This window comes from Mytilus galloprovincialis, chromosome 7, assembly GCF_965363235.1.
Source record: "Mytilus galloprovincialis chromosome 7, xbMytGall1.hap1.1, whole genome shotgun sequence".
Lineage (NCBI taxonomy): Eukaryota > Metazoa > Mollusca > Bivalvia > Mytilida > Mytilidae > Mytilus > Mytilus galloprovincialis.
In genome coordinates, this window is record NC_134844.1 from 52,945,333 (window position 1) to 53,051,785 (window position 106,453).

The 106,453-nt window shown below is 31.7% G+C and overlaps 4 protein-coding genes across 5 annotated transcripts; 2 read left to right on the top strand and 2 right to left on the bottom strand.

The window, feature by feature from the left end:
• The first annotated feature begins 3,920 nt into the window (after positions 1 to 3,920).
• On the top strand, positions 3,921 to 48,971 carry LOC143083262 (uncharacterized). Its single transcript, XM_076259530.1, has 14 exons — positions 3,921 to 3,992; positions 11,340 to 11,593; positions 12,118 to 12,286; positions 17,310 to 17,470; positions 21,754 to 21,829; positions 27,777 to 28,076; positions 32,510 to 32,596; positions 36,635 to 36,889; positions 37,634 to 38,221; positions 39,669 to 39,790; positions 41,917 to 43,182; positions 43,948 to 44,404; positions 45,086 to 45,403; positions 46,700 to 48,971. The coding sequence occupies exons 2-14, from the start codon at positions 11,402 to 11,404 to the stop codon at positions 47,038 to 47,040; spliced, it is 4,332 nt and encodes a 1,443-aa protein (XP_076115645.1). The 5' UTR covers positions 3,921 to 3,992; positions 11,340 to 11,401; the 3' UTR covers positions 47,041 to 48,971.
• Positions 48,972 to 54,887: 5,916 nt separating this feature from the next.
• On the bottom strand, positions 54,888 to 72,542 carry LOC143083263 (transmembrane 7 superfamily member 3-like). Its single transcript, XM_076259531.1, has 10 exons — positions 72,384 to 72,542; positions 65,303 to 65,593; positions 64,150 to 64,427; positions 63,391 to 63,568; positions 61,369 to 61,452; positions 60,515 to 60,595; positions 59,725 to 59,877; positions 57,018 to 57,115; positions 55,873 to 56,035; positions 54,888 to 55,195 (listed from the first exon to the last, which is right to left on the bottom strand). Exons 1-10 carry the CDS (start codon positions 72,445 to 72,447, stop codon positions 54,951 to 54,953), a joined length of 1,635 nt encoding a protein of 544 aa, XP_076115646.1. The 5' UTR covers positions 72,448 to 72,542; the 3' UTR covers positions 54,888 to 54,950.
• A 217-nt stretch (positions 72,543 to 72,759) lies between these two features.
• LOC143083265 (MYG1 exonuclease-like) lies at positions 72,760 to 95,304 on the top strand. 2 transcript variants are annotated; one of them, XM_076259533.1, is made up of 8 exons: positions 72,760 to 72,810; positions 75,182 to 75,364; positions 80,372 to 80,467; positions 82,833 to 83,063; positions 85,630 to 85,708; positions 86,560 to 86,682; positions 91,965 to 92,146; positions 94,488 to 95,304. In XM_076259533.1, exons 1-8 carry the CDS (start codon positions 72,791 to 72,793, stop codon positions 94,663 to 94,665), a joined length of 1,092 nt encoding a protein of 363 aa, XP_076115648.1. In that variant the 5' UTR covers positions 72,760 to 72,790; the 3' UTR covers positions 94,666 to 95,304. The 2 variants fall into 2 exon arrangements, with proteins under 2 accessions (XP_076115648.1, XP_076115649.1); XM_076259534.1 differs by lacking the exon at positions 72,760 to 72,810 and adding an exon at positions 72,818 to 72,845.
• A 4,569-nt stretch (positions 95,305 to 99,873) lies between these two features.
• LOC143083264 (cysteinyl leukotriene receptor 1-like) lies at positions 99,874 to 101,405 on the bottom strand. The gene has a single exon (XM_076259532.1). It carries the CDS (start codon positions 101,303 to 101,305, stop codon positions 99,974 to 99,976), a length of 1,332 nt encoding a protein of 443 aa, XP_076115647.1. The 5' UTR covers positions 101,306 to 101,405; the 3' UTR covers positions 99,874 to 99,973.
• Positions 101,406 to 106,453: the final 5,048 nt, after the last annotated feature.

Consider the following 106,453-nt stretch of genomic DNA (forward strand, 5'->3'; position numbering starts at 1 on the left):
ACATTATCCTCATCAAAAACTTGTTCAATTGTCATCAAGTGTGCAATCTGTTCACCTTGTTTAAGTTTAACTGATTTTGAATTCAAGTTCATGATAGCTAGGTAAATTGTATTTTCTGTATCAACTAGGCTTTTTGCCACTAAAAGACCTTTACTTTTCACCCATTCTAATGGTTCAATAATGCCAATACCATCTACAAATGAATCTCTTTTAGAAGCTTCAATAATCATTTCACTATTTGCAGGAATTGAAACTTGCCTAGCTATCTGAATTCTTGAACACTGGGAACTATTTTCTTTAAAAAGAGGAATACTCTGACCATTGATACTTAAGCATTGGCTTTTAATTTGAATATCAATTTCATTTTGTTCAAAGAAATTCATTCCTAAGATCCCAGATGACCCTTTTATATCAGCTACAATAACTTCTTGTTTAACTAATAAAGGACCTATTGCTATATTCAAAATACATTTGCCTTTAACACTTAAAGCATTGCCATTGGCAGTTGTTAAAATACTATCTAGGCTAATCAACTGGGAACTCAGTTTTAATTTCTCAAAAGTATCAAAAGAAATCAGAGAAACTGGTGATCCAGTATCAACAAGAAATTTAACATCAATTTCATCAATTTTACAAAAAGCAAAAAGACAATTTTGATCCACTAAATTTATTTGAACTCTCTTAATTGGATCTGATATCAAACTTTCAATTTTGGTTTGTGGCCTTTCTAAATTTTTAACAGCTGAAGTATTGGCCTCTAAATCAGCTTTTAATCGTTTCCCTGATTGTTCAATGGACAATAGTACTGAATGTGTCCTATCTCATTACATTTATAGCAGACTCTGTCAGTCGTGCTGTTTTGATTCCTATAATACCTTCCTCTGCCCCTATTATTAAACCTAGGAGGCCTATTTTGATAATATCCGTTCCTATTGTCGGTTTCTGTATTAACATGTTTAAGTTGACTTAATTTTTCATCAATTAGTTTAGCAACTTGATCAAGAGTTAATAACTCTGTACTTTCCTTTTTATTATCCTTAATTGCTTGAATGGGGACTTCATTGCTAGTTAGCATTGGCTTTCTCATATTATTTTGAGGATTGATAAATGCTTCTTATTCAATTGCGTATGAAATTGCAGAATCCAACGTGTTTGCACGTTGAAACTGGACATGCTTTTGTAAATCCAAGTTATTTAATCCTCTAATGAATTTATTTATAAGAACTTTTTCCATCATTTCAGAATCTTGTTTTTCATTTGGAAAAGCCAAGTAACCTAACCTTCTTAAAGCTTGACCATACTCAGAAACAGTTTCGTCTTTAGAATGTCTTCTTGCTTCAAATTCGCAAACATATGCGGCTTCTCTTTCTCTAGGATTAAATCTATTATTTAAACTTTCTTTAATTTTATTATAATTTCCAAGGTCTTGTTTACTTAAAGTACTCAAAATTTTCTGAGCAGGACCTCTTAGACTCATAACAATTTGTTTAGCTCTTTCTAAATCATTCCATTCATTCCATTCTGCAACTTGTTCAAAATGAACCAAATAGTCTTGCCAGTCAATAGTTTTGCCATCAAATGATTGAGGCTCTTTTTCTCTTCTTACTATACGTTTTTCATGTAAGGTAACAGGTTTTGGCCAGTTATCAAGAGAAGATGTGTGCTTAACCCCTTCATGCCTATTTAAATCATAACTGGGGTATTTGTCAGTTGAATACCTATTTAAGGATTGATAGTCCTCTGAAAATGTATCCTTATCAACATATCTCTTGTTTGGGGGGTAATCTGATCCTTGGTTCTTGTTTAATCTATCCCTATCATCATACAATTCATAACTTGGTCTCCTACTAAAATGTGGTTCTTGGTATCTTTTTGGTGTAAATTTTCTATCTACTTTATAATCTGGATGTTTCAATATAGATTTATCCCTTACAGAATCATCATAGGTTTCAGATAAAGTAACAAATGATTTTAATGGAGTACTAAAATTGAAATCTTTATGTCTATACTTAACTTCATCTTTATCAGAAAATCTATCAGAATGCTCCATTTTTGCTTTATCATGCTGGCTTATACCGCTTGCATAATCCATTGAATATGCCATCTTACAAAATAACAGAAATGTTAAGGGCAATTTGTATGGTCACGGCACCAAAATGTGAACGGACTGATCTAACATTCAAGTAAAAGTAACATTTTCCGGATACCTTTTTACTTAATGCTAGCGCAGCCACGAAATACCAAATAAACCCAGGTTCTTTACATAAACAATGAAGACCAGTTCTGCCCTGGACACCTTGTCACACTAGGGGACAAGTGTCTACAACAACCGACATAACGGACAATTCTCTGGGAGGACAAAGCTTATACTTGACCGGATAATGATTTGGGCAAGTATAAGCCAGCATTCTAGGAAAAGAAGTCTTAAAGAAATAATACCTCAATAATCATATTTATTTCATACCAAAATACACAATAGATATTCTAATATTATGGCAGTTAGTTGTACAACAATACAGAAGTTAAATAAAGTGGGGGAAATGTCTTACTCTAAGTAGGGATTTTAAACTGTATCATTTAAACCATTTTATACCCAAGTCCTAAAGTTTAAACCCAAAATGAAGCCAAAACATTTAAGAGACGAATTGGTCCAGAACAGTAATAGTAAACAGCATGGCTGTAATGAATACTGATAGTTACCTTCGAGGAAAGTATGAATTCTGGACACTGTATAAAATGTGAATTCAGTATATAATTAATAACTAAATGACTTAACAAATGGTACTTTCTTGAAATAAGATTTGCAATTTAAGCAACACCATCTTACCTTTAACTTTTAATAACCGGTTTAGAAAAGGAGTAAAGTTATTGTGTACATACACACAGGTGAAAGTTTTCATGTAAACAATAGTAATTATATAAAAATGTAAATATGCTCAAGCTAAAAAGGGAGCTAATAAATAACTCTTAATTCCAATATTGTCACACATGTAATGTATGCAAAAGTCAAATATAAGCATGACATTCAGTTCGGTATTTTAACAAACATTTATTTGACAATGTAATGGTCTGAAATTGAGCGTTTTATATTTATTTAATCTTCTTTTACATTGTCGAGTTCGAATCAAGATCAAGGAAAAATCTCCCGCTCCCTCCCTTCCCCCCAAAAAACAAATGTGTGTTAACCATAACCTCATTTAAATTGCTACTACATCAGCTTTTCCCAATTTAAACAACGTAAACATATACAAGGCATGTTATCTGAGAATCTAAAGCTCTATTTCTCTATTTTTTCTTTGTTTTGTTATTTAAAATACTTCTGATTATACTTGTTATCAAGGTTAAGAAAATATATTGTTATGTCAGGTTTTTATTGACTTTGGTACTTTTTTTGAGACCCTATTTTAAGAAATTTAGTGTTTGGCAGAGACATGATTCATAACCTATTCTGTTTGCTGAGTGTACAAATCCTTAAAAAAAACCCTAAGGTTTCAACTTCAACAGGCATACACAGCAAAAAGTGCCACGCATGTTTCAAGCATGGTAAAGAAAACATGTGTAAAACATGCGTGGCACTTTTCCCTGTGTAGTTGACCTCAGATGAATGATTGTTTTTTTAGTAGGTTCCGTATGGTACTATAGTTTCTAACGTTTAGACGTATTCATTCATTACTGTTTCATTACTGTTTTTGTAAACGTAACTAAGGAAGACAAACTCAGATGCATTAAGTTATTATCATTTAGTTGTACTGGAATACAACCGCAAAACCTCTTTTTGTATTGTTACATTCATATAATTTTAGTTCACTTTTAAAGTACAGTTTTATAACACTTAAATGATAAACGGAAGTATGTACAATTGACAGAAGAGCGGCTATTTATTTCCTCGTTTTGACTTATTGTTTGCTTCCTGCTCATCACGAGAGGTTATGTGCAAAAAAGTGATGCACTTAGTTTTAACCAGCAAGATGTAGGTGTACTAGCTTTAGAAGGTTAGTTAATTATATTGTTCTCCATATACAGATCACATGAGAAGATATACTATATTTTTATCATCATAGCTTACTCTCTTTTACTTTTACATGAAATAGCTTTGGTTGAATTGTCCGAAAGTACATCAACTGAAAAGTTTTACAACTACATGACATCGTATGATACTTTGAATAATGGGCGAATAATTTGAATAGCGTAGCGTGAACCGAAAATAAGGCACCTCCAACATTCATATGCAACGAATGCTTGATATAAATATGAATGTCCATGTATTGCTTTTGTTATTAAATTCCATGGTGCCATACAATTTTAAATAGTAAAAAAAATATGTAAAAAAAATACGTAAAGAAAAAGTAACACGATGTGTCCGTTTTCTGTAGAATTGAAAGTATGCTTGTAAAATAGCATTTTAGCAACGGACAAAATATAAACTTAAAGTTAATGTATTCAAATATAATTACAGCCCTTGTTTAATATACGTTCAAAACATTCTGTGTGTATCGTGTAATACGCTTACTTCTGTTAAACTCATTATTAAATTATAAAAATATATTGAATGGTACAATAAATGATGTTTAGAGAATGTAACCTTCCTACTAATAGTCAACGGAAGATGTCAAGTTTAAATCGCTTACATTTTCAAACAATATCTTCCTTGTATGGCGAGCGATCATTTTATAAGTTATAATGTTATAACGTACATGTAGTACATCACATGTTTATACATAAAACAATGTTTTCAAATTACAACTTAACGTACGGAAATAACAGGTTGTTTGCCAATTGTTTTCAATGTTTTACCCTTCCTCAATGACACAGTGTAAACTATGCCTGTGATATCATTCACTCTAAGTTCATTGATATAGATGCTGCTCAAGAGAGTATATGTTCATTTTTTTTAATTTTATAACCAAAAAAAAACATCATCTTAACAGCAGAAAACAATATCAAAATACAAACCATTTGCATGTTCCTTGATAATCTTCTGTATTAAATCTGCTTCATCAAAACATCAAGGAAAAATTCTACTGTGGACAGGTTAAATTTCGAAGCAGAGGAGAAAGAAGATGAGGAAGATTTTTATTCATCGTTATCAATAATCGTACATCGTTCTTTACCTTTCTTCGATATTTAGGGTGACTCTGTAATAAATGAGTTATACAGTTCATTCTAATAAAACGTCACATTTTAAACACGTTTAACAAATTAAATATCATCACCAATGATTTATGTCGGGTATGTTGTATTGCAATTTTGGTCATGTGTCCAATTATCTTTCCGTCAAAGTCTTAAAAATGTATGTTGCATTAACGCTTTGGAAAACATGAGACCATTAATTGAACTATTAAACTGTAAATTCTTGCTGATAACTTGATTGTTTTTTTTTATTTTATTTTGATTTTTTCTCTTAACAAAATATCTCCATTAGCTATTACGAAGACATTACAAATACACGACCATTGTTACAACTTTGTTTTGATTATGATTTCATTTAAAAAAAACAAAAACTAAGGGTTGAAACGTTGTTGTAATAATGTCTGCCTCTTTTAGAGAATGATACAACACGTGATGAAGTCGAAAATATCAGCTTCTTTCTGCTCTTTTATCTTAAGGACATATTCCCGGATTCAATTTTCTTTTCTAAAGATAGCTAAATATGTTAAATTGTAGATACAAATTAGTTTGGATAGTAATTGATTAATAAGTGTTAAATTTTTATTTGGCTGTATTTACTCAAGTAAGTTTATATATGGTGGGGCCCTTCCAGATGTTTTCTGTGCTGCATTGTGAAAGTTGATTTCAGATTAATATCGAACATTCAAAAGAAACATAATGTCCTGTTTTCAATATTTTGATGAGGTTCAAAGCTATTTTGAGAACGAAGCTATTTGTATTGATTTCCAACAAAATTCAATGTTTTAAAGTGATGACATTTGTATACGCCCGTCGTCTTTTAGACGGGACGTATTATGGTATACCGTTGTCCGTCCGTCCGTCCGTCCGTCTGTCCGTCCGTCGTCCACACTTCGGACAATAACTCAAAAACACTTTCACCAATTTCCATAAAACTTAAGTGAATTGTTTATATCTATTGACGTAAGCTCCCTTTCGTTTTTTTTAATTTCAGATTTTAAGTTTTGGATTTATGGGGCTTTATTCATAAAAAAGGGGGGATTTTCAACACTTCTGACAATAACTCAAAAAGGCTTTCACCAATGTCCATGAAACTTTGGTGAATTGTTTATATCTATTGATGTAAGCTCCCTTTCAATTTTTATAAATTTCAGATTTTAAGTTTTGGATTTATGGGGCTTTATTCATAAAAAAAGGGGGATTTTCAACACTTCGGACAATAACTCAAAAAGGCTTTCACCAATGTCCATGAAACTTTGGTGAATTGTTTATATCTATTGATGTAAGCTCCCTTTCAATTCTTATAAATTTCAGATTTTAAGATTTGGATTTATAGGGCTTTATTCATAAAAAAAGGGGGATTTTCAACACTTCGGACAATAACTCAAAAAGGCTTTCACCAATGTCCATGAAACTTTGGTGAATTGTTTATATCTATTGATGTAAGCTCCCTTTCAATTTTTGATAAATTTCAGATTTTAAGTTTTGGATTTATGGGGCTTTATTCATAAAAAAAAAGGGGGATTTTCAACACTTCGGACAATAACTCAAAAATGCTTTCACCAATGTCCATGAAACTTTGGTGAATTGTTTTTTTATCTATTGATGTAAGCTCCCTTTCAATTTTTATAAATTTCAGATTTTAAGTTTTGGATTTATGGGGCTTTATTCATAAAAAAGTTGGATTTTCAACACTTCGGACAATAACTCAAAAAGGCTTTCACCAATGTCCATGAAACTTTGGTGAGTTGTTTATATCTATTGATGTAAGCTCCCTTTCAATTTTTATAAATTTCAGATTTTACATTTCCGTGTTATGAATTTTTATGCTTAAAAAAGGGGGGATTTTCCAATTTTGGGACAATAACTAACACTTTCACAAAATTTTATGCAACTTTGATAAATTGTTTATATCTATTGACATAAGCGCCCTTTCCATTTTTATAAATTTTAGATTTTACGTTTTCTTAAGGAATGAATTTTTATACTTAAAAAAGGGGGATTTTATGAAACTTTGGTGAATATATTAATGTAACATCCTTTTGATTTGTATATATATTTCTAGTTGATCATATAAATTCATTTAAAGCATAAAAGACAAGTTAAAAGAGCAACGGGCGTATCATGCGCTAAAGCGCAACCCTTTATTGTAATTGGCACAGAAAATCCCCATTTTGCATCCAGTTGACAAATATATAAAGAAATTACTTTCTTTAAATAATAGAATGCAATAATAAATCTGCTATTCTTTTCGGGTTGAAAGATCAGATAATTGATATATAATGATGCATTATGTATCTCCATGTTTCATATAAGATAAAATAAAGAGACTACCCTTGAGTGATCCATTATAATGTGGATTTTTGGAAATGAATCAAGTTTAATTTAAATGAACTATGTTTATTTATTTTTTATACATGTTTGTAAAAAGTTCAAAACCCTAGCATATATTCATATGTTTTAATTCCGAAATAGCACCAATTAGGAAAACCATTTAAACTGGTTTAAATGGTTTTACCATTGGCTATAAATTTCATTTAAGTTATGTTGATTTTCAAATTGATTTTACCACAGGCAGCAAAATAAAAGAGGGACGAAAGATAACTGCAATCATACTTTAAAAATAGAATCATGTTATTTATACTTCAATATTTTTGTTTAAACAAATCTCTCCTCACTACTTCATTTTGTAAATCAACCCAATAAAGTTGTTCTTTCTGTACAAATGTGTACCAAATAGAAATACACAGGAAAAACGAGCACAATGCAGTATAGCATGTATAGCTGATGGCCATTACGCATCTTAAAAATCGTGTAATTGTGGTCGCCTAAATATGAAAATTGATTCTGAATAAGATAATATGATACTAAGTTGTTTGTTTGTCTCGATTCCTTTGTCAATTGTTTTTTTTTTTCTTCGACTAAACGACCTAGGTCTCTGTCATGTTGGACTTCTGAGTTCACACGCTTCAGAGTACCGATTGCCAGACTTTTCGAAAACGATTTGACGGAATTTTAAAAAACTAATCCCCAGTCTGAGGTTTGACATGAAGTTATGCACAAGACTTTATAATCTTTGATTCTGAGTTATTAAGTTGAAAAGGTATGGCTGCAAACGAGTTTTAGAAAACATGATAATGTTATACGAAATGAAACGCAAACTTCTATAAAAAATATGAAAACAATTATCATTTTACATTTGAAAATTTCTACATTTGAAAATGCCTGTACCAAGTCAGGAATATGACAGTTCTTGTCCATTCATTTTTGATGCGTTTTGTTATATGATTTTGCCATGTGATTATGGACTTTCCGAATTGATTTTCCTCTGAGTTCAGTATTTTTGTGATTTTACTTTTTTTAAGGCACACTAATACAGGTATGCATTGACAATAATAGAAGCAGTTTTTTGTAAACAAAATAAGTTATTTAGAGAATTTTTTTTTAATTTTTGTGTCTAATAAAAGGTGAAAAGGTACCAAACAGTGAAAACTAATGTTGGGATGAAGAGTTACCCAGATGTTTATCTTCCCATATTGCATTTTCTTGCTTATTATATAACTCTTTTGATACAGTTGCAGGCTAGACTTTACCATATCTAAAAAACTTAACATTGAGTTTGCTACAATTCTGCAGAGTTTAACTTAATAAGCATTAACAGCTTGATTAGTTATAGTAAATATTTAGTCTCTCAAAGCATATTGGTTGCTTTTATCTTAAAATACCTATCAATGCTTTATTGCACTGCGCTTATGATTTGCATCTCATTATCAATATCACTTCAATCAGTTTTTACAATTGATAAATAAGAATCCACTTAAAGCGTGGATTGTTTTTTTTATAGATATCATTTTGATCAACAAATTTAACCTTGTTTCATCCCCGTACTATACCCTTGACAGTGATGTTTGTCTTTTGACCATCGATAAGGTTCCTAACTGGCACCGTCAGAGGTATTCCTTTGATGAATTAATCTGGTTCTTCACAAACAGATTTTGTTTACTCAAAACTAGATATGAGTATTAAATTGAGCATAGGGAAATACAGGATAAAGGACAGAGAAGTCAAAGAAATTTATTAATGCAATGTTGTTAAAGATTGTGAATGCAGACTTTGTAGTAGATCTTTATAAATGATTGACACCGGTTGTAGATTATACCTCACCACAATTTTTCTAAAGTCCATATTTTGAGTAAAAACTTTAGAAAGATGACGACCCGCTTATAACGTTTTTAACTTTAGAAAAGAAAATCAATATTTTGCAGGTAAATAGACATTATAGAAAAGAGCATTTTATACTAGAATCTGATGGATTCAAAAGAGCAACGAGGCCATGAATTTGCGGTTTTGTCTATAGGTTATAGCCGCCCTACATATTAGTCATTCGTTCCTCTTAATTGGGAGAGAAGTGAAATCAGAATTTGAACTGGATAGGGACCCCGAAGATTGCATAATTAAGTTTCCGAATTTCATGCAAGAGCATGATAGAACGATCGTACCTTACGAATGTAATATTACTTTATACCCTGTATTGAACTAAAGTGAAATTGTTACCGAAATACTGTTGATCAAACCCTAATGTCAAATTTGATCAGCTGTTCATCTCAAGTGCTTCGAAAGTAGTAGCAGATTATGCTGCAAAAGTTGTACCCCTTGTGTTGCTCATCTAAGTAAAACCTGTTTTAAGGGAGAGCAAACAAGTTGTCTTGTAAGACAGATGATTTCTTAATACAGGTGAAATCTATATAAAAAACACTACAGAGGAATACATTAATGATCTTTTAAAGCAGTTGTTTTAAATAATACAGTGGTTTCTTATGCAGGATTGAATGCATGTCCAGTAGGATTTTGCATTCCAATCTTTTGGTTTTAGGATATTTTCATAGTAGTAAAAAAAATGTAATAATGTTCATCTTCAATCTGTTCAATTCTGACACAACTAGGTTTGTTTTATTACATGAAAACCCTTTGAAATGCATTGTTCATATATTATAAACATTTTTAGATCTACTTTTTATGGTGGATTGATGTATTATCACCAACTCTGATTCAATAAAATTTGTAATAAAAAAACAAACGACAAATATAACTGTCCTGTCGAATTAGAGACAAATTATACATGTACGGGTTCCAGGATGTATGGTTACATCAGGGTGTTAAAAGTGTTGATTTGTTTTTAATTAAATTTAAAGAAAAAGTAAAGGGTAGCTTTTACCCTTTACAAATGATATCGGATATGTTCCTTACGTCGTAACTACAATCCCCTTCCCTTTCATGAATGTGACCTACCGAATTAGACTATTTACCGGATTTGTAATCACATAAGCAACACGACGGGTGCCACATGTAGAGCAGGATCTGCTTACCCTTCCGGAGCACCTGAGATCACCCCTAGTTTTTGGTGGGGTTCGTGTTGTTTATTCTTTAGTTTTCTATGGTGTGTCATGTGTACTATTGTTTTTCTGTTTGTCTTTTTCATTTTTAGCCACGGCGTTGTCAGTTTGTTTTAGATTTTTGAGTTTGACTGTCCCTTTGGTATCTTTCGTCCCTCTTTTATAGTAAAATAAACTCATTTTTTGAAGATTCGCCAAAATGTATGTTGAATAGATATGTATTTGACCCAAACATGCTACAATTTTATTTAGGTCATGCTGTAAATTATATTTATAAACCATTAATTTGTAAATACCGCATATCTGCTCACTGTTTGAACATAGAAACTGGTAGATTTTATAGTATTGAGAGACATCTGAGACTTTATAATATATGTGATAAACAAGTAATTGAAGAGGAATATCATTTTATTTTAGTATATGAAAAGTATAATGAACATCGAAAGAAATTTATCAAACCATATAATTGGAGAAAACCTTCGAATTGTAAAATCATACAACTATTATCTGTTCATGATGTAAAGGAACTTAACAATTTAGGGAAGTTTTTATTTCTGGCCAAGACGGTACGTAATTAAATTCATTTATAAATGCTGAATATATCTTATATTTTATCATACTTACTGTACTGTTATATGGCTATACACTTACTTGTATGATTCTTTGACTAATTGCTTAAATGTTAATATATTTCACTGATGTAATTGAATATTTGTAATATTTATATTCTATAAGTTGTATTGCTTACGAATAAAAGATAATTATTATAATTACCAATGTTTTATTAAAAATATCATTCATCTTCCTTAATTTTAAAAGGAGCTTCTACAAAATACGAGATAGTATATATCAACATATAAATTCAAAGAAGTAATTGAAGTATGGAAAGCATTAAAATTTGTATTGTTGGAGACGGAGCTTGTGGGAAATCAGCGCTATTACAGGCAATGATGAAGGCTGAAGATAATTATTTCCTAAACCATTACATCCCAACAGTATTTGAAAATTACACATTTATGTTGAATTACCATGGAGTTGATACCACGCTGTTGTTATGTGATACAGCAGGACAGGTAATAAATGCAAATGAAATTTTACAAACTTCAAACTACATATTTGTTTACCATAACTTCTATTTCCGGATTGTCAAAATTGAACAATTTATAGAAATAATGAGCGTTTACTTTATAGTTAATGAAAATATACTTTAATTAAGCCTTTCTGATATATATTTAAATCATCATTTTAAAAATAATAACTATACGTTCGCTTACTAGGCGGAAAATACCGAGGTGTTGAAAATTGACACCTCGGTAAACTCCGGAAAATTTTCCGTAAATCTTTATTATGGGTCGGATACCTTAAAAAATTAATGTATGATAGGAATAAAATATATTGTGTGTTTATTACAGTTTTATCTTATATGCACAAATGTCTTAGGAAAGATTTTTGGGCATTATTTTCGTAGCATTATTCGATCTTTAAATTGTTAAGAATAACAGTGTCAATTTCCCATATGTTGGCAAACAATATGTAAGTGTTTAGCCTTATGAAAGGTAATGTACACCTTTGATATGAGTTAATTGATTTTTTGAAGGAAGATTATGATCGACTCAGACCTCTGTCGTTTCTAGGAACAGATATTGTACTTGTGGCCTTTGCAGTCGTTTCTCCTGCCAGTTTTGAAAACGTTGAAGAAAAATGGTTTCCGACTGTTTATCATTTCCTGAAAAATGTACCACGGATTTTAGTTGGTATAAAATCAGGTATAAGTCCTTGTTGTCCAAGGAATATAGTCGTTGTTGATACATAATTGTTATGTCTGAAAAACATCGCCTGGAAAACATTGGAGCCATGAATTTTTTACTGTTTTTAGTTTTTATTTACAAATGTCAGTCATATTAATCACAATAAAGCATAAGGAGAGCAGCAAGTCTGTTCGACAACTTTCACATAATGATATTCTACCGTTAAACAACTTTGTTTAGGACATTTAAAAAAAAGAGATAGGAAGTCATTGGTCATACCATCAAAATACTCTACCACTCATTCTAGTTTATTCTATTTTTGGAATTGAGATGGTGAGTTTTTTTTAACAATATAAATCTAACTTTCAAAACCGGTACCATTTGCTGTTTAGTAACTAATATAATTATAGGAATACGAAGATACGAAAATAAAGTAGCGGGAATTTCTCGCTACATTGCAGACAAATTGGTGGCCTTCGGCTGTTGTCTGCTCTATGTTCGGGTTGTTGTAGCTTTGACACATTCCCCATTTCCTTTCTCAATTTTATTGTCAAGGAGTAACCTATAAAAGGAAAACACATACCGTAAATGTCATCATCAATAGATCACTTTACAACCCTCGGCAATAAGAAACTCCGTTTGAACATAGGTAACAGTTATGCACTTTAAATCATAGACAACTACATTTTAATGAAAATATATATTGTTGTATTTTGAACATATGACTCTACATGAGTTAGAAAATATAATAACAGACAGTTTATTTATCTGTTAAGGCTCATCTTGCCAAATAAATAGACTGGTGACTCTTATGTCAGGCAGAAATACATGATAACAAATGTCATGAAAGAATTGTCATTTAGCGTCAAATTTTTTCCAGCAAACTATTCTAACCAATATGCTATAAGAAACTTTCTAATTCCTTTCTTCATTAGAATTATAAACATTGAAGTTTTTAAAGAATTTGTGTAATCACCTCTAAATATTTAAACTGTCAAAATATTCAAATATAGAAATACGAAGATGAGATATGAGTAAAAATGAGACAAATCTCTATCTAAGTCACAATGTGTAAAACTTGCAAACAATTATAGGTCATATTTATGTATTTCCCTGTCCTGCGTGTTTTTGCGTTTATTTGTACTGTATTTCTGTTACTGTTGGTGGCCTTCGACTGTTGTCTGCTCTATGGCCGGGTTGTTCTCGCTTTGACACATTCCCCATTTCCTTTCTCAATTTTATCTGAATTATGAAAGTTGTTAACAAATAGTCCGTTTTTATGTATGTTGGCGTTTGTTTATGTAGCACTTCATGGTTTCTGTTGTTCCGTTGTGCCGTCTTAAAGTTGATGTTTTCTCTCGGTTTTGGTTTGTGACCCGGATTTATTTGAGTATTCAGGATATGCACACACATTTACCTCCCCTCTTTTTACTTAAAATCAAGAATATATATACTTGTCAATTTTTATTCAAACTAGATGCTAATTCATCTGATTTGTTTTAAGTAAAGTGATTGAAATGTAGTCGAAAATCATTTATTATTAAATCAAAATATATTTGCTATAATTGCTTAAATAACAATTACTTGTAATTGAAAATTTTAACGATTACAGACTACAGTTGATTGCAAGCAATAACTACTGATTTTAACAGTAACCTTGAAATTCATTTTTACTTTTTTTTTTTTTTAAACTAAAACATATATTGAATTTATTTCTTATTTTGCTCTGTCCATTTTCGTCACCAAGTGCTTTCTGTCATTTGTTGTTGTTTGTTTGATTGTGTAAGCAACCGTTGTTCACTTTCTGCTTTATCCGTGTCATTCATTAAGTCAAGGTATGAAAGTTGATGGATGTAGTTGAATAGAAAAAAGAAGTAATCGACTCGCAAATGATATATTTAAATTGATTGCCAATAATTGTACAAACATCTCTTAAAAGGACGAGTTTTCTCATTCGATCCAATTTGTGTCCAGGTATTCAAGGTCCTTTTGTTTTCAATTTAGCTCGACAGGTTAAAGTAGAAACATTATTTAGTGTTAACATTCAAAAATTCAAAAACACAATTTCATGAATCATTTTTATTGAAAACGAATAAAACGAAATTCCCCTGTTGTTGCATTGCCGAAATTTCAAATATGACAAAAAAACGGGCTGTTAATCACCTAATATAAAGCTGTTTACCTAAATTCAATTTCAGCAAAGTCGCAGTTATAGCAGTTACTATATTAATATTGATTTGAAAAAAAGCATATCAAGAAATACGACGTTAGTTATAATAACTTCAAAACATAATCATAAAAATGTGATAACTGACAATTGTGAATAATCCGTAACACTAGGTACGCTGGTGAGGCCTAAATTACAAATTGTATTGTTTATCGCGTAAAAAAAAATAGGTACAGGTATGTGCGTACTTAAAATCTTATCTTATGCTTTGAATACTTGACGATATTTGAAGGTCAAAACAAAAAATACATGAAATAAAGTTTCTCAATAGGCACAAATTGTGTCGGAAGTATTGAGCGCATGTAAGAACCAATGACACATTTTTTAGTCGGGGTGTTGTACAGAAAAATGCTGTGATAAATTATGAAGTTGGTTATTGCAAGCTCTTTAACTTTCGGGTCCGAAAACATCTATGTATGTTTGCAAGAATGCTTGTTAGTGGCTTTTCTATTACATAAAATATTTTCTTGGTAACGATCAATTGATGAACGTGTTTCTTAATTCTTATTAAATGTTTTTAGTTTCCTAAATTTATTTTGAAAACCAGGATTACTGCCATCATTTAAATATATCTCAAATTTGAAAAAAACATATTTCTTTGACATACTTATTCAAAGTGATAAAGCTATCATCATTACTTTCAAGTTTTCTTTTTAAATGCCTTGCTACTAGTACACAGAGTTTTACATGTGAATTATTCTGAAAATTAAATAAAGTAGCTCATGTACTGAAAACTTCAATTGAATCCTAGCCGTATAATTGTATGAGGCAACTTTTGTACATACACACTTATAACTTGCATATTTTGTAAAAATAAAAATCCGAAACACATCAAACAAACAACCAAGGAAGGTTTTTTTTCTCCAAACATTGTTCAAAGCGGCGTTACAAAGGGGTCCCTGCCAATGGTGTGTTTCGTCCAGGTAAAATTTTGTTAATCCGCATCTCCTTAATAACGGCTTGCTTCTACATGATACAACTGTGCACCATCTATATATCTAAATTTTTCATTTGTCATGATTGATTCGTTGGTTTGTCGTATCAAAATATAGCTAATTATGCTTATATCTGATTGGAGGCAGTATACGACTTACGACTTGTGACTTCCTAATTTTGTCATAAATTATAAAAGTAAGCCTTGACAGGGTATGCAAGACACATACAAATAAACTACATGGTACATAAAGAATTTAATATAAAAATTATATAGAGAAATATATTTGACGACTATATAAACCTTAATTTCGAACCTCCATGGATTTCTTTATAAAGCCTATAGCATTCCAGTATACCGCTGATAGAATAAGTTACGGACAAGGTCAATATTCCTACGCGGTTACTTATATGGTTCGACTATACATTTATAGTCGGTCATCTGAGTAAATCCCCGCTTGATTATTAACGGTCCGAACCATTTAAGTATTCAGACAATATAGTTTTTCCCGACTAAATGTATACTTCCTTTGCATGATCAATTAGCTCTTACTCCGAACCACGATAGGCAGACTGCAATTCTTTATATTGCACATATTGCCTTGATAGTGGTGTATCTACAATGTTGTTTTTGAGTCAACTCAAGGTGCATTTCTTCTGTTCATCAGTAACTTCAGACGTGTGAGGCATGAAACGTTTTCTCCAATGTTTAGATAAGATTTTATTTATTTCTCCAAATTTCATTAACTCTTTTTTACTTTATTGATGTGTTCGTGCTTATTTATATACGACCTCTCTACCCAGTAGTTAATACGCGCTGTTCCGCTATTCTTATTTTCTTTAAAAGAATAGATGGACAACATGTAAAAAGTACGGTTACAGTGTATGGTTAACAAAAATGATACAAATCAAATAATATGAAAGAAAGAAAGATTGAAGACAAAAAGTAAGTTGTCAATGCCCAAAGATCCTTTGAGTGAATCATTTGAATTCTTGTTGAACGATTCATCGAAGTATGTCATATAGTTATAGTGACATATTAGGTTTCGTTAAGGGGCATGAAAACATGCGTCAACTTTAATTACAATAGTGTGTAAAGTTCTCTTTATTTTGTTTATTATATAACAAACGTTACCAGATCGTTAAGTAAGTTATCATTTCATTGTTAGAAACACTTAATGTATATGACTCATTGAGGAACTTATGCTAAATACAGTAAAGGTAAACAGGTATCGGATTAATGACACAGACAGACACAATATTTTATGATAGTGTCTAAATATCAATAAAAAAAAACAATATCATACATCATAAGATAAGTACAAAAATAGAAAAATATAGATTTGGGTCCAAGTTAAAATATCGGTATCCTACCACACTGAATTATTGGACACTTTCAATTAAAGACTTATTCTAAACATTCATAAAACATTGATAAATACAGCTTTTACAAAACAGGAACATACTAGGCGCAAACTATACTTTTTTTAGTTTTGAGTTGGGGCAACCTGGTTTAAATCAGGATAATGGGTTTCAATCTCACTTATAAGAGAGTTTCCAATATTGTTACTATTTCAAATAAACCAAAAAAATTGTTCTTATCACTTAGATTCCAGAAACTTTATATATTATATTTCTCTAGAAACTGTTTTGTATCGACATATTTCGAGTTCCAAATTGTGGTAATTTTTACAAATATATAATATAGGGTTGTATATTTGTTTTCATCATCAAATGAGGTAATAAAGGATATAGTCAATGTGATCATATGTGAAATTAGAAACCTACCTAGAATGAAACAAATTATGTTGAGAAGGATTTTAATATAATATTCTCTCACTCTGTCTCGTTTTTAAATTTCTTTTTTTACTTTTGTCTTAGATTTGCGTAATGATAAAACTGTTTTGACTCAACTTAAAAAGATGAAACAGGTACCTGTACAGCAAAATGATATAGAAAAGCTTTGTAAAAAACACAATTTACAATACTTTGAAACTTCTGCGAAAACAGGAGATGGGGTAGAAGCATGTTTGTTGGCAGCTGTGAGTATTCTAATACAAATCCTAAGTAATTATTCAGTAGTTAGAATATGTAGCATTTTTACCTGACGATATCGGGATACTGGTATTTAGTCAAAGCTTAACCGGGAATTGTGATATAATAATATTATTGTGACAATACGTAAAATGTTTAGGCTTTAAATAAATCTATAATTAAGTAAGATAACACAAACACTTAAGGTATGTTGTGTCATATACTACTAAAGGTTTAAAATGTTTAACAACCATATTATATCAATGTGTAAACACGTTAATCATGACCTTTGAACATCAAGTAGTTCGTGCATTTTTCAGAGAAGGTTTAAAAAATAATCAAACAGATTTTGTCACTGTGGGTAAGCATTCATTAGCTGTCACTATCCTGTAGATTTACAACCGTTGGTTATATGGATTCTACAGAATCGTCATTGAAAATTGAGCACGAGTTCTGGGTCAATGAATTCTTTTGATGTGTCATTTGTTTGCAATAGTAACATGCCTTTGAACTATGAACGATTCTAAAAGGCCAATGTGTTGATTGTCTACCTTGAACAGGGTTATAATTTCATCTATACCTAAAAATCGTTACAAAATCCCTTAAATGTACTAGATCTTAGTATTTTTTTATTGGTTTATTGAAGACATTTTTGTATATCTATAATTTCATTTATTTATTTTTGAAATGTTTAAAATTAATGTTTACCAACATAAAGAATTATTTTATTATCTTATCAGTATTATTTTGTTACTTTTAAAAATTTCGATCGTGCAAGACCGTCATAGATGTGCAAAGTCAAATCTACCCTCATCATCATAATTTCTTAGTGTGATGAGACACATTACACTGAAATCACAGATATGACATCTTCTTCCAAGGAATCATGAAATTGCTCTCTTTTAAAATCGTATACTGGTAACAATTTAAAAATAGTTTCTTTCTCTTTAATTTGAGGTACAACATCCCGGTAAATAACGCATGTTTAATTCTTTTGTCAAAAATACGCTGTTTCGGGTTTTGGTATGCCACATATACCGGAAATTTCGTTATTTTGAATGTAGTTTTATTTTGGTTTATTGGGTGCCTCAAATGAAAGTGACAAAATTAAACACACGAAAATAAAGCAAACACTAAAAATTGAAACACCGAAATCGCGTTACCTGTATGATAATATTGTAATGTTAATTATTGGGCAATATATATAATTGTATGCTATCATACCGTCCGTATTTTCCCTACAATTCTATACATAGTCAAATCTGCAAATAAATACTGGGTATAATTTCACAACAACACTATATTTGTTTTACTTAATTATAAATATTTTGAAAGTGTTAAAAAAACTAATATGAATTTTTATTCCCACATGTCATAAATGTGCCAGGTTATTGCTTAAAAGCCGTAATTGGTTATTAGAATATCAAAACTCCTTGTAATCCTCTATCTTCAACTAATTGTACTGCCAGAGGCATCAGGATCAAAATCTAGATCTTTGATCGACAATAGATTAGCATGTACTGCAATAGAGATAATTAAAATTTGTAAAAAAAATAATTATCTATTTAAAAAGTTATGTAATATTTAAGATTTTATTTTCATATTTTCTTTCAGCTTTGAACCCCGAGATACGCAATTGTTTGCAATTGCATCCATATCCACTTCTTTCATTACGCCAACTTTGTCGTGCAACAAGTTAGTGTAGGTCATTGATATTTTGTCAAAACACGGGTAAATAAAGGCAAATATGGATGAGCTCGCTCATTACTATTGTACCAAAAAGTAAAACATCAATTTGGAGAAGCACCTAATTTACATCCCCCAAAATAAAACACGAGAGGAAACCGTCAAAATATTCCGACGCAAAAATAGCCAAATGTACGGTAATCTCCAACATCATTCATCCTACTACTTGTAAAGGCATAAATTGCTTTAAAATGGTGTATATGATTTTGTTAGAACTCAACTGAAGCAGACAGGCTGTCTTAATCTATCTGCATTATTGCTCCCTACAGAAAAATACACGAAAGAAGTGTAACATCCCATGACACAAACACACATATCCACTAGCACAACAAGAGCCACCACTTTATTCCAGAAACTTCAAACCAATGCCGAATGTTTTAGTGAACAATTCAAATTGGAACCTTAACAAAACATTTTCAACTTTTTTTTTAAAAAAGGACTACAAATGAAAACAGAAATATCTTATCTCCCCATAGTGATAGAATGTTGGGAAAATTGATCACGGTTATCTTACATTTATCACAGAGAGGGTCTAGCAAACAATTTTTAATTTCAGCTAACTTTACTCAAATATAAGGACTTTGTTAACTAAATCTACTAATTTTATTAGATATTATGAATTTTTATAACCATAGATAAACATGTTAGAATATGTTAAATATTTTTTCGATCTACTATATATTACAATGAAATTATAAATATAATTTTTACAAGCGTACCAGAAAGGTTTGAATATCATGCAAATAATTTGAATTAAAGTTTAACTTGCACATGTTGCAATATTGTATTTAAATGTTTGATTTATAAACAATGATATGATAAACCTTCCTTGGTATTATTACTGTGATTACACAACATAAAAGAACTATAATTGTTTTCATTACATGTAATGCTTAATCAGGTTTTAATTTGTTTTGTGTTGAAAAAGTGGCAAAAATTACAGAAGGGTATTCAAACTCATTATTCGAAAACAAACTGAGAACGCCATGTCAAACTTCACCACTTGGAATGCTTGGTTTGAAACCTTCCTTGTAAGCAGCAACCCTCTATCAATGAGATCATGAAATATTCCTATTCATGTGGTTCACGTTGTTAGTGATAAAATATACAATGTTTTATATTACTTGTTTTGAAAAACAGAATAACAAAACCACGCTATTTATGTCTACAAATCAAAACACTATCCTGATGAAACATATCTGAAATATAGTCATTATAACATAAACTGACTCATTGTATATAGACGAATCTAGAGTTTAAAAATGCATATAAAGATTTATGTATTGCTTCTCTGTTTGCTGTGTCGTAAAAACACTACACTATTTTCTTTGTTGTCCCGCCAGTGGTGAAAGTCGAAATAAGCGAAACATCTATAAAGATGATAATCCGGCGGTTGCATCGTATTTGTATATAACTCCACATTTCAGTTGATGGAAGACCTGGATCCTTTTTATCCTGTATACATATGCCTTTTGTTACGAAGTTTCCGTCTAGCATATATACTCTTAACCACTTTCTTATATGGTCCTGCGACTGCTGAAAATATTATTGTGTTTTGTCACTTTATTACGTATTAGAAGAAATAGAATAATAACATTTGGTCTATGGAATCCTTGCAAAGTCTACATGACAGAGTTAACCCGACCTCGACCTCATTTATGGATAACATTCAAGATTACATTTACGTGACTTTGTCGTCCGTTATTCTTATTCTGTAAGCATAACATTTAATACGGTTACATATAATATATTTGGTGTATGGAATGATTGTAAGGAGTACAGGTCAAAATGACAGATTTAAATTTAACTTGGCCTTATTGCTATGGTTCATTGGAAAATGAACAATTTTTCTGGGAATGTCTGTTTCTCTATTGTTCTCTGTTACTATCAGCATAATGCCAACTATATTGTGTGTACGTAATAGGTATTATCTGAACATGACCTCATTTTCATTGTTTATTGTTATTGTCAAGTTTTCGCATTTCAATCTGTTTCTACAATCAATTAGTTAGCGATTTTTTGTGTACAAATTTATTGCTATGTGCATATGTTGGTCTTTTAGGCCTCGTTTGATCTTGACCTGATTTACATGGATCATCAATAACGTCAATTTTATGTGATATTTGTAACCTGAAAAAATTCAGAGTCCGATTGTACAAACTCCGATTTACAATATATTATAGAAAAAATAGTAAAAATCTCGTAGAAATCTCTAAACAATTGTAATAATAATTTCAGCCCGATATAGTTAGTAGCCTTAACATGAAAAAAAATGAGGCCAATCGAATACTAGTATATGGCGATACGATCATTCAGTACAAAAAAACTATTTATCATAGGAAGTAGCCAAACAGTCGTATAACATGTTTTACATACTCTACACGGTCTTATAAAATGTGTTACACACTCTATCAAAGACTTTTCGATAAATTGATATTTAAAGCTTAATATTTAGAATGATTGTTTTAAATTGTAACTTGCTTATAAATTTAAAAAATAATAAGAATATGGTAATTCCTAAATGTATAGTGTTAACACACTTCAGGTATCGGCTGGTTTGGCCTACCATCAAAGGAAGAACAGGATTCCCGTCGATTTAAGGAGGAACGGACTTCAATATGGTAAGACTCATCATAATTAATTTTCTAAAATATTTGATCTAATTATAATATCAAATCACAGCTCTTAAAATTGAATTTCTTCATCTTCCTTGGGAACACACAGGGCCAACATATTATGTAAGTTGTTGGTAACGAAGATTTTATAAACTTAATAGTAAGTTAAGATAAAACTACTGATGCACGTTTTCAAAGTAAAAGCACACAAAACTGCAATCTGAGGAAAAAAGTAAAAAAGGAAAGTCTCTAATCAAATGGCAATTCAACGGTCAAACGAATGGTTAACAACTGTCATATTCCTGACTTGGTACATGCATTTTTTAATTAGAATATGTTAGATTAAACCTGGTTTAAAGCTTGCGAAACCTCTCACTAGAATGACATTCGCATCAAATTCCATTATATTGACAACGATATGTGAACAAAACAAATTAATAGAAAACAAACAAATATGTCACAAAGAAGCACAAAAAGACAAATAGACTAAGCATATTAGCAAAGATTAAAACAAGAAAACACAAATTTACCATAGCACAACAACATAATGACGGAATGTATAAGATAGAGCCACATCATATATGTATCAAAGAAACATGCACATATATAGATACAGCACATTAGCAAAAAAGAAAGACATGAATGTTTTACAAAAGCACAAATACGGGATGTACAGAGCCAGTTCATATGTATCACAGAAACATATAAAAGTATATAGACAAAGCCCATTAGCAAAAGTGAAAGCAAGAATACGAGAATTATCATAAACCAATAACACAACGACGGGATGTATAAGTACAAAGTCATGTCAAATGGATATCATTGAAAACAGACCAAAACGTAAACAAAGTAATATTCATAAAGACAAATAAAATAATACTACAACACGTTATTGAGATGAGAAACAACGTTAGAATCAAGAAATACCACCCACTTCTGTATATATAGACATTGAAGGGAAAAGGTAGTTGCACAATTTCCCGGCTTTATGTTGGCCTTTTGAATACCAAGGGCAAGTGAAGGACGGCCATTTTAGAGCGCTGTGTTTAAATGTAATGGTATGATTTTTTTCTAGAACGTGTAACTGCAGAGTGTTTATTTACAATACAATTTTTTTAAAGTCAGGGAAATATTTTCTTGAAAATTATTCGGGAAGGCTTCAATATTTTCATAAATTTGAGGTAAAATAATGGTCTTGTTTGATACTATAAACAAGCTCCGTTGGAATAATGGTATTTTATGTATGCATTGCATTGAAATAACTAATACTACAAATATATTATTGTATTTAAGATTACTTCATGTTTGCCCAAAGATTTGAGTCAGTTTAGAAATAAACTTCGTAGATGTCCGTTTTAATATTCTTAATTCTAAATTGTTTTAAATTTGTAAACTACGATCCTAATCATTAAATATACGGTGGGACCTATATACAGCTAAATGCGTTGCTTCTTGTCTCTAGGAACCAACGGTTTCCTTGCTGTCAACCAAAGGTTAACACAGGAAAGACTAACGAATTTGATGTTGCACTTGTATTTATTATAAATTACCTGAAGTAAAAATTCTTGGCAGGAATAAAAACATAATGTCAACTTCACAGCAAATATAAGAGTATTCTACTCAAAATGCTCATAATAATAACCTTTTGTGACTAAACCAAGCTAGACATATCCATTCGTCCATTTAAGAACTCATACGTGTATACTTTTTGGCTCACGCTTAAAATAGTGACGGTAACGTTATATACAATCTATGACAAACTTGCGCCATATTTGGAGTAATCGATACAGCTAAAAACTAGAATTAAACGTACGTTAATTACTCATTTAATATACTAAACATTATACATGTATATAACTTGTGATATCTTATACAAAATCTCAAAATACAATAGTTACAATATTTAATTACTTGCGAATAACCAGTGCACACTTTTACAACACCATACATGAAAATAAAACCATTCGAGGTAAAAACATCAACAAATTGATCTTGATGTTTCATATTTCTCATTGATGAAGAAACGCTTATATCGTACCACGTGATCTTAAAGTATTTTGCGCACAGCACATAGGCCTTAGACCCGTCCCTAGTGGGTACTGTTAAGGTTAATGATGTTAATATTATCGACTTCAAAGTTTAAAAAAAAAGATTTAAACAAGATTGAAGCAATGCAAACATAATGTTTATAGATCTTTATAAAACTTAAAATTAATTGTAATCTTAATCTTTAGCTAATACTTTCACCAACACTCGCGGTTGGTAGAACAGTTATTTTCAATATGTAGATAATATAGATTTACTATTTGAATATTGAATTAAAATAATTTTATGTGACATCTTCAATTATGAGTCAATTATATCACATGATAAAGCAGTATGTGATGTAAAGAACTGAAATAAAATATCGGATATGAAATAAAACTTCATTATACATGTACTGTAGCATATTTACATGACGATACCGGGATACTGGTATTTAGTCAAATCTTAACCGGGAATTGTGATATTAGTATAATTCCAACATGGATAAAATGTTAATAATATGTCAAAATGTTTAGGCTGAAAATAAATATCTATTCGGGTAAGTTAACGCAAGCACACGATAATGTATTGTGTCTAATACAGTTGAAGGTTTATAATTTTTAACAACTGTATTATATCAATGTGTCAACACTTTAATTATGAGCTATGAAAAATAAGAAGTTCGTGCATTTTCCGGATAGGTAACAAAAGCATACCTATATTTCATTGTGGGTAAGCATTAATAAGCTGTCACCATCCTATAGTTTTACGTCTTTGGTTATATTGATAATTCAGAATGGTCATTGAAGGTGGAGCACGAATTATGTGTTAATTAATTCTTTTGATGCGTCATTTGTGTGCAAGAGTTTCATTCCTTTGAACTATGTTCAATTCAGTTGATTGTCTGCATTGAACAGGTTTATAACTTCATCATTACGTATAGTTATTTCATAGAATTAAAAATTGTTACAAAATTTATAAATGTACTATATCTTAGTTTTTTTATTGGTTTATAAAGACATTTAAATGTACCTATAATTTCATTTATTTGTTTTGAAATGTTAAAAATTAATATATTCAAACATCAAGAATTATTGTATTATCTTATAAATATTATTGTTTTACTTTCAAACATTCTGACCGTGCTAGGCCGTCGTAGATATGCAAGGTCAAATCTACCCTCATCATCATAAAGTTTCCTAGTTTGATGAAACAAATTACTCTGAAATCACAGATAGCATCGTCTTCCAAGTAATCATGAAATTGCTTTATTTTGAAGCTGCATTCTGGTTAAAATTTAAAAAAAAAGTTGTTTCTATTCTGTACAATATTCGGTGAATAACACGTGTAATTCTGCTGTCATGTCAAGAATGCACTGTTTCAAGTTGTGGTATGCATCATATAATTTCAACAGCATTCACCCTGCAACTTGTAAAGGTATTTCATGCTCTAATATGGTATATATACATATATGTCAGAACTCAAATGAAGCAGACACGCTTGCCTTAATTTATCTGCATTACTCGATCCCTAAAGACGAATACATGAAAGAAGTGTAATACCCCTTAACACAAACACACATATGCACAAACACAAAAACAGAACACTATAGCCACTACTTTATTCAAGAAACTTCAAACGTAGAGCAGATTGTTACCCCGAGAAAACATTGTCGCGGCAAAGCCAATGTTGACAATGCTTTTTCGAGGGGTACCAATCTGCTCTATCACCCTCTTAGCTGTGTGATATTTAATTTATTATACTGAATTTCCTATCATTATTGTCTTTTACAGATGAATTTTCTTTAAAAACTTTTTCTATGACGTCACATACATAATAAAGTTACGGGTATTAGAAAAATAAACAGACTGAAGGAAATCAAGATGTTTCTTTTTTTTTCTATTTTGACAGTCCAATAATAGAATCTGAGCTAAAACGTAGAACTTACGCATTGTCGTTAATAATGTGATATTATTCAATTCATTGTTATTTAAATTAGCGGTTTTTGATTGGTCTGGACGAGAGGGTGATAGTAAAAAAATTGTCACCCGCTCAGCCATGTGATGGAGTCAATTAACACCCTCGTATTAGCCAAACAAAATATAGCATTATAACTTGAAGTATAATAAAACAGATTATCATATACTTAGACTAAATAACATATGGTTTTACCGTATGATAATAGCATTTAATTTACTTAAATTCCATATTTTCCGAATCGGTGCCTAGCGGGCTGATATGAAAAGTTTATCACATACTTCGACTTTTACCACATGCATTTCCGTAGCGTTATCGAATGGCATTACGGTAAAACTCGTCAAATTAATGGTACGTTTAATTTTCAGTACAAAACATTACAAGGTAGGGTACACAACAATAAGTTGGATACTGGAAAGTATATTCTGTAGGTTCAATATCAGCCCCCAAGAGCCGTATGGCTCGAGGGCTGATATTGACCGAGGGCTGATAATACATGCGATATGAAAAATTACATGTTATGATCTTTTTATCATATGCTTCAACAATGGAGAAAAAAGAACAGATTCATATATTGATCCTTTCACGTGGTTCAAAGATTGAAAAGTTCACGGACGACTTCGGACCCCAAATTTAGTACATTCGATATGAAATATGCAATATACATAATGAACAATGTTTGAAAAAGTCAATTTTTTCAAAGGAACTTTCTAAATTATGTTTGTAACTTTTAAAAAATGCATTTATTTAATAATTTGTTTGTTTTTTTATTTCCTTTTTTATCATTATTTTACACAATATACTTTTCAGTATCCAAACAATTGTTATGTACACTACTTTGTAATGTTTTTCCCTGAAAACGTAGCATTGAGGTGTATTTTCCGGAAAATGCCGAGTATCACCGGAATGCCATGCGATAACGTTACGGAAAGGCAAGTGATAACAATCGAAGCATGTGATAAACTTTTCATATCAGCCCGCTAAGCACCAATTCGAAAAATATGGAATTTAAGTTAATTTAATGCTATTATCATGTTATTTAGTCTAAGTATATGATAAAACAGATTATCAATTTGATATAATAGGGTTATTGCATGAATATTGGGGAATATTGTCCCGAGTAGAATATTTTATTGCACGAGCTTGCGAGTGCAATATATGTTCAACGAGGGACAATATTCCCCAATGTTTATGCAATAACCCTTTTAGTGTATAGCAATATAATATTTGAAAGAATAAATTGGTTTAAACTAAGATTTTGTTGTTGATGAAGTCATGAATTTTGAAGATTTATTGCACTAGTGCAATAATGGAAATTAATGCACGCTAACTTTTGGTTACTTTCTGTGTGAAATATGATATTGCTATGCAATAAAACAAATTATTAAATTATATAACAAATTATTCATTTGATATAACAAATTATTAATTTGATATAACAAATTATTCATTTGATATAACAAATTATTCATTTGATATAACAAATTATTAATTTGATACAACAAATTATCAATTTTATATAACAAATAATCATTTTGATATGATTTAAATAACACATAGCTAAGAGGGTGAAAGAGCAGATTGTTACCCCGAGAAAACATGGTCAACCGCGTCGAAGTATATACTAAGTCTTATAATCTGAAAATAGGTGATACTCTTTATTCTTTGGATTCACGACATTGTATATTCTAATTATTAGTGATGAGAATATTTATAACGTTTAACCGACAAGTAAGACCCTTTGCTTGTTTTCTAAGTGGGAAGATAGGTTTACTAACTACGTCAACAGTTCAGGGATATTAGTTAGTTAGTAGATAATGTTAGAAATTATTCAATTTGCATATCTGTTAACCTCATATATCTTGCACGTACAGTTAAAAACTGATATTTTATTTTTTTGTAATGGGAAAATTTGTAACCTCGTGCTATAAAGACTTAATTCTGTTTCTAGCAAAACACTTTCTTCGGCCATTTGTAGTAGACAAGATTCTTCCTGCAATTAAAAAGGACTGGGTAGCATTCGGAGTCTTCATTGGATATAACAAAGATACCTTAAAACTAGCCAGATATCAACGGCTGATCAACCCAATTTGGCAAGTCCTGAGGCATTGGACAGAAACAATAGCAGAATATTATATTTATACAGATCATATAAAGATACTTTACAAAGGTCTTAGTAAAGTCAATAAAAGTCTTAAGAGAGACCTGTTGGAATGGATTGTACGAGATTCGCAAAAATTCAACATACAAGGTTTGTTGTTTGCATGAAAAATATTCTAAAAGACAATAACAAATATAATTATTAATTAATATAAACGAGATATATTCTTATATTGATTCCTACAAAGCTTTCGTCTGGCAAGCGTTATTTTCATTCTTATAGATCTGTGTCAATACCGGTGGTCGTAGACTATCATTTTTTTCGTAATAAGATACCCTATGCTTTCAAATGTTTAACTGTATGTGTATCTGATGAAGTTTAATTCGGAAAGTCGCGTCGGACGCTTTTCATTTTCACGTTAATCTGTTTTTGTAAAGCAATGACATTATTTCATGCATGCATTATTTTGAAATATTTTCACTTGACATTTTTACATTTGTTAGTCTATGAATAATTAGGACATTTGTTGGTGTTGAAGTTGAAATCATCCCTGTGCCAATTTTCCGGACGCCATCAATTGTTTGTTGACCGTTATGGAATACCTGTTTTACAGATGACGACGGATATGTTTCAATTGTCGTTGCCACAAGGCCGTCCTTTTCTCAAGGATTTTGTCCTACTGAATAAGACTTTTCATCGGATTTGTTATTCCATGACGGGGCCACATGAAAAGAAGGATTCGTGTTTGTCAGTCGTTAGTTTCTTTATTGTGTTTTGTGTACTGTCTGTCTTTTCGTCGTTTTCGTTTTTTTGTCATAGCAATATGAAAATAAGGAGATGTAGTATGATTGCCAATGAGACAACTATCCACCAAAGTTCAATGAAGTTAATGTACGCCTGTATCGGCAACCATACGTCTTTCGACAATGAGAAAAAAAAACCATACCGTATGATCGGCTTTAAATTGTCAGTTTCTTTTCGACTTATGAGTTTGAACATCCTTTTATTGTTTTTGATACTTTGCATAATTGGAAGTTTTCATAATTTGATTGGCGACTTTTGATAGTTGGTGTTTTTTAATGTTCATAAGTACTTTTATTTTGAATTGTGTCTTACAAATTGTCATTAGTGTCTATAATTTAGTGCAGAAGACCTAGACTACAAAATTGTTGTCTTATATTGAGCTCCTATAATTATCACGAAGGGGGAAATTCGCCATTTTTGACTTATAGATTAAATATATACTTTCTGACATAAAATACATATTCACAAAGTTTTATCGCTACATTGTTGCATATGTGCAGTAATAAAGAAGAAAATCAATAATTAATTAAAAAAATATTGGTTACTTCTTGTAGGTCGTGACGCTTTCTCCTGGTATTGCATTTAGAATACAATCACTTAAAGTCTTGGTCTTTTATCATACTGTAACATAATCATAAGCGCGCCGATGACTAACCATTTGATAACCGGAAAATAAAACGAAACTGACATGCAACTGTTGACATTCATGAGCTAAATTTTCTATATTGACAGTATATATTTCGATTTATTGTTGAAGAGAACACACACAAAATATTATATTATATTATTTTTTTTGTTTTAAAATATGATTTTGCAGACTGACAAGGTGAACAAATTAAAGTATATAACTTAAACTGTAACGAAGATATAAAGGTGACAATTATTGACCTTTTACTATTTACGGTATGACTAGGTTTATACGATGTGTGTATTATTATTTGGCAAAACTTTGGACGGCTTCTAAAAAGGTAAAATGTCATTTGTAGATCGGTAATTAGACGGGCCTCTCAGGTGTGACTGTATATTCGGATCAGTGGATTATAACACAGGTGGTCGTGTTTAATACACACATTCAAAATACATTTTCAAGGTGGTGACAAATACAAATGGGTTGGCGTGAAGTTTTTATTTTTCTAAATTATATTTGGTGCTGTTATTTCTTTAAATTCAAATTAGGTAATGAACTAAGAAGCGAACAATTTTCGGTTGAAGTCAGGAAACTAAGTTTATGTGTTACAATGATACGGCATACGCTCTTATCATTTATGTATGTCTCATGAAAAAGGGAATTGTACGGGAACACTCAAATGTAAACAATCTTTTCTGGATTTACCTTCAACAGGAACGCCCAAAGCCAAACATTTGAAATCCGAAGATGTATAAGTACCGAAACCATTGAAGAGCTATATGTCAAAAATACCTAAAATAAATAGCTAAATTCATCTAAAGCCAACTTTGCTTGAGGGAGTTGAAACCTTAGTTTCTTAATAATTTTTAAATTTATAAACGGACAATTCTAGTAAAGTTTGTTAAATCATGTCAGTAATACTGAAATACTGACTCCTGAGCTGATAGTCCACCAGCAGAGATATCGACCCAGTGATGTAAAATTTTGAAAGCAACACGTTAATTTCTTGCGTCCGAAGCGCTTTTCTGGATTTACCTCCATCTGGAACAAACCTGCACGGTATATTCTGCATTTGTAAAGTCCGAAGTTTACTAATGGATATTCTTATTTCCGATGCTATATCAATAAACAATTATAAAAAAAAACAGCATTAATTTCGAAATATAACACTGTTTATCTAGAGTGAATATGAAGTCGTAGCTTGATTTGACTCCTTATAATAGTAAAATTGAAAATTGATTAAATGGGGATACGGCCTATACGGATTCTTAACCACTCTTAAATTTTGTTCCCCCAAGTGTTTCAAGTCATGGAGATTTCGGGTCCGACCCAAAACTTCATATGTATTTCTATTTCCGAATTGTCCTACGTTCTATTTTTTTACATTAATCTGGAAGTCATTCTGTAATTAAGACGGACGAATATTTTTATTTACATTTAAAAAAAATCATTAAAAGTTTTGTCTGCAACCGCGGGAAACTACTTGAATAACATTTTATCCTTTTATACGTATTTGGTATATACTTCTATCAGAATCGTGACACATGATGTATATCACGGACAGTTTATTGGTATGGCATATTTTATAAATTTTACCTGTGCACACCTGGTTCACCCTTAGAATACCCCAGTGTGTCACTTTTACACTACACTGGTAATTATGAAGCCATGTTGATTACCTTAGACTTTTTGAACGTTGGTCAAGTCAGGTAAAAACCCAAAATAAACAAAAAATATACGTTAGAAAAAAACATTTGAAAAATATATTTTCAAAAGATCTCAAATCAACACCTTTTTATAAATCTAAATGAGAGCATAACGATAAATCTCAGTTTATAATTCCTCCAGAATAAGTATCTTCGGAATATTTTCACTGTATTAAGCCGACTCGTAAAACATTATTTTAGAATAATTCATATGTTATACCTGTTTCTCAGAGAAAAGATGTAAATTTAACGACGAGCTAAAAACCGATTTACGATCATCTGTCATTTACAGCTTTTAAACCTGACTTACGCATTATATGCTGAATATTTTTTTTATATATAAACCCACTAAAATAATTAAGATGTCTTGTAGTAAATCATTATTTTTAATATTCTAATTAATCTTAGTAAAGCATAACTTGATGTTATGATCTTGTGTGTTATGAACTATGTAGGCCTCTTCCATTACTTGGTCGGGTAGAACATCCATAAGCTTGACAAGTCATTGTAACACTGATTAACGGACATGTCATGCTACGTACTAGGATTTTGTGGTAAGTAAATGTTCGTGATTATCAGTATTTAAGATGGCGACTTTCACAGAATTGATAGTCGGTTTTAAAAACATGAAAAATCAATTAACTCACCTATCTAGATTTATTTAGAATGAACATAATATCAAATTTTTTTTTTTTTTTTTTTTTTCGAATTTTCCCTTTAAGATACAAGCAAGAGCTAAACTTGAAAAGTTATTCTGCTACGAAATTTATTTTACAAAGATAATAATGAATGTAAAATATATTTTGGGTAAAGCTCTTCCACTTTTATTTTGACCATGTGCAATTATGGGGCCATATAATACATTCGAGTTGATAATGATGGATCTGGCCAGTCGCAAATCCTTAAAAATCATTGTGTTATTTAATTTAAATAAATTGAGGGTAAAAATTTGCAATGAATGATATGTTGACCCATTCATGACAATCAATATCGAACAAAAATACCTTTCATCTGTCAATGATACATTTTATTAATAATTATAGAATGAATTATTAGTCAATTGCTCACTTTTTTTCTTCAATTTTATCTGATTTTAAACATCCTGAAAACTGAAATGTTTTGCATATCCATCCTTACACAAAATCAGTACATGCACAGAAAAAAAACACCCACAAAAAGCAAAAGAACAGCACTTCTTTTGATTTTCTTCATCTCAAAGTCATAGTGATACCTTTAGAGTAAGAGAAAATCTCGCCCCACTGAAAATTAAGAACGGTCCTTGCACGAGTTTCAGTGGAACTCTTTGCAAAATAATTTATATAGATATGAAGGTACACATTGTGGTACAATAACTGTAACATGATAAAATCCGAGAATTCATTAAACCTTTATTCTTGGTTAAAAGTATTTTTTAATATTGCATATTTTGTTTTATTCTTTTGTAGAAATAAAGGAATATCTAAATGATAAAGACTGTTTTGGTTTTGAACGTGTTCAAGATCGGCTTAAATATTTTAAGTTTTCAAAAGATGGTAAGACAATGATACTAGCATTATATAAAGATTAATACATAGCCTTTTCCATATCGGCCCGGGTATCATCCTGAGACCCCCATATCAGCCCGAGACGGAGTCGAGGTGCTGATATGGGTCGAGGGATGATACCCGGGCCGATATGGAAAAGGCCATGTATTAATCTCTTTATCATATACTTCCGACAATTGTTTTATGTATGGCAAATTAACAAATAAAATAACTGAAACAGTCAAAAGCTTTATTAAAAAAGTTAAATGATGAATCAAAAAAAATATACTATAATTGTCTAACAATACCATCACTATCTCCATATTTATTTATGTTACTATTTCCTATAGAGGCATTTTGAAACATTGAAAATTTGGAAGAGTTTTATGATCATTATTACTCCATGTTTGTTGTACTATAAAATTATTCATAATTCATGTAATTGTCAATTGCATTTGTTAGCAAGTACTAAACTATCCCCTCAAAAGTTCCCGTAAATTTTGACGTCATAATAAAAAATATCTGACGTCACAATGAAAAAGTAAACAACCGATACCGGAAATACCGGAAGTAACTTGCACGAGAGGCACTATTATGGGTTTTGTGCACGAGATGCCCCTGATATGGGTTATTAGCCCGGGTGGGAAATTATGGCTTGTGTACTTCCGCTCATTACACATATGCAAAAGCTATCATATTAATGTTAAGTATATGATAAAAAGTGTTATACCCATAGTACATGGATATGTCAATTATCTTCATATCAATAGTACAAAGTATGTGAATTTGTTTTATATGGTTAGAGAAGGTGTCGCATTGTCGTTTCGGTATTTTTTGTTAGATTAAACATATTCATTTAAAGTGTATTGGGAAACAAGTTTTGCAACTTATATTAATCTATTTTACTTTTTGTTGCACTTTAGTGTTTTTGTTGTTTCGTTGTTTTCCTCTTATAGTTAATGTGTTGACATCAGTTTTAGTTTGTAACCCGAATTTGTTTTGCCTCAATCGATTTATGACTTTCGAACAGCGGTATACTTATGTTGCCTTTATTTATTGACACGAAGTTAAGAACTGTTGTCTTTTTTTTATGACCGAGGCCAAGATATTTAAAAAAATGAAAAAAAAATGGAAAATGGAAATGGTTGACGGTTATGGAATAACAGTTTCACAAATGATATCAGGTAAACTATTTACCGGATTAGTTATCACATAGGCAACACGACGGGTGCCACATTTGGAGCAGGATCTGCTTACCCTTCCGGAACACCTGAGATCATCCCTAGTTTTTGGTGGGGTTCGTGTTGATTATTCTTTAGTTTTCTAAATTGTGTCATGTGTAGTATTGTTTGTCTGTTTGTCTTTTTCATTTTTAGCCATGGCGTTGTCAGTTTATTTTCGATTTATGAGTTTGACTGTCCCTCTGGTATTTTTCGTCCCTCTTTTATATACAGTACAGCCTGTGACATTCTCTTAATTATGTCCACCCTCTTGCATGGTCAACACCCAATGGTGGCCATTTATTGGGGTATTCAATCTTGAGATGTTGGCCATTTATTGGGGTCATAAAACATAGGTTGATGTTTTATCTAATAATGTTACCTGTTGTAATCAATCAGGGTTGAAGTTTTCAACTTGTATGTTTCTTTAAAATTTACCTGTACAGGTAACTTAGGTTTCTTTCAAAATTGACATTTCACCTTTTTTGAAAATGTAGAATAAGACATTGTTTTAGTCTATGTTAATTAATATTATTTTTGATTTTTCTGTCTTTTGAATTTTTTGAATTTTTTTTTTATTAGTTTTTATTCATTTTTGTGTGATTTTGTTTCTTATTCTTTTAATATCTTCTTAGTAAAAGAATATTGCAGAAGCAAAAAGATATAAATTTGTCAAAGATAAAGTTATTGACTAGCATTTGAAAGACAACAGACTTTATTATTATTTTTTTTTAAAGTAAAAAAAAAATAATAATCATGATGTTCATTGTATTCAATTGTTTATTTACATTATTTAATAAATTATCATTAATAATAACTAATATTCAAGCAAATGATATTTTTAAAGAAAGCATGAAGGAAGTAATTTTTAGCAAGCCTTTTTCTTAACAAAATAAAATAATCAGACAATATCAATCCTCTTATAATAAATTTTTATAACATCTTTTATTATTCAGGAAAACTACAAATATCATAATACGGTTTTAATAGGAAAAAAACTATTTTTGTCTCTCTTTTTTTTTTTAAATCTGAAATCAGGAGTTAACATAATGGACATGTTGAAGAGACATATTTTCCAAAAAAACTTTAAAGAAAAAACTGTCTTGCTTTGCCTTTTTGAAACAAATGTGAACATCTTCAGTTTGGCTAATATCTGTCAGTTAAAAGCCAAAATTTGACAAAATACACTTATATAGATGGTTACACTTTTATGGTCTATGAATTAATTAAATCATTTTTTTCTGTGTACATTTATATTGTTGGAAGTGCTGGATTGGTATGATTCTTGGTATATATTTGCAAATATTTCCCTAAACCCAGGTCTTTTAGATAAAGTTAACATTTTCAGGGACTTGAATGAATTAAGACTTTAAAACCATTGATGAAAAATCAATTTAAAGAAAAATATAAGAACATTTTTGAAAATACAGAGGCGGATTAGGGGGGGGGGGGGCTTTTTGAGAAAAAAATTGATTGCTTATATAGGGAATCACTGAAGCGTGACTCGAGCAGGCCCCCTCTTAGGTCAGTCAGTGGGCCCCCACTTATGAAAATTTCTGGATCCACCATTGAAATAGATTTAAGAATAAAAACTTTGATAAAAACTGTATACTCAAATGTGTCACAAAGAGAGTTAGTGGTCGTAATTTAGAAATAGAAAAAATAGTGGACAATAAAAAATTCCTAGAAAAGATAGAATACGTAAATGTGCCACTTGCTGGACAATGAAGACCACTCCTTCCTTAATTGTAAAATTAACAAAACAACTTGAGATAATCTATTTGAAAATTGTTTACCTTCTCATAATATTGTCTCTTACCCAAGAACAAAAGTGAAAAAAACGCTAATCACAAACTACAAATGTAAATACCATATGTTTATATGACAATACTAATATTATCAAATTTTGTTGAATTAAAGAATATTTTGAATTGCCTAAATTTTATTTAGAATAAGTTCTAAAGACAATCTTTAACATTTGTAAAACAGTATTGAATGCAGATAAGTCTATCTACTATTATTTAAGTATAAATCATTTTGATTTAAAAAAATTAATCTGAGAAACAACTTTTCAATAGAAAAAGGCAGGAATTGGGAAAGTTTGCATTATATTAGAAGATGATATTCATTTATTCTTCTCTTACACCATAAAGTACATGTAAAAAATAACTTAATTTGATTAAAAATGTATAATGTCAAAACAAATAGTCATGAGTCAAATTAAAACAAAAATCAGCTATTTATTCAACTAGTTATATTATTTCATTTTATTTTTGAATTTTCTTGTCATAATCACAGTAATTAAATTTCACAAACACATACATGTATATTTTACCTTAGACACATGACCTGTAAGTTATATAATTTTAACACTTCAATGCAGTCAAGATTTCACTTTATCCTTGACTAGTTTTTGATAATACCTTGTGTATTAATTAAGCGACAGGAGGTATAATGATGGACATGTAGGGCCACCATGGTGGACATAATTTTTATGGCCACCATGAATAAGATTATGTCACAGGTAGTACTGTATATAAACACACAGTCATGTAAATTTGCTTTCATGAAAATTTAATTCAAATCAATTGTATAATATTTTGATGACTATCCATCCCTACGTAACAGCACGAAACGTTTTAAAAAAGCTAACTCCTAGTTAATTAAATACGTCAGAGTTTTTTTTAAATTAAATTAACAGTGTTATTGGCTGTACTTGTTTATCTCGTTATTTCTTCATTATATACTGCTTCTTTTTTTCCTAATTATGAACAAATTTTAAACAAATAACTATTTTGTAATGTATAATGTAATTGATATACCACAGATCAAATACCATTAACTATTTGGAAGATGGGAAAAGAGGTAGAAAATCAGTACAGAGACGTTTTACGAAGCGGTGTTGAAAAACGATATGTGATACGTTTACCGATTGTTGGGCCATTTAGTGTAGGAAAAACTTGTCTTACCAGAAGGTTGTTAAGAAAGGAAATATCAGATGTGACAAGCACAAATGGTATAGAAATCATGACTCAAAAATGTAAAGTATGTTTAACAGATGATACTTGGATATTTTCAAATGGTAAGTCATTTATCCGAATTTATTTGAACAACGTTACACTTGATATTGGTAGACTTTCTTAGAGGAGGTTTTATATAACTAATGGGTCGGTGCTACTGCTGCGAGATGTATCACCCCCTATGAACAATTACTTTGTTTCTGTGATAATATTTTTTGAAGCAATCCTCATGCAGTTTTAATACACTGAAAGGTACTAGACAACGATTCTATCGATAAACTGACGTGTACTAAAATGTACTTGACAGTAATGGATTTAATGCTAGGCGGTTTTTTTTAATTACCTGAACCAGTACTGACTGATACTTAATCGACCGCGACAGTTGGTGTACTGAACATGTACTGAAAAACTGAAAAAGATCTTTTTCCTTGCGGTAATTTCAGGCATTTCAGAGTTGTTCAGTTTAAAATGACCGTTTCAGTAATAAAAACAGTTACTAGTGCAAAAAAAGATTATATTTTTAAAATTTGGTTCAGCTATATATTTAAAGTTGTTTTGTATCAATGCTCATCAATTTTATAATTTATTTAGTATTGCGACTGTTTCTATTAAAGCGCCACTGATTATCCGTGTGTAGAGTATTCGCACTCATGGCAGATAACTTTTCAAACATGGTATCTTGTATGCTCGAGTTTTTTCCAGAATAGTTCAAAAATTAACAATTTAATTAGTTGCATATACTTCAATATTTATCATTTATGTTTGATTTCTGCAATAAGTTAAATAAGAATTACTTCATTTAATAGATATTCGCTTTGATGCTAATCAAGGAAGAAAATCGAGATTAATAAAGAACCTGCTGGTCCCTCCTCTGAGAGAAAAGACAAACACAAATAAAACAGCAGAGTTGACATATATGCATGTATCTGCCATGAATGTATCAGAAAAAGATGATAAGTATGCAATCACCAATTCAAATGACAAAAGGGATGAAATTGCCAAGAAACCTTCTGACTTAGAGATAAATGAAGAGAAAAAGAGAAAAACAAATGTTCTTACAAATGTTAACGACAATTATGAAAACACAGAAAAAATTAACTCTGAACTACAAGATAAAGTTATTTCACCTGCTGAGGTTACAAGGTCGGATTTATTTGCTGACCTCCAAGGTTGGTCCGAATCTGAAGCGTCATTAGACGACTTTGCTGAAGTGGCACTTCTAGATTTTGCTGGTCAATACGAATTCTATGCAACTCATCAAACCTTTTTAAATAAACATGCAATTTATTTGTTGGTTCTTGATGTAAGTAAGAACATAAAAGGATTGATGACCTCTGAATATATAGAAGAGAACTTCCTTGATCTGTCAGAGATTCCCTTTGAAGACATTGGAGGTAAATTATTCTCAGTTTTGTTTAGTTTTATCCATTTACTTTAAATGAGATAGGTATACTGTTTATTTCGACCCGTCCATGTGTCTGTTTTTCAGTAACACAATTTTGTCAGTTTCGTTTCAGCAACCTTACAAATTAAGCTTTTTCACATAAAATTTCAGCTTAATTGATTTATTACACCAATCTGTGTCTAGAAATGCTATACCGTGTTTAATGGGACAAGTTTTCCCTTTAGTCGTTGTTGTACATGTTCTACTTCTCTTTGACTTTAAAAAATATATATCTTTAAAATGTCATGAACATGATATATAAATTTATATCTTTTTCGCACATTGAATTCATCTATATCGGGTATAGCCATACCATGTGTTCCTTTCGTTCGGTCTTCTACACGTATTGCGTCCTCCTTGTCTAATTTGGCCTTTCAACTTTTTTATTCGGGTGTCACTGATGAGTCTTAGGCGTAATGGGTGTCTGAATGTCTTTCGAATGTCATGAACATTTATGAAACATATATTCTCTGTTTTTGATGGGTATGATTGAGCAACATCTTGTCTTAGGTTTGAAAATGGTCTGCCATTGTCACAATTTTTTCTTCATCAATCTAATACAGCGGTGAGTTTTGCTGATAAGTGTATGTATAATTCTCGTTATAAAAACGTTTGAACACATGCGCACCTGCACAAGGTTATTTAGCAACTTTCATAGAGAAAACGTATTCAGTAAATTCAGATATCAATGCGTGCATTTATTATTTCAAATACTTACCTCTGGCAAAATTGCGAAATCAAATTAATGCAATTGTGCATTTTCGAAAACGTAATCACAACTGAAAATATTAAATAATGAATGCGAGATTTTATTAGTGGAAACCTAGTATTGTAGCATTTTTAGCATCAATTAAATTCAAAGTATGAATTTTTTGGCAGCACTGCATTTTCTTTTGTTTTGTATTAATTGAAGCTCATACATAATTTAAAGAAGTGCATTTAGATCAAAAGTGTATTCTAATTATTTACAACATCATATGTAGATTTGTGTTTTAGAGTAGTATCTTTCCAATAAACTTGATATCATTTGCACTTCAGTATTTTTTCAACTAATCAAATCTCCACTCCTCGCCAGTATTCATTTCTTATATTGTTGATTTCCTTTTTATTTTGATTATCGTCGTTGTTGTTGTACGTTATCACACCCAGTCATTCTCTTTTTTTTCGCAATTTGTCGTTTAACTTTGTTTTTGGTTATGTCTCTGTGTTTTGCGACTGACGAGTGGTACTATGTTTAGGTATCATCGCAAGACTAAGCAAGCATGTTAGTACTATTCGTTATCAAATTAAGATATAAATTCACTTTCAAAATATAATTTATATAGTTATGTTTAACCTATTTGAACCTTAAGCTTGCTTTTATTAAATGCCAATTATTTGCTATGGCGTTTTTACAGAATACATAAACTTTTGGATGGATGCTATTCATTGCTATGGTGATGAAGAAGAGGGAATTGACGATACAAAAGAAGCGCTTCCCTCCATTATTGTCGTTGGAACATGTTGTGACAAGTTACAAGTATTTCTATGCTATTTTATATTAATTTACTTAAAGCCCCAGTCCAACTAGACCACGATCGCACCACTCTCATCGCGTTCTGAAATGTATACAGATCGTGGTGAGGTCGCGGTATGAGCGGCATGAAAATGTTAATTTTCGTTGTTTTCATGATGATACTACGTCCTCATTGCGATTCTACAACGATCCCGCTACGATTAAATCACGTTCTCACCACGCTCTTTCTACGATTATATTGATCCTACTACGCTCATCACGTTCTCACCACGACCATACCACGCGTTATCCGATTGCAAAATGATCTTACCATGCTTCTACTGCGATTATAGCACATTCTTACCACGATTATACTACTTCCATACCGCGGTCTCATTACTTTCTTAGGAATAACGTCAACATCGTGTTCCGTATCAATACTGTTCCATTCCTTCTATTCCTGATTAATACGTAGATTTCTCGGAAACAACACAGAAATGCCACCAAAATCTACCAGAACACTTGGGCGTGGTGGTAAGGATAGATGAAGAGGCTGAGGGAGCTCTGATATTAACGAATCCTGATCCAGCAGAGATTTCGAGCCGACAAATCAAACCTGAATCACAACCTTTTGCTGGTTCATCAAGCTCAAATGACGATGTTTTAGTGAACCATAGCAGGGTTGACACAGATGTGTCAAACATGGTTGTGGCGCCGTTAGAGAAAAAGGACAAGAGATCCAAATTACAAACAAACAATCTAAACTTTGAGAGCTTTTATATATTTTATGTTTAAATGACAATGAGCATGATGGTCGTAGTATGAACATAGTCAGGTCGAAAGAAGAGCGTGATAAGGACGACATGGGCGTGCTAGAATCGTAATATGGTCTTGAACAGCGCGTTGTAAACATGGTATCATCGTTGTGGACGCGTAGTTGGGTCGCGGGGAGATTGTGATGGTCGTAGTGAGGTCGTAATAACGTCGCTGTGAGATCGTAGCGCAGTCTCTCCGAATATAATCACGCTTTTGCTACGCTCTCGCTACGATGGTATTGCGACCTTTACGATCTTACCACGACCTTACTGCGCTCTTACTACGCTTCTACTACGACCTGATTTCGCCACAACTACACAACGGTTGTTTTGAACATGTTCAAAGTTGGCCACGCTCATCACGATCCTGAAGACCTCACCACGACCGTGATACGACCTTACTGCGATCTACACGATCGCATTACGATCGTGAACATTTTCATTTTTTTTCACAGATCGTAGTACGATCGTGGCCTAGTTAGACTGCGGTATTAGTTAACATTGTTAAACCATATTGACATCAAAGGTGGCTATTATATTGTCAACATTACATAAAATACTAAGGTTTATGATCAATTTCGTTTAAAGGGAACCACTCAAATGAGTATACGATATGTAGTTGTATACTAGTATCTCTTTTCAACAGGGATTGTGAGATTAAACTGTTCAATGTTATCAATTGACTAGCAATGTTTTTATAGTCAATATGTTACAGGTATCTTCTGTGTTTTTATATTACTTTAGTAAACATTGTTAAACCAATTCATATCAAAGATGGCTATTCTATTCTAAACATCACCTAACATTATAATACTTCAATATTATACAATGAGGTAAATGATACATTTCGTTTGAAGGGAACCACTCATAATGACTTGGAATGTTTTTCATACGTATACCTTATTTGTTAATATTAATAAGGTTTGCCATTTCGATATTACCATAAGCATTTCACATTCAAAATAGAATAACGTGAGACATAAATCTGTGTCATCATTTCTGTTAATACTTATAGATTTTGGCTCAATAATTACAATATATACTATATTTGAAACATCTTAGAAGAAGAGAGTTACGGTTATCATCTTTGGGATATGTGTTTTATGCAGTAACTATCCTAAAAAAGGTAAAATATCAGTATTGTCTCTGAATGTAATTAAAATGCAATTATACGACTATTCATATTCTAGCTTGAAATATAAGCAATCAAAATGATTCATCTGCCGTTCTGTTATCATTGCCCAATTGGCAGTCATGCATGTCAATAGTAAAGAAATCAAACATTGTGCATTCTATTCTTAAAGTGTGTTATGCCTTCATCAAATATGTTTGCAGATTAGTAAGGAAACACGGAAATGGGAAATTCAGAAACAGTTTGATCAAATTCTAGGGGACCATCCGAAACGAAAGCACATAAAAGATTTCATCATGCTGTCAAACACCACTTCCACGGAATCCGATTTTGACGTGCTCCGACGCCGTATTGTACAATTAGCCTCAAAAGTTGAAACATGGGGACAACAGCTTCCTACTCGTTGGATTAAGTATGAACAAGTCTTAGATCAACATCGAGAAAACCAAGATAGAGTCATGGCATATGAGGACATGAAAACATTAGGGAAATCAGTTGGACTTGAAATCAAAGACGGGAATGAACTGAATTTGTTTCTTAAATATCAACATGATATTGGAAATCTCATTTATTTTGAAGACATTCCAGATCTAGTAATTTTGCAACCACAGTGGTTAGTTGATGTATTGAAATGTCTTGTGTCAGCGAGGAAGTTCCAGATCCAAAGAAACATTGTTTACAACTCTGACTGGAAAGAGTTAGAAACAACGGGTAGACTAACAGAAGATTTGATAACACAGGCATTTACAGGAGAGGGAGAGGGGACAGATTTTATTAAATACCGACGCCACATTCTCCAGATTATGGAAAAATTTGATATAATTGTCAAACCAGACATACCTGAGGAAGAGTCTGTATCCTCACCAGAAGAAAAAGAAGAAAATGACGAAATTAAGAAATCAAAACTTCCAGTATATTATTATGTGCCATGTTTGATTAAATCAAAGGCCATTAGCAATATAGTTGACAGTTTCAACGTAGATGGACAAGATTTTAACAGGACATCTTGGATGTGTATGCATTTCGATTTTCTTCCTCCTGCTTTCTTTAACCATGTCCTTGTAAATTACATACGCCGTTATCAGATTAGTCGGGAACCATCAAAACATGGATGCAAATTAGCACTTTACCGCGGAATGGGAGTCTTCAATCTCGATTTATCGGGTCGAATAAAGCTGGCAGTTTGTGTTAGCAAACACGTGATCCTCTTTCAGATCTGGAAATGGGGCAGCAATTTCAAGCTGTCATTCAAAGGTATCTGGGAACACGCAGAAGCCAGCATCGCCGGAATAAAAGGGAGGTACAAGATGAATGTATCGTACACAGTGAAAATGAAGTGCTGTAATGGAAGCTTCGACAATCCAGACGGAATGGTGGAAATGTCAAAGTTGGAGACTGAAGAAGAATATTTGTGTGATGAGCACGCAGTACTACATAAGTCAAAAGACTTGTTAGAATCCTGGTTTAAGGTATTAGTATAATGTATTTACATATAAAACATGGTTACATTCATTGTTTATTTTTTGGCAAAATTTATATGGCGTATATAAAGGAACAACCATTTGAAATATTTAGTTGTTCAATAAGTTATGTAAAAGCTTCCATCCTTCCATAAAACTCGTTAAACTGTTTAATTAATTCTGTTTGAGTTTCTTAAATACTAATTATGGATTTAACATTGAATGAAAATTTGAAAATATGTTGAAGATATTAGATGTATAAATTCATGGCACAAATCCTGTATAAGCACTGTCAGTACTGGCACCAAAAGCGAAAAAGTGATGTAGTACTATGTTTATGAAAACGTTTACCAATCACTGTATTTACAGAAATCCTTACAACTCTTCAGTTTAAAAATGTAGGTTGACTGGGTATGGTATTATCATTTTTGTGATATATCATATTTAAATGATACTATAGTCGTATGGAATAGTTTAAGTTACAGTCCGTCATATTATTCGTAAGAGCGAAAGGTTCAGTTCTTAAACAAGGTCCATGCATCAAAAGGTGAACCAATAACGACACAAAATAAACGCATGCTTTACTCATGTAGGAATAAACTTGATTAATTTGTCGCTAATCAATTATACATATGCAATGTAAATGAGCTCAACTCAATGTCGAAAATATATGTATAGTTGAATTTAACAAGATTAGTTTAAAGGAGGAAGTCTTATTTGTTTTCATTTAAGTTAATTTATTGTGCTTTAATTTTCTTCTTTTGTGTTTTGTAGGAAGAATTGAATGATGAAATGTTGAATTATGTACGACTAGCGAAAACAGTTACAGACTTGATGCCGGAAGTTATGGTAGAACAATTAAAATCGGATGGATTCGAACTCACAGCAAATACTAGCATGACATTCCGATCTCTGTTCACCTCTTTCCAACTACAAAACAAACATAAACCAACTAACGGAAAGTGGGCAAGTCGAATGTGCCCAAATGAAGACACAGAAATAGGTGTAGGCGATGATGTTAAACGTTGGCGTTTTGTCCTCAATGAACTCAAGAGCCATTCAAAAATAAGCCACGAGTCAATCGTAGGACTTGAAAAGGTCTTGGCAAATGTGTTCCTCCGATCTGAGAAACTTTTCGAAAGTTGCTCGTTTTTTAGCAAATATCAGAAGATAATGACTGACATGTTTGAGGCAAACGATTATGATGTCTATTTGCAGAAAGTAAAACATGGTAAGAATATATCAAACTTGATCATCTACTAAAACTGAGCGGTTCACTTGTTCTTTCACATTTAGAGTATATGTACTTGTTTTAGATTGTTTGATAGAAAATAATAATTCAGGGGGATTCAGGAATCGGGGTTCGACTTTATTCATTTTTGTACCAAAATATCCAATATTATTTTAACATTTAGGAGATGTATTCCAACTGTGACCCCTTCTGAAAGTGACCCCTATTGATGGTTTACGAATCAATTGAGTTTACTCCTGATCTGCATTGATAGTGTGTTTTCTAATTTTAAGTTTAACTTAGTATAATTATAATCATCAAGTTAAATTCTCCCTTTTGTGCAATTGGGTTGCATGTTCTTAATTATTTACGCTTATGGGTTTTACAATGTTTTGATATATCATTAAATCACCATATCAAATTTAAGAGACCTTGCATTAACTCGTTTATGGGAATGTAAGTGGGCTACTGAAAGGCAAAATACCTGTTCCTATCCAATTCACCCTCATTTTCCATTGACAGTCTACATTTCCTCTATCTTCATCTCGGGTTGCCTCTATCACAGGACCTAGCTACTGAATTAATTGTTAATGTGTTATTTTTCTGAACATGCATAAAATATTTGCCCTTTAATCAACCATTTACCGAATTTCATAGCATGATTGATTTCTAAAATTACAGAAATTATCCCCGATACATTCGAGGTAAACATCAGACGCCATTTCCAGATGATTATGCAGGAAATATGTGTAGGCAAAATATTGGACCAAATGATGACCCACTGCATGTTATCCATTGAAGACAGACGCCATATCGAACAACATGTCAAACAGACGGAACAAAATCAGGCGTTGCTAGATATAATCATTAATAGGAATCGTTCTACTTTTAATGTATTCATTGATGCTTTGCGGGAAAGCGGATATGATGATATAGTCGAACTACTCAGCTGCGATCTTGAAGATACCACAGTAGATACAAGAACATCACAAATGGAAGGTAATGAAATTGTTTATGATTTGTGTTGTTTTCTAATTTAAACTGTCAAAATAGGTACATTCAACTACAATTCTTACTTTAGCATACAAAAAAAATATATGCATGATAAGGCTTGGGCTTGCAGCAAACATGAAGTTTAACAGATTTATTGATAGATTCGACAAATTTAATGTATTTTATTCGAAAATTGTTTATTTTCCATCAACTGATAATGCTACAATGGATAAAGACTTAAAGGTACTAATTTTAACTTGCAATATATGAAACGTTTTTGTCTAGCAATTTGATTTTTAACATTAGACACAAGCATTATTTCTTAATTTTAACAACACTTCGTGCCTTGTTTGTTTAAGGAAGTCGAATGAAAATAGCCGCCAATATAGATCAATTTCTTAAATGATGGATTAACCCAAAATTAATGGGTCACAGAATAAATCAATAATACAGTCTGTAACTATTCCCTATCATTGATAAAGCTGTTTATGTTATATCTATAATATTTTCTTAATCGTAACAAAGATCAGTTATATACATGTAGTAACATTCACATATTGCTCTTTTCAACATATTTAATGTTGTTGAAGGGACTTTAAATTACATCTATATGACAAGAAACATATTTGTCACATGGCAACTAGTCTGTTGCACCCCTTCTTCCTTCTTCAACACAATTGTATAACTCAATGGAGGAGTAAGAAATTTCAAGAATGTGACAGCTGCAGATAAAAGTAGAGGAAACAACAGGTAGAAAATCATCATCTCAGTCCATGATTTTCTTAGAACGGTCTTAATTATAACTAAATACATAAATGGTCAACTCTCAGTAACAATTCCATATACAGATATAAGACGATGTGGTATGCGTGCCAATGAGACATCTCTTTATCCAAGTCACAGTTTTGTAAAAAAAAAAACACATTATAGGTCAAATACGGCTTTCAACACAGAGACTTGGCTCACCCGAACAGCAAGCTATAAAAGGCCCCCATAATAACTAATGTAAAACCATTCAAACAAGAAAATCAACACTATATAAAAAACGAGAAACGAGAACCAATTTATTAAGCACATCAATGAACGACAGCCCCAAACAACAGGTTTCTGACGTAATGGCTACCAAAATACATGGTGCTTGAATTCAATCAAAAGTTCAATTTAAGCATCAAAACAAATTATGTTTAGGTTTATCACACCAATATGGACAAACGGGGCCACTGCTCAGTTCTCATGTTCATTTCTATACAATTTCCAAATTTTTAAAAAGACTAGAAAATATTTTCTTTTGACTCTTTTCAGGATTGTCAGCATGGACTGTTCCTTTACATAAGGTACGTCTGCAGAAGAATTACGTAGATATCATATCTACCATCAAACACGAGGCCATAGTAGATCATTTGATATCGTGTGAATTGTTAACAATAGACGATCAGCAAATTATAGAGGCTTGTCCAGCACAGACTGAAAAGAACAGGAAGTTGATGGACCGACTATTGCATTGTGGCGAGAAATGCTTTATGGAATTTCTAAATGCTTTACGTTCTGATGACGTTTATGCAGATCTTGCAAATCAGATAGAACACACAGATGTCACCAGTATTGAAATTGCTTCTCTTCAGAGCTGTTATGCAAAAATGTAGATAATACATAACTTATGAACTTAGTAGTTATACCAATTTAACAATGAAAGATATACTGATATGTTAAGATATATTACGCTTCTAATAATGAAACACGCATACACAGGAGTTAGTACTAAATTGACTTTATTTCGCTTTTTTTCTCATCCGACTCAAAGGGCCAAGTGAAATTTTCTCATCATTTGGTGTCCGTCGTATCGTGTCGAAATTAAACAAAAATCGTCATTGGGGTACTTAGGTTAAAACTGTGTTCTATGATTCCGTTTTCAAAACAACATGGCCGACGTGGTTACAATACGACAGAGGTTAAAAAGCAAGTTTTGTCTATTATCTGGAAAATTGAAATAAAAAGACGTTTAATTTTCTTTCTAAAATGTGTTTCTAGCAGCATCTGGACAATGTTAAAAAAAACTTCTAACAAGATAAATTGAATTTGAATGATGAATTGGATTTTATTTCATTTCATTTAGAACAACATAGGCGGCATGGTTACAATACAACATCAATAAACATGCAAAATTCGTCTATTATTGTTTTTCTTCATCTTTTTAGCATTTTATCCTGATAACTATAGTACAAATAGAAAAACTTTAAAACGCTAAAAAGATCAGCAAGACAAGGTCTAGACTTAAGTCAAACGTGGCCAATACCATCTGACAACTCTTTATTAGTCCTGTACCAAGTCAGGAAAATGGCAGTTGTTATCTTATAGTTCATTTCTATGTATGTTGCATTGTCTTTTGTGTTTCGTTGCACCTCGGTGTTTCTGTTGTTTCGTTGTTTTCCTCTTATAGTTGATGTGTTTCCCTCGGTTTTAGTTTGTAACCCGTATTTTTTTTCTCTCAATCGATTTATGACCTTTAAAGAGCGGTATACTACTGCTGCCTTTATTTAGATGTGTAATATCAAAATTTATTTTCCCCTATTAGTAATTTTTAAATCTGCCCTTTTCAAAAAATTGTGCAGACTTTATCTTTGTTTCAAATTAAAAAATACTTGGCGTGAGTTAAGTTTTATCCTGTCCCGTACTATAGAAAACATTTCAACCGCAAGAAAATTAATGGTGATTTGAAACACCCAAGATGTATGTATATGACACATTTTTTTACTGCAATGAAATGTAGGATAAACTACCTACAACTGTTAAATTCAAGGGAATATTTGTTTCGACCCTTTTTCGTGTGCAACCGGATGTCACGAACTATGATGTGGTGGTATTACACATATAGTTATTGCCTTTAAGAACGAATGTTACCATTTTTATGAAGCGTATTTGACCAACATCTTATGAAACTATTAAAAAAAATTAAGTTTAAACTTTTGAAAGCCAATATGATCATGAAGAAGAGATTTGCAAATGATACTAATGACCAAAGTCGTCCGTCGACTCCAAAAATAATCCCTTTTCAGTTCATATTTTAGTCAAACATGAAACAGCTCAACCGACTACAACCTAAAACAACATAGTTTACAATAAAATCAATTTCGCTTTATATGAAACTCTTCTTATATGTGCTGTGTTTTGCATACCATTATTTGTCTTTTAGTTTTTTTTCGTTTTTGCTATGGCGTTGCCAGTTTATTTTCTTGTGAGTTTGCATATCCCTTGGTATCTCTTGCCTCCCTTTGATAAACACTGATATATCGGTTCTATCAAAATCAGCTATACCCAATCATATATTCTACTTTTTGTTTTAGCATTTAGTCCATTTTTATGTACATGTAGATGACATGATGTTGATGTTTCTTTTAATTGATATTTGCTATTGAATACTTAATGTGGTGTTTTTTCAATGAGTTCAATTGACAACCTGTTCCTTTATATGATACTAATCAATTTTGTAGCAATCTATTAAAATATTTCGCTTTTCACATATATACAAAAAGTCATGCAGTTAATAAGAAAACAACTGAGTGTATAAATATGCAAAAATAAATGTATTGTAAATTATTCAGGGTTTTCTGTTTTCAATATGTCCACTGGAAAATTATGTTTAGACATTTTGATAGCTGCAGTTCATTTACCATTTATATAATATAAACACACTGGATACCTCAATGAACAAACGGTGACACGGATCATAAAAGACCCAAGTATAAGATACGAACTATTACAAAACATTCTTAAAAGCAGCGAAGAAATTCCCAGAATGAATTATATGTCTGAATTGATAAAAGTAAAATCACAAAAATACTATATTCCGAGGAAAATTCCAAAAGAAAAGTCCTTAATCAAATGATAAAACACATCAAATGAATGGACAACATCTGTCATACTCCTGACTCCTGACTTGGTACAGGCATTTTTAAATATAGAAAATGGTGGATGAACCTGGTTTTATAGCTAGTAAAACCTCTTACTTGTATGACAGTCGCATCAAATTCCTTTGTATTTATAACGATGTGTGAACAAAACTGACATAATTGTCAACATAGGGGTACATGCAGCAGTCATCAATGTGTCACAATCTCAATCACAAAAAACAGGCAAATATTTAACAAAGAAAGACAAAAAGCATCTATCAAATTTAAATCTCACATTCATTGCTTACTTATTAATTTATTTTAAATCAACCAATAAAGGATTTAAATATTTGCATATATATGCATGGCAGTTGTAGAGTTGTGTGTTTGACGTTAACCATTCAATAATCCCATAAAAAGAATTATCAAAGAAGAAAAAAGTCCTATGGTCACAAATAGCATTCAACAACGATTTCTGAACCGCCAATTTGTCTATAAAAGAACTGCGTCTACGTCTACGGAATTTATTCTCATTAGTTTAAGATTCAGATTGATATGGAAATTGCCGTAAGCTTAGTCACGTCTCAGTCATCACTACTGAAAGGTTGTGCTGGATCAGCTCCTCTTTATCTACGATATTGGTTTACTGATGGATCAACGACTTACTACTTTCGATGACAAAAACTAATCCAACGCAACGCTGTACAGTCTACATAGTTGTTTATGTAAATACCCGTGGGTCTGTATCCCAGGTGTTAGATAATGGACCGCCATTTCACTGTCTTACGACTGTGGTCCTGGTAATGCTTCCTGTCATCGTTACTACTAGGTTAGAGACCCAGCGACCAGTACTTCGTTATCGAGGTTATTTAACATCTTCTTTGGTTCATACACAGCGATCAATACAAGCAGAAAACTTACATAGGCCAAATTACGATTCAGTTTAATCAAAATTTGCTATGAATTATGCTTCCAATAGAAACACAAGAAGATGTGGTATGATAACCAATGAGACAACTATCAACCATGCAGAGAAAACTCCTAAATGAATTATATCTAGACTTAAGCCATTCAATTATCCCCTTAAAAGAATGAAGAAAGAAAGAAATGACAAACGTCCTATAGTAAATACTTAGTCTAGTAGTCTGAATAAGACATATCCTACAACATATAAACAAAATTGGTATAGTGTTGATATGTTACGCTTTTCTATTCATACCGTGAAGTTTTAAGCGCTGCACATTGCCATAAATAACAGTCAATGTAGATTGGTTGACAGACATTTTGTCTTTAAGAGAATTGCCAAATTAGGATTTTGTCTAATTAAACTTACTACGAATCATGCTTTAAACATAAAAAAGGAGACGTGATATGATTGTCAATTAGACATTCACATGAAACGGATGTAAGCAAGGAAAGGCAACAGTCAACTAAGAGAAAGTCATGTAATCAGCTGTAAAAGGCTCTGACGTAAAAAAAAAAAAAAAAAAGTGAAACCATTCAAACGCGCTAGCTAACAGCCTAGTTTATCACAAAACTATGTACAAACAAAAATGCACACATTGATGTCACTGAAAATTAATTGTGGATTGTGGATAGTCCTAAATATTAAGTTTTACTGCACGTATCTAATAAACTGGTTGCTTATAGTATTTAAGAAACAAACTTAATCGTGAAACTTCCACATTTACCAATTAAAATGAGTTCAAGGTCAAGGTCAAATGATACATGCCAGACAGACATATACACCAACATATTTGACCTAATACACATTATAATTTTTTTACACCAAGACCAAATCACAAAATTAAACACTGAGCAATGTACCGTGAAAATGATATCAAAGTCAAATAAAACCTACAAGACTGACATGTTCATCGTAAAATATGTCCATACACAAAATATAGTTGGCCTATAATGTATAGTATTAGAAAAAAATGCAAAAATACAAAAACTAAACTTAAAGCACAGGAACATGAAAATGAGGTCAAGGTCAGGTGACAACTGTCAGTTGGACATATACACCTTACAATCATTCCATACAACCGTTATAATAGATCAATTACTTATCATGAGTATCTTTAAAAGTGACTTAATTTAGTTATCATAATGAGCGATAATTTAACACTACAAAAAAATCTTAACTTTTTTTCTTAGTAGTAACTGAACCATGAAAATTAGGTCAATAACAATGGACATATGACAGACGGAATTTACAAAATAAGGCACCGATATACAAAGTATGAAGCAACCAGGTCTTCCACCTTCAAAAACGTATAAAATAAAGGCTTTTGAGTATTTAGCTAGCATGCACTGTCGCCGCCACCGCTGTCACAGTATCACTATCCCTATGTAGAGATTTCAGAAACATCGACAAAAGCAAATATGACAGACATGAAACAAACGAAAGTCGTGAACTTATGGCTTCTGACTTAGGACAGGGACATACAGGATATAACAGGGAAAAACATATCTGTGAGCAACCAGCCCTTCCGCTAACATGGGACAGTGGTGTAACAGGACAAGCTCAGAACAAAGTGTTAAAATCAGTAATAATAGTCCATATTCATATAACTGTCTTTGTTCTCCAGAACTTATATTTTTTCTACTAGTTACCTTCCCTATGGTAGGACATCCTTGTAATCTGTCAAGCAAGAGCAAAGTTAAGTAAATTCAAAATTTTAGTCGGTACAATTTTGAGGGAACGTCTGTTTAAATGCTTTGTATACATGAATTAATCATTGTAAATCAGTAAATTTCCCCACAAATTACACCGATCATATATTTGTTTGTACTTCTTGTGGCTGCTCGTAATTGACCGAGTACCAGGATTTCAATATCACAGAGAAGGTAACCTGTCGAATAGTTGTAGAAACCCGGAGTCAAAAGTCTGTAATATAAAATAGGTCCATTGACATTACTCAAATGATCAGTACAAGACACAAAAACATCTAACATTAACATAACATACCGAAAGTACCAAAATAAAGAGTACTCGCAGTTGATGAAAGCTAGTTTAATGTCTATTGCAATTAATAAATAAATCATGGTCTCCTAGACTTAAACATTAGTTAATGCACATATAACGAATTTAAAGAGACCATCGTCGTTGAAAAGGGGAAAATTAACAATCAGGAACGAAAAATCTACTATGATTGTATATAGTTTGCTGTGTGAAACTGAAAAATACAAATCTAGAAAAGGACAAGTATTGCTGTCTGTATAAGATTTATTCAAAGTAAGGTCCTGTTGGTAAGTTTCTGCAGTAAACATAATATATATTTAACTACTAGTATAAAAATTAAAAGCAAAATATCATCAAGGTAACTGCGTTTTTAAATTTTAATCAATTTAATGTAATTCAGACAGATATTTGCTTTGGCCATAAACTATGATTCATAACAATATGAAAAAGTCTGATAATAAATGGTCGCAATTGGCACCTATATGAATACCGGCAACCTGTCAGTAAACTTTATTGCCAAAACTAACATAGATGTTGCCAAGATGTAGATTTACAGCTAAAAAACGTCTCATTACAGTTTCAATAAGACTGAGTATATCTAGCACGTTTCCTTTTTTCATCACAGAAGTAGTCCTAAAAGGATCATTCAATTAAATAAGACCATTTCTGTTTGATAAGATTGTGTGGTTGTGTAATGTATTGTCGTCAAAATCATAGTTGGCAATTGAATTGAAAGGCCAGACCATCAAAAGCATGTAATGTATTCAAAACATCCAAAGATAAATATAACCCGAAAAATAACTAATTCCATCATTTCATAGGCACTATTACAAAACAAATCACTAGTTCTTTCATCAAAGTAAGTAACAAGTTAACTCTATGGAAAGATAAGGCATTCTTACTTTTACATGAGATAAAATGAATTTTGAACAAGTTTCTTTTGTAGTTAAGGCAACTTATACATAGCAGGTACTTCTAATTTTTCAAAAGAGTCCTTAAGGTCAGCTTTGGTATTGACATGATTATTCACTATTTGACTCTCTGTGAAGCGTACAGTCTTGAATGAAGATTAATGTATAACGTCATCCATGCAGTATAAGTAATGACTCCTGTCACAACATAGAATAAAAACGCTCTAAACAGTAAAAGAAGTCAGATAATCACAACACAGAGTCCCCAAAGATAATCAAAACATATTGAACTGTCACCAAAGACATATTCAACATAAAAGTACAGTCAAAAGGAAAAGTTGACCTACAATTGTTTAAGTTTTTAAACTTTGTGACATGGACAGAGAGTTGTCTCATTGGCACTCATACCACATCTTATTTATATTAAAGCAACAACTCTGCCAAAACATTTTTTTTTTATTTTAAAACGTAATGTTGTATATATACATATATCACTAATGAAATATAAACTCTGAATCAATATTTCTATGAAAAAAAGTTGTGTATGTTAAAAGATTTTTATTAATTTTTGTTTCCACTTTTGGAGGGACAGACCCATTTCAAGCCAAATCACTCTTTATAAAAAATAACCAGTGTGTGACAACACAGACATTCATGTGATAACGATTTGAATGAACGTATTGTTTGGAAGATTAAGAATATTTTCAATGAAATGTTGAAATGAAACGTGTAGTTATGTCCCTTTGTTTTAGATTATCGTCCAATAACAGTTATCAATTAATTATTAGTATTGACTAAAGAATAGGAACAATTAGAATGCCCAAAATAAGTACATTTATCCTATCTTTATTGAAAGACCCAAGATTCAAAAGTTGTATTTTTGACAAATTATTATAAATCTTTACTTTTAACCAAAACTAACAAAATAATTGAATTCTTAAATAGTTTTCAATATTTTAACAGATTATGGTTTAACTGTAAACAGTAAATATATTATAAGCCAAATATCTTTAAGAACAATCTTTAAAAAATTCTTCCGCAGGATGTTTTTGATTTATTTTTTAGTGGAAGTTCCAAAGTTAATAAAATCATTATGGCCAAAAGATGAAAGAAATGACAGAAACTATCACTACTTGCAGATTCTGAAATGTTGAATCACACTCTGATTCCAAGCATGTTTACACAACAAGGCAACAACAACAATCTGATTCCAGTTAACATTTGAAATGTTATGTAACTTAAAACCATATATATAAGTCAAATAATAGATTATCTATATATAGAATAACAATATTGTACTTTACAAGCACGTACTAAGAACAATTTTCTTATCAATCATAACATAAATACTGTATATAATACATAGATGAAAGTAAAAGTACTTTAGCTTAAGAAATGCATAATTGAAATGCATATGCATCATTGAAATGCATATGCATCATTGAAAAGCCCTTCTTACGGTATTGAAGAGAAGCAAGATAAAAAAAAATAAACATGAAAACATGTGTACATAATATATATAAATACATAAATATAAGCATAATAAGTATACTAGGATTATGATATTTTAAATATTCTACAAAAATTGCACAATAATTAGTTATTACATTTGTATATCAAGATATATATTAAATATTTTATCATTTTATAAATAAAGGGAGACATTCAACAGACATAGAAGAATTAAATAGTTTACAATATTATAGTCTTTTTGTTATTCTCCAAAACCATTGTTTTCCATAAGTACAGGTACATGATCAATTAACACTTGGTGAAATTCGATATCAACTTCATGTTGGTTCTGACTGATCTCTATCTCTGGTTGAATAATAAGGTTCAGCAACATTTCTCAATAAAGGTGAACGTTCATCTCTCTCTATGTGATCTTGATCCGAGGTATTTGGTGCATGTTGTCGACGTAATTTACGTAACTTTCTAGGACAGGATGGGAATTCTGGTTTGCCTCGTTCTCTGTAAAATTGTAATCCTGATCCAGTGACAAACAGTACTGTCCACACACAAGAAAGGATAATATCTAAGGGATAAATAAAAAATTCTACATGAATATGTTTATAAATCATATCTATATAGCAAAATTTAAATGAAAATCAAAGTTTTTTTAAAGGAGTAGGCCCAGTACCACCCCTTTTTAGCACCAAAAATATAGCAGTTTTACAAAATTGTTAGAATGTCAACTTTCAGCTATCTATTTGAAAGTTAAATTGAGAAAGGAAATGGGGAATGTGTCAAAGCGACAACAACCCGACAATAGAGCAGACAACAGCCTCTGTTATATAAATATAGGCTGTTTTTGACAATACAATGCAAATGTATCTGGTACTGGCACTATCAAGTCAAGCCAAATATCTGAAATCTTCACAATTTTATCATTTGAATATAAACTAATGGAATCGTTTAAAGTAGACACTTATCTGTTAAAAAAGTGTCCAAAATCTTGCATTAGATTTAACATCCCCATTCTGACTTGGTGTAGTGGTGTATTTATATATTTTGCATTTTCATTGATGAAAACATAGATGGTTTAACAATTAGACTGTTTGAATAATTTTTTTTTCATTGCCTCTATATTATAAATGATTCATCTCTTAGCTATATATCCTCTGTGTACTTGGTTATCTATATCTCCTCCGTGTACTAATTAAAACAATCAAGATGAGTGTAGTAGTATGGACATTAAATCAATATACTTACCTTTAATTTCAAAAGGCCCTGTTACTATGACATCTAGGTAACCATCTATGTAGGCATGTCTAAATGTGTTAACAATAATAAATTTCAGGCCAGCTTCTATCCATACATCTATTGTTAAAGTGATCAGAAAACTTCCAATGAAGGCACAGCACAAAATATTCAACTGAAAATGGAATAAAACATATGAACAAGATTGAAACACCATAGCAACATGTCAACTGTGCATTATAAATAAGGAATTAATATGTGTGTCACAATGTGGCATTTTGATACAATAGTCAAAATATGGTTTAAGTCCCATACCTGTGTATCTCACTAAATGGTCACATCAAATGATGCTAAATGTGGTCCACTGAACATGATGGCTAATAATAGTACCAAGTATAAGATTTCTATTAAATGGTCTAAAAGAAGTTAGGCTAACAACATAAACAAGGTGTTACTGTCACAAAATAAAAAAATAAAAAATGTCTCATAACTCTCATAAGAATCTTCAGATCAACATTGAGGTATAATATGGTCAACAACACCATAGTTTCAAAAGAGGAATGGCTGTATTTAAAATTTAAAATTGTAATTTTTACAACCATGATTGACAATTTTATCCTAGGAAGGGTTAACAGTGTTCTCCCCAGGGCCTTTTTGGATCATGGTAATGTGATGCTACATTTTTTAATGTGATGCTATCTGAATTGATTTCCTTATGGATTGTGTTATAAATCTGATGCTTTATTTTTAGAAGCAAGATGGTATTTCAAATTTTCTTGTTTACTGTGATGAATGAATTCTTTTTAAAAACTTTGATCCTGTCAGCTTTTCCATTTCTATACAGATTTTCAAGATATAAGAGACTTCTCACAATAAACCTGTATTTTCTATTTGAATCATTGGCAGCCCTTTTGATTAGCAGGCTGAGTCATCACAAATGCAGCAGTAACATAATTAAACTAAATACCCAAAGGATAATTGGTTACTTTATATGGATCAACTATAGATTCAGAGAAGAAGATTTATGTTGGCACTAACCCTTCTTTGATAGATATTTGGAGAGGACGAAATCTACTATCTATTGCTATATAGACCTAAAAGCCATGATTTTTTTGTTAAATATTTGATCATGCTCTATGACATGTACGATAACATACCACTCTGGTCCAATATAATATTAAAACTGGTAAAATCAGCACTCCAACAGTGAATGACATGCCATAATTATATCTTGTTGTCCAATACAGTAAGTTACCTAAAATAAAACAAGATGGTAACATTTTATTTTTATTTCTTCCATAATTTTTTTAAAGACATTTGTATTGCTTAAAAACATGGTATTTGAAAGTGACTCAAAAGACATATTATCATAAGGCACATTAAATGAGATTGTAGACGAGAAGCAGCCTCTAATTTTCAAACCATCTATTTTCTGCAGGGTTTGTTACTCATGCTGTGTGGATGCAGAAGAATTTGTCCCGGTGCTTGTAGTGTTTGCCCTTATATTTTAACAGTTAGGGCTTTTTACTTGTCAGGGAACTGTCTGCATCTGATTTATAACTCTATACTTTAGCCTAAAATATATTTATTGGGATTCCTCTTTGTGGAAAAAATTCATACCAACAAAAAAATGTTTGTTTTAAAATTTTACTGTAAGCTGATGCACATTTCTTCTAGGAATTGTATTTATTCATAAAAATTATCCCAAAACCTTTTGCATCAAAATAACTATTGCAGGAAATGGTAATTCTGTTTTGTTTTTTTTTATCAGACGTTTTAGGTCATTCAAACTTGTTTATTAGGGTTCCTTTTTATTATTATTAAGGATGTACTTAGGTGAGGTTAGGTTAGGTGAAAATTTATAAATTAAGAAGATAAAATTGATGTACTATAAGCTGGTAGAGCATCAATTAAGGATAAAAATAAGCTAAAAATATTGATAAGTCATGGACCTCCTTTCGAGATATATTTCAGATTTAAAATATGGCAGGAAAGACTGACTCAGACTTTTACCTTATATTTGCATTGGTATTATTGATCTCAAAACAAAAGAAAGAAAATTAAGAATCTTCTTAAATTTTGGTAAATGACCTTTCATGAGCTATTAAGTCTTATACAGGGCTCACACTACTTTAGAATTATAGGGAGAAGTGACTTCTCTTTTTGAATCTGATAGGGAGAAGTGGTGAGATTTGAAAGAGAAGTGCTCATTCGTGCGGTGCACTACAATGTTTGGATTTTACAATAGTATAAAGGGCCATATGTAACTAATGTTCTTTTTATAATGTTCAATTCATATCTGAGTAAAAAATTACAATTAAAGTAACATTTGAAATTAAAAGTTGTTTAAGTTTTACTAAGGTTCTTGTGAGAAACTACCAACTAAATATCTAGCACTAAAAAAAAAAAAAATATTTTAAAAAATGTAAAGAAATTATATTATATCAATTACAATTTAATTAAAAATTATCTTGTGTATGAAATTCAGTGTTTCTCATAAAAAAAATATAAAAGTTATTAAGCTGGGCCATAATATATTGATATTAGTATAATAGTCTCAGAGTTAAGCAACTAAAATCAATAGTTTGAAACAATCCATAAAAAATATAGGGAATTATATAGACCAATCAATTAGATGTAACCAAAAGTCTCTTAATGTGTGTGGAATGCGTATTTTTCCCCTTTGGGATCAATATTCTTCTGTCAGCTGTTCCATCCGTGCGTCTGTAGTAATTATTGTAAAAGTACGGATTTCGGTCATAGCTGGACCAGTTCAGACCCGTAGTTTAGAAATCAGTCAATGGCGGACGAATGCAAGAAAATTTACAAAAATAAACGATGTTTGACAAGTTATTTGGAAAAGAACATGACGTTTTTAATGCAATAAATGGATTAAATATTTACTGGAGGCAACTTTTATCACGTTTAATGAAGTAACAAACTTATTTTGCCACCGAAATTTAGGTTGATGTACGTTTTCGAGTAACAAGCACCTGAACTTGCGAAAATGCACGAAGTGATAAAAAGTTGTATTTTTATCAAATAACCTGTTACACACTGCGAAGACCAGTTGAAGACAATGCTTCAACCTCTTTTCTAAAGATAATGAATCGTTTATGTCTGAATTTCTTTAATTATCAATAAAAAATTGATGTTTCATCAACTTGGTAAAAATTGAAAATGTCCGGTGACGGAAGCGACTGAAAGCGAGTATCGTCAAGAACAGGGCGACTTGTTTTCGCTTTTGGGGGTCGGGGAAAACGAAGTGATGGTCGGGAAGGCGACTTCTTCGCCCAAGTCGCCTGGTAGCGTGAGCCCTGTTATATGAAAAAATAAATGGGTGTTATGGGGCAAAATATTTTACATTGTATTGTATGGAAAAACACCAAGGAGTCTGAACGTTTGACACAAATTCCAAAACCTCACCTAAGAACATCCTTAAACAACGTCATAAATGTGACTGTTCAATTGGATGCAATATGATTGACTCATTTACTTCTTCATAATATCTGCCAACTGACACGAATTTTGCTAGTCACACATTGGAACTTCCAGCTTACAAAATTTTTAAATATCCTGGAATTTCAATCCCATAAATTTCAGTATTCTCATTTTCAAAAAAATGTCCCTAGGAAATATTGCTGAGTATGATCACATGATGATATCCACATGGAAATAATTTTTAATAATTTCCATCAAAACTCAATGGAAAAATTATCAGCAATAAAAGTGGAAAGTGGAAACACATCAATCAATACAGTTCATTTACGCATGCTCCTGGAAATGGTTGATGAATTTTTGCAATCACTAAATACTTTTCCTGTTCAATCTCAAAATAAATTTCTAGATTCATTCATTTTTTACCAAAATCAGTGTAGAACAGTACACATGCAAACAGGTAACCAGCTGTAAAACCAGGAACCAGGACAGACAGGACTGGTACTCCAATGCACCACCATAGCATTAACCACAGGACACCAGCTACTGTTGCCAATATACATGACAGAACAAGTATAACTGAAAAGAATTTTATGTATATATTGTATTAATATAAATCTTTTATAATCAGTTATTTTATACCAAAAAAAGTCAATAGTTTGAAAATACATCTGAGCATTGTATTATTTCAATTGTGTAATCAAGCATCTTGTAAAATTTCAGAAAAGTTTATGATATTTATAATTAGAGGTTTAATCTTACCTCTCACATTGCAAAAATGCAATGGTAACACTTTGTTAATCCTTAATTCACAAAATTATTGAAAAAAATATCAAAATGATACACTTTGTTAACTTTAGTGCAAACATGTGATTTGTGATGTCAATTTGGCATAATCAATATGACATAGTCAACAAATTTGAACAATAAACGATAATTCATATATATTTATATGTGATGTCAATTATTGCTGGCAAATATCAATAAAGGGTATGCATCCATATATATACATGTGCTGTTCCATAAAAACATCCTTGGGACCCAGGGAAGGCACTTCAAAATCTTAACTATGAGTGGATGTCATCTATGTTGCATATAGTGAAAATATAAGTGAAATTTTAATTTGCCTCTATTGGTGGTGGCTGCATCTTTAAAGTGCCTTTCCTGGGTACCATGTACGATTTTAATGGAACAACCGTAAGTTATAAAATTTTACCAGTTAATGACTGTAATGTGGAGATGTTCAGCACTAGGTAGAAGATGACACAAAATCCACAGAAGGCCATTAGAAAATTTCCTAAAATAGAAAATAATGACTGATGACAAACATTAAAGATTATGGATTATTAATATATCAGAGGGGTTTTAGAGGGGTAGCAAAAGGGGGGGGGGACTTCATATAATGTATGATAAAACTTTTACAAGAAAATTATAAAATCTGATAAATTTTTCATAGTACGTTACCAATTGTTTTTAGTAATAAGTCATTGAAAAATATAATCAATCTCAGCAAAGGCGCTATAAACTAAAGATGCAACTTCAGACAGGATTCTGTCTATTTAATCTTTTAAAACCCAAACTGTATGTTTTAACCGTTTAATTCTAATGAAAATTATATTAGATCATTGAAAGTCAAACTTTAGGTGATGATTAGCAATTCAATATGAAGTGACCATTGTATATCCTCATAATTATCATACAAACAAAAATAATTTCATTTAGGGCTAGCTATTTCATATTTCTTTATACATGTTATAACTGATTGTACACTTCTAAACTTGTACATTAATTTTGTAGCTGTTTTTTATGCAACCTTTTTCTTTAAGCGACATTTAACACCTTTTGTGACTGTTCAACTGTTTAACACACAATCTCTGGTTAAAAAGGGTTATCACTTCTGATTACACATGTGCAACAATTAAAATGTTTACTTTGTAATTGCAATCAATCTAGAACAATTTTTTTTTTAGAAAACATAAAATCCATGTATTTTAATTATGGAAGAATTTCAATTTGAGGATCAGAAAGTGGTTTAAATTTAGAGTTATGATTGAGTATATCTAAAATTACCTGTTTGGAAATATCTGTGTCCCAAAACACATAGAAACAACCCAAGTACCCCAGCTACACTAATCAATACTTTACTGGTTGTGGCTGAAAAAGCAAAAAAAATCATAATAAAAACAAGAATGTGTCCACAGTACACGGATGCCCCACTCACACTATCATTTTCTATGTTTAAAGGACTGTGAAATTGGAATAAATTCTCTAATTTGGCATTAAAATTAGAATGATCTTATCAAAGGGAACATGTATACTAAGTTTCAAGTTGATTGGACTTCTACTTTATCAAAAACTACCTTGACCAAAAACTTTAACCTGAAATTTGCACTATCATTTTCTATGTTCAGTGAACCGTAAAATTGGGGTCAAAACTCTAATTTGGCATTTAAATTAGAAAGATCATATCATAGGGCACATGTATACTAAGTTTCAAGTTGATTGGACTTCAACTTCATCAAAAACTACCTTGACCAAAAACTTTAACCTGAAGCCAAAAACTTTAACCTGAAATTTGCACTATCATTTTCTATGTTCAGTGAACCGTAAAATTGGGGTCAAAACTCTAATTTGGCATTTAAATTAGAAAGATCATATCATAGGGCACATGTATACTAAGTTTCAAGTTGATTGGACTTCAACTTCATCAAAAACTACCTTGACCAAAAACTTTAACCTGAAGCCAAAAACTTTAACCTGAAATTTGCACTATCATTTTCTATGTTCAGTGAACCGTAAAATTGGGGTCAAAACTCTAATTTGGCATTTAAATTAGAAAGATCATATCATAGGGCACATGTATACTAAGTTTCAAGTTGATTGGACTTCAACTTCATCAAAAACTACCTTGACCAAAAACTTTAACCTGAAGTCAAAAACTTTAACCTGAAATTTGCACTATCATTTTCTATGTTCAGTGAACCGTAAAATTGGGGTCAAAACTCTAATTTGGCATTTAAATTAGAAAGATCATATCATAGGGAACATGTGTACCAAGTTTGAAGTCGATTGGACTTCAACTTCATCAAAAACTACCTCGACCAAAAACTTTAACCTGAAGCGGGACAGACGGACGAACGGACGAACGGACGAACGAACGGACGAACGGACGCACAGACCAGAAAACATAATGCCCCTCTACTATCGTAGGTGGGGCATAATAAATGTGGATTGTGTCCATAACCTATTAGCTGTCATTATGTGATAATAATAAGAATTCGATTTTTTTCAGTGAAAACCTTTTTTAAAAACATGCCCCTACATTTTCAAATCCTAGCTGGAACACTGATAGGGACACAGTACAGATAATGTCCCAGCTAACATATAAAGTAATTAAGGGACATAACTCAAGAACTGTAAAAGTAACACTACAAAATTTGAGTTTTGTGGTAATAAGCGTTATACATGTATATACATTTCATAATATTTAGTTGAGACAAACTTATTACGTAAGTTAGAAAATGAAAACAAAAATTTCATCATTTTTCCATTTGTAAAGGGACATAACTATAGAATGGTAAAAGTAACGCCACCAAAATTCAAACTTGAACTGTGTTTTGTGATTATAGGCATTGTGTATAAATCTCATAACATTTGGTTGAGGCAAATTAACGTTATAGTTTGGGAACCAATTTTGGGACAAACGTACGGACAGACTGATGCACCTATGTACAGACGCCCAATGGTAAAACATAAAGCCCCATCTGCTACGGCTTGGGCATAAACATCATCATATGCTGTCTTATTGAAACCTTTCATCCTTGTTTGTTTCCTAATGTGACAGGAATGAAAAAGAAACCATACATGACCCGAGTCAGGAGCCTCTTGTTTATTTAGTGGTTTTCATTTCTTGATGTGCATGATGTGGTCCATAATTGTGTCTTGTTTCTCGTTTTTTATATAAATAATACTATTGGTTTTGTTTGGAATTACACATTGTGACATGGATGGAGAGTTGTCTCATTGGCATGTGTACTGATACCACATTTTCTTATTTCTATTTTCTGTCATTCAAGAATTTACATTACTTACTTGCATAGTGACACTGTTCATCTTGTTTATTAAGATCACATGAATATGTTGTCATGGGAACATAAGAAGCTATCTGGTTTCCATGTGTTACAATTACATTGTAAATGGTTCCCTGACCTGTGTAAGATGGCAATTTAAAGAGGGGCTTTTTGGATGATGAATATTTTATTTCTTTCAGCTGTAAACAAAAAATGAAATTAGTCTGTTAATTTATATTCAATTGAAGTAGACATGGTAGAGAATTAAAAAATTAAAAGTAAAAAAAAAAAATTAACTACCATTTGATTTTTACGAGGGGCTTAAGCATGTTTAAGGATGAATAAAAAGACAGGACAGACATGACAGAGATTAAAATAAAATAAAATTGCAGGACACAATTTTTTAAATTTCAATATGCAAGTTTAAATTATTGGAATTTATAGAACCCTGTCACAATTTTCGCAATATTAAAAACATTGTATTAATTTTCAAATTAATGCCCAAAAAAAAGAAGGGAGATAACTCACTTAAAACTGTATTCTTATGTTTGATTTCTTTGCCAGATTTATTTTGATTGATATTACTCTTTGTTCTTCAATTCCAAGTTGTTGTTAAGTGATTTTCAGTTTGCAAAGAATTTCTGTCAAATACATACTCATGATGCTAGGGGACTTCTGAAACTTGCAGTGAGATGAGAGTTTTTGCTCTGTGTTAAAATCCTGACTTTGAGATGAAGTACAACAACAAACGTGCTCTCTGTCTTAAACATGTAAAACAAACCTTTTTTCCGTGTTTCATAACATATTCATGAGTTAGCATCTTTTTAATGCCATTAAAAAAAGCTTCTTCTGTCCAATCACTGTCACCAATGTAATAAACATACAGCTGATAAGATAATAGTTTTAAAACTGGTGATTGTTCACAACTTGAATCCTTCGTTGAATTTTTAGCCCATTGAAACATGACATCACTCATTTCATTTCTAAAATCAATGTGAATATTTGGGTCGTTTTCCATGTTGAATTCTAAATTACATCCTCCTGGCACAGGAGTTGAAGCTAAAATTAGAAAAAATTGAAAACACCCAATTAATGAATTATACAAATTTGATGTAAAATTTTCAAACTTTAAAAAATATATATACAAAGTCAACTTTTGACCATCGTGAGTGTTCAGAAATGTTTATTATGAATGGAAGAAGAAAAATTAACATGCATGATAATATAATGAAGTTAAAGATGACTAGATAAATCTATCAATGAGGCAGCAACTAATGCAAAAACACTACAAATTACTCACTCAGGAAAAGTGAACGTTAGAATAGTTATAGGCTAAGCTTTTTGTGTTGTTTGTACTCATATTTCTAAATAAAATTTATTCATCTCTGCCTTAACATTTAGGTTTAAGCATACCTGATGAGGTTTAATGCAGAGTAGATCAGAGTAGTTCTTCAGACGCATAAAATTAACAGTGAAATTTCAATTTAGCATTTGTTTATAATACAGCTCTTAACATGCTGGCTAACATGTATGCTGTAAATCCTAAGTATAGATTTTTTGGAAATGGTCATAATGAACATGATGAAAAAAAACTCTACTTAAAAAACACGGCAAATTTTTTTTTCATAAACACTTCAAAAAATCATCATGATATGACATTGCCATGATTGCTTATCATGCATGCTTATGCTTGAAAGAATTTTTTTATGGAATCTACAACAAAATTTACTTGTTTTTTTAACTTTTTTATCCCATCTACTATTTTATACATGTAATTGACTTTCTGATCTTAAAGGTGGGTTGTTCAAGTACATGTTCAATAGAAAATTTGATTTCAATTTTTGGAATAAGCATGATAAGGATGTGAAATAATGGTGATGATGATCATATTTCTTAAAATGTATGTATAATATATATATATGAAAAATACTTGCCATCAGCTGCAATACTGATGAAAACCAGGACATTTATTGTAACATTTAGGTGTGATGTCAAATAAACATTTAGAGATGTTTGTCCGTTTATAACCACCAATATTCCAATACTACTTCCCGTCTCTGAGGTTTCCATGGTGATATTTGGATGTAATGATAAAGTGACATCTTTATACTGAGTGTGAGCTTGGAAAACAGCATAATTGTCATTTTCGCTAACTTGTGACACTGATAAAACTGTCTGATTATTAGGTTCCAGGGTAACAATCTCTGGCACCCATGGTTGCAGTGCTGAAAATGAATAAATATGTTAATGATACATATATACATGATATACATGATATATGTACGAATCAGGTGGTTCTAGAGATATAAAAAAATCACCATAATCATGATGAAGATTATTGGTGATTTTTTACACTTTCTGTTTTAAATAGACCTGAATCCACATAGTATGCAAAACATATCTGACAAAGATTTAGCCACTCCTTCTTCCCTTTTTTTTTTTTTATAGAAGACCCCAAAGTCTACTTACCATGCTTACTGTTTCAAGCTATCAGAAATAAATAAAAAAAATAAACTTCATTATTTTTTTTAATCATGTTAAAGGGGCACTAGCTACGAGATATATAAAAAATCTGAAGTTTGATTTTTTCCTGTTCCATCATTAATGAAAGTAAAATAGTGAAATAACAATTTGTTTTTTGCAGACAAAAAGGTTCAATTTTGTCAAATTACGCTAAGAAACATTGATAATTAGTAATTCACTTGCAAGTGAATGAGTCAACCTCTTTAAATCCGTATTCATGTGAACTTCAATTTAACCCCTCGCTAGAGATTGACAACGCATGCATTGTACATGTACTGGTTATTTAAAGAAAAAGAATGTCAACAATGAAAGTGAAACTACGGTAAATCAGTTGATTACTAATTCGATGCACATAAAATCATTCTTATACGGTTAAAAACAATGAGAAACATGTATTTTTAATCTATAAAATAAAATTAAACAGACCTATAAAAATCTAATTGCACATGTTGGTTTAATCTATTCATATCTTTATCTATGCAGCTAGCTATGTTTACCTTGCTTATATGTTCATCTGAGGTCAAATCGATAGGTAATAAGATGGCGTCTGGACTAAAATACACACGAAACGAACCTATATATTATCTACCCCATGCTCTGTAAACTGTTTATTTTAGACTTTTGATAGTTTGGATAAATGTTTTACATTGTTATAAATCAAATATGAGAATTTGAGTCAAATTGGTGACCTTGAATTTGACAGCTAGTGCCCCTTTAACTATAGTGCAACATTTTTTCTTATACAAATTTTATTTTAAATATAATTTTTCTTTATATCGACTATCATGACTATTGTCATGATCCATTGTTATACATTTAAACAATATAAAAAAACTTCGGATAAGTGATAACATGCCAAAATGTATATAAGTCTTTATTCTAAATATCTATTAGCATTATCATATGAATATAAAAAAGACAACACAGATTGAAACAAAGAAAGTCATTTAATGTTTTTTTATTATTATTACACCAGATGGAGCTACTTTTACAAATAACTCCATTCAGCCCATGAAATTCTGAGAAAAATGTGTACTTCTTCTAATAATGTCTTTTGTTACAATTAATTGATCTAAATCACTGATCATGCTGATGGGAAGATTAGAAAAATTGTGTGCGTTCATAATAATTCAAATAAAAACAAGAGTGCACACGCTTAAATGTCTAGCCTTCTATACTAATCATTGATATTATGTTGATAGTCCTAAGTATAAAGCTAAGCTTTATTACAACTGTCACATAAACTTAACATTAACCAAGATAACCAAACAAAGACCAATGAACCTTGAAAAAGAGGTCCAGGTCAGATGAACCATGCCAGGCAGACAGGTACAGCTAACAATGCTTCTATACAACATATATAGTTGACACATTACTTATAGTTTAAGAAAAATAGACCAAAACACAAAAACTTAACACTGTGCAATGAACCGTGAAAATGAGGTCACGGTTAAATAAAACCTGCTCGACTGACATAAAGATCATAAAATATTTCCATACACCAAATATAGTTGACCTATGGCATATAGCATTAGATAAAAAGACCAAAACTCAAAAACTTAACTTTGACCACTGAACCATGAAAATGAGGTCAAGGTCACATGACATCTGCCCGCTAGACATGTACACTTAACAATCATTCCATACAACAAATATAGTAGACCTATTGCATATGGTATGAGAAAAACAGACCAAAACACAAATATTTAACTATAACCACTGAACCATGAAAATGAGGTCAAGGTCAGATGACACCTGCCAGTTGGACATGTACACCTTACAGTCCTTCCATACACCGAATATACTAGCCCTATTGCTTATAGTATCTGAGATATGGACTTGACCACCAAAACTTAACCTTGTTCACTGATCCATGAAATGAGGTCGAGGTCAAGTGAAAACTGTCTGACAGACACGAGGACCTTGCAAGGTACGCACATATCAAATATAGTTATCCTATTACTTATAATAAGAGAGAATTCAACATTACAAAAAAATTGAACTTTTTTTCCAAGTGGTCACTGAACCATGAAAATGAGGTCAAGGACATTGGACATGTGACTGACGGAAACTTCGTAAAATGAAGCATCTATATACAAAGTATGAAGCATCCAGGTCTTCCACCTTCTAAAATATAAAGCTTTTAAGAAGTGAGCTAACGCCGCCGCCGTAGCCGCCGCCGCCGGATCACTATCCCTATGTCGAGCTTTCTGCAACAAAAGTTGCAGGCTCGACAAAAACTTGATATATGTAGCATGTGTAGATCACTTTTGGATTTACTTGAGGCTCGCGGGTACAAAATTTTCAGCAAAGAATTAAACATTTGTTTTTTCATTACAAATTTTATAAAAATAACACTATTAGTTATTACTTAATGAAATGGTACAAAAATCAACCAATAAAATCAATTCTGTTTGCCCCCAGATGACTTTTAAAAATGTTTATATATCATTGAAAAAGCTCCAAATTATCTGCCTTTGCATGCTTTGGTCCAAAAATGCCATTTTTGGCATTCAAATTGAAATATCTTTTTTAACACATCGGTGACCTATATTTTTCATTGTTTTTTATTATTGTTTTCAAATAAGCTGTACATCATGTACATAAACTAAATAATTGTAAAATTTAATTTTATTTCTGTGATTAAGTTATTTTTTTAATTTCGATATTTCCTCTATCATGTCTAACATTAGTATATTCTGTCAAAAGATCATAAACAATAACATTGATTTATTAATTATGTATAGCTCTGAATCTCTATATTAGGTTTCGGTTATATGCACTCAATTCCGTGAATGATCATCAAACAAAATTTCTTTTACTTCTCCTATTAGTTCAACAGAAAAAAAGTACATTTACAAAAATGTATGCTTAATTCTTTCGAAGGCAGATTGTGAGATAAATGAACTGTGACCCCAAGTTTTTATTTTCTTTTTCTTTTAAGTATAAGATAAAGTTCATTTAAAGAAAAATATAGCGAAATCCTATATTAAAAAAAAAAATGATTTAGACCTGCGAGCCCCAGTTAGAACGACCATATTTATATAATGTTCAATGACAAGCATGTGAAATGTAAATTTACTTTGCTGCTGGGAGCTCAAGTATTTTTATATTGTTCTGACATGTCACTATGACATGCATGATGTTCATATAAAAGCCCACTATTTTTCTAACCCATCTATCATTCTATGGCAATGTATGGGGTCATTTTGAAAAAAATTATGTGACACGAAACAATTGACGATGATTAAGCTGAAGATGAATGGTTTAATCAAAGGATGACTTTCATTTCCATAATCTTATGAAAAAAATATATATATTGCAATTGTGGAGCAGGATCTGCTTACCCTTTCGGAGCACCTGAGATCACCCCTAGTTTTTTGGTGGGGTTAATGTTGTTTATTCTTTAATTTTCTATGTTGTGTCGTGTGTGCTGTTGTTTGTTTGTCTTTTTCATTTTTAGCCATGGCGTTGTCAGTTTGTTTTAGATTTATGAGTTTGACTGTCCCTTTGGTATCTTTTGTCCCTCTTTTACAGGTACATTATACCAATGCAAGCAAACCAAGCAAGATTTTTTATACCAGTAATTTATAACATGTCAAACCTGCTGAAGATATTGCCAGAATATTTTCTTTAGAGCAACTAAAAAGGCATTTTTTTATCCTACATGTGTATAAATGATGATAATAGAGACCCCTCCTTAAAATTTATTTGAAAAATAATGTAGCCAAATTTCATAACTACTAAACCACCATACATGTGATGGACTGTGAAACTCAGATCAGGAGATTAATTTGGAAATTTTGGTCAGGAGATTAGGAGTCTAGGACTCAGATCAGGAGGTTTTTTATTGACATAAATTTTGTGGTAAATGTAACCGTTGGGTGTAGAAATTGCCTTTTAAAGTTGTTTTTTTCATCAAATTTCCATCAAAATGATATACATGATATATGTTTATAGTACCCTTCATGCCCTTGTTGCCTTTCTATTTGAATGATATATCACATTATTTAAAAAATATATTGAGAAGAATCTGTTTCTTGTTTTTTTTTTTTTTTTTGATAAAATGATTGTTCACCATTTTCACTGTTTGCAAATAAATCATTATGACCTTTTCTATACATTGTAGATGTGTATAGATTTGTATTCATGTCCCCATCTCCTTATCATATATAACTGTATAGACAATTAAGAAAGACTGAAACAAACTACTTTGAAGGACATGTAAGAGGTCAAACTGTCAAGGATTTTACAGTACGTTCTTATTTAATTACAAATGGAAGTGTTTAACGACCAGTCAGGGGTACTACTTGTACAAGTTATTTTTAATTACTTGAGAAGTTATATTAATTAATTTATATAAGTAAATTTGTAGGATACTTATACAAGTGAATTTTATTTACTTGTATAGGTTAAAAAAATATTGGCTGAGTTATGTCCCTTAGACATTCAGAATTTTTTACTTGTATAAGTAAAAAAATCATCCTTTCTTCTTTTCTTGAATCTTGAATTCTTGAGATTTCTTTGCTCTGAAAGAATTTTAAATTGTGTACCCTTTACAGATGTCTTTACTAATCATTTAAGTGTAATTTCATGGACAATGAAAATCCCATTTGTCTGTTATCTTCATAACACTGCTCATTTACAAGCCCCAAAGGAGCAATTTTTGAATGCCTTGCGCAAATATACAAGATCTTTGCTAAATCAGTTTCTTTGATTAATTAATGAGATGAAACATTGAATTTTAATGAAAAAATTTGAGCAAACCTGGGAAAAATCATTAAAAGCATGATTTTACATCTCAAAACTTGAAGATTTTTGTGGGATTGTAAGAAAAATTTACTTATACAAGTAAATTTTCAGAAAATTAAGGGGAGATTATTCAAACATTATTTATTTACTTATCTGAATCTGAATTAATACGTTGCAGGGCCAGGATATGGCATCAATGGCAACGGGAGCTTGTATGTGTATATTTTTTTTTACTTCTTCAAGTAAATAAAATACACTTGTGCAAGTAGTACCCCTGACTGATTTAAATTACAAATAGAAGTGTTTAATATTATTCATTTTTGTCTTTTAACAAATTACATATTTTAAAGCAAAACAACTTTAAACAAGATAGATTAAAGGGAAGTAACAAAATAATATTTTAATACACAAGTTTTTATTACACAACGGCAGTTAGCCAGAGGTAAGCATCGTTGATTACCAGTATGCTTGACACCCAAGCTTTTAAGTGAAGTCATAAAATTATACATCTTCTTTGATTTAACACATGTGTCAATTACACCCGTACGGTAGTAAGAAATGATCAAATATGGCGTCCGAAAATTTTCATTCATGAAATATTTCACACACAGGATTTTTTTCTCTTAAGCAGGAGGACATAGATAGAGGACGGCAGGAGACCCCTGAAAACAGGATTATTGTACTCCCGTTGGGAGGTTGACATGTATGAACCACTACTGGCACTAGTTAAAATTATTATGATGTTAATTGAACCCTGTTGCCAGTGTTGGAAGGGTGTTAATTATTACTATATTTTTTTGGCTTTGAAACCTTACAGAAAGTATCACTACTAAACCACTTGTCCAAATAATTATGACGTCAACATCTAGGAAGACTACTTTAAAATTTTGCTTTGACGCTTTCAACACCGACAACAGTTCAAGAGTCATATATAATTATTTGGACTACTAAACATTATCCAACCACTACTGTCATCATTGTCATGACTGTAGACAATCAAAAACTGCAGTAGTATTCATGGAACTTTTAGCTCCTTACAATTCTTTCTTTTATAGTCAAATGTATTCTCGTCGGAGTCGTCCTGAACATGCATGAAATATTTGCCACTGGACTTAGGGACGACATCAAAAGATCGATGTAGGATAAAAAACTTAAATCATATAGTTTGGGGGTGGGGGGTTAAAATTCCACAAGTTTTGTATATATATATATCTAAAATCGATTTTTACATATATCCCTATTGGTAAATCAATTTTTCCTAAATTAAGTTAAAAGGGGGGTTGGGGCGTCAGTGAAAAAACTATGTGAATTAAGTTTTTTATCCTGCATTGAACTTTTGATGTCGTCCCTTAACTAACAAATTATCAATCAATCAAATGTATCCTGCATTCACTGCAGTCGTTTGAAGAATATATATCTAGCGACTTTTTTCTATTTTTTTTGTTTATTTATCACTAAAATTCAAACGACTGTGTTGTATGTATATATCTAGCGACTTTTTACTATTTTTTTTGTTTATTTATCACTAAAATTCAAACGACTGTACTGCATTGTAAGAGCCTTCTAGCACAGTCGCTTGAATTTAAGTGATATATATATGAGAGAAAAAAATAAAAAATACTGTTATATACATGGTATATGTATATTATATGTCTCTGATAACGGTATTGTTTTTAATTTTTTTCATAAAATTTATCACACAGGGGCTTGTTTAGTGGCTGTGCTTCTACTTTCACTTACCGAATGACGTGTTAATAACTGTCAGAAATATAAGGACTATAAGAAAGGATGAGTATTTTAGCATCGTAATCAAGTGTCACATCCTGAAATCTAAAAATTACTTGGAACAAGAGAAGTTAGTCTACAAATAAGGGAGCTAACTGTAACACTAAATCAAAACAACTTCCTAAAACATGAATTCAGTAGCCCGTACATTTTATTTTTGAAAAAAAATCATAAACAATTTTCATATTTCGTTTACATGATCAAAATTATGATATTAAGAGAATAAATAACTACAGTGTTGAACAAAATCAAAATTTAGAGATATATTTGTTGTGAGTCTGAATTAGGTAGATTGTTTTTAGCACATCCAATATTTTTCGGATCTACTCCATTCGATAACTGTCTGGTATTTACTTTACTCCATGCACACTTGCAAGAAAGCGTGGGTCTTTTGTTTTTTATATGTACTTTTTATAGGTGTTAATTAATTCAATGAATAACCACATCAATTAGTTACCTTCAGACTTAAAGCTTTAAGAGTTCTTTATGTTTCGTTTGTGAAAAAAATTGTAAACCACTTAATTTTCATGTGCAGACTTCGGTAACTGAAAAAAAAAAATAGACATTTCGGCACCCAGACAAATCGACACAAAAGTCAGAAGTTCTCAGAAGACGTTTCCTCATCACTTTTGGACATTTGTATATATAACAGCACCATACAAGAATTTACAGTTGGGGGAAAAGCCTGGATTCATCAGATCAGCACTAACATGACTAAGCACAAACAAGAATATTCAAAACATACAAGCAAAGGACATATATATTTGCAGTTGCTGAATGTATTTTGAAACCAATCAGTGATATTGTTTGCCTTAAATTAATGGAGAATAAAGGCTTTTTCCCCTGGAGAAAAATCCTAAGTTGAAAAAAATGGCTTAAAATTATTCCCACGAAGACATCTTTTTTCCCAAACAATGCAGTCTCAGTAGTAATTATAGTCGCCGTCAGCTGAAATTTGTAGCGGTTATCGGTAAAAATAATCTAAACTATCAATCGCGTTCACTCGAGATATAGTTTTTCACATTCCATTCATAAATCGCAAAAAGAAAAACCACTACTGACCTACCTTTTAAGTGATCACACTGTAATAATCCTGACCTTCACATTTTCCAGAATATTTTCCATTGTAATTCCGCCATCTTTGTTTCTATGAGGATCATTTGTTTACATATATATGACATTCGTCACTGTACGCAGTTTCCTGAAATGTTCCTTTCATTGATGTGATAAGGTTTCCCGCGCTTTATGCAAATTTTATGAAATTGAACTCCACGGAAACACTTCCGGTCAAAACAATGGCTGATTCCACCATTCAAAATCGTCTATGAAAAAGTGAAGGTCAGGATTATTACAGTGCGATCACTTAAAAGGTAGGTCAGTAGTGGTTTTTCTTTTTGAGATTTATGAATGGAATGTGAAAAACTATATCTCGAGTGAACGCGATTGATAGTTTAGATTATTTTTACTGATAACCGCTACGAATTTCAGCTGACGGCGACTATATATATAATTGTGCATGAATACAAACTGAAAAACACTCATTTAAACCATTTTCATGCCTAAAATGACTATATGTGCAGATTTGAGGGTCTATTTATGTATCATTACTGACAATATCTAAGGATCTTATTTCAAACAAGGGTTAAACTCTCGAAAGGGGGTCTGCAAATTGAAGTTCCAGTCAAATTCATCTTTCATTATTAATTTCCCAATTTGATAAAAATGACGCATATTTTCCCAATAAAAAAGGGTAGAGGTAGTTTTGAAAAAAGCAAACAATATCACTGCCAATTCCAACAAAATAATATATTATGTTTTCCCATCTTCTAAACATACTAAAATATCAACCAGTACACATCAAAGGGATTTGGGTACAAACAATATAGACTGACAAAAGTTATCTCGTGCAATGCCAGAATAAACAGTCAGATCAAGCTCAGACATAAAGAAGCCGATTTTTGTTTTTGACAAACATGTATTTATTATAGAAATGGGTTTCAATTTTAGACTTATCTAAGTCGGAAAATGACAGACTTGTTTACGTCTATTTATGTGGATGAAAAAACTTACTTGGTGGCCGAAGTACACCACCTATGACAGCAAAAACCTGTCTGAGAGTTCACAAGGACTTGATCAATCTATATTTAATTATCCTATTGAACATCCTTACTAAACACAGATGTTTTACCTCATTAAGTGTGGTTCCAGGTGGTTGCATTGCAAGGTTAATTAACATTATCTCCGATTTTTTAGACTCTTATTCGTATTTTTCTTTAGTAGACAAAGTATTGGCTTTCAATGTTGTCATTATTTGATTTAGATGCATGACCGTTTTATAAATATTCGTGGGTCTTGAAGCTAACCAATTTTGATAACTTATCGACTTGTAGGAGTCGATATTTGCAATTTTCTTATTCTAGTCAATTATTTCTTGCTTAACAATATTTGACTTATTAAACTCATATTTTGTCTTGCATTAAAGGTAGACAAATCCTAAAACTTACAAATTTAGACCTCTATGAGTCAAAAGCAGATTCAGACTTATTTATGTCTGAGCTCTGACTAATAAAAGCATCAACAATGTTAGGGATCAAAAGTGCTCATAATTTGATAGTCATAGTAATTATGCACATTGTACAATTGTTCATGTTGTTAAAAGTGGTCAAAATAACATTACCATTCATCATATTTAATTTTCACACAGCATTGACATGATTGACAGCTTAATTGGGTTTTTTTTTTTTCTTTTTTAGGATACTAATTTTTACAAATATCTGGCTACCAGTATCAAAACATATGACTTCCAGTCCTCCAGCTAAAAAGGCTTGTATAGAAATGAAGATTGGTACTCACAATGGCTCATTCCATTGTGATGAAGTTTTAGCTTGTTTCTTACTGAAACAATTGCCAACTTATAAAGATGCTGAAATAATCAGGTATTGTAAATGCTACATCAACATTAATTGTACATCATGTACATGATGTTTAAATGTTGACTAAGACAGGACTTCTCATAATTAAAATTGGACAAATATTGGATAAGTAAGCTTTCTCTTTTCAATGAATTTCTCTTGCTGACACTGCTGTAACTGGGTCAATATGCACAATTTATTTCAGGTAGGTGTACATACATGTTAAAGGTAGCATTTTCCTTCATTCAAATTCCCACATTGTAAACATGGATATGTTTTTATGATCTATAGCTGGTTTTTGAAGCTAATACATTTTCACAACATGTGGTTAAATTTTTGGGATACAAAGTGAAATTAATGTTTCCATAATTTAGTATACCTGAAGAACCTTTTGTGGTGATGCAACTTCTTGAAGTCAAAATCTCTTTTATCTCACAATAAGTTCTTTAAAAATTAAGTTCATGCATACATTTCATAACTATATATATTTTTTACACCTTTATTCTATAGTCCTTTATCCATGTTTTTCAAACAACACGAATGGTTAAGCTGGGTCACTTGTTAAAAATTGAAACATGTACAATCTCTGCACAGAGATTTTTTACATAAATACATGTGTACTACATATTTGAGGTCTTCATTATCATGATTATTGCCTTTACTCATTGTTACTAGACATCAGGGCTTTCCATTGAAGCCAGTAGCCGGCGGAAATCCGCCGTTTATGGTGGCTTCAAGTGTCGGCTACTTCACTGACAAAAATATAAATTCAAAAAGAAAAAAATATCTTTTTCAAATGTTTACAGCCAGCCGAGAGACGTATTGTCGCAAAGTCACGGTCACGATAAACAAGGGATGAAAAGTCAGTGTTTACCTTGGGCTAAATATAGATCACATGAATTCAGGTCATTGATTGGTTGTCTATTTAAAGTCAAAATGCATTGTTTCTTTTCAAAGATAACAAGAGAGACGTCCCGGTGATCATTGAAAGATAACAATAGAGACGTTCCGATGGTCATTAACTCGTTGGCTTTTTTTGGCTTTTAAAACGTGAAGACAATCAAATAGGATAATAATCTTATGTTATGGAATAATATCAGTCAAATTAAAGAAAGTGTAGTAGATCATATTGTTCAGAATCTGGAAAACAGTATCTTTTAAAGTTAATTTTTCAAAGCCCTTGTGGTGTTCAGAGAATCAAGGTCAAAAACGAAAGTAGAATATTGTCAACTTGACCTCAAATAAATAATATTTTCCAAATGATTTATGTATCCGACTTATTGAACAGTTTACAAAAAAAAAGAGAAAATCAGAGGATATATATCAATTTTCTGTCAATGCTTGAGAAATAAATGTATGATTTAAATACGCGTAACAGTTTTTAGAGAGAAAAGGGGGATCATTTGTTTACAAATGCACGTAGTTATGCAAAATAAATCTATCAAGATTTCTAACAAACCGGATTATTATATAAATAAAACTCCTTCAAAAGTAAATGAATTTTAAGCATAAGGTAATGAAAATATTTTTTTTCTTTCTTTATATAAATTTCATACATAAAAAATGGTCATTTGAAAGATGAAATTAGGTGCCAGGAGATTGCAAGAATGCAGGATTTAGCTCTATTTATGCCAGAGCTTCTGGGGGCCTTGAGCTGCCCCCACACCCCCTGTCGTAAGGCACCAAGCTTACAGCTTGGTGGGCGTCCGGCTTCGCCGAACGCATGTTACAGCCACCTATAATTTTAATTGAGCCTTCTACTTCAATTTCAAGGGAAAGCCCTGAGACATGCTAGAGATACATGTACAACTGTACAGTCAGGGGACTTACTTTAATGAGTGATTTTCTAAAATCACTGATTCAACTTCATTCAAGTAACATTAAGTCCATAAAGGTTGGAAGTAGGAGTTGTCTTTCTTTAAAAATGACCTATTTAAATAGTACAAATTGATCACTAGACCAAGTTAATTGATTTTTTTGTACATGTAGCTTTATATATGTATATAGAAAACTAACAATTCAGGGACTAATTATGTTGCTAAAATTATCAGAACCAACCTCTGTGTTGATAGGATAACCTGGTCAAGTCAGGTGATGACCTTGTACTGAATCTAGGATAATGACATAAAAATCACTTGTTTAAGTATCATGCCTTAATTTCTTTCCCAAAAAATCACTTCTTTAAGTATCATTATTTGAATAACCCCCTCTAATTTCAACACCCCCGAACAGTGAAATTTTTATTGCGAACAGTAGAATTTTATTACATTGTACATATTCTGTAAGATGAAACCATGAACTTTACTAGAAAAATACTCCAACTGCTGGGGGAAATCTGTTAAGAAAGTATCAGTTCATTATGAAGAAGAAGAAGAAATTTTTATTCCAATTATGGGCCCCAAAGGGCATACACATTACAACATCAATCATTTTCTTAATACAATATATACATGATATACAATACAAACAATGATATAAAAAGAAGATTAATGAGAACTATTTAAGTTCTTAAAAAATATGTAGATAAAGAATCTAATATAATGTGTTTTTACTTAAATACTAATGCATTTTAATGCAAGTGTGGTTGATATAGATAACAGACAAGCAGCCCAAAAAGAAAATAGATATACATATATAACAGGCTATTATTTGAACTTGGAATTATTTTTAATTATGAAATTTGCATAATTTCTTGTGCTTGAAATTTTTAATAGATTCCATGTTCATTCAGATGAATATATTTTTCTATGTCCAATCAAATGCTCACATTGGTTAACTATCAGATTGTCTCAAACCAAATGTTTACCATACATGCCTTAAGGGAGTTTAAAATGCTCTGTATGAAAACATGAATTTAACACATTTTGTCATCTCAGGAACTCAGGGTCTCATATACATGTACATTGTAGCTTGTTTAATATGTTTTTTTCTCATTGATGACGGCCATATTATTACATATATTTCAGGGGTCGACGTAACCGCTGGCCCGTGGCAAGTAAATATACTGTCGGGCCAGTCAAACTTAACAAAGAACGACCCGACGGGCCAGTCAATATTCTCGGGCCACTTGGGCCAGCAACTTTCATTTTCTACCATGCAGAAGATTGCACATACTTCCATGTTATTGAAATCGACTGGTAATAATAGCCGGCCAATCAAATTACTCGGTAAAAATCGACAATTCCGAGGTTCCCCGGAAACGCGCGAGATTCGTTTTTCAGGATTTGTCGAGTTAAAAATAGCAGCCCCCAGTTAAATTAAATAAATTGATGATATGGAACGTTTCCTAAAGAACTACCCCCCCAAAAAAGAAAAGCTGAAACCGATAGCAACCAAAAAGGAAAAGAATATGAAAAATCAAAAAGAAAAAGGGAGTTTATTCCTTCATGGACCGCAACATATAAATGGTTGCAGAATGGCCAAACTGGGATGACCTGCAACATTTGTACCCTATATGATAAACATCAGTATAAAAATGGCATGTTTCAAGACAATATTTCTCTCCAAATAATGCATCAAAAGCTCTCAGATTGCAGGATTTTGTGCCAATAATAAAATTTTCTTGGGGGGAGAAACCCCCCCCCCCATAACCCTACCGCGTCAGCCCACTTCGTGAACAGACATTTCTCGCGCCAGTAAGATTTTGAGTGGGCCAGTTGATCATAAAAAATTTTGGCCCTTTCGGCCAGGTACTTCTTTTTTCTTAAGTCGACCCCTGTATTTAAGGAATGACTGTGGAATTTTTTCTGTCTATGAAGAAATAACATAAAAAATTTGGTGCACACTGAAGAACGTGCGTAGCGGGTTATTTAACAGTGTGCACCACATTTTTTATGTTATTTCGAATAGACAGAACAAATATTACAGTCATTTCTTATAATTTAATTCTAAATTCCATTTTAAACCTTAGAAAACCATGAAAGAACGTTGATGACATCACGGTCATATGACTGAATTATGTCTATGGGCTCATAACAAAATAACGTCAGCCAAACAGAAGACGTGTTACATCCAAAATTAAATTATACATATATGTAGTTGCTAACATCATTTGGTCACTAATTGATACTTGTCTTATTGACAATCTTACTGCATCTCTTTATTTTTATAAAAATGAAGTTAAAGGTCTATGATTATATATAATGGTTATATGTTATAAATTTGAAATTTACAGATGTCATGGATGTTACACAAGAAGATGCAAATGAGATAATTATCATAGTTATTGATACCTCAGCACTTATTTATTTGCAATGGGAAACATTGTTCAGTTTATAATATGAACTGCATCTGATAAAAATAGACCTTATGCAAATGCTCTTGTATGTGTTCATGTATATGTATAATTCTTTGTATGAGTTTTTGGTCTGAATTGTACATGTAGGGTGGCCTTCGGCTGTTGACTGCTCTATGGTCGGGTTGTTGTCGATTTGACACATTCTAAATTCTATTTTAAACCGTAGAAAACCATAAAAAAAACATTGATGGCGTCACGGTCGCATGGCTAAATTATGTCTATGGTCTCATAACAAAATAACGTCAGCCAATCAGAAGACACGAAACATCCAAAATTAAATTATTCTGATATCGAATCAATTTTCTAAGAAATACAAGACAAATGCATAGTTTTTTCCAACTCAAAATACATGTTTGTTAAGGGAGTTATCATTTAATTTTTATGGGGGGGCTAGGATGAAATTTGAAAAAAATAGGCAGGACAGGAGTTTTGAGTAAAAAAAAAAGGCAGGATGAGACACTTGCAAAAAAAAAAAGTCAGGACGACAATTTAGGTAAAAAAAAATCAGGATAAACTAAAAAAAAAAAGGCAGGACCGAACAGAGTGAAAAATAAAAAGGCAGGACAGAGATAACAGCTAAAAAAAAATGCAGGACAAAATTTTTCCTCCTAGCCCCCCCATAAAAATCAAATGGTAGCTCCCTAACCATGATAACAGATGTACTGATATTTGATTTCATGAGGTTGTTATATATCAGACAAGGTTCATATTTTGACACTTAATCTGTATTTCAGAACAAGGGACCAGAAAGTACTGGATACCTGTGATATTGTCGTAGATGTAGGTGGTATATTCGATCCAAGTAAAAACAGATTTGATCATCACCAGAAGTAAGCTACTGTCTGTACATCAAGTTGTTAATTTTTTTGCCTGTTTGATATAGAACAGGCTATTATTTCAACTTGGAATTATTTAAATTATAATTTCATTATTTCTTGTGCTTGAAATGTTTATTAAATTCCATGTTTATTCCGTATTTTGATGTTATGTGCGGTGCACAACACTTTCTATTACAAAGAAGAATGCACATATCAATAGAATGTACTGTGCTGCGCACAACACTATCTATACAAAATACATTGTATGGGAAGTGTTATGCAACGCTAAAAAACATTATAATGCAGAATAAACATGGAATTTATTAAAAATATGTAATATCGCTAGATTGATAGAGTTATCTCCATTTATAACTTGGAAAATCAACATTTTTTTTATTGCAGCACTCTTAATTCAATTTGCCTCAAACAAACTTAATGAAACTCATGCACAATGCTCAGAATCAAAACTGTCAGGCAGAGTTTGAATTTGATCAGTGAGTCACTTACTGTTCTTGAGTTATGCCCTTTATAACTTGGAAAATTGCCAATTCTATGAAGGTCAAACACAACACTGTGCAACACATAGACAGAGTGTAAACTTGAGAAGTGAGTCATTTATGATTATAGAGTTACCCTTCTTTTTAACTTTGAAAATTTGAAAAGTTTGAGCAGGTACATGTGTGTCCTAAGGCACATTTTAGCAATGTTTAGTCATTTGTAAAAATCTCATAAATCGAAAATCCTGCAAAAATTCTTTAGAACCTTACAATGAAATCTGTATTATCTCATAGTATTTCTGCTAATTAGGTATCAAAATTAACCTCTAGGACTGTATAGGCTTTGTTTACTCTAGAATGAAATAAAGTATGACAAATATGAGATCTTCTAGCATGGCTTCTGCTTATTTTGTTTACAATTGAAGATTAATCACATTCTGATGAATTTTAGAATTTAAAAATGGCCTCTTCCCTTAATTATGTCTATTGGTAAATTGGGCTTTAATCCCCTCAAAAATATATGATATATCTTCCCATCAAAACGAAATAACTAGCAAAATGCATTAGGTTTGTATATATGTCGTGTACAAGTTGCGATTTTGTACAGGTTATAACATGTACAAAAATATTGTACATATTATAACTTGTATAATACGAAAATACAAGTTATAACATTTACAAAAGTACCTCGTACATGTTATAACCTGTACAAAATCTTGCTTAAAAATGGTAACTTGTACAAATTTGAAAAATAAAGATATGTTTCTATTATTGCAACATAAAATTTAGTACTAAGGCAGTTTTGTGAAACTGGCCTCAGATTCATAGTTTTTATAATTTCTTTATACCTTTTAAAACACACATGCAGTCAACAAAAACAATTCAGTATTCTTATCTGATGAATTATAATTGTGTGTGTCCACTTTGAATGCACTAGTGAAATATTTTCATTCTAGTTGACACTAAAAGACGCAAGAGGATAGCCAGGATAGATTTCTCTACAAACAATACCCTGATTTCAAAGTAGAGGATATATCTTTAAAACATCAAAATGACATGCAATGATATTATAAGTTATCAAAAAAATAAAAATTTGATGTAAAAATTTACATAAGTCATGCTGAAGGCCAAAAAAATTGAAGAGTAGATTCAAAGATATTTATAATGAAGTTTGGTCCAATCAAAACAATTTCAGCTCTCTCTTGCTTTTAAAGAGTAAACATACGAGACATTGCTTAAGTTTTTAAATACTATAAAACAAGGGGGAGGAGTATTAAGCAAACTTTTAAGGCATTGTTCTTAAAAATTTCAGATCAATTTATTTACTAGCAATGACTAATGTATTGTCATTAAGGAAATGTATGCTTTTATCTAACAGTGTCACACTGATGTAAGCCCTTATGTACTGCATAAAACATACAATTACATGAAAACACATTAAGCCAACATAAGCCAAGAAGCATAAATTACTGAAATTTTGTGATCATTGTCCTAAACGTGCTAAAGAAAAAAAAACACGATCTGGTCTATTGATTGTTGTTCTATATTTTTTAATAAATTTAAATGTTTTTTCTACTTCATCTAGATTTATTCATTAATTTTTGTACAAGTTAAAACCATTTTTAACCAATATTTCGTACATGTTGTAACATGTACCTTTGTACTTTTGTACATGTTATAACTTGTATTTTTGCATTATACAAGTTATAACATGTACAATATTTTTGTACATGTTATATACCTGTACAAAATCGCAACATGTACACGACATATATATATATATATCTATATATATCAAGATATATGTACCATTGACCCTGAATTTCAACTTTGAAGTGTTTGCTTCCATTCAAAATTAAACTTTCCTATGTTTTTTACAGGACTTTCACTGAAACTATGAAATCATTGTTACCAACAAAAAAATGGACAACTAAGTTAAGCAGTGCTGGACTTGTGTATTGTCACTTTGGGAAAGACATTGTAGCTAGTATCTTAGACAAGGGACTGACTGATCCAATAACAGAGACCATCTTTGACAAAGTTTATGAACATTTTGTTGAAGAGATTGATGCTATTGACAATGGAGTAAATCAATTTGATGGTGAACCTAGGTAAGGAGAACTAAAGACCTTTTCATTCTTTCTTTTCCTGAGCACCTGATTTCACCAAAGAGCTGTGAGGTGTTTTGGATTGCCAGCATGTTTTAGAACATATCTGCCAACCCACCAGGCTAGGAGGTAGATGTCGTCTGTTTCCTTTATAAATGCACAACCTTTTGCCATCCTTTTAACATAAGATCTGGAATGGACATCAAATATTTCTCTTTGAAAAAAAAAAAATCAATCGAATTTTATACCTTTTTATCATTTGAGTTGTGAGGATACATGTATATATCTCTTATTGCCTTGTATTTGGGGATAGGTGGAGGGGGTTGAGTCGGGGGTTCAATTCGACAACAGCATAGTGCAGTGATCTGGAAGGTTTTTTTCACTATGGGCCCAGGGCCCCTCAAAAATAAATTCAATGGGCCATTTGAACATGTTGAATTGAGTTCTGTAAAAAAAAAAAAAAGTATCCGTATATTTTGGCAAAGAGGTGTTCGTACTTACCTTTAACAGTCAGGGGACTTACCTAAACAAGTGATTTTCTAAATCACTGATTCAAGTAACATTATTTCTATAAAGGTTGGAAGTTAGAGTTGTCTTTCTTTAATAATCACCTATTTAAGTAGTACAAATAAATCACTAGAAGAAGTGATTTATTTTATTGTAGCTTTAAATATAGAATACTAATGATCCAGGGACTAATCATGTATCTTAACTTATCAGAACCAACATCTGTGTTGTCTAGGATGACCAGGTCATTTCAGGTGATGACCTTGTACTGAATCTAGGATAATGACATAAAAATCACTTGTTTAAGTATCAGACCTCAATTTCCTTCCCAAAAATCACTTCTTTAAGTATCATTCTTTTAATAACCCCCACTAATTTCAACACCCCCAAACAGTGAAATTTGTATCGCGAACAGTAGAATTTTATTACATAATCTGAAAGATGAAACCTTGAACTTCACAGGAAAAATACTCCCACTGCTGTGAAAAATCTTTCAAGAAAGTATCAGTTCATTATGTAAAGCCATTATTATAGCATTTTTTCAACTAAAATAGAATTTTCAGCTAAATGATAGCATCAAAGGCATAAACCTTGCTACTTAAAAGAAGCAAAAAATTCATATTTTTTCATTTTACTAATTACAAGATATTATTTAAACATATGTGTTTAAAATTTTGAAAAAACTACAAAATCCCAATTTGTGACAAAACCTCGAATTTGCTACTCAAATAAGTGATTTAAAAATCACTTATTTCAGTAAGTCCCTGACTGTTTAATATCATGTTTATGATTTTAAATAATATCATGGATATTGTTCCTGTGATTTTGTAATTTCAATTTCAATGAATATACAATAACTTCTTCCAAACCGAGTAATATTTAAGTTAACCTTTATTTACAATGTTTAAACTGGTACTGTTGCCTTGTTCATGTTCACATTTTTTTTTTGTACATTAAATTTAGGTCTTCGTTGAAACCATACTTATTCCAGACGCTCTGTATTAGAGGACATTTCAGGCATTTCCTTTGCACTTCTTGTATTATTATAACTTCATCACGGTGACATTCATAAAAAGGCTTTGGGATTTTTCAATCGAAATAATAGCAAGCTAAACTAAATGAGATTATTATTAGAGTTAAATTTCGTCTGTACTAGCCAAATTTCACAAATTTAAAGTTTTTATAAAAAATTATATCATGAATGATGGTAAATTACGATTTTTGGGTTATCAGTTAGACCGCATGGTTCTATTATTACCATAGGAAAACACCCGAGACGCTAACCACATGGTTCTATTATCATAGGAAAACACCCGAGACGTCCCAAAAAATATATAGGTGCTCCTATTATTGGAGAAACATTTCACAGTTGTGTATACACACATGGTGGCACGGAACACGATCGGAAATCCATTTGACGATATCTAAACGTTTCTAAACGTTTCGAAACAAAGTGAAAAATATCAAGTGCTTATATTATGTTCATTTTTGCCACAACTACAGATTTGGACCTCTGCTGTCGTATCCAGCTGCACTCAGTAAAGTAATTTATTTTCATTTTATTTTGAATACAATTGCATGCATTAGTGAAAAGACACACCTGGGCATTATAAATGTTATACCAAAATAAGGTCATGTATAGATGATAAACTTACTGTAAGCCAACTTATTTTCGCTCGCAAGTGATTTATTTTCGTGAGTAGAAAAATAACGCAGACACAAATTGTTGTGAATATGTAAAACTTGGATCTTTACTTATTAAACTATATATCCTATGAATTAGAAAATTGCAAAAATAAATAGCCGCGAGGTGGACTAAAAAGGATTAATCGTGGAATAAAGTATTCAGGAAAATTAGTTGGTTTACTGTATATCTTTCTGTATTGAAGTGATTGAATACTTTGTATCTAAATACAAAATTTGTAATGCAAAAAGGTCAGAAAATTAAGTCCCACTTTAGTGGAGCTGGAAAAGAGGGCATCTCCCTTATTTTTATTAACTTTAACCTTTAAGTTTACCTGTATGATTTTCATTTACTATTAATATGTTGTTACACTTTTAGATACCAGATCACAACAACACTAAGCAACAGAGTAAGGAATTGCAATCCTAATTGGAATGAAGAGAATGCAGATGAAATGGTAAACATAACAATAAATGCATTATGTAGTGATGTAGTTAAAAAAAGTAAAAGATTTAACATGAAAGGTTTTACGTTTAAATCCATATAAGACCCAAATTATGGCTGTTTTAAAATTTTATGATCCATTTGAAATTCAAGGCCATGATTTATGAGTTATGTACAAACAATGAACGAAAAGCAAATATGATAACAGCGACAAATGACAACCACTGGATTACAGCCTTTTGACTTGTGACAGGCACATACAGAATGTTGAGTGATTAAACATGTTGTTGCCCATGTTAACTGAGGCAGTAGTGTAACAACACAACACAATACAACACAACACAATACAATAAACATTATTAAAACAAATATGAGAAACAGTAATCATAGTATTTAATGTCAACTGATCAATAACAGGCTCTTTATCATTACCTGGACAGGTACAAATAGAATGTGGTTGGGTTAAACATGTTTGGAGGCACCAAACCAAACTGTATCTGTTAACCATTATGTTGGATACTGATTTATATATGCATGGTTCAAATATCATCTATAGGATAAGACTTTATGTTATTTAGGACTTGTTTCTAAATATGATAAAAACGAATAATTGTTTTCATATGAATAATGAATTTATGAAATAAAACTAGTCTACCGGTAATACATGTAAACATAAGTACGGTACACCCCCAAAAAAACAAAAAAATAAAAATCTAGGACAGGTTATAATACTAGAAATTATGTGAATTTGACTCCCAAACTGCATCATCAAAAAGGTTCAAGTGACCTTCAAAACTTCAAAGGCTCAATTGCACTATCTTCCAATTTAATATATTTTTATGTTCATTCAATTCCTTTCTTAAGGTGTGTTTTCTGAAGGCAATGAGAGTGGTAGGAGATGAATTCATGGACAGAGTTTTGTACTACAAGAAAGCCTGGTTACCAGCCAGACAGTTGGTTGTTGATGCAATAGAGAAAAGAAAAGAGGTACCAGGTTTTTATAGGACCATATTATTCTATGATGTCGTCGTCTGCATCGTCCTCCAAAGACATATTTAATTTCCAGACAATAACTTTAGTTTAAGTAAATGCATCTCTATAAAAATTTTTAAGAAGGTTCTAAGTCAGGAATCTGATGTACAGTAGTTGTCGTTTGTTTATGTAATTTATACGTGTTTCGCGTTTCTCGTTTTTTATATAGATTAGACTAAATTGACCCTAAATTTTTTCCAGTCTTACTTGGCCTGTTTTCCCGTTTGAATGGTTTTACAATAGTAATTTTGGGGCCCTTTATAGCTTGTTGTTCGGTGTGAGCTAAGGCTCCGTGTTGAAGGCCGTACATTGACCTTTAATGGTTTACTTTTATAAATTGATATCTGGATGGAGAGTTGTCTCATTGGCACTCACACCACATCTTCCTTTATCTATCAATACCACAAAAGGAAAGTTGCGTTTTATTTTGGCAATGATGGTCCCAATCGTTTAGAAATTAGGGACCCAAAACAAACATTTTTCTATTTCAGGATAATTACATGTGTATAAGTATTTTGATTGCTCTGATATTGTACCACAATGTTGAATACCGCATGTAGAAGGTTTGGATTCATTTTGGGGGTTATGGAACCAAAGTTAAGGAATTAAAAACCAAATACAAGCATTTTTGTAGTTTATGGACAATAACTTTGATGTTAGTGTATGGATCTCTCTGACATTGTACCACAAGGTTCCATATCACAAAGGGAAGGCTGAGATTGTGTTTGGGGGGTAAACATGCAGGCAAAAAAAGGGCCAAAAACAAACATTTTTCTATTGTTTCCAGACAATAACTTGTGTTTAAGTGAATGGATCTCTCAAAAATTGTAATGCAAGGTTTCAAACATAAAGGAAAGGCTGAGATTAAGTTTGGGGGGTAATTGCACCAAGGGGGATTCAAAAAGTTGGAGGGGGGATTTTTTTCCATTTTTTTATGTGTTAATTTTAAATTTTGGAAAAGTTTCAAGAAGAAATTTTCAATTGCGCAATAGATTTGTAAGATCCTTGACCACATTTATTTTGTGTCAGAAACCTATATTATGTAAAAATAATCCAAATTCAGACAGTATCAAGCTTGAATATTGTTTCCAAATTTGCCCCAACTGCTCAGGGTTCGATATCTGCAGCCGTACCAGGCTGCACTCAGAAAAGCATTTTTAACCGGATTTTTGTGACAAAAATGTCGGTTATTGATTTGGGGATGTATGTCGGGCGGCCGGGCGGGCGGCAATCAAATGTTGTCCGTGCATTAACTCCTGAACCGTTCAACCAAAGCTTTTAAAATTTTGATATGTTGTTAATGACAACTAAATGAAGGTCAAGTTCAATAATGATGATTTAGACTTTTACTGTTCAGGAGTTATGGTTCTTGAAAGATTGAAAAATGGAGTTTTCAGTCGTGTCCGTGCATTTATGCATGAACTGTTCTACCAAAGCTTCCCAAATTTTTATATGTTGTTACTGATGACTAAATGGAGGTCAAGTTCAATAATGACGATTTTCACTTTTACCGTTCAGGAGTTATGGTTCTTGAAAGATTGAAAAATGGTGTTTCCAGTCGTGTCTGTGCATTTTCTCATGAATCATTCAACCAAAGCTTTTGAAATTTTTATATGTTGTTACTGATGACAAAATAAAGGTCAAGTTCAATAATGACAATTCTGACTTTTACCGTTCAGGAGTTATGGTTCTTGAAAGATCGTAAAATGGCGTTTCCATTCACACTGTTGCATTTACTCATGAACCATTCAATCTAAGCTTTTCAAATTTTTATATGTTGATACTGATGACAAAATGGAGGTCAAATTTGATATTGACGATTTTCACTTTCACCATTCATCAGTAATGGTTCTTGTGATATTGCCAGGACACAATTAAATGTTAATAAATCCGGTTTGCTGTCGTTGTGACAGCCTCTTGTATATATATATATTTTAGGTAAAGATTGCATGAACTGCAATCAAAACCATACGGGACTGACTTGATATCTAAATCTTCCAAGGCTGATCACTACCTTTTTTGATACACAAAATATACTATCCATGAACATTTCCAAAAACTTATTGATGTAGTATATGCTCAGATATTCGAGGCACAAAATTATGTTTCACTTGTCAAGAAAATTACATAACTGTTGCAAGGTGCAGTAGTCTAATATCTGTTCTAAAAATATAGATAATGTCACTGTTAACCTTATCTTTAAAAATTGGAGTTATCTTCCTTTGTCTAGAATAGTTGTCAAATCAACAACAACCAATGCGATATTTAAGTTTACTTCCCATTGATAAATTGAAGCAATCTTTACCATTCAGTGCTTTGAAGCACTTGGATTGTTTAAAAGCTTGGTCACTAAACAAAGATAAATTGATTGTATTATTTTGAATGTTTATAAATATGTCCTTTCATGGGCGGATCCAGCCATTATTAAAAAAGTGGGGGGATTCCAACTATATGTCCCAATTCAAGTGCATTGATCGTCAAAAAAAAAGAGATTCTAACCCCAGAACCCCCTCCACTGGATCTGCCACTGCCTTCAAAAATGAACAATGATGAAAAGAAAATTTGAAGTCCAATCTGATTAAAATACAGATCCTGTGAAAGCTGTTACTTAGTTTTACTTTATATTCTGGTAATTATTACATTGATTAGGGAATGACATTTTAGGTTTCATTTAATTGAATTTTTGTAATCAGACAAAACAAGAAAATAGGCATGGTAATTTGGCCATATTGAATAAGGTATTAGGTCCAAGACCACAATTGTCGTCCCTTGATTTTCGTTGTTCACGAATAAAGTCTCTAGTGTTGACAGTGGGTTAAATGCCATTAATTTTTATAGCCCTTCCAAATTTATTTCTCCATGTTTAATGCCTCAAATTGCAAGTAGGGGGTTGAAATTACACTGTAAAAAAATTTGGGTCCAGAATATTAAAGGAAAGTAGTGATTTGGTCCAGCTGAAAAAGGTTAAAAATTAGCACTTCGGAAGCTGTCAAAAGATTTCAAGACGCCCTAAACATAAAATTGTCCATATTTTGAGTTAGAGCCGATGAAGTTTTCTATAATTTTGATATAGTTTGTCCCAAAAGTTGTACAACACTCTGTAAAAATTTCATTGAGAAAGCGCAGGTTGGATTTTTTTAGTTTTCATTATGTTCTAAAAGAAATGCACTATGAAATAATTGTGGTCTCGGACCTAAGAGGTGAAATTTGTAAATATAGAATCTGTACTTTGGCAACTTCCCTAAATGATTTGAAGGTGTCAATTTGTCAAATAGCATGAAACTAAAGGATTTAAACTTTTATTTTATAGAATTTCTGCAAAAAATGCCAATTTTGGCATTTTCTGGTCAAAATAGGCATTTATAGCTCTTTCAATATTGATGCATAAATGGCATCCTGACTTTCTCTCTGACAGGTTTTCATGTGTCAATATTTGTGTTTCTATGCCTTTATCTAGTTCTTTTACTTATTTATGAACTCTGAATCTACAGAAAAGAAGATTATCTCAGACAATATGTGCAAAATGTGTTGTATAAATGACCCTTGTCTAACGCCCTGTTTGGATGAAGTCAAAACTGGGGAGCTTGGTACATAAAATTTGAAGTCCATAATAAAGATCTCACTAAATTTGTATCAAAAGCACTTTACAATGTCTATTGTACCTGTTCCATTTCACATAATATCTTTCTTTTCTTCTGTAGGATAGCAAGTGGTTTAAATATAAGCCTGTACGTTGAGAATAAAATTGCATGCAAGTTTTTCACTAAAAAGGCAAAAATCTTTGTATCAGACCATACTGTCTGCAAGAAAAGTTTATTGCAAGAGTCTTTTTGTGCTCAGATTTGTTGTAACATGTCACATGAGTATAGAAATGATAAGAAAAAAAAACCATTTTTTTTATTTCTCATAGCCTCATCAATATGCATTTTTTAATGTAAATATGTCTCACAGCCTAAATTGACCCTAAATTTTTTCCAGTCTTACTTGGCCTAAGACCATGAAGACCCTTTTAAACTAATATGATATGTTATTTGTAACTTTTCTTTCCATTTAAAGTACATTCAATACATATGTAAGGATTATTTATAACCAAAAAGCTTCACAAATTTAAAATTGCTGGAAAATATTACATCTTCATGTATAAAGGCCCCCCTTCATTGAAAAACCTCAATTTTTAGGCGCAGGCTCATATAAATTTGACTTTTGAATAATTATGCTAAGTTTGATAAATCAAATGAGTACTCTATTGCTTTAAGTACATGATAAATTATATATTAAGGCATTCAAAAAGTATTTTTTTGCAATATTTTAATTTTTAAAGCCCCAAATGTTGATAGTTGAAATTTTTCAATTTTATCGTCAAAATTTAACACGCAAAGATGAGTATAGAATTTAACATATTGTCTATAATATATATCCTATTGTTATGAAACTTTGTAAGCAGTGTTATAATTTATTAAGCTTTGGTCATACCAAGTTTTTTTAAGATTGGTCAACTCTTTCTATCCTATTAGGTCCGAGACCACAATTGTCGTCCCTTGATTTTCATTGTTCACGAATATAGTCTCTAGTGTTGACAGTGGGTTACTTGCCATTATTTTTTATACCCCTTCCAAATTTATTTCTCCATGTTTAATGCCTCAAATTGCAAGTAGGGGGTTGAAATTACACTGTAAAAAAATTTGGGTCCAGAATATTAAAGGAAAGTAGTGATTTGGTCCAGCTGAAAAAGGTTAAAAATTAGCACTTCGGAAGCTGTCAAAAGATTTCAAGACGCCCTAAACATAAAATTGTCCATATTTTGAGTTAGAGCCGATGAAGTTTTCTATAATTTTGATATAGTTTGTCCCAAAAGTAGTACAACACACTGTAAAAAATTTCATTGAGAAAGCATATGTTGGATTTTTTTAATTTTCATTTATGTTCTAAAAGAAATGCACTACCAAATAATTGTGGTCTCGGACCAAGGGGCAGAATTTCATTTAAATTGAGTTGTGAATTGTCTTGAAAAATACGGGAAAACATCATTAAAACAGAGCAGTTGCTTTTAAACATGCATAGGATTTCCCGTACTATCATTTATTTCCACCACCTTGTAATTTGATCAGATTGTTTGTAGTCCGAACTGTTTTCAATGTTGTTAAAATTTTTGGTCATCATGACCATTTTAAAATGATTTTAAAAACTTCAGATAACCGACTTTCTTTCAGCTGTTGATAATGTTTAATTAATTTCAGACAGATGCCAGTGGTGAGATCATGGTGTTGTCATCTGGCGGCTGTCCTTGGAGAGATCACTTATTTGATATTGAACAAGAACAAAATATAACACCGTCAATCAAATATGTAATTTACTCAGATAATAATGGAAATTGGAGAGTTCAATGTGTTCCTGTTAGGATTGGCTCATTTGAAAATAGGTTTGTAAAACATCTAATTTTCATTGCACCAAACATATTTCATCTGACAGTCATTGTAAGAAAGGATGTTTTGTGTTTATTGTTTTTGACTTTTTGTCATATTCCAAATCCTATAGTTTTATCCATGTTAGTGCCTTTAAAATTTTGCCGGCTTACCCTTATTTTCCTTTTCATAATTTTATTTTAAATTGTTTAGAAAACCTTTTTTTTTTTTTAATCTTATATAATCCTTATTATTTTTTCATAGTTTTTGAACATGTTGAAAGAAAAAAGGTGCTAATATCATGTTTTTCTGCTGTTTTAGTTCCTTTATTTATATACTATCAATTTGTAACAGCCTTATAAAAAGCTTGATATTTTGAAACAGAGTAGCATACATATTTAAACCTAAATAAGATAAGATTATTTATTCAGAGAAATTTAATGTTATGTTCAGTAACTACAAGTACTGCTTGTGTTTACAGCAGATTATAATGAGTATGTAGCTAAAGATAAAATATTTTGTTAGCTTGCTTGCTAGCTGAACCGTGAAGTCATTGTTAGGTAAGGTATACAACCCTCCTTAAGAAGTAGCCTAGTCCTACAGACAGAAAGATTTGTTATCTGTCAGACTAGTCTACTCTAGATCTTAAAGGAGGGTGGTTTACCTAACCTAACAATGACTTTATGGTTCAGATAGCAAGCAAGCTTACCAAAGATATTACCTTTAGCTACACACTCAATGAAATCAGCTGTAATATTCGGTACTTCTTGTTGGGTGCTATCTGTGTTATTTTTTTATTATTTTGTTTTGTCATTTACCAGTCAGGGGTGCTACTTAAACAAGTGATTTCATTATCACCTATTTAAGTGATTTTGGTGTTTCCTTTGATCGTCAAATGCTAATTTCATTGATTTTCCATATTTTCACAAACTTTTCTATAATTTTCCTACATAGATCAATTATCCCTTTTTCTATGGATATTAACTTCACCAGTGCGCTTGGGCAGTAAGTTAGTGCTCTAAATCATTTAAAAGTACCCTTGGGAATTGTTCTGTAATCAAATATTCATTAACTACTCTGACTATCAGACAAAGGTCAACAATATTAGGTAACCTGATTGGTTTACTAAGGAGTTAAAATGATATACTTCAAGGTTATGTCCTGATCTACAAATTATTCCAGAAAATGCATATTTTAAATAAATTGTAAAAACTGACAGGCTTCTCAAGCAAAAACCAATTTCTAGATGCCCATAGTTGTTTTTTTCAATGGAATTCTTGTCTTTTTACCAATAAAAAAAACAAGGTTGTGAGAAAATATCAAGAAAAAGTTATAAACACTTATTGAAGTGATCTTCTCAAATTACTTGTTTCAGTGATTTTAAAAAGTCTGCGTCTATTTATAGATTTTTTAAAAATATTTCACAGCCAAAATCACTTGAAGAAGTGATTCTGAAATCACTTGTTTAAGTAGTACCCCTGACTGAACAATGACACTTTACCTTTTTATAAGTATATAGAAACTTGTTATTTCATTATGATTTGTTCACACCCACTAAATCCAATTAAACAAGTACTACATCAGTATTTATGGAATCGGTGCATTTGAATATGGATAAGTCAAAAAACAAATGTCTGTTTATAGCTAAACAACCGATTCTTATTTGAGAGTCGAACCTAAGCCATTGTACTTTTGCTGTGAAAATGTGAAAAATTAAGTGAGCTGGTATCAGAAGTGAAGTTTGAGTTGCCAACTGAGTTAATCAATTGCATTATACATTCCAATGCTCACAATGGTGAATATAACAGCTGTTAATATGAGGCCTGCAACACATGAGATGAAATAAAAAATTGCTGGCATTTTACTCCAAACAATAACCAAGGGAAATAATCCAATCATTAAAAGTAGGGATGAACTGGGCACAGGAACAAGACAAACAGCACACTTCAAAATCATGTTGCAAAAAATAAAATAGGAGAAAAAATGGAAACACCAACCTACAACATGTTCAATGTACATACCTACCATATTGTTTTTTCTTATGTCCCATTAAAAACACAAGTACATTTTGTTTTGGCCTACTGTGAATTCATTAATATTCGTTGGATACCAATATTCGTGGATTTCGTGGGTACAGGAGAGCCACGAATTCAAATGTTCAACGAAATACAAATTTTGTAAAGGAATGAGTGTAGACTTTGCCAAAACCACGAAATTGAATATCCACGAATATGCAAGTTTTCCTCAAAACACGAAAATTGGTACCCACGAAAATAAATGAATCCACAGTATTAAATGCTGTTATGATAATTGGTAAATTATTTGAAAAACTTGTAACATGTTTGTTTTAAATTTCAGGTTGTCCCTCTTATCAGAATGGCAAGGTGTACGAGATGATGCCCTGTCAAAACTGAGTGGAATTCCAGGCTGTATATTTGTTCATGCTTCAGGATTTATTGGAGGGAACAAAACTTACGAAGGTGCAATGGAAATGGCTAGGAAAACAATGAAAGATAGGGACTCAAAAGCGAGCTGATGGAGTTGATGGTCTGATCTGAGTTTACAAGTATTGGATTAAAAGGCAGCATAATGTATCGTTTAGATTAGTGGAGAAATTTGAAATGTCAATTAACAACTTCATAAAGGATCAGCCTCATTTCCAGTTTTGTAAACAAATGATACATTATGATCAAAGATTGAGAAGTCAGAAAGAGGCTAATAAAGTTTCTACAGTTTAAATGTTTTTCATTATTGTTTGTGCTGTAATTGATCTAAAGTTTTTTTATAAGTAAGTGCTTTTGAGGTGATCTTGGAATTGTGAATAAAACAGTTTATGGAATTGGTATTATTTTTTTTTTAAATATGAAAGTTCCATGTTCCTTCTAGAGTCAAGTGAAAAATTGCTAAAGCTTTTGTTTTTACAGAAATATTTGTAATTCACAATACTTGAGGAATATGAATTTATATTGTACACATGTTTAATTTGTATCTATTCAATCTATCATCTATGAGGAAATAATGTTTTATATAAGATCATTTGATAATTTTTCATAGTTTGTGGTGATAATTAAGAAATGGAGTACCTTGATCTGATATAAATGTTAAAATGTTAATTTTGTATGCTTAACAAAATTTTCCTTTGAATTTCTGTTGTATGAACATGATGAACGTTATGTAATAAGACCTTTACTTGATTTATTATTTCTGTACATATCATGTCTATTGTCTGAAATAGGTACATTTTGAAAATTCCTTTGGATACAGCAGTTCCAGGATACAGTTGTTAGTTGAATCTGTCATGTGACTTCAATCACCATGTGACCAAATTGCAGGCATCATCATTTCAAACACATGTTGAGCAAACAGGAGAAAAAGTTTAAACTTATACTGCACACAATATTTGGGGTATTAAAATCTAATGAGATGGTCACTCTTTCTCAGTCATTTAGGAATCAAGATTATGTTCCTACGGAACATAAATTATTTCTATTCTTCCCTACAGAATGATGACTCTGAAACTGCTGGAAACTTTAAATATAAAAGCAGAGATACAGGTGCATCTTCTATCTGGTAAATGACGTCATAAAGGGGAGTGAAATTGACTATCTTTTCTTTTTTACAGAAATGTTTCAAGCACTTATGTTTGCAAAAATATGAAAAAACAGGTTACTGCCATTTGGGCTGAACTCTTTTCTTACTTTTTACGCAATCATAGTTTCAATTTTCCAACATTATGCTTTACACACCAGTTACAACATCTTTACAGTTGAACTTAATAATGTGAAGTACTGATACTGAAAATATAGTTGTACTGGAGGACTATTGTTTGTTACTTTTGAAAAACACATTGATGCCTACCAAATAACAGTAAGTCTTGCAGAAATAGGAGAAAAATCCAATCACATCACCATGGATGAATATTACGACTAAGAACATTTATCAATTATTATTAGCTCACCCGTCCCAAAGAGCCAGTGTAATCTTTTCTCGAGACACTACCTCCCTTTTCTGTTGTTGTTGTTTGCCAACTTTAACTCCAATCTTCTCTGAAACTAGCACAGGCACTTGTCTCAGAATTTATTTTTTTTAGACAAGTGCTCGTGGCAACTAGCTACTGGACCAAGTGTAACCAAACTTGGCCACAATCATAATTGGAATATATAAATTAGATATGAACTTGTATGAGAGTGACTGCCAACCAGTTTGGTCAACATGGTTAAAGTTATATACTTTGACCTATATATAATTGTTAACGTTTTATACATGGTGACTCGGATGGAGAGTTGTCTCATTGGCACTCGTGGCACATCTTCTCATTTCTATATAGGCACTGGCTACTGTTACATAGAAATATAACAATAATAAAATAATTATTGTTACTTTGGAGACTAATTACCGGAATGCAGGGTTGGGTAAGGAACTGATTAATTACGAATGTAACAATAATATTTGTGTCTACAGTTACATTGCGATATTGTTACATTAATGCACTGCATTATACGATGGGACTAGTAGTACATGTAGTATGTATTAAAATAAAACTTGAAAACTTTTAACATAAGTTTGATTATAACAATATTGCATGCATACATTTTTTTTAAATGTTTATATACAATGACAGCATGTTAATTTTAGTCTGATGCATTTTTGGTGAAACCACAAACCAGTGATGCGGCGATTTGCAAATACAATTCCATTCTGCACTATCCCTTTTTGAAGTTTCGATGTCTACCATGTTTTAGGTGAAAACTATTTTCTTACTCTTGCGATGTTTATATTTTCGTCCAATATTTTTGTTGGAAGCTTGTGAGGTTGTTTCACGTTGTCTTTCAATATGATTTCATTGCCGTCTATTACTGACTTTATGTTCACCTCTGATTAAGGATAGGTGTGCAGTTACAAAATTTATGTAAATACATAAGTGAACGCTTTTCTCAGCCCAAGTTCTTAACGAACCATTGAACTATATTTTTCGCCTTTTGCACTACTAAACTGTATTTGTATCTTTAAGAATATTAAAACTAATACTTTAAACTATTCAAACACCATTTCGTGAATAAATCAATATAATATTAATATTGTTGTTATTATTATCTAGTATGTATCGAAGGACCACAGGCACTCGTCTCAGAATTTAGGTATATAGGATTTTTTTCTGAGACGAATGCCTGTGCGAAGGACAAATTAACAAAACTGTTATCGTATTACCGTGTCTAAACCTGAAAATACCAAGAACTTTACGACAATTTGTTAAAAGTAGTCATACGAAAACTAAATCTTGAATGAAATACAGTGTGCAATAATTTTCCCGGATGATATAAAAATATTTTAAGTGCACCAAACATAGTCTGGAATAAAACCTCGAAAGAAAGTTCAACAATAAATATGTCAGTCCTTTGTTGGTATTTGTACCAGAGCCATTTAGGAAAACATTGATTAAGTTTCACCATCATGAAAAAAAAAAGAAGTTCAACAGCGAACTGAATGGTTATGTCCTTGTTTGTGTGTTTCACATGACTTGTGATATATCGCTACTGCGTATTTTAATGTAATTTTTCAAAAAAGATTATTAAATGAACGAAGTCGGCTGAACTGTCTGGATGTAAACACCAGTGTATAATGTGTTGTCTTTCTAATTTACGTTCGCCTGCACCAAGTCAGGAATATGACAGTTGTTATCCATTCGTTTGATGTGTTTGAGCTATTGGTTTTGCCATATGTTTAAGGACTTTCTTTATTGAATTTTCCTCAAAGTTCAGTATTTTTGTGTTTTACTTTTTTTGCACGATTGTGGTCATTTGTTCAAGTACCTAAACAAACGATTACATAATTATATTCGTATTCGCAATTACCACATATCTTCTTGGTTCATGTCCAGAAATTGTCGCCATTATCAACTCGCTAATTTCACGGGTAGTAAATTCATCGAATGTCGACTACGTTTTCCCTTCTTTTGTCTCAAGAGGTTGTTATTTCTATCTTCAATATCGATTTTCACATTGTTATTAATATTTCAGTTGGGTTTTGTTAAATATTAATCTATTTGGTTTTATTTCAGAATTCATAATATTCATATAAAAGTTCTACGATTTTTCAAATATTCATTAATATAAACTATAATTTATAATATTCATATAAAAGTTCTACGATTTTTCAAATATTCATTAATATAAACTATTATAATTAATATAATAATATTTGCACAATAACAGAAGTTTTTTTCTACAGGTAAAGTTTCGCACAAACGTATTGCATTTGGTAGCACATACAAGACAAGACAATGTTTTATTTGAGTCTCACCTCTTATAAAACATTTTATTGTATAGCAATATAATATTTCCCACAGAATGTAACCAAAATTTAGCGTGCAATAAATTCCAATATTGCACTAGTGCAATAAATCTTAGAAATTCAACGACAAAATCTTTGTTTAAACCAATTTTTACTTTCAAATATTATATTGCTATACAATAAAAGGGTTATTGCATGAATATTGGGGAATATTGTCCCTCATATAAAATATATTGCACTCGCAAGCTCGTGCAATATAAAATTCTACTCGGGACAATATTCCCCAATATTCATGCAATAACCCTATAATATTACAATTTCACATATAAAACAAGAGCCACTCTAAAAAGAGTTATGAGAGACTATAAAAAAAATAAAAATAGTATATTATACATTTACATTATATATACACACACATAAAATATAAAACATAAAACACATTAAAAGTATACAAATTTTAAGAATATAATAAACCTTTTCTTTTCAGTAAAATATCATAGCAGATATTGGCAGTATAAAAGTAAACATTTTCATCACTAAATAATAATACAAATTTATCGTCATCTGACATACTTTTAAAATCATGACAAAAAGAATTAGCATGACTAAACAATACAGCACGAAAATCTGCATATAGTGGACATTTCAAAATTACATGTTTTTCATCTTCATTTTCTTGCGCAAACGTAAAGCGGTCGATTAAACCTTACTTATAGATTATCATTGGTCATCGCAACGAGATTGATTTTCTCGCTTGATCATGAGTCGGTAAAAGTCGGTGAAAGTGAGAAAAGCAATAGAGTTGAGATGACCAATGATATTATCGCTATTTTGTGCATTTTTCCATTGATCTTTTTTGTGATAATTTTCATATCGTGCTACTCGCTTGAGATGGAAAACTATCGCTAAAAACTAAGGAGGCACGTGGCGTTGCTAACGAAACTGACATGAAATTGACAACGTCGTCATAGGTAAAAAAGCGATAAACAGATTATCATTGGTCATCTCAACTCGATTGCTTTTCTCGCTTTCAACGTCCCGGCTTAAGCGAGAAAAATCAATCTCGTTGAGATGATCAACAATAATCTATAAATATCGGTTTAAAGCTATTTAACCTATGCCAACGTTGTTAAGCATGTTGAGCATGAACAACGGTACGTGCGCCCTTAGTCATGTTAGTTTCTAACGATAATTTTTCATATCATTCTACTGTGCTGAGAAAGGAAATTATCAGTCAGTAAAAGATCAAAGGAAAGTTTCGTAAAATAGCTATAATGGAATGTATATCATAATGGTATTGAAAACATAATTAAATACATTTCTAAATACTATAATATAATTTAGTATTCTGTCCAATGTTACTGGATCATCGATCTCGCTTTTCTGTTTCACATTTCGCCACTCCGTATCCTTTACATCGAATTATTTATACATTCTGTATTACTTTTTGTTTAGACATTTCGTCAATCATCTGTATGCGTTGTTGTCGCCACTCCGTTCCCTTACATCAAATTATTTATACATTCTGTATTATTTTTTGTTGAGACATTTCGTCATGCAATCATCTGTTTTTTGTTGAGACATTTCGTCAATCGTCTGTTTTTTTGTTGTGACATTTCGTCAATCATCTGTATGCGTTGTTGTCGAACTATCTCGCCAATCTGTATTAAATTTCTCATATTTCGAATTTTAATATCACTCATCCGTGTGACACTTTGTAGAGCCATATTATTAGTCAGTATCCTGTTATGTCGCGCTATATGTATACCATTTGCTTCTGGTTGCCGATTCGCGACGAGTTCTGTGTCTGCGTTAATATTTGTCTTAGAACAACACAATAGTTTTAATGCTTCTTTTCCGATAAGTTTCCCACTAAGAATATACAGAACGAAATTAAAGGTATTATTTGAATACATGAGAATATTTGTGATAGGCCACATTAAACCGAGTACAGCAAGGTCACGTGTGTCACCTTCCTCGTACCATTGGTTATATCCGATTACATACACACTGATAGGTATTGATGACACTAGGAATACAGCGTTAAGCCCTACAAGCATTGTTGTCATGGACGATATTTTCGACTTTGATCCTGGTTTTCGTTGTCGATAGTCGTTTGTCGATTGTTGTGTTGCTCCAACCTTTTGCCTTGACTTGATGACTGTATATATGATAATTGTATTGCCAACAATGAGTAAAACAGAAGGTATAACGCAAAATGAGACCAAATCCAACCAAGATCCAATGTTGTTGAAAAATAATTTATATTTTTTTGACAAATAAACACAATGCTGAATTGCCATTGTGCCGTTGTCGTATTCAATTATATCACCTACACCGAACAATATGGGAAGTTTTGAACAAGACAAAACAACTGCTATAATAATAATTGTCGCAAGTGCTTTTTGTTTGGTGCATGAAAACTTCATTTTGTTAGGAAAACAAACCAATCCAGCACGTACTATAGTAACTGCTACTAACATCCAAGCAGAAAAGGAAAGAGCAAAATATAAAAGCCACGTATGGAAACGGCAAAGTATATCTGATGATAGCCGTATATCTTTGTCAAATGTATATAATATCCAGTTTCTGAGAAGACCAGTATTTAGTGCCACTGTGTCTGAAATAGCCATCGCCGTTAGAAATACCGAAATAGTATACTGTCGAATAGATTTTCCATTTAAAACAATCACACACAAGATGTTTCCAAAATTTCCGAAAATTATCATGATCGGTGCTACGATTTTCCACAAATAAATTCCAGCAATATGTTCATCGTAAGTTGTGTAGTCTTCATACAACGAATCACTTTTACAGCCAACAGATCCATTTGCCTCGTTTTGATTGTCAGAGCATGTTGTATTTACCATAGATATAGTATCCATCTATCCTACAACCTGTGTCAATTTGCCTTTGAGGTTTTAGATATAACTTGAAATACGGTTATATAACTTGAGGAGTCAACATTTTTCATACAAGATTTTGACCGACCGTGCAAGGTCTGTATAGCCAGTCAAGGTCGTTGAAAACTTCCATTTGTTGTATACAAGATTTACCGACCATGCAAGTGCTGAACAGCCAGTCAAGGTCGTTAAACACTTCCAGTAGTAAATACAAGATTTACAAGAGCGAAACATCAAACTGGAAATCCACCGTCTAAACTCACACATAAATAGAAACACTTTTAAGTTATCAAATCATATTTATGTATCTTTAAGATATTTTTTTTCATATTACCGAAAACTGTTAATAATAAATATAGTAACTGTTAATTAACCCTTTTAAAGATTGATTCTTTGGTTATTTACCATTGTTTATAACAGTTGTGTGACAACACACAACAAAACTGTGTTCATTAACTATATATTTCATTTAAGGTATGATGATATTACGTAATTATTGGTTTTTGATTGTTTAAAAATCGTGGTTAAATCGTTTACAATGCAAAAATGACAATCTGTATATAACAGTTTGTTTTCCAATCAGAACGCGATATCTAGATCTATAATAATGAAAATGTTCGTAATAAATTAAAAGTCAATTTAATTCATTTCTATATGATATTGCATGATCTTTATGGTATATCATGCCTTAAACCGACAAGGCAGAAATATCCGTCACTCTTTAACAATTTGTCAGTTTTGAATACATCGTCGAATATTTGAATATGTAAGAATATTTGTAATGGGCCTCATTGAACTGAGAATACATTAATGTTTGTGTTTATTGGCCAGATAATGCTCGCCTCCTGGCGTGGACTTTTATCGTTTTTGAACACAGGCACTAGTCTCAGAAAAAAAAAAATAATCCTATATACCTTAATATAACACAAGGTACTTAACTAAATTTTTTGAAAAATGTCACCCAGTCCCGAATTTCCGTTATTTTTCGATTTCTCGGTTTTCAAACCTACTTAAACTTATTATGCCTTAAATCTAAATTGATATATCTACACAATGGTATATGACACAACTACCATTGTTGTCGGGATCATTAGTAGCAGGCCTCAGATGTCGGTCAACGTGATTTGTTTTTGCATACCGCTCCAGACTTGGCAACACAGAGTCCGCAGGTAATGATATACCGGTTTCTTATTGGTCAATCGTCTGTCTAAAATTAAATTTGGGAAATTTTGGTCAATTTATAACTCCTGACACATTTGACAGACCTCAAATAACACTTATTTGGGTTTGTATTTCATAATCTTTAAAGAATTTACAATAAAAATAATAATTGATATTCAGAGGGAAGCTGACAGTTTTTTTTTTATTAATAATGTTTTATAATAAATCAATCACTGCGGACTCGGTGTTGCCAAGTCTGGAGCGGTATGCAAAAAAAAAAATCATATTGACCGACTTCCGAGGCCTGCTGCTAGTGATCCCGACAACAATGGTAGTCGTGTCATATACCATTGTGTAGATAAATCAATTTAGATTTACGGCATAATAAGTTTAAGTAGGTTTGAAAACCGAGAAATCGAAAAATAACGGAAATTCGGGACTGGGTGAAATTATTCAAAAAATTTAGTTAAGTACCTTGTGTTATATTAAGGTATAGGGAAAAAAAATTCTGAGACAAGTGCCTGTGTTTTTGAAGACCCATTCGACGCCTTTAATATATGTTTCTGTTCGTTGGTTGTTTGATATAAAATTTTCTTTGACACATTCCCCATTTCCCTTCTCAATTTTATTATTATAAATGCGTCTTAAATATTGTTTCTACACTAAAAACGCAGAAAATGAGTACTTTCCAAAATAACAAAGTACCGTCGTGTTTTAAACAGAAAGTATTTCAGTACTATTATTAGTAAGTTAACTAACATGTTGAAGCTTAAGACCAATATAATATTTGTTGATAAGGTTATCAGTAAATTTTTGACATTGTAAAATAAAATGAAATGCATCCTCTATTACATTTAGATCACTCATAATACGCATTCTACTATTTGTATTAATTCCATAAAGAAACCTACCTGTTTAAATACAGATTGTTTCAGGACTGGCAAATTTAGCAACCCATGTACAAGAAAGTAGACAAATACATTTTCGTAAATACAATTGGTATTCTAAATTTTACATAACAACCCGATAGATTCTAAACTTTGGTGATACTTCAAGCGTAAAATGTAACTCTGACTTGCGTGGCTTAGTCATTTACATGCAACCGTTGTTTGGATAATTGTAAAAATGAATAACTTATTATACTTTCGAAGGAAAATAAACGAAAGGAAACACACAATTCCATCGAAAGGAAATGAACACACTACTATCGAAGGAAAATACACATGCTATTGAAGGAAGGATCATAAACATGATGAACAATGCATGTAATAGAAGTGGAAAAAATGCTGTAGAAGGAAAATCAACAATACAAGTGAAGCAGGATCTGCTTACATTCCGTAGAACTTGGGATCTCCAAAGTGTTTGGTAGAGTTCGTATTGCTCAGTCTTTGGTTTCTATGTAATGTTTTGTATTCTGTGTACTGTTGTTTGTCTGTTTGTCTCGTTGTTGTTTCAGCCATGGCATTGTCGGTTTATTTTCGACGTATGAATTTGAATATCCCTTTGGTATCTTTCTTATGCTGCGCCAGAGAATAACTAGTTAATCGACCATTTCTGAAAACAGGGAGGAAATCTGCATCGTGACTTTCAGAAGTTCAACGGGCACTTTTTTGTATTGAGATCAAATCAATCAATTGGTGTTGTCACACACACACACACACACACACACACACACACACACACACACACACACACACACACACACACACACACACACACACACACACACACACACACACACACACACACACACACACACACACACACACACACACACACACACACACACACACACACACACACACACACACACACACACACACACACACACACACACACACACACACAGAGTTCATTTTATAGGTCTTACTCTGTACACCCTTTCGTTTTAACATTCCAGTTCTGAATATCTGGCCTACTTTACAAATACATAACTGCAGTTTTGGATAAGTATGCTTGCCAGTTTGTATATTATATAACCAGAACTTATTAACAATAAATACAATATTGGTAGGTCTATGTCGAAGGCACTCTCCGCCTACACGAGGTTTCGGATTTAACATTCTCATTCAGATTAAACGAGGCTGTGAACTTTTATATCCCGCACAGCCAAACGGATGCCCAACCTTAGCAAGTTTTTTTACTGCCAGTCGGCGGAAGACCAAAGTGACCCTATTTTTATTCTCCAGTCCCATATGGGGATAGGACAATCGGCGGAGGACATTTGAACGCATTAATAGGACATTTGAGCGAGAGAAAAAATCGGACGTGCCAAAGTGGAACCCATTTTAACGCCTGATATTTTTATAACCCATTATAATATATGATAATGATGAATAAAAAAAACTTTAATAGACTCAAGACAGTACAATATAAAACATATGATGTCCATCAAAATACAGCACTAAATTTCAAAAAGATTTAATGAAATGATAAAAGTTCGTTCTAGCCTGGAATTTATATCCTAGAGAACGTACACGTAATGGGCTCAGGATATATACCCTATGTGCAATTTTATAATAGTATATAAAAAATGGAACGACTCTGGACCATGATTTGTTCGCTTTGAATTACACTGAACTTCTGCCCAAGGCTTGGTGAGTATTTTCAACCAAGTAAGTTTTCGCTAAAATGGGCTATCGTAAATACAAAAATGAACAGGTGAACGGATTACTCCGGCGCTAAAATGGGCTCTAATGTCGGCGCTCAAATGACCCCTAGTAATTCAATTTTTTTCGCTAAAATGTCCTGCGCCCATGACAATAGATGAAAGAGTAAAAAGAGTATAAGACAATGTGAGAGTAAGAGCAAAATTTGTTTTTAAACAACATTACATACTAGTACTTAATTATATATTGTTAGATATGCTGTTTTTTGAAGTCCAACAATAAACTTAATCAAATGAGCATTTAAATATAAGGCAATATTGACAGTTCATAAACAATAACCGTTTAGGCATTATATGGACATGTTTGCAGGAATGGACACAATTGAGCGTTCTTCAAAAGTACTTGTTTTGACGCCTTTTAGCAACTAGACATGTTTTTGTAGTTCAGTAACACGACGTTGGAACACGTCTCTGAATGTCACGTACAATGTATGTTTTATATACCTACAGATAAAGAATAAGCTTACAAATAATGCACAGTTTGTAAGGGAGTTACCATTTAACTTTAAAGGGGGGAGTGGGTATTTTTTTTGTCCGAGTTAGAATTTTTATTTCGACACTACCAACCAAATTATTTTTCAAAAAATTAATACTATAACGTATGGGGAAAATCTGTATCCAGAATATTGTTTTTTGTCACATACTTGACCAAAATATGTTTTTTATGAATCAGATTTGGGATCAGACTATTGTTTTGGTAAAATACATACCCCTACCCCTGTGAAGTTAAATAAATGGTCGTTCCCTAAAGCAATAATATTGTGGAGATTAAGTAAGTAGCGATGATCTACTCTCCGATGTCACAGAAAACGAAGCTTAGAAATACATAAGAATATTTGACATATTTTCTAAATGCCTAATATCTACTTGTTTATCGTAGGAATAATGAATTACCAACACAACATATTTTAGGAACTAATTATAAAAAAGAAGATGTGGTATGATTGCCAATGAGACAACTGTCCACAAGAGACTAAAATGACACAGACATTAACAACTGTAGATCACCGTACGGCCTTCAACAATGAGCAAAGCCCATACCGCATAGTCAGCTATAAAAGGCACCGATATGACAATGTAAAACAATTCAAAAGAGAAACCTAACGGCCTTACTTATATAAAAAAATAAACGAATCACAAATATGTAACACATAAACAAACAACAACCACTGAATTACAGGCTCCTGACTTGGGACAGGCACATACATAAATAGTGTGGCGGGGTTAAACATGTTAGCGGGATCCCAACCCTCCCCCTAACCTGGGACAGTGGTGTAACAGTACAACATAAGAACGAACTA

Coding starts and splice junctions, on each gene's coding strand:
- LOC143083262 (XM_076259530.1), top strand. CDS start 11,402: ATGGAAAGCATTAAAATTTGTATTGTTGGAGACGGAGCTTGTGGGAAA. Junction 21,830..27,776: donor GAGGAACGGACTTCAATATG/GTAAGACTCATC, acceptor TTCTGTTTCTAG/CAAAACACTTTCTTCGGCCA. Junction 28,077..32,509: donor GCAAAAATTCAACATACAAG/GTTTGTTGTTTG, acceptor ATTCTTTTGTAG/AAATAAAGGAATATCTAAAT.
- LOC143083263 (XM_076259531.1), bottom strand. CDS start 72,447: ATGCTAAAATACTCATCCTTTCTTATAGTCCTTATATTTCTGACAGTT. Junction 56,036..57,017: donor TATTATATTGGACCAGAGTG/GTATGTTATCGT, acceptor TTCCATTTTCAG/TTGAATATTTTGTGCTGTGC. Junction 55,196..55,872: donor AGGGCCTTTTGAAATTAAAG/GTAAGTATATTG, acceptor TTTATCCCTTAG/ATATTATCCTTTCTTGTGTG.
- LOC143083265 (XM_076259533.1), top strand. CDS start 72,791: ATGCACACTTGCAAGAAAGC. Junction 75,365..80,371: donor AAAGATGCTGAAATAATCAG/GTATTGTAAATG, acceptor TCTGTATTTCAG/AACAAGGGACCAGAAAGTAC. Junction 80,468..82,832: donor AGATTTGATCATCACCAGAA/GTAAGCTACTGT, acceptor TGTTTTTTACAG/GACTTTCACTGAAACTATGA.
- LOC143083264 (XM_076259532.1), bottom strand. CDS start 101,305: ATGGATACTATATCTATGGTAAATACAACATGCTCTGACAATCAAAAC.